General features: G+C 45.3%; 3 protein-coding genes and 1 pseudogene across 4 annotated transcripts in view; 1 reads left to right on the forward strand and 3 right to left on the reverse strand.

Moving 5' to 3' along the window:
• The first annotated feature begins 11,684 nt into the window (after positions 1-11,684).
• On the forward strand, positions 11,685-87,861 carry Hsd17b2 (hydroxysteroid 17-beta dehydrogenase 2). 2 transcript variants are annotated; one of them, XM_076572195.1, is made up of 5 exons: positions 11,685-11,836; positions 55,139-55,351; positions 64,987-65,172; positions 80,986-81,123; positions 87,436-87,861. In XM_076572195.1, the coding sequence occupies exons 2-5, from the start codon at positions 55,282-55,284 to the stop codon at positions 87,774-87,776; spliced, it is 735 nt and encodes a 244-aa protein (XP_076428310.1). In that variant the 5' UTR covers positions 11,685-11,836; positions 55,139-55,281; the 3' UTR covers positions 87,777-87,861. The 2 variants fall into 2 exon arrangements, with proteins under 2 accessions (XP_076428310.1, XP_006986409.1); XM_006986347.4 differs by having other exon boundaries at positions 11,696-13,555.
• On the reverse strand, positions 32,134-37,266 carry LOC102926028 (large ribosomal subunit protein eL20 pseudogene; annotated as a pseudogene).
• A 5,783-nt stretch (positions 87,862-93,644) lies between the features above and the next one.
• LOC102923849 (histone H3.3A-like) lies at positions 93,645-94,345 on the reverse strand. The gene has a single exon (XM_006986348.4). It carries the CDS (start codon positions 94,328-94,330, stop codon positions 93,920-93,922), a length of 411 nt encoding a protein of 136 aa, XP_006986410.1. The 5' UTR covers positions 94,331-94,345; the 3' UTR covers positions 93,645-93,919.
• Positions 94,346-140,504: 46,159 nt separating this feature from the next.
• Positions 140,505-144,179, reverse strand: part of Mphosph6 (M-phase phosphoprotein 6) — a 12,659-nt gene continuing 8,984 nt past the window's right edge. Inside the window, exons 3-5 of the mRNA XM_006986349.3 lie at positions 143,296-143,386; positions 141,552-141,646; positions 140,505-141,186 (exon numbers count right to left, since the gene is read on the reverse strand). Of these exons, the coding sequence (XP_006986411.1) occupies positions 141,054-141,186; positions 141,552-141,646; positions 143,296-143,386 (319 nt within the window). The 3' untranslated portion in view covers positions 140,505-141,053. The remainder of the gene's footprint in view (positions 141,187-141,551; positions 141,647-143,295; positions 143,387-144,179) is intronic.

The raw sequence follows: 144,179 nt of genomic DNA on the forward strand, positions 1-144,179 counted from the left end.
TTTCTGATAGCAATTTCACTTCACTGTTTTCTTTATGAACAAAAACTTCTCCTTCAAGCAGGAAAAAAATGGATGAAAAGTTCTGGGAACATCTGGCTTATGATCTTATACAGTTTTGGTATTCAGCTGTGCTCCCAGATTTTGAAATGTCTTATCTCTAACCATTTCATGCCAGGTTTCATCTTCCTTCTGGAGACACAGTGAGAATGCCCCCTTCTGTGAACTGCTGTTGGCCTGGAGCCATGGCTACCAGAGAAAAGCAGGATTAGAGTCTTGATTTCCTCATTGCAACATTATTTTGTCAGTGTTCAAGGCCTGAGAAAGAGAGAGAGAGGGAGAAATCAGAGAGAAGTATGGGGCAGGAGTTTTTGTGGGGACAGAAAGGACTCCTGGGATAAAAGATGCCTTTGAAAACTATGGCATCCTTTTACTTAGACCTCACTAGGGAGCAAGATAAGGTCATGTTTGTGTTGGTCACTTATTTTCTTTTTTTTTCAAGTAGTACATAGGTTAAATATATATTTATTGCCAATTAAGTATCAATAGTAATTTATGTAATTGTAAAAATAATGTCCTTATTTGGAAGAAATAGTGTAGAATCTATGTGGTTATCAAGGGAGAAAGGTGAAATCATATTTATAATTCATCTAAACCGTCACCATCATTAAACAATTAAGAAGACAAGTATAGACCATTTACTTATTTTAAACCACTGGAAATTATTATCTGATAATGAGGAAGTAACCAATTAATTATTTAATATTACAATTAATTGGTTACTTTCTCATCACTGTGAAAAACCATCTGACAAAAACAACTGAAGGGAGGGAGGGAGGGGAGGGGGAGGGGAATGAAGGGAAGGGGGAAGGGAGGGGAAGGGGGAGGGGAGGGGAAGGGGGAGGGCTTATTCTGGCTCACTGTTTGAGGGTAAAGTCTGTCATGGTGGTGAAGCCCTGGCCATGATCATATCACATCCACAGTCAGACGTGGACTGAGATGAATGCTGGTACTTGTCTCCTTTTTATTCACTCTAGGGCTCCATCTCATGGGGTGATGTGGCCTACATTCAGGGTAGGTCTTCCCTTCTCAGTTCATCCTTCTGGGAAATACCTTCATAGGTATACCCAGATGTGTTTCCATGACAATTCTAAACCAGTCAAGTTGACAGTGAAGATGAGCCATCCTGCAATTCTTGTCTCAAATGTTGCCAACTAGGCTGGGGCTCCTGGTGGAGTGAGGTCACTTTGCTGATTAAGCAGCAGAAATGGAGACTTAGCCAACTGGAACCCACCATGGTAAATGCTTGTAGATATTTTTCCAGTCCCACTGGGGCCTGTAGCCACTCAGACCTAAGTAAACACACAGAGACTTATATTGCTTATAAACTGTATGGCCGTGGCAGGCTTCTTGCTATCTAGTTCTTGTATCTTAAATTAACCTATTTCTATTAATCTATAAGTTGTCACGTGGCTTGTGGCTTACCGGTACTTTACATCTTGTTTCTCATGGCAGCAGTGCCTGGCAGCGTCTCCTAACTCAGCCTTCCAGAATTCTCCTCTCTCTTTGTCCTGCCTATACTTCCTGCCTGGCTACTGGCCAATCAGCACTTTATTTATTAACCAATCAGAGCAACACATTCACAGCATACAGATATCCACAGCAAATGCTGGTGAGGGCTGCTGTGTCTCTGCATTTTTGAGCACTGGTAATATTTCAGACCACGGCTTAAGGAGTCATGTAGGGATGTCAGCATTCAGTTTTGTCAAGTTAGGTTGTTAGAACAGCAATGACTCTATGGAGTGCTCTCCTATCTCTGAAATTTCACACATTTAAAGGTATTTGATGGCTGTAGAGATTGTTCAGGGAATGAATTTTTGCTCTTCAACAATGAGGACTTTAGTTCAAATCCCCAGCTCCCATGTAAAAATCAGATGTGATTGTCCCTGCACCTGTAACCCCAGCACTAGAGGCAGAAACAGGAGGATCTCTGGGCCTTGCTGGCTGCCAGCCAATCTCCCAGGTTCATTGAGAGACCCTGTCTCAAAGGAATAATGTAGAAAGTCATAGGGCAGGGCACCTGACCCAATGTCCTCTCCTGGCTGCCGAGTGAGTACACACATGTGTATATACCATGCTCAATGCACATGTTACACACACACACACACACACACACACACACACACACACGCGCGCGCGCGCGCGCGCACACGCACACGAGAGAGAGAGAGAGAGAGAGAGAGAGATATTAATGTCAACACAAAGAGGAGGGCTATAAGTTTTGATTATATATATGTAATATTATATATAATTATAATAAAGTCAATTCAGTCTTACAGGAACCCAGTACAGTGCCTTCATTAATGATCTCCATCTCTCCAGGGACCAGAACTACTTGGAGAAGCCACATTCCCATTCCAGTGGCCATAGCTTGTTGCCACTACTGCCTGGACAAATGGCTGCTCTGGCATGGTATCCAACACAGAATGAGCTATGAATCTACTCCCCTGACCCCATCGCAAGAGGGAACCAACAAGATGTCCACCCCATCACCCACCTCTATCCTGAGAATTCTTATTCTCTTTCCATGTTCTTGGAAGGAAAGAAGGAAATGTAAGGCAGAGACTAAGAAGAGAGAAATGCCCGAGAGAAACATGCTAGGCAGAACAATTATTTTGTGGACATTGCTGTCTTCATGTATCACATGAACTAGGGCTAAATAGCTGGAGAACCCTTGTTGGTCTCCAAGAGGCTAAATAAGAATAGAACTGAAGGCCTTCATGCTGGCCTCCCACTCATATCCTGTTCTGACTCCTGACATTGGAGCAGCAAGGACAATGTATGCAGGTGTGTGCCTTGCTCTCTCACACACTTGAGCAAGGACAGTGATTGCACAGCCTTTGGCTTACAATGGGCCCTTAGTAAGCTGCTGATGGAAAGGGCAGTGGATTAGCAGCTGATGAGCTGGTGAACACATTGCTGTTTAATTGCAGAAGGTTGTTCCACCTCTCTGCCATTGCTTTATTTGTGGATTTAGCTCACAGAGGCAATGTTCATGTGTGTGGTCTCCTACACCAGTCACCATCAAGGTGAGGAAAATGTAAGTCAGGATGGCTTTGTACCTGATCTGACTTGCCAGGAAAGACGAGGGTTCTGAAGTTTGAATTTGTCTACTGGGAACCCTGCTCTAGACTCTACTGAATGTTTGACCAGCAATGAGTGTCCATGACCAATGAAGGAGAAAGTATTTCTATTTCTTTCAGTAGAGTCTGGGGACCAAGGACATGCTGAGCATCTTGAATGGAGCACACATTAACCTCCCACATCCCTCTCTAGCCTGGTAGTTATGAGGAGGACTCCTTCTTGGAGATGGACCAAATTGTGTGTCATGGTCTCCACGTATGTGCCCATGTACACAAACATATATGCATATGCATACAGATACAGACAGAATCCCCCATTATATATCATGTTTCTACCCCAAAGCGCACAGACACCTATGCATCTAGGCAGGTGTACACATGTGTAGATCTATACATCTACACATGTGTGCACCAGGCACACAGAAACATGTTCACTATCTGCCATCTCTTCACACTTAACACAAACACCTACAGACTCATACCTATACATAAATGCAAAGATATATAATATACATATGCCTACATACCCACCATATATGTATGGGTATGTGTATATACCTACTTTCCTGCTCTGTACATATACACACTGGCACACAAGTACATACTTCCCCATACACACATGCACATAAGTTAAAATATGTATTTATTCCTCAAACAGAACATTTGCACATGAACAAACATGTATATCCCCTCAAATGACAGACAGATATGCACACACACACATGCACACACACACGTTGTGTACCAAATTCTGGTACTATTGTCTCTATGAATACAGTCAAGAGTTGTCACTTCTGGTTCCTCAGTCATGTCACTCTGATGAGAGTTCAGATTCAAGCAGATGGCATTTGACTGTGTGTACTGGTGCCTTGGGGTCCTGTCGTGGAGCCTTGGGACTAGCTTGGTAGAGATGGAAAGCCCGGGATTTTGACGCCCACACTTCTCACTCCAGTTTTGACCGAAACATCCAGGCTTTCCTTCCCCCCAGTTGATTGAAATCATCTGTGACTTTAAAAGTCACGAACAAGCCCCGAGTGACAGGGTGGACAGGCACAGGCAGGCAGAGGGGACAGTGAGCAGTGTGGGGGGTGACTGCTCTCCAGACGTCCTGTCCCGCTCTGATGGTCCCTTCTCATCTGCTTACAGCAAGTGCCTGTCCCCCACAGCATCTTCATAGAGACTGCAGATCTAAGCAATGTCACTATTCAGTTGCGATGTAATTATTTAGTTAAAGTCCAGGAAAATTATTACCTCAAACCACAGCAAAGGAAGAACACACAGAGCTTGGGAAACTAGAAACTGACAATGTAAATGGTCACGGATGTTAAAGATAGGATACCTCCCTTTATCACATGCGAATCCAGATTTGGATTAAATTTACACACATCCTTGACATCATGGGCACATCCATAAGTTGGTCATTCTGAGAGAGGCTTCTGAATGCTAAGAACCATACTCTTTCAACTCCTGTCTTTTTCAAAGAGGAAGAAAAAAATATCTGGACACCATGGTCCACAGGTGAATCTGGACCTTAGATGGGTCCTTTAAAAATGAGTGTGGCTAGCCTCAGGGAATGAAGTGGTGGGCTAGTGGAGATGGCCCCGTAGATAGAGTGCATCCCACACATGCAGGATCCCACACATGCAGCAGGACCTGTGTTTGGATTCCCAGAATTCACGTAAAGCGCATGGATCCTGCACAACCTTCAGCCTATAGTGAGCCCTGAGCAAACCACTGCTGGAAAAGGCAGTTGATTAAAAACTGATGAGCATGGCGGTGTGTGTCTGTAATGCCAGCCTTCAGGTGTGTGTAGGGGAGACAGGTAGAACCCGAAGCTTGTTGCCAACCAGCTTAGACAAACTGAAGAGATTCATGTTCAATGAGAGACCTTGTCTCCAAAAATGAAGGTGGAGGTTCACAAAGGAGGACATTGGATGTTAACCTCTGACCTCCACACGTGCTTGCGTGTACCTGAGTGAGCATGTGTGCATATCACACACACATATATGCACACACAGACAGAGACAAAGACAGACAGACAGATAGAGAGGTGGAGGTCACCAAGAATTCATACAATAATCTAATAGCTATTCTGATGGACAGACTGTACTGGTAACCAGAATGGGTAAACACAGTGACTCCCACCCCAGTCAGGGACTTGACCAGCCTCCCCTGGCTCCCTGCAGAGTAAAGCCATATTATATGATCAACACCAGTTCGCAAAAAGCTCCCCATGTCAGCCGTGATGGTTTGGTAACTGCTTATTCATTGGCCTTTCTTCCTGGCTGGACTGTACGCTCACTAAGAGCAGAGATCGCGTTTCTTTTATTTCCCTTGTATTCTTAGTTCAGTACTTGGGGCTGGAGAGATGGCTCCGTGGCAGGGAGCCATGGGGCATGGCAGAGCCCGTGAGTGCTGGCTTAATGAACGTCCTACTTAAGCACTTAGAAAAGTGGAAGGGGCTGGGGTGTAGTGTGGTGGTAGGCTCAGGGGCCCTGGTTCCATCTCAGGTGCCATAAGAAATCAAACCAAACAAAGTCCTTAGAAGAGACGGATCTTCGAGTTCCTCCAAGACATGGTGCTGAAAGGGAGAGAGTGGGACTCATCCTAGCAACATACAACTTCAAAGGTTTCGTTTTGATACAAACAAAATACCTCACGAGGACAAGAAGTGAATTTCACCACAAGGTGCTTTAAAAAAGGCTTGAGAATGTTCTTTCTGGACCGGTAGACAAAGCCATCAGGATCAAGCCTCTGGCAGTTTGTGAAACAAGGATGGGACGATGACTCAGTGGGTGACGTGTTGGCGAGATGTCCCGGTTTGCTTTTTGGTTGCTATGACAAACATCACGGCTGAAAGCAGCTTGAGGGGAGAGGATGTATCTGACTTACAGGTGACAGGCTGTAATCTGAGGGAGGCCGCGCCAGGAATTCAAGGCAGTCACCTGAAGGCAGGAACTGAAGCAGAGACTGTGGAGGAATACCACTTCCTGGCTTGCTTCTCCTGGCTTACTCAGCTAGCTGTCTTTATTATGTAGCCTGGGCTCACCTGACCAGGGGTTGCACTGCCCGCTGCGGTCTGGGCCCTCCCGCACAAATCAACAATCAATAGGATACCCCACAGATGAGCTCACAGGCCAGCCCGACAGAGGCAGTTCCTCAGAGAGTCTCTCTTCCCAGGTGTCACCTAGGTTTGTGTCAGGTTGACAAAAAATAATCATGACAGAGCATAAGCCTGAGAGCCTGAGTTTGGATCCCCACTGTCCACACAAAGCCAGATGTGGTGCTTCACATCTGTAACCCCGGTTCTTCTACTGAGAGATGGGAATTGGAGGATTTCTGGAGGTTCATGAGCCAGTTAGCCTGGAGTACACATTAGTGAACAACAGACAGACCGTGTTCAACCAAGGCCGAGGCAAAAACCAGCATTGGAGGCTGTCTTCTGACTCCTACTTTTAAGCTATAGCTCATATATACCAGCACTTAAATGTGCACACACACACATCCCTGCATACACACACACACACACACACACACACACATATACACACACATATGCACACACACATTCATGCACACGTATGCCTAGATGCACACACATATACACACACATAAACACATGCACACACATAAATTCATGCACACACACATATACACATGCCTGAATGCACACACACATAAGCACACACACATACACTCATACACACACACATGCTCACATGCCTGCGTGCACACACACATACATTCATGCACACACACATGTGTCTGCACTCACGTACATATGCACACACATGCATACACACACACATGCATACACACACATGCACCCACCCACATGCAGATTTTTGAAAAGAGTTTGTGAAACAAAGCCAGTTTAAATATTTTAAAATTTCCCTCAAAGGCATCAAAACACTGAAAGAGGACAGTTGCCATCTGGGAATTCTATACCCAGTGAAAATATCCTTCAAAGGAAAAGATGAATTGATATTTTCCAGCAAAACAAAAACTGAGCTATTTCATCCCCAACCCCCAACTTTAAGGAAACACAAATGGAATGTGACATCACTGAGCTCGGAGACAAATGAGAAAATGGAATGTGACAAGATGATTTGATAGGAGATTCTAACAGTTGTTGACTGGATAAGAAGAAATACAGCAAAGCCGAACAGCCCTGAGGTATCTGGATAATTAGAATTCATGACATTGGTATGTTGGAGTGACTTGGTGGCAGTGTGCCTGTCTAGTATCCCCCAGTGAGGGCCAGGAGTGTGCCTCAGTGGAGGCATTTCCAGAGTGCCAGCAAGGCTCTGGACGCCACTCCCAGTACAGAACAACACAGAATGAATCTGTTTCCTCTGACTGGTGTGTCTTCTTCATCACAAACCTACAAAAGGAGAGAAGAACTTTGCTGTGTGGTGCTGGTGGTGTGGAGAGAGCTGGTGCTTGGCACCTGCCGGGCCAGGAGCGTTGCGTTTTGGGTCAGCACTTCCATGGCTTCCAAGTGTTCAAAGGTCCTGACTTATCTGGGAATGGAACAAGCATACCAGGTCACGATGAACTTTGACAAGCTCCTCCACAATCATGAAAAGAAATGCAAACAACTCAGAAATGCCAACATAATGAGAGGCGCGAGGGAGAGAGCACAGAGCAAAAAAAAAAAAAAAAAAAAAAAAAAAAAAAGAATCCCAAAACCTCATTCAAGAGAAGACAAGAAAGTTGAAAAGTCATAGAGAATGTTCAAACAGTCAGATAATGGATTTAAATTAAATACACGAATACTTACATTAGGTGTTAATGAATCAATTTAGTGCAAAGACCGTTATTATTTTAAGAAAGATTTAATTTATTTTCGTGTGTGTGTGTGTGTGTGTGTGTGTGTGTACATATGTGTGTGAATGCCTGCAGAGGTCAGAAAAGGGCATTGGAGTCCCTGGAGCTGGAGTTACAGGTGATTGTGAGCTGCCCGATATGGGTGCTGTGAATTGAACCTGGATTCTCTACAAGAGCACCAAGTGCTCTTAAATGCTGAGCCATTTCTTCAGTCCCTTAAGTTGGATTTACAAAAGTATTTTGTCTCTGTCTTCTTGTTGAGAAAGGGAGAGGTGGGGGAGAAGGAGAGAGAGTCACTGTGGATGCATAATTGTTTATTCACATTGTATTTGGACAATTTCATATATTATAGTTTAGAGCAAAAAGTTAAAAATGATATGAAAATACTTGTAACATCTGAATTTTATTTAGTTTTTTTTTGTGGGTAGTGGTGGGTGTAATGTATATATAATGTGTATATATGTGTTTTTCTCTCTTTCTCCTTCTGTGTGTGTGTGTGTGTGTGTGTGTGTCTGTGTGTGTCTGTGTGTGTGTTCTGCATGTCTTGTGCATGGGTGCACAAGCATGTAAGTGTACATGTGTATGGAGGCTACAGATCCATGTCCAGGGTCTTCAACTGCTCTTCACATTATTTTTACAATGTTTCTCACTGAATGTAGAGCTCATTGATTTGTCTGGGCTGACTGGCCCGTGAGCTGCAGGGGTTCAACTGTCTCTGCCTCCCCAGTGCTGGGAACACGTGCCACCATGCCATTAGGCGGGTTCTGGGCATGTGAACTCAGGTCTCCGTGCTTGTGAGGCAGGCATTTACTGGTGGAGCAGCTGACTCTAGGTGCTTAATTCCTCACTGTGTGAAATAAAGAATTACATAAGATATAATATTTGTACAATTACAGTTGAATACACAAAATATTCATCATTCCCTGGGTGTTCAAAAAGCATGTGTGTTCTCAGCAACACTGGCCCCAAATCTCTGTACTGGTCTGTCAGTATGTTGACCTTTGGGTCAGGATCACATTCATGCACAGTCACTCTATGCTCAGGGAATCCCCCAGTGCCAGCAACACCATCATTTCCATGGTGTGGGAACTCCGGGTATATGTGGCTTGTTGAGGAATTCAACACCAGATTAAATATTTTCCACCTTGTCTAAAGGGTCATTTGAGAGGGCGAGGGGGTCATCTGCTTGGACATCTGGAAATGTCTTTATGTGGTTCCCAGTGGGAGAGGAATCAAGTACTCCAGAGAGAACCCTTGTCATGTCCAGAACCATCCAAACGGGGGCAGTCTCTTCAGGTGCCATGACATGCTTGTTCTTGGATGTGTCCTGGCAGTAACAAAGATGGCCACTGGGTGGGGATGTTTCAGAGAGAATCCTCACTTTAGAAGGAAGTCACCTCTGCACATCCCATCTACACTCAAGAGTCATGGATATTAACCAAGTGTACATTTGCAGATTCTTTGCATTTTTACTGTTGCCCAGTTTGGGGAGTAAATGTAATGGTTAAGTTCCATTGTCAAGCCTGACAACTGTGGAAACACACCTCTGGGTAGAAACACCCCTCTGGGTGGGAACACCCCTCTGGGTGTGTCTATGAAAGTGTTTTCAGAAAGGTTAAATGGAGGTGGGAAGGTCCAACCTGAATGTGGATGGTGTTATCCCTGGGCTTGGTCCTGGACTGAAAAAAGAAGGCAAGCTGAGCACCAGCATCCATCTCCCTGCTTCCTGACTGTGGATACCATGTGACCCGCTGCCTCACGCTCCTGCCGCCATGCCTACCCCACCATGACGGACTGCACCCTCAGACTCTGTGCCAAATAGATCTCCCCTTCCCTCCGTTTAGTCTGGTCAGTTATTTTGTTACAACAATGAAAAAAGCAACGGATACAGTAAACTGTTACCTCCAGAAAGTGTCTTCTAAAAGGCTTCTCCACCCTCAGGAGGTCACAGCACACTGACCCAGGGGCATCGTTCACAAGAATGACTCCATACAACTGTCCCTTCTCCTTGGGAAGCTGGGCAAGAGCTTGTCAGATATAGGACACTAACCATGCAAGGATGGCCTTGAGGGCAGTGCCAGGACAAAATGATGGTGACACACTAGAAGACAAGATGTCACAGCTGAGAAGAGAAGTCCTTGCTGAGAGGTTGGATGATTCTCAGATAGGCAAAGACCCTGAAGGTCCTAACTGAAAGGATTCTGCAAGCAGAATGAAATGGGCTAGGTTTTTGTCTGGAAACTCTGAAATTATACATGTTGCTGCGTTGGTTAAAGGCCTTCCTTTCTACCCCACTGTTGGGTTTAGGGGGTACCTGAACAGCAAAGGAAAAACACCAGTGCAAACAATGCTCACAGCAGACAGGTAGGGTTTATCCTTGACCTCAGGAATCATACTCTAGTGGGATCAACAGGAAAATCTTTCTAAGAATAAATGAACAAATCCAGAATTGTGAACTGAGCTAACGTGAGACAGAGGGAATGGATTTGGGTGGGGCGTGAGCAGACCGCACTCAAGCTGACATCATGGGAAGGGGTGACAAGGGGAAAGCCAGGTGACAGGCATGAGAAAAGGCTGGTAAGGACATCCCTGCTGCCCAGTGGGAAGGACTGAGGGGAGGTGAGCGCCCACCCGCTACAGGGAGCAAAGTGGCTTCTCTTTATGACCGTACACCAGTGTCCCGCAAGGTCACTTTTCAAAACAGCCCCATGGAGGAGGACAAGCCCCCACCCCCACTTGACTGAGGAAGAAAGAGAGTCCAGAACGAAAGGCAACTTGTCCTAAGTCTCATAGCTATTTAGTGCTGGGCCATTGCACAGTGCCCTTTCCATGTTAGGTTGGGGAATCGCTACACTTGAATTTCTGTGTTTCCCAGAGGCAGCTTTCCTCCAACTGTGTGGGCTGCCTGGAGAAGAGTCGCCTGGGTCTCAGGTGAGCATGAGCTTGTCGGGAAAACCACACAAGCCTGTTTGGTCCATCCCCGATAGAGAGCAAAGAGCCAAAGCTAGTCCTGTATGCCCACATGGGGAACCATTTATCTACTGGTTGGGAATGGAACCCTCCTGGTCCCGTGAGAAGTCCAGCCCCGCCCCCCCACCCCCACCCACACAGTCAGTACCAGGATGGGATGGGGTCTGGGGATGGAGAGAAGAAATGTTGGGGCCAGTCAAGAATTCCACAACCTCTCCACCCTACACTTCCCGGTCTAGAGCCGGCAGTAGCTCTCTACCTCAGGCGTCCGTGAGGCTGGGTGGCAGAGATAACTTGCCACCACCCCACACGGGTCTCTCGTATATGCTCTGTTGACTTCCACCGTGGTCCCACAGCACAGTGTAGCGCACAGATTCCTGCTTCTTAGCCTGTCCCGGTTGGGTCTTGAGCTAGCCTGTGTCCCACCTCATCCTCCCTTTACAGCTGCATCGACCCCAGGGAAACTCTCCTAAGGTGCGTCTGAGCCAGAAGCTGGTACCTCTGACTCCCCATCTAAGGCCCCACCCATCTTCTTACAGGCTGTGCCCCTGGGTTCAGTCCTGAGCAAACCCTCCCTCCCTCTACAGCCACACTGCCAGGCCCCTCCCACCCCACCCCCCAACACCTTTGCTCTAGAACGAATTCTAGGACAAAGTCCGTGTTCCGTGGGGCACCGTGTCCTACCGTACTTTTTGCCCTCTGTTCTCTTTCTATTTAAACATGCAATTCCGCAGCCTTTCTCAGGTCCTGTCTAGGGCTCCAGGAGGGGCACACTGTTATTTGACAGCTGGAGAGACAGAGTGGAGGGAAGGAGGAAGTTCCCCAGCCAACATTACCTCACCCTTAACAACCGTGGGCACTGGAACTGGGTTTACCTATGAGCATCTGAACTCAAAGTAAGAGCTCATCTCTCTCCAATTTTCCCTTTATCAGAATCCTGCATCCCTCCTAGACAGATGCTAGCAACCATCCAGCCCAGTGGGAGCTCCCCTTGACTATCAGTATTGTGACTGGTGGTGGTGGTGGTGGTGTGTGCACTTATGTGTAGGTGTGTGTGCACATGGTGTGTTGTACCTGGATGCATATGCATAGGACTGAGGTATCACTCCAGTCCTTTCGGGATGGCTCTTGGGCTGGTGAGTCACAGGTGTATGGATCCAGAGTCCCTGCTCTTGGACACGCTCAGCCTCTCCCAGCCTGAATTTTCTTGTTTACAAACTAAGTCTGACAAAGGATTGTGTAAGTTGCAAGCCAAGCTAAAGGAGGGAGGAACCAGTCCATGAGGGGCTGCTTTTCTGTTTGTCCTAAAGCAGACAGCGGCTGGTTCAAACAGTAGCGCTCAGGATCAGCCTGCTTGACGCCGCTGCTGCGTTTAGGCTGCTGTTTCCTGAGCTCTCTAGTCTTGGTTGGATGGCCGCTCTTGTTATTGCTACATGAATAGAAACATCCCAAGGACAACGTATTTGGAGACTGAGTCCTGCTCTCCAGAGCAGAACTTCAGACAGAGTGGAATGAATCAGTACTGAGTGTAGTACGAGTCTCAGGAAAGCGCTGACGACAGCTGTTCCCAGTTCTGCTGTCATCGTTACAGTGTCTCCCTGGTACAACTTCCCTCTGGCAAGACCCGGGCACCTTCCAACTCCCACTAAGGAGTCTCTTCCTTTTGGTCCATTGAGCCCTTAGTCTGTCTCAGTCGGCAATAATCCTTCAGACATGGACCAAATCGGAGATGCTGTCTTTTTAGGCTTCACCTTCCAAGTTTCATTGATTACCTGGATGAGTGTGTGTGTGTGTGTGTGTGTGTGCGCGCATGCACACACACGGACACACACACACACGGACACACACACACACGGACACACACACACACGGACACACACACACACACACACACGGACACAGACACGGACATACACAGGCAGGGACACACACAGGCACGGACACACAGAGATACTCAGAGTTAACAAAAGGACTCAGTAAACATGGAAAGGGCACATCCACAGGAGATTATCCTCTTGTAATTCTATTTCTGTCAATCATTACCTGAGTAATCATCTCTCAGGTGGGAAAGGTCATAAAAGCCTTAAATATAAGTGTTTGTGTGTGTTGAGGGCATCAGGGGAATGAGCAGGTGGGGTGGATCCGGTATTTGTATCACAAGTACACAGTTCAAATGACCTCCTGGGAGTAGTTCTCCCTTATCGTTACATTTCACACGTTCACTCCAAAGGTGCGGGGGCTGTCGTCCCCCTCCCCTCTCTCCTCTCCCTTCATATAAGCCAGGCTGCCTGCAGCTAGCTTTTGCACACGCACTACTCACTGGCCCAGAGCAAGTGAAGGCCAGTGGAGAATGAGCCTGTTTTTCTCTGAGTCAGCATGGCTCAGCCTGGCTGCCACCGCAGTGCTGGGGGGCATGCTTCTCTGCAGATCCAAGAGCCCAGGGCAGCTGCGGAGCCAGGTGCTGTGCCTCGCTGGCTTCTGGGGAGGTGCTTGTCTGCTGGGCTTGTCCCTCCTCGGCAGCTTACTCCTCTTATCACTGTCCTGCTTCCTCCTGAGTATGTGTTCATCGGATCAAGAACTGTTACCGGTGGATCAAAAGGCCGTGCTGGTGACAGGTGAGTGGTCAGCGTTGCTGTGATTGTCACTTGGAGCAGGACCCGACCCTCTGCCTCGGTGGGGTGATGTTGTCAGATGTGGTAGAATGCAAATACTTAGCGTGAATGACAGACAGCACACACCCGAGTGGTTTTCATGGTGTTTTTTTCCTGGTGTCCTTTCATTTGGAAGTGTCTGGGAAGGAGCTGGTGGTGAAACCGAGGGTGACAGTTGGCCAGGGGCATCTGTCTATGCAAGGAGTTGGTTAGTTTCCTAGGCACAAATATGAATGAGTAAAAAAAGGCATCATTCCACGGGTGTCATTGTACCAGGAAACACCCGGCAGACTTCTCCAGGCTTAGGCGGGATTCTGTTCTGAGCTGAATATTCGTCTAGGCTCCAGGCCTGGTCACCTCCTGAGAAATGTAAAGAAGGTGGCCGGGCCAGCTTCGGCACGGTGCTGTACGTCCAGGGACTCCGCTGCACTCGGGGACTTTGCCGTTTGCACCCCTGCTGTCCCGAACCGCAGACCTCGTGTCCTGCTGGAACTTTTTCTCTGCCAGTGTCGTTCGTGTGTTGGTGCTTCTTCATTAGACCGAGCTGGCAGTGCGTGCCCACATCTAGCTGCTCCTTAAGCTGGGCTGCCAGCTTCTGGCTCACTCATTCTGTGTGTTGTTCCACAGTAAGTGTGAGGCCAAATTAGATTCCTTTGAGTTGTAAAACGAGTTTGTTTGGTGGCGAAGTCAGAGCTTGGAAAAGGCTGTAATTAGAATTCCCCAAAGTTATCCTAACCCAGAAAGGCCTGGAAAGAAGAGGGAAAGCCATTGGCAGAGGAATCTTGTGAGGAGGTGGTCACCCCTGCACGGGGAGGTCATCACTTCTGGCTGTGGACCCTGGGTGTGGTTGGGAGAAAAATCACAGGTTGGACAATTCACCGAGAAACAGACTCTAAAGTTTTCATCTCTTTTTCTATTTTCACCTTTTACCTTAAACCCAGTCATAAAACTCTTTCTTCATTTGAGCACAGTTCGGTTCTTGCTGGGGTGTAGGGGGTGCAGGAGATGTTTAAAAGTAAACAGTGTTGTCAATCAGTGGACTATTCACCTGGGTGGGTGGATGCCTGGTCTCACCTGGGAGCCTGCATCTGGGGACCTGGGGTTCACGTGAATCTTCAGATGGCTGATGGTTGGGCAGAGGGAGGCATGGTGAATCATGGGTGGAGTCTGTACAGGAGCAACCACCCAAGAATTCTGGAATCATACTAGGTCAAACGTAGCTGTGTTTCCCAGTTGCATGCAAGAATACAGAACCTTGCAGTACACTGGAGATGTTTCTGTCTCTGTCTCTCTGTCTGCCTGTCTCTGTCTCTCTGTGAAGATCAGAGGTTGATCTTGGGTGTCTTCATCAGTTACTCTCTGTCTTAGCTTTTGAGACAGGTCTTTCACTGAATCTGGATCTTACCGGTTGGCTAGTCTGGCTTGCAAGCAAGGCCCAGAGAGCCTCTTGTTTTTGGCTCCTTAGTGAGGGGATGACAGCATTTCCTACGGTGGCTAGCTTTTTACTTGGGTGCTGGGGATTTGAACTCAGGTTCTCATGCTTACATAAGTTTTTTACCGGCTGAGCTATCTCCAGCCTCAGCAAAAACGGTTATGGCATCCTGCCAGCCATAGGAGCTCCTGGAAGTGCAGATGCTCTGGGAGATCCAGCCAAGGTTTAACACTTCCGTGATTTACCTATGAGAGGGGGTGACTCTAGAAAAACCCAAGGTAGATGAGAAAATAGCAATCTACCCCCACCTGTGTGTCTTGTTAACCCCTAAATCAAGTAAGCAGCACCAGCCCCGTGACTAACCCCTGAGGGAAGTTCTTTGGAGCTTCTCTCTAACAAGCAGGACCACAGATATTTGAGAGGCACTACAATGTCATTTTCTGTCATTTGTACAATGAAGGCACACGTTTGGTACTGTTCCTGGGAAGGTTCCAGATCTTCACTAACAGAAAAATTGGGGCCTGGGGTTGGAGTCCAGGGATAGAGGAACTTGTCTTGCTTGTGCTAAGGTCCAAAGTTCAAACTTCAGCGCCACAAACAAACAGAACAAACGCAAAACAAACAAACAAGTTCCCCCCTCAGAAAAAAAAAACAACCAATCAACCAACCAACCAAACAAACAAAACAAACAAACAAACAAACAAACAAAACAAACAAAAAACCCCAAACCCACCAAAAATAAAAGCTTCAAAACAAAATGGACAAAGTTAAAATGAGTTTGTGACAGCACTTGAACTCATTAATTTTTTAAAAAGATTTATTTTTATTTTTAACTACGTGTGCTTGTTGGGGGTATGTGCATGTTGGGGGTATGTGCATGTTGGGGGTATGTGCACTTGAGTACAGTTGCCCTAGGGGACCCGAGGAGGTGTCAGAGCCCCTGGATCTGGAGTTATAAGTGGTTGTGACCTGATGTGGGCTGTGGGAACTGAGCTCCAGTCCTCTGGCCCATCTCTCCAGCCCTAAATTTTTAAAATTACGTGTGTGTGTGTGTGTGTGTGTGTGTGTGTGTGTGTGTGTGTGTGTACCACAGTGCACATGCTAAGATCAGTGAGCAGCTTTGGGAGTCACTTATCTCCTTCCACCACGTAGGTTCAGGGGCTTGAACTCAGGCTTGCTGGCAAACACCTTTACTTTACTGAACCATCTCACTGGCTCCAAACAACCTACAAACTGCAACAAACCAAGCAAGAAGATTCCCTGGGTTTAAGATCACTGTTTCAGGCAGCCTTGAATTGTAGTGGGGGTAGGCCAGAGGAAAGAAAGTGATAGTATGTGAAGAGTCCCAGGCGTTATTCCTTTATCAGAAAACGGTCTTCAAGAAGTGACTGGCACCGGACAGTGATGGCGCATGCCTTTAGTCCCAGCACTTGGGAGGCAGAGCCAAGTGGATCTCTGTGAGTTTGAAGCCAGCCTGGTCTACAGAGTGAGTTCCAGGACAGGCACAAAGCTACACAGAGAAACCTTGTCTTGAAAAACCAAAGATGAAGAAGAAGAAGAGGAAGAAGAGGAAGAGGAAGAAGAGGAAGAAGAGGAAGAAGAAGAAGAAGAAGAAGAAGAGGAAGAAGAAGAAGAAGAAGAAGAAGAAGAAGAAGAAGAAGAAGAAGAAGAAGAAGAAGAAGAAGAAGAAGAAGAAGAAGAAGAAGAAGAGGTGCCTGGAGGAGGTGGTGGCAGCTGCAGAGATGGCTGGGTAGACCAAGAAGAGTTCCTGCAGAGGACCTCCATGTGGAGTGCCTCACAAGTGCCTGTAACTCCAGCTTCAGGGCATGTGGCATCCTCTTCTGGATCCACAGTCACCTGAACGCACACACTTACACATAATTAAAAATAACAAAAATATAATTTGGAAAGAAAGAACCTGGCAGGTGAGCCTGCAGCTCAGTGGTCGAGTGCTGACCTAGTATCCAGAGGCCTTGAGTGTAATTTCCAACAGTGCGAACCAAGTCAAACTAAACGGACTGAGCTGAGCTGTGGAGAGACTAGAAAGCAATCCAAACCACGTTTCCAGCACACTATTACTTCAGATAGCTACGTTTCCAAAGCAGCCAAAACCCGTGCTCCCACTTTTGAGTGTAGTAACACACAGCCATGAGAGGTGACAGTCACAGAGGATGGTTGTGGATGGAAAACTGCTTAGGCTACAGGAAAGCTCGAGGGAGCCGAAGGTCTGGATCATGCTGCACCCTCTTCAGGTCAGGCTGGAGTGGGCGGGGAAAACCCTGGTAAAAGATTGGCCAAAAAGTATTTTGTAGAAGTATTCACGTAAATGAGAGGGAGAGACATTGTAAGAATTTGTAAATGGCTGAGTAGAGCACACGGTTGCTTTTTATGATGCCATACTTTTCAAGGCATAAAAAATATTTAAAAGAGAATCAAGACATGGTGGTGGATGCCTGTAGTCCCAGCACTGGGAGTTCAAGGTCGTCCTTGGATAGGTAACAAATATGAGGTCAGCTGCATAAGACTCTGTCTCAAGTAAACAAACAAAAATTTAAAAGAGGTTGGGTCTGGTGGTGCAGGCTTGTAATCCCAACTATTTGGGATGCGGAGGCAGGGGGATTACAAGTTTAGCAAGACTTTATCTCAAAATAAAAAGTCAAAAAGAGCTGGGAATGTAGCTGAGGCCCTAGCTTCAATTTCTAGGACTAAAAATGGACTCTTTATGGAGAGATGACACTGAATAGATCACTTGAGTGTCTACTTAATTATGGTCTTAAGTGTATGACAATTACAAACTCAACTTTGAAAGAATCTTCTCTGTCTTTGAGTCCCTCACTTCACTGCATTTCACTGTGATGTTCAAAGCTTCTTTGCCTTTGAAGTAATCTTGTTATATTAAGCATTCGTAGAGTGTTTGAATGTGTTTGTCTCTAAGGTATCCTGAAATGATAACCGTCACTTGAGTTTTTAAATGACTGTAAAATTAATGAAGAGCAGGTCAGTGTGATTGAAAAAACATCCCAAGCACCCAAAGATGGCTGGGTCCAGCATCTACTTCACCTGAGGCTGGGATTCTGAGAGGAAGACCCTGAGGCAAGGTTTAGGAAGGTTTCCAAGAAGTAAAGCAGACAGGGAAAGGGTCAGGCCGAGTGATGAAATCCTCTGAGGGTCACTTCCGCTTGGTCACCCTGGACAGATGTGAGTCACGTCAGAGCTGCCCAGACTGTGTATCAGGGAGAGGTAGTCTTTGACATCACCACACTGTCAATCATTAGACAAGGATAGTGCTGTCCCCTGCCACTTAGCTTCTGAGCAGTTCTGGCTTCAGTGGTCACTAGTGGTGACTCTAACACCCTGGGGACAGCCCCTCAGACTTGGGGTGGCAGTGTACCATGAACCCATGTGCCCACACAAATGGCTAAGGGCTCCGGGAACATCTGTCATGAGCCTGTTTTGAATCATATGTCTTTGAGCCTCCATTAGCAGCTTTTGAACTTCTGTTGTCCCACTGTAGACTGGAAATGTTGCTTAGCCCATGCAGTGTACGCTCACGGGTGGAGTTAATGGGGATCAGGGAGAGTGACAGAACTGTGCACTAGGCTGGGCAGAGAAGCAAGCCTGAGGGCAGAAGATTTAGAAAGGCGTACAATCTGCCTTCCTCCTAATCCTTGACCTCGGACCTACTTGGGCTGGGGGTTCCCCACCCTGACTCCTCAAATGAGGCTGTGTCAAATTGATCCTCAGATCCTCTGGGGTTGGCTGCTTCTACAGCCAACTTTGAGTTCCACTTTCATGGCTCTCCCCAGTCAGACATGCCTTTCTCACCCACCGTGACTGTTCCCTGCTGATTCTGTGTCTGAATCTGGGAGGCTTTAAAATCTAGTGAACAGACATGGCAGCACCAGACTGTGGCTATGAGATGAGCACAGCAGGCACCACCAGGAGGTACCCATGGCATTCTGCAGCCCACCATGGGGAGGGGATCTGGGAGGGGGGGGCTTGACAAGGGCAGAGAGTCCTTAAGAATCCAAAGCGGCTTTCTATAGCCTTCTAAACTGCTTCGCTAAGAAGCTCCATAGCTTGTTTTATTAGATATTTTCAAACTGAAAATTTCAAAACTTGATACAACACAAGATGAATCCAGGAGGAGAAGTGGATTCATTTAAGCCAAGATCTTTATTTTATGATCCACATGCAGGGTTCCAAGCATGGTGACATCTTCTAGGAGTCACTGAATAGTCCAGTGGAGGTTCTGAAAGTTGAATGTTGGTGTCATCTTGGAATTTGGGCTCTTTTGAATTTAACAATAGATTTTTAAAAGGTAAAACGCTGACTAAAGAGAGAATAAAAGTCTATGCTCAGAGCTTTCTAAGTTCTTGTGTGTGTGTGTGTCACTGGAAATTGAACCCAGGGCATCAAGCTAGAGAACTCTATCCTTGAGCCACACCCCTAAGCCGGAATGACAAGTGTACTAGGCATTATAGCTAGGTGGTTTTTATTTTTATTTTTATCTTTTTATGGGAGTGGGGAGTAGTCTCAGAACAAAATCTGCCTAGTTCACTGTAAGCTGCCTGAAGGCAGGACAAAGGTCTCTTCTGTCTGTACCAGCCCTCTCAGACCCGATACAATGACAGTGAGTGAACGAGGGTAAATGAATGGCCCCTGCGCTGGTGAAATGTCCCCTCCCTTTTGTGAAAGCATCGCCCAGTTTGACCACTTGCTTAGATACTTATCCACGGGTTCTTTTTGCTGGGGTCACTTGTACAGAAAGGGCAGTGTGACACAGCCTAACTCTTGGAGGTCCCATTGTTCTGTGGTGATCTAATTGTCGGCATGTTCCAGACAAGACTTTGTGTGGGCTTGGTCGTAAGCATGCTCTTACTTACCCAGGCTGTGACACAAATAGACGCTCCTTTGTCCCCCACCAGGCTCTGAAGATGCCCTGCATTGTGGCTGGGGCTTTCCTAATGTCCCGAGTTTGGCTTCTTCTCTTGCTCTGCCAGCCACATTCTCCTTCCAGCTGTGGTTGCCTCTGCGTACCAGGACTCTGCATTTTCGAGTGTTTCCTACTTCTCTGCCCTTCCACTCTCTTGAGTTTCTTCTGACTTCCTCTGAGGTAATCTCTGTGGCTCTGTCCTTCATCCTCCAGTTTTTCTGGATTCTCTACCACAGAGTGAAGCCTCACAAGGCTATGTCCTCAACGTGTAGCCTGGTCAAGCTACAGCTCTGTGCACCTAAGATGTTGTGTTTTAGGAAGTCATATGACCTAATTACGCTTCTATGACCACCCTCTAAGCACAAGGTCATACATCATAACAGCCACATTTCTGTGAGTGATGTCTTTCTGTTCCCTTCTGTCATTTCTCTACAATTTCCAGAATCTTCTCCATTCTGTTCCATTTCCTCCAACCCATTCCTTTGAGACGTCAATTCAGAATTCTCAGTTTGTGCCCTCTTGATATGAACCATAAGAGCAGAATGAGATGAAACTATACAGGATTAGTGCAAGAGTCTCCACACACCGGAAGCTGTCGTTTTGTTTGGTGGGATCCATTCATAGCCTTTCTTCCTGCTGACTGAGCCTTAAACCCGTGGTGAGGAGCCAGACAGGCAGGTGGATTAGGATGTCAGCCTTGTTCCTGATAGGAGCATTGGAGGACTTCTCTATGGTGTGTGGTGTTAATGGCATGCCCAGGGAAAGCAGGGTGGAAAAGTCACAGGTTTTGCTCATAGGGTGGGGCTTAGTCTGGCCAGCTAGGAGTTCCCTAGCCAGAGAGGAGTGCCTCTACGTGGCCCTCTGTGATCCTGAGTTTCCTCCTCAGCCCGAATAGTTTTCTCTTTGTGACCTTTTTAGTTCTCTGCTAAAGAGGAAAACAAATTGCACCAGGGAAGTCTCGGCTCACCAGCCGCTACTTTGCTCCGCTTCCGGGAGGCAGGAGAGGGAGGAACCAGAGAGCAGCTAAGAGTGTCACAATGATTTATGTCCCCCACGCTGCAGAAAATACAAGTGGGGAAGAAGATCCCCCTTCACTTTAGGTTCAGGAGGCTGATGGAGGACAACTTGTGTAAGAACGACCCAGTGAGGTCTGACTGTAAACACAGTGGAAACAGTGGCGGGCGTAGCGCCTCTCTCCCTCCTCACACACCTAAACCTTGACTGGTAAGACACACACCATGGTAATGGAGATTGCCCACTCCTGGTCGGCTCTTAAGCAATCTGCTTCACCTGTCTGAGTTAATTTTTCTTGTGTGGGAACTAGGATCGCTTTCTCTTTTACAGATTAAGCAGTTATGAACATACCTTGCCAACTAGTATAGATAGATGATTCGTAGCATGAGAGCACCCTGCCCCCTTCCTAAGATTCTGCAGTCCAGTCAAGCCCTTGACCAAGAGAGGGAAGGGCTGTTATAGGAGCTTGGCTAGGTCACTCATTAATGCTGCTTCCATATTGGCTCCATTCATTGTTGCTCTGATCCTTTAATCCCCTGCATCCTGGCCATTCCTTGGCCAGCAAGCTCTCTTTCTGTAGCTAGCTTGTTTCTTCAGTTCTTGGAGTTTTTACTTACAGGCTTTTCTTACATGTCCAGGGTTTAGATCCCTGGCTTAGAGCTGTGTCTGCCTTTGGCTGTTTTCTTTTTAAGCCCTGGTTCATTTGAAAGCTCATGAATGATCAGAGTTGTGTGCAATAGCCGGCATGGAGGGGAGATTGAACAGGCTGAGAGAGACCTCTGGATTCCATCCATGCATGAAGAAGACTCACAGGAGACACCTGCGTCAGTGAAACACATGGGAAGAAGGCCCAGGGTCAAACCAATGCATCCTGGACAACACGGAAGTGTGGAGAACGCTAGGGGGAAAAGGAAGACAGGAAATTCAGTCCAGAGACCAGGCTGAAAAGAAGACATTTGGGGGAAGGGAGACATTTTGGAGGTGGTGATTTGGACCCCCAAAGGAAGGACCTGAGTATGCCAAAAGGATGGAGAAAAGGGATGGAGCAGAAGATGCCGCAGGAGCTGTGGGCTTCTCTGCCTTTGCTCTGCTTGGCTCAGAGTGCAAAGCTTCAGCTTAGTAGGGCAGTTTGCCTACAAAATGTGTCTTCGCTCATTCACAGTTATAAGCTTTTTGGAGAATGAAGTGAACTAGAGCGTCCCAGATGCTTGGTACAGTACCTGGCCACACAACACCTTCTCAGAGAATGCTATCATAGGAAATCAGACAAGACGAAGGATGGTAAGGTAATGAGAGAGGGAGAGAGAGAGAGACAGAGAGAGAGAGAGAGAGACAGAGAGAGAGAGAGAGAGAGAGAGACAGACAGACAGACAGACAGACACAGACACAGAGAGAGACAGAGAGAACAAGAACATCAGCTATTCTCTGGGCTGAGAGAGGTAGTAGCTTTCACCTTGCTCTTCCTGCCAAGGTCAGTTAGAGCATTCCTGGTTTGCTCATTCACCACCTATAGCAACAGTCTCAGAGTATTGGCTTGTTCTTATCTTTCCTTTGAGCACCTGTTAAGGACCTGGGGAAGTTTGGCTCCCAAGGGAATATTTGGTAATGTGTGGTTAGAGCCGTGAAGCATGGGGACATGCCGCATCTAGTGATGAGACTGGACCACTGCCAGAACCTCCTACAGTGGCACGGCGTGGTCCCCATCACAAAGAACAGCATGATATTATTATCAACAGCTTTGAGGTTGAAACCCTTTGACCTACAGTGTGAGCCTTGTAGACCAGGGCCACAGCATGCACATGGATCCTGGTATCCCCAGGAGTCAAGAATAAAGCAATACCATGATGGGCACCCACATGTAACAAAGAAAGTGGAATCCAACTGACCTCAAAGAATAGACTCTGAGACAGCTTCTACGTTGAGTACTCTATGGTGCAGGGCACTGGAAGGTTTGGAAAGAGAGTTCACAAGTTGAGTGTAGTGGCTCATGCCCATTATCCCGTCACACCAGAGGCTGAGGCAGGAGGATTGCTTGCAGTCTGAAGTCAGCCTGAATTAGAATAGTTCAAGGTAGTATGGGTTGAAGAAGGAAGGAGGAAGGAAGGAAGGAAGGAGGAATGAAGGGAGGAATGAAGGAGGAAGGAAGGAAGGAAGAAGGAAGGAAGGAAGGAAGGAGGAAGGGAGGAAGGAAGGAAGGAGGAAGGAAGGGAGAAGGAAGGAAGGAAGGAAGAAGGAAGGAAGGAAGGAAGGAAGGAAGGAAGGAAGGAAGGAAGGAAGGAAATGAACAGAAGACAGAAGGCAGGATGGAGCCGTGGGACGTCACTAGAAATGCCATTGCTACAAACAAGAAAGTCTGAGAATGGAAGCTCTGGACTGCAGGTGACAGCAGAGCACACACGACTCTGAGCAGCTCAGTGTTTTGACAGAATCCAGCCAAGAGCTGAAGCAGGACACAGACTCAAACAGCAGTAAAACAGGAATGGCTCCTCTGGAATCACATAAACATGAGCGTCTCAGCCCCGCTCTGGTCTGTGGATGCAATGGGACCAGTGGCTTCTTCAAGCTCCTGCTGCCCTGACATCATCACAATAGACCGTGTCCAGGCACCGGGATCCACCGTCAACCCTTCCTCCTCTAACTCGCTTCTGCTGAGGTATTTTGTCACAGCGTCTCAGTAACTTTTCTGTTGCTATGGTAAAACGCCATGACCAAAGGCAGCTTCTAGAAGGAAGAGTTTATTTGGACTTACAGTTCCAGAAGGTTAACGTCCATCCTGGTGGGAGGGTGTGGCAGACACAGTGGCTGCAGCAAGAAGCTGAGAGCTCACACCTCAACACCAGCAGAAGCAGAGTGCAAACTGCAAGTAGGGGGAGGCTTTGAACTCTCAAAGCTTGCCCCCAGTGGCGCACTACCACCAGCAAGGCCATACTTCCCAAACCTCCCCAAACAGCACTAATGACCACGCAGAGCAACAGGGAAAGAAACTAAGACACTCCCTCACGGGGGCTTTTGATTAGGGCTCCCTATACAGGGAGTCTTGCCCCCCAGTTACCTTCAGTCCCCGTTGCTTGTTTATTCCTGTGTTGTAACCATCCCCCCCAGAATGCATCTGGGTTCGTTCACCTTTTGCTTTCTACCTCCTTTGCTTTTCGTTAGGTCCGCCCTTCCCCCACGCTCCCTCTTGATCTTTAGAATCCCATGGTCGCCTCTTTAGCAGGTCCTTTGTAGACCACCAATAGTGTCCATTGTCAGCAAGTGTCCCTTAGCTTGCATTTCCTTCTTGCCTTTGATTTGGCTTTGCCGCAGCCACGTTGTCTTGGGGCCCCAGGGCACTAAGCAGTGTGTACCGTTCCTTTCACCTCCAGTGTTTCCTCATCCCTTGGAGTGCTGCCTTCCTCACCTTCTTATCTTCTTCAAAAATCAGGCTTTCTCAACCTTGGTATTATGACTGTTTTGAGCTGGAAAATGCTTCACGCCTGAAGCTGTTCACAGCATCCTTCCCTTGGCTCCCCAGGGACCAGGGGCACCCTACTCCCTAGCAGAGATGGTCAAAACTTCTCCAGACAATGCACAGTGTCTTCAGATTGTTGCCAGTTGAGACCCAATGGCTTAAGGGTCACCTTCTTGAACAAGCGTCCTTCGGTATCTGGGTATCAAGTCTCTTGCTTTTTCTCTTTCCGTACACATCCTGTTTGTTATGGTTGCAGGACGTCGCTCAACTTTGAAGTAACATAATGGATGACTAGGAAGTGCCAGTGGCCCAGACCTCGTGACTACTTGGCTACTTCATTCTGTTCTGTAAGGACGACATTGAACACACCTCCCATTCCAGTGTCATTTCTGTTGCTATGGTAAAACACTCCAACCAAAAGAAACTTAGGGGAGGAAAGGGTTTATTTGGCTTAAACTTCAGGTCACCATCACTCACTGAGGTCACAGTCCATCACTGAAGAAAGTCAAGGCAAGAATTCAAGACAGAATCTTGAAGCAGAAACCATGGAAGAACTCTCCTTGTTGGCTTCCTCTCTGGTTCACCCAGGCTTCCATTCTCCTAGCTTCCTTATGGAGTTCAGAACCACCTGCCTAGGGAATGATGCTGCTCACAGTGGGCTGGGCACCCTTACATTAATTAACAGTCAAGACAGTCCCCAACAGACCCACCTGATAAGGACGTTTACTCGACAGAGACTTTTCATAGAAATGATTCTAGACTGTGTCAAGTTGGCAGTTAATATTATTTAAGACACTTCCTGACACATGGTAGGTACTCGGAACTGGGCATGGAATTAACACAGACACACACAGACGAATGTCCTGGCACGCAGAGACATCTGAGTGGTCAGGTACATTTACCAGGTGATAATGTGATCTACCACAGCACAAAGGCTATGTTCTTTGGAGTCACGGAGTTTCAGTTTCACAGCTCGGCCACCTACACCAGGGGCATGGCCTGGCACAACTTAAATAACAATGTGGAGTCTCCATTCAGCTGCAACGTGGAGAGGGTACTTTTGAGAGTATGCCCGGCTGCTTAGTCTCTGTTGGCTCCCAGACCCCAGGGGGTTTGGCTGAGCCTCTTTATGCTCCTCATCTTGGCTTGCCAGTGCCAGGGGCAGGTTCACACTGTCCTCTCAGTGCCATGTACACACAGTGCCAAGCTTAGAACAAATGCTCAGGAAATGCCGTTGGTGCAACCTAGGGATCAAGTCGTATTTGTGATTTAATGGCATCACTTTGGGCAGTTGTCTGTTGAGGCAATTCTCATGGGACTGTTCCTGGGAGAAGTGACCAGCATAAGTCCTCCTGTGCTAAGACTGGGTCTGGGGAGGACATGTTTTAAGTTCTCCACGTGGACATTTGGGATTCTTGCAGAACACTGGGAAGCCAGGGCAGGGTCTCTTTGCCTGTCCGTTTTCTTCTTCTGCATCAGCTTTTGCAAATGGTAAATTTAGTGAATGTACTGTGTCCACTTCTTAGATGCAGGAAATTGCATATGGAGAGTAACCTCCATCCCCAGGATGGTACAAAGGGGACTTCAAGAATCTAAAATTCTGGTGAGGGATTAGATATAGTAAGAAGAGCTGCTGGTGGTTTCCAGCTTGCTCACGACATAACTCTGAGTCTTCTATCCCCTTTGAGTTCTTCTGTCTGCCAGAAGCCCAGCCGGGGAGCCCTACTCACTCATCTTTCTAGTTTGAATGCTCCAAGTTCACACCCCATTGAAAATCACCCCATCCCCTTAGCTTCCGTGGGCTTTGTAGTCCACTAGGACTTCATGTGGTAGGGAGGGTAAGGTCTGTATTCATGCCCTAGGCTTGCTTCTTGCTTCTGCAATCAAATGCACAGTGGGTATCCTTATCAAAAGGCGATTTCAGAATATTTGTATATACACAATGAGATATCTTTGGGATGGGATCTAAGTCAAAATAAGAAATTCATTAATTTTTCATATCTGCTACACACACACACACACACACACACACACACACACACAGCCTGAGGACACTATTATACAATGATGCATTGTATGCCTGTGTCCAGGCTGCCATCTGCCACATGAAGTCAAGTACTGTGTTTTCTACTTGTGACTTTATGTTGACATTCAAGAAGTTATTAGTGTTGGAGTAATTTGGATTTCTGCCTTTGAGACTGGAACTGCTCTACCTACACCCCAAATAGCTGGCTTAAGGACAACAGGAATTCTGCTCAGAGTCCTGGAGGCAAGAAATCAGAAATTAAGTTATTGGCAGGGCCACACGCCCTCTGAAGGCTGCAGACAGGAGTCCTTCCTTGTCAGTACCAGTTTCTGCTAGCCCCCATGACCTCTCACTGTAGTGGGTAGCTATTCCAGCTTGGATCTGGAAGTTCCAACCCCCATTGAGACTCTGGCAACTGTCACGCCTACGAGGCGGGGCCAAGGGAGGCGTCTGGAGACCTGAGACCTGGATGGGCAAGCACTCCTCTCTGTTCCTGGACCCTGGACGGTGGAGGTTGACTGAGCAGAGCTCCAGAGAACACTGCTGGACTGCGATACACTTCCCCCAGACCCCCGCAACCTATCTATTCCTTCATTTGTAAGTCACCCACTAAATAAATCTTCCTTTTAACTACGTGGAGTGGCCTTTATAATTTCCCCAATATCTGGTGCCCAACATGGGGCACGAACCCACAACCCTGAGATTAAGAGTCTCATAAAGTTGTGGTTCCAATTCAATTATAAGCCAAGCTGGCTTTGGAGATGGAATTGGCTCACTCCTTCTCTAAACACAAGCATATTGCTAAAGAAAAGTTTGAGAGATTCTTCAGTCCCATATCAGAAGAGCCCTCTGGTGTGGGACAGAAGGAAACCAATAAAAAGGAACCATTGTCTTCTAAATTCTAATTCTCTCCATGCTTACTCTTGATTTCTCAGAATCCTTTCTTACATGCTATGTCCTCTTTAAATCCAAACCTTCCATTTTTTATAACCAGTAAGTTTTTCTGATAGCAATCTCAGAAGTCTCCAGAAGGAAGATGGGGCCCCAACAACAACAACTCTACCCAATCCAGATTGGTAATGATGCCATGGTAATCATCATCATACTACACTTCTTGCCAGAATTTCAGACAATCATACCCATTACTCTAAGACTTGCTGCAGAACCTACAGTTAGTTTAACTGAGATTTAACTATCTGAGCTTTCTCACACTACCCAGCAGAGATAACATCACCCCCTAAATGGCAGGAAGCAATTCTAAGAAAACGACACCCCTTCTCCCTTAGGTTTCATAATTCTCAGGGTTATGTATGATGGTTATAGGGTTGGGGGTGGAAGAAAATATTAGACTCAGTATTTTTAAAAAAAGGGGGGGGGAGAAGAAATGGAATGGATAGGTATAAGATATGATGGTAAATCATTGTATATACTAGTAAACAAATTTAGTAAAATAGCAAAATTAGATAATTTGCACTGTAATTTGTACTGTTATGGATTCTTATATGTTGATACAAATGTAAACTATTTTTATACTCCTGTTTAAGATAATTTGTATATTGATACAAATACAGAACTATATTTGTTATAATGTACAAATATTTCTACTCTTATTTGAAACATTTTTATATTGATACAAATGTAAATTTATATCTGTCATACTTTATGTATGTTCTATTTCTGTTTAGGATATTCGGTATATTGATATATATTTAAGATTATTGTCATATTGCATATCGCACTATATATTCCTACCTCTGTTATAAATATCTTGTGTATTGTCACAATTTTGAAGTCATCGTTCTTCACCATACATTTGCTTATAGACTGTTTACCTTGTTTACATGAAGCCTTAGTCCTTAGGTTATTTCAGTAGATAAGACTTATAGATTTATAATCACCTATGCCTGTCATCTCTATAGTTACATTAGTTAGGTTATCCAGATTTATAGATACATAGGTCAGATGGACAGGTAATCTTCAAACACTTCATAGACCTAGAGAATATGGCATTTAAATAACTTAGAATTCTGTTGACATGAGACACAATTGCTCCTGGCTGCGCCAATTTGATCCCAAGAGAATGTTGGGCTTCTAAGACATTTCCATTTGGAAGTTTGTCTTCTTGGCACAAAATGGCCTACTGGGCAAAGAACTGCCCTTGCCTTGACAGCTGACAGTACGAATGCAATGCTGTCCTTCCTGGACAAGCGGGACACAAGGAAAGCGACCACTGTACTCTGCCAAGACAGGGTAAGATGGTCTTTCAGAATTCCTGCTTCTGAAGATGGTCTGTCAGATACTCTAGGCCTGTAGCCAGTTTGAATGCACCAACAATGCTGAGAAACATTAGGTGACTGTCCAGGCTGCCAGCTGTCTCTGTCTACTCTTGCAAGACTCCTGAAAGTTGCTTGAATCCATCTTCCATTTCTCAGGTACCATTATGTTCCTTCTCAGGTCTTTGATGGGATTGAAGACTAGCAGTTATAGTTACAACTTAGTATATATAATATCTTAGATAGAACATATTAAGTATTAAATTCAGATTCTTTAGGATAGGACACCTTTTGGAATGATCTTTATAACACGCCATTTACCTATGCTCTATACTTCTCTGGATTTTAGTATGTGTTTCTTGCTTGATATTGTTTGCATTGGTTGTAGTTCCATCTTATCTAGGTCATTATCCCTCATTATTCCTGGACAATATTTGATAACCATTCCTTTGTATATAGTCTTGTACTAGTTTATAACCTTCTTATTTAGACAAAAAAGGGGGAGATGTAGTGGGTAGCTATTCCAGCTTGGATCTGGAAGTTCCAACCCCCATTGAGACTCTGGCAACTGTCACGCCTATGAGGCGGGGCCAAGGGAGGTGTCTGGAGACCTGAGACCTGGATGGGCAAGCACTCCTCTCTGTTCCTGGACCCTGGACGGTGGAGGTTGACTGAGCAGAGCTCCAGAGAACACCGCTGGATTGCGATACACTTTCCCCAGACCCCCGCAACCTATCTATTCCTTCATTTGTAAGTCACCCACTAAATAAATCTTCCTTTTAACTACGTGGAGTGGCCTTTATAATTTCCCCAATATCTCACTTTCAACTGCAGCTGCTCAGTCCCTAACTCCACTTCCCACTGGCCATCTTCCCCACAGGTCTAGGTCCAACTTTCCACTTTCCCTTTTCTTTTATAGAGACAAGGTCTCATGCAGACTAGGCTGTCCTTGAACTTGCTATGTAGCCAAGAGTGACCTCGGCCTTTTGGTTCTTCTCTTTCTACCCGTCTGACTTGCTAGGATTGCAAGAGTGTGCCACCACACCATTTATTTGATATTCTGGATGGAACCCAGAGATACCTCCTCAGAACCCACTTTATTTTTCTTAGAGAGACACCAGCCTGCTCTTTTGCATTAAGACATCCCTCAATGAAGAACTATGATCATTAGAAGTGTAAGCCAAATAAGCCCTTTCCTCCTCTAATCATGTCAGCAGCCACCCTGTTTCCATGTCAGGTCACATTCTGAGGTACTGAAAGATGCAGTTAAGCTTGTAACACCTCCTCCCAGGACATAACAGGGTTCTGTTACCAGAAAAAGTATGTATGTGTGTCGTGTGTGTTTGTGGGTGGAGGGGTAGATTCTGGGCATACCCATTCTGCATTCGGCATCTTTGCCGTCTTCTCCACTCTGCTCTCTATGTTTGAGGTTGGCCTCTGCCAACTGGGAACATGGGGAACATTGGACTGGAGACCGTAAACAGGGAAGACCAAGAAACCCAGAGTGCTTATCCCTCCCCTCCATTGTCCTAAATGGCCTCTTCCCTGGGGGTTATACTGTAGTTTCTCTGGATTCCTCCCAATACAGGGTTTGGAAGAGAACCTGACTGGCTGAACGTACTTTCCCCGAAAGTGTCCGCTGATCTTTGTCCTTGTCTGCCTTTTCTGTTGCTGTTGAGGCAGGTCTCATGTAGCCACGACTGGCCTCAAACTGGCTATGGCGTTGAGGATAATCAAACCTTTGATTCTTTAACCTCAGCCTCTCAAGTGTTTGGTTTATCGCTGAGTATTATCACACCTGGATTCCACTGTGCTGGGGGTCAAACCTAGGGTCTCTTTTCATGGGAGGCAAGTGCTCTGCCAACTGTGCTACACCCAAGCTCTTCCTACGTCTTCCTGCCCCTCCTTCTCCTCCTCCTGTTCCTCCCTCCTCCTCCCCCCACCTCCTCCTCTTCTTCTTTCCATCTCTCCCTCCTTCTCCAGTCTTCCTCCTGTGTTCTTCATCAAACCTGCCTTGATTCATCCAACTTGATTTTATTTACTACAGACTCTAATCAGCACATCAGTCAAAACAACCATTGTGGTAGTACTGTGTTCCCCAAAATATTGTGCGCCCTAATAAACTTATCTGGGATCAGAGGACAGAACAGCCACTAGATATAGAGGCCAGAAAATGGTGGCACACACACCTTTAATCCTAGCATTCCAGAGGCAGAAATCTGTCTGGATCTCTGTGAGTTCAAAGCCACACTGGAAACAGCCAGGCCTGGTAACAAGAGCCTTTAATCCCGGGAAGTGATGGAAGAAAACAGAAAGGAATATAAGGCATGAAAACCAGGAACTAGAGCTGGTTAAGCTTTTAGGCTTTTGAGCAACACTGCAGCTGAGATCCATTCACATGAGGACACAGAGGCTTCCAGTCCGAGGGAACAGGATCAGCTGAGAAAATGGCAAGGTAAAGTGGCTGTGGCTTGTTCTGCTTCTCTGATCTTCCAGCATTCACCCCAATACCTGGCTTCAGGTTTGTGTTTATTAATAAGACCTTTTAAGATTTCTGCTACAAACCATCATCCTCTGTACTTCCGGAGAAGGTTGGTTCTCTTGGTATTCTTTGACTTCGTAAGTGTCCCGATGATGCCAGGACAGTGGACCTTGGCCTTGACTTCCAGTTCTTACTGTTCCACCAGTGCCGAACCAGGCTTCATTCATTGATCTAACCTGCTTTCTAAGAAATTCCTCTCTTAGGCACACAGGCTTTGGCTGTGGGGCAGGCACTGAAGTCAGTGGAGGGAATTCACAAAGCCTGGGCATAAGGAGGTCAAGAGAAGAGGGACTTGTACTTCATGGGAAGGAGCAGATTCTCAAAAGAAGCTGGGATCCAGGCAGGTGAAGGCTGACCCACCTCTTGTGTAGGTACAGAAGATATTAACGGCTTCCCATCACCTTTCACCATCCTGAGTGGAAATGAACAGAGGTCAACAGTGCAGAAAATTGTACCAGCGAGTGAAGAAGGACAGGACAGCAGGAGCTGGAGTCGGCAGGTCGCAGGTGTCCCTCCTCTAGACAGGAAGTAGAGCCAGACGACAGAATCTCGGAGCCTGCCCACCTTTACTGACCCATTTTCTCCATCAAGTCACTACACAGTGCTGCTAGTCGGGGACCAAGCATCCAACTTTATAAGCAACTGGGAGACATTTCATGTTCAAACCACAACAGCGGGCGTGGTGGAACACCTTTGCGATCCTAGCACCTGGAGATTCCCTGCTGCAGCCCAGGACCCAGCTGGATGACCCAAGAAGACAGAGTTCTGGGAGGAGGCTAGCTTTAGATGAGATAATGGGGGCCCCATGATAGCATTTGTGCCCCCTCTTTTTTGACTCTCTGGGGTGATATTCTGTGGGTCTCTGGGTCTAGAAGATGTTGGGCCTCTTGGTGGTGAAGGGAGGCGTGTGCTGGCGCCGCACCACAGGGTGAGGCAACGGGAACTTGATCTTGGAGTCGTGGATCCTCTTGACAGCCAGCTGGCAGCACTTGCCGGCCTCAGTCTCTTCCACTTTCATGATCTGGACGGAGTGTGCATGGGCATGGTGCTGGCACCCATGTCTCGGTAACACTGTGTGACGGCTTCAGAAGCGGTCAGGTCCCCCCGGTACTCTTGGTATATGTTATGCAAGGTCTTCACGTGCATGCAGTGGTGACTTCTCAGACACCTGTCTGCAGGACACTCTCTCCCCCGATGATGTCTTTATCTTCTTTAGCTGCGACACAAAATACCAGAAGCAGGACTTGGCCACCACGTGGCTGGATGTGAAGATGTAGATTCAGTACAGTGGTGGTGTGTGGCACTTCAGGGTGGGCAAGAGTGCCTCCCCACCTTTCGCTCACAAAGTGTGCCAGAGGACTCTCTCTCACTTTTTGTCTGTCTGTCTGTATCTTCCTTCCATTTGAGGAGGTTGTCCTCTCTGGGCTAAGAAGAGATCTCATACCAAAACTTAACCACATTGGTACCCATGACTTGGACTTCTGTTCTCCGGAACTATGCAAGAGTAGATTTCTGTTGTTCAATCCACTTGATGGATTGGTATTATTTTTTTATTGCAGGTGGAGTCAGTGACTACATGTAGAGGTCACACCTTCCTGACTTGTACAATCCCGGTATCTAGCATGATATCTGGCGTACAGACTCAACAGACGTTGGTAAATAAGTATCAGCAGAGGTCAAGGGATGCTAAGGTGTAGCAATGACTACTCAGACACCACCTCTTGATCTTATCCATTGAGAACTTCCTGGGGATGGGCCATCAAACACGCTTTGCTCATCCCTGAGCCTTGGAAGTAAGGCTGAGTTCTCATGTCTGAAGTGGGGACTGGCTCTGGGAGCTGGGTAATCATTCAACAGAATACAGAGTTCCCGGTGTGCCTCCAGCAGGGTCCAGGAAGGCTGGATTCTACCTCAAGGTCCTCCCTCCCATTGGGCTTGTATCAGAGGGGCCAGGTTGCACAAATTTGAATGGGGCAACTTGAGTTACAAAGGAAGGCATGGGCAGGTTCAAGGGCAAAACAGCTTCCAGACACCTTTTTCCTTCTGTGTCCACATCCTGGCCTTGTAGAACTGGTTCATCTAGGGGCTGTCACATTCCTCTGATAACCCCATCACCTAGAAACAAGCAGCCTTGCGATGAGAACGGGCCCTCAAAACTGCTAAGAAAACACAGGTGGGGTGGGGTGGTGGTGGTGGAGAAAGCTCACATCAAGCTTTTAATGAATAACACATCTGAGAGCCCTGGTGTTTATCTTTTGTTCTTTTGTGGGACCCCCAGCAGCCTTGTTCCCTCCTCTAGTTCATTTTTGGGGACGTTGTGGAGAAGGTACCCTGGCACTCTGATGCACCTGGATTTCGAGACTGATAATATGGCTTGTGAGAGTGAGGGGTCAGGAGAGGACACACACTAGGCTTTTAATGGGAGACAGGTGGCAGGCTGCAGCCTTGTACCCGCATATGACATCTGTCTCCATGGAGGTCCCTGTCTCAACGGTGTTGTGGAGCCCCGGCACATACTGCTTCATTCAGGGACCAAGATCAAATCGACAGGGGCTGAGAAGACCAAATCAACAGCTCAGTGGGTAGAGTGCTTGCTGAGTAAACTCGAAGACCTGAGTTCAAATCCCAGCACGCATTTGGGCATGGTGCTGGGCAGCTACTGCCCAGAGTTAGGAGTCAGGGCAGACACAGGGAGATCATGGGAGATCACTAGCCAGCCACATTAACCAAGAGAGCAAGCTCCCGGTTCAGTGAGAGACCCTGTCTCAGAAAGTAAGGTGGAAAGTGTAGAGGAGGAGGCCCAGCATTTACCTCTGCCTCCCACGCATGCACACACAGGCTAACTCCTTTGTATACGCATGTGCACAGACATGAATATGCTGCATAGTAAAAAGATTAAATCAGCAGTCCTAATCACGTTAATGCTGCAATTTGTGTGTGCAGGTGTACCTGTGTATGGGTGCACATGCCTAAACATGCATGCATGTGGACACCAGAAGACCTGTAGTGTTATTCTTCAGGGATCATTTACCTTGATTTTTGGGGCAGGGCCTCTCAACAGCCTGGGGTTTGCCAGTTAGGCAAGACAGACTGGCCAGGGAGCCCTAGGGATTTGCCTGCCCCTCCTCCCCTCCACGCTGGGATTATCAGTGTGTGCCCTCACACCCAAATCTTTGATGCGAGCATATTGCCAACTGAGTCGTCTGCCCAGCTGCTTTATAATACAATTTGATGATAAGAATATCTTACTTTTGTGAGCTTTTTTCTCTCTTTTTCCTCCCAAACCCAGAGCTGTAGTCTCATCACAAGAATAAAAACATCAAACGGTTCTGACAAATGCACATTCCACAGACCACCCGGGTAGCCATTCTTCAAAGCATCCAGAATAGGAAAAACAAAGAAAAGTCTGAGAAATTGTCACAGACAAGAGGCACGTAAGGATTCACTATGACTCAGCTTAACATGTCCTGGGATCCTGGAGCAGAGAAAAGACATGAAGTAAAAAAGTAGGAAACCTTAGGCTGGAGCAACGGTGCTGCTGGTAAAGCGCCTGCTGTGTGAGCATGAGGTTCCACTTTTGGAACCCTAGAACATGTGTGAAGAAGCCAGATGTTGTGATGCACACCTATAATCCCAGTGCTGGGGAGGCAGAGACAGGAGGGCCCCAGGGGGTGCTGGACAGCCAGTCTAGCCAAGCTGGTGGGCTCCCAGGGTCAGTGAGAGAGCCTATCTCCAAAATTAAGGTGGAGAGTGGTTAGAGCAATTGAGGAAGACACTTGACGCTGGCCTCTGGTCTCCATGTGTACATGCCCCTTCCCCCAACATATGCACACGCAGGAACACACACACACACACACACACACACACACACACACACACACACACACACACACACGGTGGGAGGGGGCTGAATGAAGTGAGGAATTTAGTTAATTACAACATTTTCATCTTACCTGCAGACTGTGTGATATTTGTGTGTAATAAAATAGCAACAGAAAAACCCTTAAATCCTGTTATTCTCCCTCCAGTATAGAAAATGGGCCTGTCTCATATTCTTTATGGCAAGAAAGAATTCCTGAGGGGTGTCAGGAGTGTCCAGGGACAGACTGGCTGGCCACTGACCTGCATTGTACATGGAAAAATCCCTTTAACCTCGAGGGAGGAAGAGATTAGTACATGTGGAGGGGAGGGATGCTGTCCTCACGAACAACATGCCCCAACCTGCCTCTTTTCTCTAACAGAGGGTGGCCTGAATTTCCCATGATTCTTGATGATCCCTTTCCCCAAAGCCTTCTCCTTTCCAATCAAATCTGTGTTCTGAGCATCTATGCATAGTCTTGTTTTTAAAATTTTTGTCATGACCGAGAGGAATTGCTTTGTGCTGGGTTTCAACAAGATGTTAGTGATGGGAAATTGGATGTGACATATACGGGCCCCTCTCTACAGCCTTCTTCATCTTTCTATGAACCTAAAATTGTTCTAAGTAATGAACTCTATTTTTAGAAGTTTTAATTTTTTTTTTTTTTTTGTGTGTGTGTGTGTGTGTTGTAATGCACATGCTAGCCCTGGAATGCATGTGGAAGTCAGAGGACAACTTGGGAGAGTCAGTTCTCTCCTTCCACTGTGTGGGTCCCTGGGATAGAACTCAGGTCATCAGGTTTGGCTGCAAGCACCTTTACTGGCTGGGCCATCTTGCCTGCCCTGAAGTCTATGTTCTGAAACAAAGACTTGCCTCGCCCTGACACCTCAGGTGTGAAACCGCTCATCTGACTCTTTGGGTGTGGTCGACTTAGTAGCCTCAGTTCCCGGCTACCTCACCATTCCCACACGAGCTAGCTTTGTGTTGCTTCACGGGTGCCCGAGGAAGGGACATGGCAGAATTTCACGGTGACCAGGTGTGAAGATGAGTCAGTGCAGTTGATTATCGATACCATGACTTCAGACTGAAAATATCGGAAAGAGATTAGATGTGTTTCATTCAGGCTTTTTCTCTTGCTGGTATTCTTTAGACAATACAGTAGAACAATAATTTGCAAAGCATTTACATTTCCTGGATGTTATAAATAGAGAGATGAGTTAAAATACACAGGAGGAAGTGCCTGGAATGTACGTGAGTGTATACGGTTGTCTATGACAGACATGGAGATCTTGGGACCTTAAGGTCTGTGAGTGACCTGGAGCCCCTTCCCTGTGAACACCTAGTGTGAGAAATAATGATCCTTACTCTATAACAAGTGTTCTGGAGACCCACAGTAGTGAAAGTAAAATGGTTTATTTTGCAGCCTTGCAAAGTCCGAAAAAGAGAAAGCCAAAATTGGCTGGAGCATCAATTTGGCACCAAACAGTGCTTCTTAGAAATATTCTGGTCGTAATTCCCTGCCCTTTGACTTTCTCATTGGCTGAGTTATTCAGGAAGACTCCATCTTTCCAGCTTGTCTAACACATACCGCACATCCTTCATCCTCCTGGGGTTCAAGAGCACCCCTCTTTCCATTTACTTGAACTCAGTCACATAGAAGACAGTTCGTAACTTGTCAACCTTAAGATGAAGAGTCCCAGGCTAAAAAGTACCATGTGATGCTTAGGGAAGACAGGGGCCCTGTGCCTCTTGCTTGTCTGTGATTCATGGATGAGCTCTAAGAACACCTCATACAGAAAATGGGCCATAATGATTTGGGCCATAATGATTTGCTCCTTACACTAAAACAGCTCTATTCCAAATTTTCCTTGTGAAATGGTTAGTAGGAACATGTGAAAAAATGAACATGGCCAACAAGAAGAAAAGGTCTAGATCTGAGAAGATACCATAGTTGGTAGAGTGTTTGCCTAGTAAGCATTGAACCTGCCAGGCAGGATGGTACACGTTTATAATCCTAGCACCAAGGCGGGAGAGACAGCCAGATCCCTGGGGCTCACAGGCTGTGTGACCCCTATCCTACTTTGCCAGCTCCAGGCCAGTAAGAGACCCTGTCTCATCGTGATGGTTCATCTTGATTGCCATCTTGTCGTCAGCACATAGAATCACCTCGGAAGCCAATGTCTGACATGTCCGTGAGGGATGGTGTAGATTAGATTAACAGAGGTGAAACGACACACCCCAGTCTATGGGCTGGAGCAGGCAAGCCAAGCAGCTGCATCCATCACTTTCTGCTTCCTAGCTGTGGGTGAGGAGGCAGATGGGAGCCCTTTGCCGTATCTTGATGTGGGATAATGCCCAGTTTCTGAAGCAGGGCAATGGCAGAGGACAATGATGTTTTCCATGCTTAGAGAGGCTTAAGAGACCTAAAGGCCCAAAGCTGTACACCTACCGACAAACAACAAATACTTCCTGGATTACTCTGACGAAACCCCAGGGGCCACAGGGCTGAAAGTCTTCACTGGTTTCCACCTACTGAGGACAGGGAGTTCTGTAGTTTTATTTTTTTTTTAATTTTTATTTTTTATTTTTTTTTTTGTCAATTTGTCCCTATCTAAAGGCCTCTCTTCTCAGCTGGCATGTCTGGAATTCTGCATGTCCAAGTTGGTCACATGCAGCACCCCCACCTCCATCAGTTCTGGGGACATCAGCAACAGGAGCCATGTGCAGTGTTGATTAGCCGGTTGTTGTGATACCCTGTGTACACCTGTGCTATATGGAACATGGAAATACGGCTGGGTTCTGATGCCAGTTTCTGTTGCATCTGAGAATGTGCGTCTCTGGTGAGTGGCAATCTGGAGGCCAGTGGAGTGGAGCTGAGCTGGTGTCCCCCCCTACCCCCACACCTTTAATGTACAGAAGTGAGACTACTGAGGCCAACATGAAAATCTTTGGATTGGAATGTGAGGGGGTACTGAATGGCTGTAGGGACTTAGAGAGGAGCCTGGTGATTGATGGGTGTGTGGCACTGCACAAGAAAAACCAGGAATTCCAGAGAGTGACGTAACTGGGAGGTAACCAGCGGTGAATTCATTTTAATCGGGGAGGGCAGGAAGCTTTCAAAGCTCATGAGAGGTGCCAGGACTGGACTGTATTCTTGGTATCTATTTGTCTTTGCCAACTCTCAGTTTCTATAATGAAATACTGGAGATAATCACCTATAGAGAGGAAAGGACTCACAGTTTTGGAAGTTTCCAGTCATAGCAGAATGGCCCCATTGCTTTGGGTGTGGGGTATCCCATTAAGAAGGAAGCACATGGTAGAGCGAATGGTTAGCCTCGTGGCATGAACGAAAGGGAAAAAGGAAGGGGTCAGTGTTTTATAAACCGCTTCTAGGGCATGAGCCCCATGACTGAAGATCTCCCTCTAGGTTCATCCACCTCTGGATGGGAGTGCTGTAGGGGGTAGAGTCTTTAATATAGCCATTGTGGAACATTCCAGATACAAACTACAACACCATTTTTTCTTTCTTTCTTTCTTTCTTTCTTTCTTTCTTTCTTTCTTTCTTTCTTTCTTTCTTTCTTTCTTTCTTTCTTTCTTTCTTTCCTTCCTTCCTTCCTTCCTTCCTTCCTTCCTTCCTTCCTTCCTTCCTTCCTTCCTTCCTTCCTTCCTTCTTTCTTTCTTTCTTTCTTTCTTTCTTTCTTTCTTTCTTTCTTTCTTTCTTTCTTTCTTTCTTTCTTTTTGTTCAAATCCAGCCAGGCAAGGGAAGTGGTTCAGTTGGTAGAGTGTTTACCTAGCTGGGTTCCATCCCCAACACTTCATAAAACAAGCCTACTGGCGTCTGCCTGCAATCCCAGCAGACGGAGGCAGGAAGATCAGAAGTTCAAGGTCATCCTCAGATACCTAGCAAATTTGAGGCTAGCCTGGGCTATGGAAGACCTTGTCTGCCGGGCCACTTTGGCTGCTTGTTTTGTGGCAGGGCTACAAGTTGCTTCCTTACCCAGAAATGGGCACAAACCAGTGCATTTCCCTTTCTGAACAGCAGGCATGGGAGTTGGTTCAATCTTACACGGCAGACATGATCAGCGTCAGGACACACAATCCAGAGTCAGCCCTTGGTGAAGGCAGCTGGCATGGTTGGTGTCACTTTGTGCAGGTGTCCCTCCTGCCCTGCCCGGGTACTTAATGAGAATGTTCTTCAGAAGGAGACAGTCAGGCTTGAGTGTTGACTCTAGCCCATGCCCACTGTGTGCGCCGTGGCCTGGGGCACCTTCCCTTAGCATCTCAGTGGCTCATGTTAATGTAGGAAGAAAAAAGACTGGGAGAGTTATTCTGAAAGCTTACACCACAGGAAAAGGATCCTTTATTTTCATTATGAAGTAGACATGAAGCAGTAGCTGTTTCCAAGGGATACTCACTAAGCTGGTGATGTGTTTGTGTGTGTGTGTGGAGGGGGGGCAGAGGTAGTTGTGCCACGGTGCTATGTGGAGATCAGAGGACAACTTGTAGGAATTGGCTCTCTTCTTCCAACTTGTGGGTCCCAGGGATGGAACTCGGGTTGTCAGGCTTGGTGTACAAGCCTTTATCCATGGAGCCATTTAGTCAACCCAGCAGTTAGCATCTTTCCCCAGTGTTACAAACAAGGGAAGTGGGTGTCTAGAATCTGCTCCTGCTAGACCAAGAGCTAAGTCCAGTCTGGGCCTCAAGGAAGTCTCAGTAGTGTTTAGTCTTATTCTATCTCTCATCTTAGAATCACTTGACCTACATTATGGGAAACAGGCAGCGTCAACGTGAGGGTGGCAATCGTGGCGATGGCTTAAGTCTTAAACTAAAGGGAGGGGAAAGTTCTTTCTCCATCCATTTCCCACAGACTTCCAACTGGATTAACAACTTCCAATAGTTGTCCTTAGGAAATGGGACAACGCATTTCAGGGGCCTCAATTCAAAAATGCTCATGCACAGGGCAGGTCACTCTACAGAGAAATGCTGGTGATTAGAAACACTGCTGAGTAATGGGCCTTGTTCCCAGCTGTGGGGACAGCCACAGGGACTTTTCAGGCCAGCTAGAGATTGGCCCTTCTGTGATGAATTGAGGCAAATCTTTGATATGCATTTGTGTGTGTGTGTGTGTGTGTGTGTGTGTGTGTGTGTGTGTGTGTAATCTTCCGATTCAGAGTCTTTGAAACTTTTTACAAAGTAGATTGTGAATCAAATGAAATGTATTCAGAGCACAACCTCTTGCTGACACATAGTAGGTCTTTAGTTTATGTGCTTCTATGCCTCCCGTAGACACAGAGTTCCACAACGAAAGTGTATTTGTGTCCCTGAAGCTGCTGCCTGCAGGATCTGCTTTATATTGCTACTGAGTGAAGATGACATGGGTAACCAAAGGGGTCAGAGGGACTTCAGGGACAGAGCCACATCCCTGGATGCTGCACTACTGTGGTTAGAATTTCTGTGACAATCTTGTGTGTGTGTGTGTGTGTGTGTGTGTGTGTGTGTGTGTGTGTGTGTGTTTAAAGACTAGAGGAGCCATCTATCTGTCTGACTTTTTTTTTTGGGTCAGGGTTTCTCACTGGCCTGAACTAGGCTAGGCCAATTACCTGGCAAGCCTCAGGGATCTACCTAGCTTTCCCTCCTTAGTGCTAAAGTTATGAGTGTGCACAACTACATCCTGTTTTTTTGTTTGTTAAGGCAGGATCTCACCCTGAATCAAAAGCTGACCTAGAACTTGCTATTTAGCCCACCCCAACTGGGCACAGACCTCTGTCGCTGGAGGGCTTCTCTCCAGGCTCCCCAAGCCCCGCAGTCCCACAATCCACGTATAAAATAATCACTCAGACGCTTATATCACTTATAAACTGTATGGCCATGGCAGGCTTCTTGCTAACTGTTCTTATAGCTTAAATTAATCCATTTCCATAAATCTATACCTTGCCACGTGGCTGGTGGCTTCCAGGTGACTTCACATGCTGCTGGTCATGGCGGCGGCTGCAGCGTCTCCTTCTGCCTTTCTGTCCTTTTATTTCTCCTCTCTGTTAGTCCCGCCTATCTTTCCTGCCTAGCCACGGCCGATCAGGTTTTATTTATTAACCAATCAGAGCAACTTGACATACAGACCATCCCCCAGCACAGCCAAGTGCAGACCATCTCAAACACCTGCACTCAGGCCCATGGTCCTAATCATCCTCTATATGGACCTGCTGGGTAACGCCACAAAGAACCCAAGAAGGGCTCCCACAGGACATACAGAACATCCCACAGCAGACCTCCCAAGTGCTGAGATTAGAGACGTGAGTCACCACGCTTGGCTGTAACTCCCAGCTCTTGAACGTGGGGTCTGGGGATTGAACTCAGGTCCTCACACTTGCACAGCAACCATTTACCACCTGAACTACCTCCCCAGCTCACTGTGGCAATCTGAGAATCAAAATATAGACCACCGTCGTCCCAGAAGCTAGAAACAGCCAATGAAAGCTCAGCCTGGGAAAAACATCACTGTTTATTTAATAATGATCCATATAATTCAGTCAGCAGTTGTTATATGTTGGGCTCCATTCTAAGAGCTTTAATATATTAAACCATTAATTCCTTCCACTGCCCTGTGACAGGCAAGCCCTAGTACTGCTCTGTTTTAGAGATGAAGAGAAGAAGACACAGAGAGCTTAAGTGGCTTGTCCAGGTAACACAGCAGGTGTGGGGCACAGCGGGGATTCAAACCCAAGCATTCTGGCTCCAGAAACCAGGCTTTCACCATTTTCCTAATTTCCCCTCCTCTAGTGCTAGGGATGGAACTCAGGATTCCACACGTGCTAGCCAAAGTGCTCTACCACTGAACTCCAGGCCCAGCCCTGCAGCTGCATGTTAACTGTGGGGATTTTCTCCAGCAATCATGGTCCTGAAGATGGCGTGGAACTATGTAGAACTATTTTATACCGTGGTAATACAGATAGCAGTTGCCAGTTCACACTGTTATACGAGGACACACAGGCAGGGGTGAACCGGGAGAAGGAAAACTTACCTGGGTCAGCCAGGTGCTAACACTTCTCACGGCTCTCACTACTACTCATGTGTTTTCATGATGAGGGGCCATTTACAGGCTTCCAAATTCTTCTCCTTAGAAGCAGTTCCCAAGAGACCCGAAAAGCACACATCTCACCCACACCCCCATATCCATAAGGTTTTCATGCATTTCATTCAAGCAACATGGCTGGCCCCAAGAACTCCCAAACCAGTGCCATGTACCTCTTGGCTAAATACTTGGTTTCACTCAGGCTGATGTATGTGTCTGCTTATTGGCTGACACAGTGCTCCCAAGTGTCAGTAGTATAAACACTTGAAACTAGATAATTTTTTTTTGTTCTTAAAAAGAATACCACTTGAGAATTCCTAGGTTCACACTATATTGTCATAATTTCCATCTCTCTGCCCAACTCCTCCTTTGTCCCTGTTACACCCTCTCTCAAACTCATGACCTCTTCTTCAATTGTTATTGTTACACACACACACACACACACACACACACACACACACACACTCACAGAAAAAGCATAGACAAAGAAGGAGTCAGTTGGGTGCAGTCTGCCACAAACAGAACTCACTCTGTTCACTCTCATGTAATGCTTTAGAAATTTTTTTTTGTACCCCAAATAGCTGGGGGATTGAATTTAAGAGAAAGAACAATGTGACCTTGAGCAAGCAGTAGGCAGCTGTGGGGTTGGAACTGTTCTGCTTTGCCATTTGGTCATTTTACAAGGTACAGTTTACCTTTGGGATAAATGTATGCTAGTGGGGACAGAGACCCACCCTTAGGTGAGAAGGTATTGGCAACTTGAAGAGAGGGAAAGTCAGCTTTTTTTAAGGGTGCGGCCCAGAGTAGGTCACCTCTACTGCAGCGGATGGCCCCACACCCAAGAGTGCACAGACGGCACCCATAGGACTTGATAGTTAAAAACAGAAAAGGAAAAAGAGGTCATGAAGTGGGGTGGGTAGGGAAAGGACGGGAGAGTGGATCTGGAAGGAGTAGGAGGGAGGGAATAAGATCCAAATCATATTAGATTCTCAAAGACCTAATAAAAATGCTACTTGGGGACATCCTTTAATTTGCAAACTATTAAAGAAAACCTTGGACTGTGTGAACAGGATAAATATGTATGTTACAGAACAAAATTGGATTCCCGTTCTTCTCACCATCTTGACTACAAACGACACCATGTTAAGGCATGGGGAGAGAATGTAAGACAAATAAGGAACACTTGACAGTTATTTCAAAATGAAGGGTATAAATTACACTCTGTGTGTGTGTGTGTGTGTGTGTGTGTGTGTGTGTGTGTGTGTGTATACGTTACAAGCTCTGAAGAGCAGTGATATGATATTGAGGAAACTATACATAGTGGCTTTTTGAGGCGTTAATTTTGCACCCACCACAACTTAGTTTATAATTAACGTATTATTTCAGGAGATCATTTGATGTCATAGACAAGAAACATTTACACACTACAATTTTCTTTCAGTTGCACCAAAGAAGCTAGAGTGTAGGATACTTTTATTACTATAATATTTTCATTAGTTCACTGAGGATTTCATGTATACACATAGCGTATTTTGATTGTGTATAAAATTTAAGTGAAACAGTTATGGTAAAAACAGCAGAGAACTGAAACGCCTAAGAAGGAAAACACCTGAAGACTGAGAAAGTCACATTTGGGACCGTTCATCTTGGGTTTTGATTGACACTTTGTGCTTATAAAGCTTTACTTTTCCTTCCTTCCTTCCTTCCTTCCTTCCTTCCTTCCTTCCTTCCTTCCTTCCTTCCTTCCTTCCTTCCTTCCTTCCTTCCTCCCTCCCTCCCTCTTTCTTTTCTTTCTCTTTCTTTCCTTCTTTCTTTCTTTCTTTCTTTCTTTCTTTCTTTCTTTCTTTCTTTCTTTCTTTCTTTCTTTCTTTCTTTCTTTCTTTCTTTCTTTCTTTCTTTCTTTCAGATGGGGTCCTCTTAAGTCACACTGGCTGGCCTGGAACTTGCCTCCTGAGTGCAAAGATTATAGCTGTGCACCACCACCTCTAGTTTTTTAGCAATGGTTTTTCATGGTAATTTTTACATTTAAGTGCTGTATAGAATTTACTCAACTCTTGCTTGTAGCCAGAAGTTTCTCCAGTCCTGTCCAACCCCGTGGTCGGGATGAATCTCTCCCACCTGTGTCCAGCAGCTGCTTGGTCCAATGTAAACACACAGAGGCTTATATTATTTACAGACTGTATGGCCTGTGGGTCAGGCTTTTTGTTAACTAGCTCTTATAACTTAACTCAACCAATTTCTATTAATCTATATGTTGCCACATGTCTGTGGTGTTACTGGTCTGCTGGAATCTTGTTGTTCCTTGGGCAGCGGGCTGGCATCTCTCCCACTCCTCCTCTTCCTCCTCCTCCTCCTCCTCCTCCTCCTCCTCCTTCTCCCTGAATCTCTACTTGGATTTCCCACCTAGCTGTAAGATTTTTTTTTTGCCATAGGCCAAAACAGCTTTATTTACTAACCAATGGGAACAGCATATATTCATAGTGTAGAGAAAGATATCCCAGAGCACTTCCTCTTTTCTGTCTAATCAAAAAGGAAAGTTTTAACTTTAACATAGTAAAATTATATATAACAAAACAGTTATCAAGCAAGAATTATATCCATATATATCTAGTATTTATCAAAATTAAAGAAAACATTCTATCATCTATCCTATTTTTGTAAGTCTAAAGTTTTATATGTAATTTATCTTTTATCACAAATAAGGAAACTTATAATTATAGCTATCTAGTCTTTAGCTCCATCAAAGACCCCAGAAGGATATACTATTACCTGAGTAAACAGGAAGTGCATTATAAGCGACTTCCAAAGTTCTAGAAATGACAGAGACATCTGGCTGCCCAGACAGTTCCTCTGCAACGTTGGGGCATCTATCTTCAGCCTACAGGCCTAGAGTCTCTGGCAGACTTTTTAGTGAAGCAGGAAATTTGAAGAAGTGTTTGCCTATTTTGGCAAAGTTCATCAGTCTCTTTCCTCTGTGTCATGCAGAATGTCTGGCAGTAACTTCTGTGAAACAGGAATCTGAAGGATCATCTCACCTAGATTTGGCAAAATTTAGTGGTCACTTTTTCATGAGTACTCCAGGTTCAGTCTATATAACATACTGTCAAACAGTCCAGGCAAGAGCAGTTTCTTGCCCAAATGGCCAGTTTTGACAAGAAGATAAACTCCATATGGACTGTCTTCGATGCCCATCTTCCTCTTTGAAATAAATCAGTGCTGCCAGGATCAGATGTGTCTCATTGTCCAGAAAAGTCTAAGTTTTTAAAACATTTTAAATGCCATATTCTGTAGGTCTTTAAAGTGTTGAAGATAATCTACCTAATTGAAATATATCTATGTATACCTAGAAAACTTAACTAACATGACTATAAGTGTGATTATCATAGATTACAAATTATTAATCTATATTTATTAATTATACATTACAATTTTAAATGAATTGCATAAACATAATACCTTAAACAAGAGTAGAAATATATATACTGTATAACAAAATTAATTTTAAATTTATATCAATAAACTAAAATCCATAGCAATGTAAAACATTTTAAACAAGTTGTTGCTCTTTCAAAGTAGATTCAATATTCTACTCTTTTATCCTATGATATCTATAATATCCCCTTTTCTTCTTTAGAAAGAGATTGCATTTATAATCAACCCCCTTTAAATAAAAATAAACATTTATGAACAATATTTTGGGAATTTGGGCATAGTTTCTCATACTACTTCCTGCTGATTGGGGGCACTGGAAATCTTATAGGAATCCTGAGAAATTTTGAGATAATTGTCAAGTCCTTGGAAGATCGTCTATAACCTTTGCTGATAGATACCATCTGTCAAGGTTCAGGAGGTCTCGCTTGATCAAATCTGATTCATCTTAACCTGGAACAAATCCACAGTCTCTTATTTCCCGTGGAAACAAGAGCAGAGCCTCCCTTTCAAAACAACATATCCTTAGACTCAAATTTGAAGTCAAGGTACCTTTAATATATATATATATATATATATATATATATATATATATATATATATATATATATATATATATATATATATTAAGTTAGTAGCCTTTACAATCAAATGTCTCTCTCCAGTTAAAAATCCCAAAGACAGCATAATCCAGACTCTCTGTGTAATTTCCATCTTTATGTGGCTTATTATTTTCTTCATATATTATTTTTAAGACTTTATTTTATTTTTATGACTATCTATATCCTTTCTCTTCTCTCTCTCTACATATACAATATAAACCGTTTAGAACTTTATTCCATCTGAATCTGTCTCATTGTGAATCTGTATCCTTCTCTGACCAGGAGAGATTTTAAACTGTCAAACTGCATGGCTAGGACCAATGTGGCAGCCTTGGCTGCTGACTCCACCCCTTTCAGCTTCCCAACATGGCAGAGGTACCAGGGAGAGTCACACTTACCCCACCAACTCTGGGATCCATGCTGCCACCAGGTAGCATGCAGCTGGCCCACAAACCATTTTTGTCTGTGTGAGTAAAAGATAAATCCACCATGCAGCATGCTGTGCAGCTTAGAGACACCACTGCATACTGAGGTGGGAATCTACCATGTTGTGCTCAAGCCTGAATGCTGTGGCATCTCTGTACCCGTGGCCCGCATGGGAGACATAAATAGAAAGCTGTTTTGGGCTCCGTTATTGTGTGTTTAGAAGCCCTTTTTAAGCTCTTTTAGGCCTTATGGAATTTGAGAGCCCCAAGTTGGTATGTCAAATGTAGTCAGAAGTTTCTCCAATACTGCCTGGCCCTGCGGTAGTGATGAATCTCTCCCACCTACATCCCACAGCTGCTTGGTCCAATGTAAACACACAGAGGCTTATTTACAGACTGTATGGCTTATGGGTCAGGCTTCTTGTTACCTAGCTCTTATAACTTAACACAACCAATTTCTATTAATCTATATGTTGCCATGTGGCTGTGGCGTTACTGGTCTGCTGGCATCTTGTTGCTCCTTGGTCAGTAGGCTGATGTCTCTCCCAACTCCACCCTTCTTCTCTTTGCATTCTTACTTGGATTTCCCACCTAGCTGTAAGCTTTCTTGCTATAGATCAAAACAGTTTTATTTACTAACCAATGGGAACAACATATATTCACAGCATACAGAAAGGTATTCCATAGCACTTGCCTAAACGGGACTCTAGCATTCAGTGCTCGTTCCCAGATGATAGGTGATTAAGTCACTAGCAACAGAAGGACTGCAAAGAATATCACCACGACCTCAGCATTTCCTGGCCTTCTGCTTAGGTGGCCATCTGATTTCACATGGTCTGCTGATCTGCTGATGAGTTTATTATGAGTCAGGCACAGTCAACGCTGACGACAAAGATTCCACTATTCACAGGAGCTAAGTTATGGAAATAACCTAGGTGTCCAACAACAGAGGAGTGGATAAAGAAGACATGGTGTATACAAACAATGAGCTTTTTCAGCCACAAAGAAGAATGACATAATTTCATTAGCTGAAAAATGGATATGTCTAGAGATGCTTATATGGAGCAAATTAAGTCAGACTCAAAAGACAAATATTGGGACTGTGGTGATGGCTGAGTTGGTTAAGTGCTTGCTGCATAAGTATGAGGACCTGAGTTTGATCCCCCACTCATGAACAAAAGCTTGTGCAGAAGTCAGCCCTGGGGAGGCAAAGACAAGAGGATCCTGGGGCTTGCTGGGCAGTCAGTCCATCCATCTTGGTGAGTTCTAGGTTCAGTGAGAGACTCTGTTTCAGAAAACAGACAAGGAGGAGAGTGATTGAGAAAGTCACCAGACATTGACATCTGGCTTCTGTGCGCATGCGCGCGCGCGCACACACACACACACACACACACACACACACACACACACACACACATATATGCACGCACGCACACAAACATGCACAGTGAGTGAGTGACAGAGACGGAGATCACATGCTTTCTCTCATTTGTGCATCCTAGGTTTTATAAGATCATGTGTGTAGAGTTGACCTGAAGGTAGATGTGGAATTACCTAGGGAACCAAGAGCACTAATGAGACCCTAGAAAGGCAGGAGGAGGGCGGGTAATCAGGAATTGGAGACTCAAAGACCATCACATACTTACATGAAAATGGCCCTATGTAATTCCGTTTAACAAATTAAAAAATTAAAATCAAAAAGGCCCAATTCTTACTCTTCAGGCACCTGTATTCCAAAGCCTCCTAAATGCCCATTCACCACTCACTCATGGTCTGTGCTCAGACCTCTCCTGTGAAGGATATGAGGATTTCGTTTTCCAGGGTTTACACCCAAAGCCCCATTGGCCGGCCCTAGCTGGAAGAGAGTGAACTTCCATGCCTATTTTCTCCTCTGTACCCTGGTGATGATAATAAGGTTGTCTGCTCCCCATGTCCACAGTGGCTGTCAGTGATGCCCACTGGCACTGGATAATCATGCTGTGATCTAGCTTAGGAAAGACTGTTCTGAGCAGCTGCCTAATGGTATAACTTGGAGGAAACCTTTGGCTATCCTGGCCTGTCTTAACTCTCTGCTCCAGGTTTCAGGCGCACACAGAAGTCATCTTATCTCAGCTCCCTGGCCTTCCACTCTCCTAAGGTCTACTGACCTCTACATAGCCTCTTGGCCATCATACAAATGATGATCAGCAGTCCTCCACTGTGAGGACCAGCACAGCCAGGTCTCCACCACTGTGAGGACCACATAGCCAGGTCTCCATGGCCTTGAGGGCCAGAGTCTGTTGGCTGCAGCTATTTATGACGTGCTAGGTTTCCTAAGCGACACTGGACTCTGACTGCTCAGGTCATCTAGGAGATGGGCTGACTAGAACCTTACTTTTCCCATGAGGAGGTGGAGGCTCTAAATAGTTCAGTGCACATTCCCTGAGGTTCCTTTATGGAAGACAGAGTCAGGCAGTGATTCTCACCTATGATGCTCAGCTGCCTGGCACTAGAGATGAAGTTTCCATTGACCAAGACTCCTCGTAAAGACTTGAAAACCCAAAAGAGAGCATGGTGTCTCTTTTATTTCATTTTTGGATTAAAAATGCTTTTTGCATATTTATTTATTCTCCAGCTGGTTCATATTATTTGTGTTTTTTAAACCCTTTCCTACTTTTCTGAGATTTAAATATAATTACAACATTTTCCTCTCCCTTTTCCTGCCTCCAAACCCTCCCGTGTATCCCCTTGCTCCCTTTCAAGTTTATGGCCTATTCTGTGTAGCTAGAGTTTTCCTGCCTTGCCCATAGTCAGGACAAATCTCTGTCACCCGCCAGTCCCACAGCCACTCAGACCCAACCAAGTAAACACAGAGACTTATATTGCATACAAACTGTATGGCCGTGGCAGGCTTCTTGCTAACTGTTCTTATAGCTTAAATTAATCCATTTCCATACATCTATACCTTGCCACGTGGCTGGTGGCTTACCGGCGTCTTCACATGCTGCTGGTCATGGCAGCGGCTGGCTGTGTCTCTCCGCCTCAGCCTTCTGCCTCCCAGAATTCTCCTCTCTCCTTGTCCCACCTACTTCCTGCCTGGCCACTGGCCAACCAGTGTTTTATTTATTGACCAATCAGAGCAATTTGACATATAGACCGTCCCACAGCACTTCCCCTTTCTTTTTTTTAAAAGGAAGGTTTTAACTTTTACACATCTCCAAAGTCAGCTTGGTATATTTGGGAATTTGGGCGTAGCTTCTCTTACTACTTCCTGCTGGAGGGGGGCGCTGTATCTTATGGGGACACAAAGAAAATTTTAGGATCATGGAGTAGTCCGTGAGACTGTATCGTCTGAGCCAGTTGCCTTGAAACGATTCTGGATGTTGGATCATCTGGGCCATGGTGTCATCGGAGACCTTTCAGGTGGTCTTGGCTGGTCAAACCTGATGTATCTTAATCTGGAACAAATCCATAGCCTCTGGCTTTCTGTAGAAACAAAAGCAGAGCCTCTTTTCCAAAGCAACATATCCTTATATCCAAATTTTGAAGTCAAGGTACCTTTAAAATATACATTTTGGCATAACTCAACAGCTTTTGCAATCAAATGTTTTTCTTCAGTTACAAATATCAAAGAGAACATAATCCACATTCTCTGTGTGGTAGCCATCTTTATGTGGCTTTTTTTTAAATATTACCTTGAGCCTATTGCTTTAAACTGCAGCCTTTTAAGCCTGAAACGGTGCTGTGGCTGCTGGCTCCGCCCACTTCAGCTTCCCAACATGGCGGTGGTACGTTTTCTGCCAGCTCTGGGAGCCATCGTGGGTCTGTGCTTTTATCCAAGCAGCGTGTAGCCCAGAAACCTTTTTTTGTTTTGTACTAGCAAAGGCTAAATCCACCATGCAGCTTAATGTGCCACTTGCAGAGTCCTCATTCCCACCATACTGCAGGTCAAGCGCACACGCCAGGAACCCGCCAGTAACTCAAACTGGCAGCTGCTGCTCATTTGAGAGAGACAATTAGGAAGCTGTTTTTAGCTCCGTTTTAGAATCTTTTCTCAGGTTTTAGGTGGAAACTCTTGCCCTCTCGTTGGGCGCCATTTGCAGCTAGAGTTTTCCTGCCTTGCCCATAGTCAGGACAAATCTCTGTCACCCGCCAGTCCCACAGCCACTCAGACCCAACCAAGTAAACACAGAGACTTATATTGCATACAAACTGTATGGCCGTGGCAGGCTTCTTGCTAACTGTTCTTATAGCTTAAATTAATCCATTTCCATACATCTATACCTTGCCACGTGGCTGGTGGCTTACCGGCGTCTTCACATGCTGCTGGTCATGGCAGCGGCTGGCTGTGTCTCTCCGCCTCAGCCTTCTGCCTCCCAGAATTCTCCTCTCTCCTTGTCCCACCTACTTCCTGCCTGGCCACTGGCCAACCAGTGTTTTATTTATTGACCAATCAGAGCAATTTGACATATAGACCGTCCCACAGCAATTCTGCTTTAATTGCTGTTAAACATATGTATGTATGTATATTCTTACATACATAAATACAGCCTTCTCAGTCTGTAAAGGTCACGTGTATGTGTCTGCTCTCAGGGCTAAGAGTTTGGAACTAGACGACCATGTCGTATGCTCTTCCCCAGGAAAGGACATTTTTTTCTGCTCTCAGTATTCCTTAGCCATCTGCAGTTTGTTGTAATAGTTGCATTTTGTTTTTGAAACAGGGTCTTTCTTTGTAGCTCAGGCCAGTCTGGGACTTATTATGTCTGTCCTGGAGCTCATAGCAATCCTCCTGCCTTAGCTTAGGTCACAGGTTATGCCACCATATCCAACTTATTTTTAAAACAGACTTCCAGAGCCATTGCCTAGACTCAGCACTGTGCAAGCACTTTATAGACACTGACCTATTCAACCCCGTTCTTAAGCCCATTCTGCAGATCTGAGAGCTTCCACTGAGAAGCACCAGCCCCCCACCCCATACACACACACAGGCAGCAGGGAAGGGCAGGTTAGCACCTGGTCTCAATGTTACACTCCCTCACAAATGAGCATAGTGGATGGTCTCTCACAAACTGTGCCTTTATAATTCACTGGCCAGTTGGGCCAGCAAGATGGCTTAATGGGTAAAGGCAATTGCTGTGCAAGCCTGGTGACCTGAGTTCAATCCCAGGAACCCATGTAAAGGTGGAAGGGAGAACTGGCTCTACAAAGTGGTCCCCTGACCTCCACATGCATGGTATGGTGCACATGACCACACACATGTGCAAACACACATACAGAAATATTAAACAAAAGAATTCAATGGTCAGTCCAAAGGAGCCTTTTTAACTAGGAGAGACCATTCTGCAGGGTTATTACAGGGATGCCCAGATCAGGCAGGGACAATAGTAGAAGGGAGCACACTCTGTTCTAATGGCCTGCCTTTGTCTCGAGGATGGGACATGAGGATTTTGCTTCTATAGGGAGAAGTCAAGAAGGCCAGGAAGAACTGGGTATTGGGGTGTGGGAAGACCAGGAGCATCTGGATCAGGCTGATGGGACCTCTGAGGTCAGCCCAGCCTGCGGAGGTGGCTCAGATAGAGGATGCTTCAAGACCAGACAAAGGACAGAACCTTTAGCCAAAATTGGGTCTATTTTGCTGCAGTGTATCTGTGGTGCAAGAAGGTCAGCTGATCAATCATGGGGCAAAAAAGGGATTTGGAGGCTCTAAGTATGACTTTATCCAGCAAAGGAGGCATTTATAAATCTCATCTGGTTCCTATGAGGAATGGGGTTCCTTACTTTTAGAAGAGGGACTATTAGGGTGTCATTGTTTGCTTTTTGTTGCTATGATAAAACACTGACAAAAGCAACATGGAGAGGAAAATGTTTACCTGGCTTATACTTCCGGGTCACAGCCCATCATGAAGGGAAGTCAGGGCAGGAACTCAAGGCAAGGATGTGGAGCAGGAGCTGATGCAGAGGCCATGGAGGGGTGCTGCTTACTGGCTTATTCTTCATGGCTTGCTCGGCCTGCTTTCCTGTTCAACCCAGGATCATCTGCACAGGGGTGACACTACCCACAGTAGTCTGGACCCTCCCACGTCATGGAGAAAATACACCATGGATATGCTCTTGGGTCAGTCTGATGGAGGAAATTTCCAAGCTGAGATTCACTCTTCCTAGCCTCCACTTTCTAGATAGGCATTATACCATTGAGCTGTCTCCTCAATCCTCTTTTCAATATTTTGTTTTGAGGTAGGGTCTCACTGAGTTACCCAGGCAGGCCTTGAATTTGCAATCCTCCTGTCTCAGCCTTCTAAGAAACAAGAATAACATGCCTGTGCCACCATGCTAGCTGGAAAGGAGATCACGGTAGTGAGTCACTTCCCAGAACAGAGGTGGCAGGGGGATTTCTTCACCCTGGCTAGTTTCCAGAGTCCCAGCCCGTAAGCAGAGTTCATCATGGCCTCTTCTCATTTTCTAACTCATTCCTACACAGTGCCAGGCTCTCCCTGGGACTTTTCCAGGCCTAGATAGATCCTAAGTTTATGTTCCAAAGTACTGCCTATGAAGATGCCTTCAAAGTCATTCTCTACTCTGAGAAAGTGTGGTCAAGGTCAACACCTCACACCCCCTTTACCTGGCTTCTGTCACATAGCAACTGTTGTCAAGGTTCATCCATGTTGCTAGCTTGTGTCATTACTTTGTTCCATTTTTATTGATCAATAATATTCCTTCTTATGTATAGACCACCTCTGTTTACCCATTCCTTAGCTGGTGGCATTTGGTCAGTTTGCTTTTCTTGGCTGCCATGAACAATGCCGCTATGGACATCCATGTGTGCCCTATCTGTTCATTGTTCTTAGGTCTATACCTGGGAATGGAATTGTCCATCATACCTGTGATCTCAGTGCTTAGGAGTCTGAAGCAGGAGGATTGTTATGAATTTGAGATCAGCTATCCTGACTCACCTGAGCTACAGTGTGAGACCCTGTCTAAAAATAAAATAAATTAAAAATTAAAAAGACTAATAAATGTCTTTTTCACCTGTCTCTGCAGTCCAGGGAGCAACAGGTACCCTGGCTGGGTGAGGGCTGGTGCTACACAGAACCAGGCCATGCCTGACTCTCTGATGGCAGAATGGTACATGTTCTGACCAGGGAGCATACTGGTGGTCCAATATCAATGCAGGCCTTTGGGAGAAACCAAGGTCGTTAAGACCTGAAGCCCCCAAGCTGTGCTAATGGAAGCAGCAGCATGAAGTGTGATTACTATAAAATAGGCCCCCACCCCCACCCCGTGAGACACCTGCCTTCCCTGCAACCTGCTTCTAACGTAGTTATTCTCAGGGTAATTCATGTCCTTCCTGGTAGGGTACAAGTGTGGGGTCAGTCTGGGGTGGTTGCCTGACCAGAGCCGCCATCCACTGATAAGAGAGAACCCTTAAGGCTTACAGGAAGATTACAAGACACAGCTAGAGGAAAACAGCTATTCTTACTGCCCCAGTGGATAAACATGTTAACCACTAGGCATTTCCCATGACCTGGCCCAGAGGCTGATTTTATGATCATGATGTCTTCAACTTTAAAATTTCAGTCTTTTTTAAAAAAATTATTTATGTCTTACATTTGTGGGTACAAGGTCTATAAATATTCTCCCAACTAAGCTGTATAAGCTCTCGTGTGAAATTCTGAGAGAAGTGACGTTTTACACCTTGACATGAGAATCAAAGAAAGATGTGCTCAAAGCTTCCTGCAGTTTCCTCTGTCGCCTCTCGCACAGTGTTTGCAGACACGGGCCGTACCACCCTCTCTCTCTGCAGCCTTTCCTGTACTTGCCGAGCCAGCTGAGCCCCATTGTAACCAGCAAAGCCTTCAGACAAAGAAATCACGCAAGAAAAGCAAGCCATTTCTTGTAGCAAAGATGGAAAACAGGTGGAAGACAGGTGTGGTGGTGATCCATTCCCTTAATCTCAGCATTTGGGAGGCTGAGGCAGGAGGATTGCCATGAGCTCAAGGCCAGTTTCTGGGCTACAGAAGGAGATCAAGGCCAGCTTGGGCTGCATGCTGAGACTCTGTATCAAAAAATTAGAGAAAGAGAGGGAGACAGACAGAGAGAGGGAGACACACAGAGAGACACAGATAGAGACACACAGAGAGAGACAGAAAGACACACACACACACACACACACACACACACACACAGGTGGGGGTGGTTGGAGAGACTTATCACACGCTGTTATGGTTTGCCTGCCACATTCTTTTGTTCTTCAGTTACCCCTGGACCACCATCCTCCAGCCTTTCCTTTTCCATGTATGCTCAACTGAATACTTATCAGCACCCCTTCCTTTGCATAGAGTAAGTTGTCTGTCTTGACTTCCCAAGCTGTTTTCTAACTTAGCCAACCAAGAAGCTTCCCAGGCTCTTTCTTTCCAGGGAGCAGAGGCCACCACAAACACCGTGTGATGTTCAGTTCAATCTCTCCGATTGCATTGGTCTGAGCTCACCTTGTGCTGTCTTGACTCTTGCAGGTGCTGATTCTGGTTTCGGTCATGCATTGTCCAAAAACCTGGACAAGCTGGGCTTCACAGTGTTTGCCGGAGTGCTGGATGCCAAAGGCTCGGGAGCGGAGGAATTGAGAAGAACTTGTTCTGAGCGCCTCTCCGTGCTCCAGATGGATGTCACCAAGCTAGAGCAGATCAAAGATGCTCACAGCAAAGTCACAGAGAAGACAAAAGACAAAGGTACGTCCTTGACTCTTCCTCTCCCTATTCACCGACACCCACCTCTTGTCACTGCCTCTGATGACCACGGCTGCTGAGAGACCCTGTCTTCCGGTGTGGTCAGCAGGAGTGTGTACATGTGTGTGTGCGCGTGTGCGTGTGCGTGTGCGTATGTGTGTTTATGTAGGCCAGAAGACAACCTTGGCTGTTATTTCAAATGTACCACCCATCTTGTCTTTTAAGACAGGGTCTCTCAGAAGCCTGGAGCTCACCAGTTAGGAAAAGCTGCCTGGCCAGTGAAGCCGAGGGATCCGCCAGCCTCTACCTCCCACTGCTGGGATTACAAGTGCCTGTCACTGTGACAGGCTTTGGAAGATGTGCATTCTGGGGGATCGAACTTAGGTCCTCATGCTTGCTAGGCAAGCACTTTACCAACTGAGCCATTGCCCCAGCCCCTCTTTCAGGGTACTCTACCACCTTCCTCCCATGTCCTCCTGGTCACTCTAATCACTCTCCTGTCCCCTGCTCTTGGTCTTTCTCCGGTAATATCAGCGTGCATTGGTCTTTCCCAGCTTGACAAACAGCCCCAGGACTATGTGCCTCCTTGAGGCTCTGCCTTTTCTCCCTTTCATGGGTGGCCAGGTCTCCATTTGCGTTCATTGCTTCATGCCTGATCACATGAATGTTGGTTCTCACCACACCTCCTTACCTGCTCTGGCCAAAGTGACCACTGTCATCTTGAATGATGACAGAGACCTTCTCTTCTCTGTACTGCTTCAAGAGGACATTCTCTGCTAGACTGGGAGTTCCCAGCCTCCCCTTGGCTCCTCGGTCCTCTGGTTGTTCTCTCTGCTTCCTGGATAGGTCTCTCTTCCTCCATCGACTCTGCATCTTCCCATTTGGATCCATCTGCGGCTTTCTGATCCCCTGGGTCAGACCACTCTATCCTGTTGCCAAGGATTCTCTGTCCCCTGCACTCTGGAGGAGGGTTTGGAAATACCCATGCTTGTCCCCAGAGTGGGGTCTATGCCCTGTGGAACCCAATGGAAGATGAAAGTGAGAGCCCCCTCATTGAAGAACTGATTCAGAAATTTAAGATGGCGACATCGGGGCATTAAACATATGTGGGTCCCTTCTGAATTCCCAGTCTCATGGCCTGGGGTGGCGATGTCTGAGTGCATGCACAGGTCAATGTCAGGTGTCATCTGTCACTTTCCATCTTGTGTTTTTGACATGGAGCTTGCTATTTTGGCCAGTCTGGTTGGGCAGCAATCCCCTGGGATCCATCCGTCCCCCTCATCTCCTAGTGCTGGCGTTACAGCACACTTTATGTGAGGCTGGAGGTCCTCATGCTTCCGCACTGAGCACCTTACCCAACATGCCATCTCCCAGCACCATCAGCAGTTTTTACTGTTTAAAGCTCCCTCGGTGATGTTAATGTTTGGTCAGGGTTGAAAAACTAATTTACACTAACACCCTCCTCCAAAGCTATGCAGCCTACCTGGCTATGCATCCTCACATCTGCACCCAAACACACAAGATCATCTTCCAAACATTTCCACTCATGTCCCAGGGGTTCAACCTCACTGTCTTCAGAGCTGCCCTTGCTATCTTTTCCCTAAGGCCAGCCTGAAAATCGACTTGCTTGTCTGCATACCCAGTCATTTGAGCCAGTGGTCTGGGCATCCCAGTGGCCTCCCTACTGCCTGTCTGGGCACCCCAATGGCTTCCTTACTGCCTGTCTGGGCATCCCAGTGGCCTCCCTACTGCCTGTCTGGGCACCCCAATGGCCTCCCTGCTGCTTGTCTGGATACCCCACTGGTCTCTCTGCTGCCTGTCTGGGCACCCCAATGGCCTCCTTGCTGCCTGTCTGGGCACCCCAATGGCCTCCCTGCTGCCTGTCTGGGCACCACAATGGCCTCCCTGCTGCTTGTCTGGGCACCTCAGTGGCCTCCTCCACCTATACTTCCCCATTACTTTCCAATGGAACCTAGTCTTCCTAACACACATCTCTTATGGTGTCACACGCTCTCTAGAACCTCTGGAATATGGAGTCTCTATGACAAGTTACTCTGTGGCTGTGATTTGTTTTGCACATGGCTCATTGTCTGGCCCTGTGCTTCCCCTTCTGCCCACACATGATCCAAGTACCTTAATAAAGATTGAAACTTCATGGGACAATGGCCTGTCAAACTGTTTCTCTGTGGTACGGTCCACTTGGTACACTCTGGAACATTCCAGAACAGAGTGGCATTCCTCACTGCTGCAGTCCAGCTTCTACTCCCTTGGTTTTCCATCTTTGCTCCCTTTTCCTTAGACTATTGTCTTTGCCAATGAAGTCTCTGTGACAGATGCTCCTTCTCCTATGGGGACCGCTCACCCATGCCACCCCTTCCGAACTTTGCTGGTGAGCTGAGCTGTACTGCTTCCTTTTCCAGACTTATCCTTACGCCTTGCTTACTACTGTACCACCTCAGTACTGTAATCCATGCTCCTCTCCTGCTCCTTCCTTACCAGCTTCCTTGAGAATAAAACCCATGAGCATATCAGGACTCGCTCAGCTGCAAGTGACTCAACCTAGTGCAGATGAACTAACCGCAAAGGGAGGACCCGTTTGCTTATAGGAGCTGGATCCAGTCACTAAGCAACGCCTCTGGGGTTTGGTTTCTGCTTCTGAGTTCTGTTTTCACCAGTGTTAGCCTTCCTCAGATGGAGACTGTAAGTGGAATCCCTGAGCACACCAGGTTCCACCTTCCTCACAGCTGACATTCCCACTGAGAAAGACTTGCCTTGTTTTGTAGCCAAAGGATTATTATAGAAAGAGAAAATGGAAGAGTCTGGAACAAGGCAAGTCATGCTCAGTAAAGGCTCTTGTTTCTCCCAATTCAACATTTAGAACATTAATTACTTACTCAATAATTGGAACACGAAGAGAGTAAGGAAGATTGTTAGTTATTGGGAATTATTTCTCAACAAGTATAGCATAGTTTTCTTTTCTTAAAAAAAGATCGCGTGTGTGTGTGTGTGTGTGTGTGTGTGTGTGTGTGTGTGTGTGTGTGTGAGAGAGAGAGAGAGAGAGAGAGAGAGACAGAGAGACAGAGAGACAGAGACAGAGACAGAGAGACAGAGACAGAGACAGGCAGACAGACAGAGAGCAGCTGCGAACCCTGATGTGGGTGCTCAGAACCAAATTCTTGTCCCCTGCAAGAATAAGCTCTCTTAACCCCTTAGCCCTCTCTGCAGCCCCCCCCCCCCCCCCGAGTCAGACTTTTCTAGATAGTTTTCCTGGCCTTATCTTTGACCATCCAATAGGTCTGCATTCATCACTCATGAGTCTGACTTAATAATGTCTTACAGAAGGAGAGACTGGATGCAGATTCCTTCGTGAGGTCCAGCAGGGCAGCACTGACCATCTGTAGTGAGAGAGTGATGAGTTCTAGACACAGAAATGCTGGTAGTACCCAGGCAGGAGGGGATGTGGGAGCTTGACTTTTATGGTATGAACTCCTGCCATTTTGCACTTAGCATTGAGAAAGGCAGCTGTCCCCTGGGCCAGAATGGGTGTTCCACCTGCCTGCTCCCTCCAGGTTTCTCTAACTTCAGTCTTCTTAAAGAGAAACTGAAGCCACAGGATCACCAAGAAAGAAACATCTAGAATCTGCAGATAAACCAGTAGGTCTCATGGAGGACTGGTGACTAGGTTGTATTCCTGCAAAGCATATTGTTGATTTAGTGTCAGCATATTGATCATTGCTAACTGATGTTAATTATTACTAAGCGGTAACTGAGTCCCACAAGTGTAATGGGCTTATTGGCCAGTTTAGAATTCTATGGTAGTTAACAAGTACCAGAACCTGGTTAGATGTTAGCAGTAAGTTCTGTCGATGGCACAATAGTCCGCAGCCACCTATTACATATCTTATGAAGCTCTAGAAGATAGGTCCTCCAGACACAAAGAGGCAATAAAGGCTATCATCACACTCTGCCACCTGCTTTGGTTGGCCCACTGGTCTATAAATAGAAGTTTACATGAGCCCAGCTTCTCCCGTTTGCTTGCACCTCTGTGCTTACCTGTGCCACAGTGCAAGAGCTGAAGCTGAAGGGTCTGCAGGAGGTGGGCACTTGGCCTCTACACTCGGCATTTTACTGTTGTGGCAAATGCCCAAGATGAACAGTTTAAAGGAAGAAAGGTTTATTGGGCTGACAGTGTCATTACTCCTGGGTCATGGTGTGAGACCAGGCATCCTGGTGGCGAGCATGGAGTAGACCAAAGCTACTCATCTTATGGTGGACAGGAAGGGAGGAAAGAGAGAAAGAGAGAGAGAGAGAGAGAGAGAGAGAGAGAGAGAGAGAGAGAGAGAGAGAGAGAAAGAGAGAGAGACAGAGAGAGACAGAGAGAGACAGAGAGAGACCGAGAGACACAGAGAGACACAGAGAGAGAGACAGAGACACAGAGACAGACAGAGATAGACAGAGACAAAGAGAGACACAGACGCAGAGACACAAAGAGAGACAGAGTAGCTGGAAGTTTTTCTGTGTCCCTCCTGGCCCATGGTCAGGACAAATCTCTCTCACCCGCCAGTTCTGCAGCCGTCTGGACCCAAGTAAACACATAGAGGCTTAGATTGTTTACGAACTCTATGGCCATTAGCTCAAGCTTATTACTGACTAGCTCTTACATTTAAATTAACCCATAATTCTTATTTATTTTTAGCCATGTGGCTTGGTACTTTTTCTCAGTTCTGCCTTGTCATCTTGCTTCCTCTGTGTCTGGCTGGTGACTCCTGATTCAGCCCTTCCTCTTCCCAGAATTCTTCTTGTCTGCTTATCCTGCCTGGCTGCTAGCCAAACAGCATTTTATTTATCAACCAATCAGAGCAACACATTCAGAGCATACAGAGTGACATCACCCATCAGTTCCCCCTTTCTTTCTATTTAAAAGGAAGGTTTTAACTTTAACCTAGCAAAATTACATATAACAAAACAGTTATCAAGCAAGAATTACAATTACACACACACACACACACACACACACACACACACACACACACAGAGAGAGAGAGAGAGAGAGAGAGAGAGAGAGAGAGAGAGAGAAGATATACCACTGAGAAATGATCCTCTTCTTCCAACAAGGCCCTACCTTTCACAGTTTCTACTGTGTCTCCAATAGTCCATATAATTATGAACCCGTTAGTTGATTTTAGTTGATTTTGATGCACTGGGGAATTGCATGAGTCTGTTGGAGGTAGGGAGGTAGTTCATATTCAAATCTATGTTCTAGAACATTCTCAGGCTCTATGTTGACTGGCCAAAGGTGCACATTAGGCAGAGTGGCTATGAAAGACACCTCCTCTACACTCATTCTCATCTTAATGGCTACTGCTCTCTCTGTGTGGCAGGCCTCCTCCCAAATAAATGCTCACACAGTGCCTGTGAATTCAGATCACAAACTCTGGCTCACAAGAAATGTAATTTTATTTTCTGTGTCACAACTTGGTTTTGGCTTAGAACCATCTTTCAGTGATGAGGTAAAGAATTGCCAGGATTTTTTTTTTGAGCCTGCTCTCATTTCTCTGGGGGCAGTATTTAAAATTTTTGGAATGGAACATCTGGTCTTGGTGGTCAGTGTTTCATGCTGACCCTCACTGAAGTACACAGGGCTGGGTTAGGTCCTCGTGCTCAGCTTGGTGGCTTCCACCTTGTCTCTGCCACCAGACAGGCACTGTTGGGGCTGCCATGCCCATATCACAGTGCTGACTATGAATATGCCTCAGGATTGTGGAGGGTATAACCTCAGCAGATGCTGAGTCCAGCAACTTTCAGATTGACAGTTTCTGATGTGGTAGGCCTGAGTCAGGTTACAAAAAGTGCCTTCAAATGACTCCCAGTGACATTCTGCTATCCTCATAGATCAGTGTCTTGCTCAACCATCATCAGAGAAGCTCCCTCCTACAGCTGATGTGAACAAATACTGAGACCCAGAGGCAGACATTACAGAGAGAGAGAGAGAGAGAGAGAGAGAGAGAGAGAGAGAGAGAGAGAGAGAGAGAGAGAGAGAGCTTAGGACACGCAGCCCTAAACAGGATGCCTTCATCAACTCCCCACTCTCAGGACTCAGGAAAAATGTGGAAGAGGAGGAAGGAGTGTGAGAGCCAGAGGGGATGGAGGGTGCAGAGAAAACAAAGCCCTCAAACTCAACATGATAAAGGCACATATGAACTCACAGAGACTGAGGGAGCATGCACAGGGTCTGCATGGGTCTGCACCAGGTCCTTTCTGTATAGATTATTGCTTCCAGTTTAGTGTTTTTATGGGGTTCCTGAGTGTGTAAAAGAGTGGGTCTCTGTTTCTTGTGCCTTCTCCTGGGCTCTTTTCCTTCTGTTTGTTTTGTCCAACTCCATTTTTTTTAAATCTTACTATATTTTATTTTATTATTATCCTTTAGAAACCTGTTTTCTAATGAGAGACAGAAAAGGAGTGGATTCTGATGGGAGGGAAAGTGGGGAGGAATTGGGAGGAGTAGGGGGAGAGAAAAACTGTAGTTGGGATACATCGTGTGAGAAAAAAAAATCTGTTTCCAATAAAAGGAAAAAAGGAAATTAGGGAAAGAAAGCAAAGCCAATGAAAACAGATTTCTACCCACCATGGGAAGGAGGTGTGCATCTGATTTCCTATCAAAGTTCATTTTTTCCTTAAAAGACAGAATCTCACTTGGCATTCTGGGCTCGCCTCAAATTCAGAATCCTCCTGTCTCAGCCTTCAGAGTGCTGGGATCACAGGCATGAGCCACTACGGGCAGCTCAAGTATGATTTCTTTGCTTTGTAGATCTCTACCCATGAAAACCAACCTTTCAGCCCAGAACCAGTTTGTTTTCTGTTGAAACTGCAAGTCCCCTTAAAAGTTCGTCTTGATCTGGAGAGATGGCTCAGCGGCTGAGAGCCCTTGCTGTTCTTCCAGACAACCTGGGTTCACTTTCCAGCATCATACCATGGCTCAAAGTCACTTGTAACTCCAGTTCCAGGGGGTCTGACACCCACTTCTGGCCTCTGTATCATGCACAGAGTGCACCCCCTTACACACACAGACACACACAACTAAATAAATATTTGTCTTCCTTTTGTGGGAGGGTCTTATATATCCCAGACTGCCCCCCCCCCATATAGCCAACGATGGAACTGAATCCCTTATCTTCTTACCTCTGCCTCCCAAGTCTTGGCATTTTATGTGGGCACCTCCCTGTCTGGTTCATGTAGTGCTGAAGATTGAACCTTGGGCTTTGTGCATGTCAAGTGAGCACTCTACTCATGGGGCCACAGCCCTAGCCTCAAATGCACATTGCTAACAAGTCCTCAGATGCCACTGCTGCTGCTGGGGTGGGTGGTGGGCCACACTTGGTGATCTACTGCCCCACACCATACTGGAGCTCCAGGAACCTAGAGGTTCTGTTCAAGTCTGTCTAGCTCAACAACCCCAGATCCTGTCACCCTGTTCCTCTCAGGTCTCCCACTTGTGTTCCAGAACCTTGCTCTTCACAACAGAAAGACATCCCTCTGGGGTTGTTACTGGGTGCCGGTGTAGCTGGGTCTTTCCAGGCTCTTGGTCTCTTATTCCAAAAGCTGAAAACTAAAGCTCAATCAGAATTTTAGAGAATCAGAGTAATTTTATCGGGAGCAAAGCGACGGTGCAGGTCACAGAGGGACACACTGTCAAGACTGACAGCGGGCCACTTGAGTGACAGCACTCCCAGGTCCCAGGCACGGCTTGGCATCTTGTTTTCAGAGGCCTAAAGGAAGGAATGGCCGGTTACTAAACAGTGTGGTTTGAGTGCTTCTCTATTTTGATTGACAAGTTAGGTTATCTAACCCCTTCAGTACTGAGCATGTCCCTTCCCATAATGCATCTGATTTTAATCATAAACACACCCAACTGTGAACAAGCATAAGATGGTAAAAAAGTCTCCATAAAGGTTACTAGGGGATACAGTTTTGCCTTACTGCACACACACCCAGTGCCAGTTCCGGCTGAATCAGCCCTTCTAGTCTCTGTACCTGGATACGTGGGGAATATACTTGAATAGAAGTTGTCTGAATATGATTGTTACCAGGGGTGGGAAAACTTACATTGCTGCGGGGAGATGGGACTATGTGTAGCTCTGTGCAGGTGAAGGGCTTCTGAAGTTGCTAGATGCATGGTTTGCAGGTGTGTGTGTGTGTGTGTGTGTGTGTGTGTGTGTGTGTGTAATATGTGCAGATGAAGAAACGAGGCTTCCAAGTGCATTGCTACAATAGGGGAGGCCTGAGCAACCCCAAACTACTGGAGAGGTCCAGGCTGAGATATCTCCTGCCTTGCCTGACTTAGAATTTTTGTGTTCATGCTTTCCCACTCTCTAGGGGGTGGTTCCCGACTGGAATCTCGGCAAGTTTAAACACTACTTATGTTTGGGTCTACTCTCTTTCCCACCCCACAGGTTGATCTAATAGGCCGGGGTGGGGGGTAGCTGAGCCTTAGGGTTGCCTGAAGAAATAGTATCCTAATGTACCAGGAGGGTCCAACAGCCCTGCTGGGGGCAGAGGTTTTCCGAGGATGGTCTGGAACTCGAGCATCAGCATCCCTGGGGACTTAGCAGAAAGAGATGTTCAGGTCCCACCTCATGTTCACTCAGCATTTCTGGTAGTGGGACCAGGAGTATGTCTGAACCAGCTGTGCTGTGATTCTGAAGTTCATCAAGGAGACACACTGTCTGGACCAGGAAGTAAGGCTCCCGGTGGTAGGGACATGGCAGTCACCGCTGCTGTTGGTCCTTTCCTTCTTGTGTTTAGGTTTTTAGTCTAGAGATGAGGGAAGACTGTCAAGCATCTCATCCTGCAGCGTGTTAATGGTGTCTTTACATACTCCTCTGAGGAGGAAGCAGGCTTTGAAACTTTAAGCCAGTGCTTCCCAACCTTCCTAATACTGCAGCCCCTTAACGCAGTTCCTCATGCTGTGGTGACCCCAGCCACGGAAATTATTTCATTGCTACTTTACAGCTGTAACTTTGCTACCATTATGAATCTTAATGTAAATAACTGATATGCAGGACATCTGTTACGTCACTCCCCGTGGGGGGTCGCGACCCACAGGTTGAGAACCAGTGCTTTAAGACCAGGGCCACTATGACACTACAAACTCACCTCTGGCTCTGCCAACTCTTCCCATAAATGGTGACTACCCAACTTCCCGGCTGCAGAAAAGGGCTGCTAGGCAAAAGAGGAACTGAGCTAGCAGGACATCTCGGTGGGTAAAGGTGTCTGCAACCAAACCCAAAGATCTGAATTCGGCCAATATGACCCACGGGGTGAAAGGAGAGAATCAACTCCTATAAGTTGTCCTTTGACCTCTACATGCACACGGTGGCATGCATGAGCAACCCCCTCAATAAACTTTAAAAGGAGAGGATCTCCAAAAGCATTGTTTAATATACACACATTTTTTTTTCTCCACGGTGCCCCATCCTGGGGAGGTTTAGGTATAAGGGAAGAGACTGAGGTTAAGAAATTTGTGATCTGCCTGGAGCTTACATTTCAGAGGGGTTTGGTGGGTTCAGAGTTTGGTGTGTGAATCTCCCCCATGTGCTCCAGCCTTTCTCATCCTCACAGCTGCTTCTTTTCGTTCCTAGGTCTGTGGGCTGTGGTCAACAATGCTGGGGTCTTCCAGTTGCCAATAGATGGGGAACTTATCCCCATGATCCACTACAGAAGATGCATGGCCGTGAACTTCTTCGGAGCAGTGGAGGTCACCAAGGTGTTTCTGCCTCTACTTAGAAAATCCAAGGGGCGGCTGGTGAATGTCAGCAGCATGGGAGGTGAGTCAGCTTGGTGGCACATGGTCATGTGGTGCCTGACACAAGATGTGGGCCTTTGTATTCTTTGCAGGCTACACCCGAGAGCAAGGCGCACAAAAGCGGGGCTGGATCACAATGAGTCAGTATGTGTGCTCACGGTTGACCTTTCTCTCCTTTCAAATCCTCTCATGCGAAAGCACTTCTCTACTTTCTGTTAATTACCGTGTTCATTGCTGGGGATTTGGGGACTCTCAGGTGTCCTCATACTGTGACTGCCGACACGTAAGCATCGTAGGGCAGCACAGTTCATGGTGCAGGTGATTCTGGTGCTTCGAGCCGCTTGTCTTCCGACTTCTCTGAACATAGCTCAGTGCTATTTCCGTAAACTGAGAAAGTGAGGGACTCCACTCTGTGTGTACCTTGGGTGCCCCGGGTCCATCCCCTAGGATTAGTCGTGATGTTGTTGTCCTCACCTTTGCTGCTTGGGTCCAGGGTCTGTCAACAACCTGGTGGTCTCCTATTCCATAAGCAGTGGCCTCTGCATGGGTTGTCACTCTTTGCTTTCTCCCACAGACATTTGCACACAGGAGTTCCCCAGGCCTTCCTCAGCTCCGTGAGACCTTCTGGGGTATTTCTCAGGTTTCTTCATGGGGTGAGAAGGAAGTCAAATAGGTCTGGGCTCTGGACTCTCAGTTCTTGCCTTCTGAGATGAACCCTAGTCTCCCTGTTAGATTAGTTGGTTCTAAGTAAAGTTCATAAAAATAAAATGTCCAACTAGGTTTCTGGTATTGGTGTGTGAATGTGTGTGTGTGCATGTGTGTGTGTGTGTGTGCTCGTGCGCGTGCGTGTGCGTGTGCGTGTGTGTGTGTGTGTGTGTGTGTGTGTGTGTGTGTGTGTGTGTTGTAATGTGACCAGCTCTTCTAGAATTTCTTTGGGGGGAGGTTTGTTTGTTTATTTATTTATGTATTTATTTATTTTTATTTCTTAGATCGTTGTTACTGTTTAGCACATTCTTTTTCCTGGCTTTAATTCAGTCACTTCCTTAAAATTAACTGCTCTGTGCCTTTGATTAAAGTCATTGATTGGCCCAAGGCATAAGCACGGGAAAGAGAAAGGGCTGAAAGGATTATGGGGGAAGAAAAAAAATTGATTCTTGATTAAGAGCAATTATTATTTACCTTCTGTGAGAAAAACCAAATTTATTTCCAGATGTTTGCTACTTTTCACACACCAATGAATCTAAAGAAATCCCACTTATAACATCTTTGTATGGTGTGTGTGTGTGTGTGTGTGTGTGTGTGTATGTGTGTGTGTGTGTGGTGTGTGTGGTGTGTGCACTCATGCCTATGTGTGTACACTTGCACATGCATATGGCGACTGTAGATGGTTTCCACATTATTTTTTGACAGGATCCTTCTCTGAACCTGGCGCTCACTGACTTAGCTAGACGGGCCGGTCAGCAAACTTTACGAAATTTTGGTCTCTACCTTCCTAGCACTGAGGAACGTGCTGTCATCATCATCATCCCTCCTCCTTTTTTTTTTAAAATGGAAGGGACTGGGTTTGAACCTGGGTCCTCGTGCTTGCACAGGGCACAGTAAGCTCTCCACCAGCTAAGCCGTTTCCCCAGCCTCCAGCCAACACCACACTTTATCTTTGTCTTTGTTCTGAACTTGGCCTTTATACTTTCCGATGCTTTGCAAACCTCCCCTCCCCCACTGTCACGGTCCCCTCTGGTACTTCTGGCAGAGCCTCACACAGTCCTTGACTCATCCATTCGGCAAATATTTACTGAAGTGACTGGTCGTTGCCTTTTCCTTGGCCCGTTGACCAGGCTGGTTTTCTCTTTGCTGCCTTTGTTCTTACTTCAGGAGTTCCCTTTATTCCTAAGAGTTTCCTTCAGTGGTCTCCGACATAGAGTATTTGCTGTAGACCTAGATTCCGGCAGGAAATAGCATCAATAAAGAGGTGAACAAATACAGTTGGGCCTTGTGGTACCTGCCTGTAATCCCAGCACCAGGGAGGTGGAGGCAGGAAGATAATGAGTTCACACTGAAGTTAAATCACCTCTATAGTCAGCTTTGGTATCATAATGGTTCAAAATCAAAATAAGGGCCTGGCGAGGTGGGCTCTTTCAGTAAAATGCTTGTCTTACAGTCATGAAGACCTGAGTTCGATCCTCAGACCCTATATGAAAAAGCCAGGTGTGGTGGTGTTACCCTTATAACCCCGACACAGGGGAGGTGGGACAGGTGGATTCTGAGGCTTACTGGCCAGCTAGCATACTTTCCTTGATAAGTTCCAGGCCTGTGAGAAATGCTGTCTCACCAAAAAAATAAAAAAATTCACCTGAGGAATGACGCTTGAGGGTGTCCTCTGGCCTCTATGTACATCTGTACACATGTGTACCTGCAGACACATGAACACACACACACACACACACACACACACACACACGTGCACGTGCACATGCACACATACACACAAGGCAAAAAAAAAAAGAATATGCCAACTGGTGAATGAGTGAAAAATGAAGAATGGATGGGAGGTGGCAATTTAAAAACTTGTACTGGGGGCTGAAGAGATGGCTCCGTGACTCAGAGTCATCACTGCTCTTGAGAGGACAAGAGTTCAACTCCCAGCACCCATGTAGGGCAGCTCACACCCAGCTGTAACCATAGCTCCAGGGGATCCGACATTCCCTCTGACCTCCACAGGGACCACACTCAGCTCCACATACCCACACACATATACATAATTTTAAAAGAAAATGAAATCTTTTAAAAGAAAGAGCCTACAACCCGCAGGCTGTTCTTCTGCATGTCTTCTGCTTGGCCTCTCCGCTGATGGTCAGAAGTTCTCACTGTTGTCATAGCTTTCCAGATGTTAAAGTGTACCCTGCCTCTCGCTCCCTTTTCAACCTCCGGTTATGGGAATCTGCAGCCAGCTTTACCAACACGTTCTCTCGTGATCAGTACCAGGTCCTTGTGTCCGAAATCAAATGCACTGCCAGCTTGCTCTCCCACCAGCCCTCTGCTCTGCAGGCCTTTCACGTCTCCAAGCACAGAGCCCTCTTGGCTTTGTTCCTCCCAGAGGCTCCACCAGATGGAGGAAGTGTTCTTTCCTCAAGTCCAGCTCTGAAGGCTGAGTCTCAGAGAAACTCTAGAAAGAAGTACATTTGTGGGACACAAGAGCCACCCAGGATACAGTGTCAAGGTCGGAGGACAGCAGGAAGTCAGGAGGCAAATGTGCACGGCAGGGTTGGGGTGGAGCCGTAAGAAGACAGAAATGCTGCTTCCCGAAGACCGGTCTCCCTCTGTGTGAATTTGCTGAGCGGGCAGAACAAGAGCATGGCTGAAGACTGGGTGAAGGCTGACGGGTGGCCTAGACAGCAGGCATGCTTTTCTCACCGTTCTGGAGACCGGAAGTCCAAGATAAAGGCGTCCGCAGTGTTGGTTTCTCACTGGGTTTCTCTTGTTGGCTTTGAAGGCCCCTTTGTCATGCGCCCTTTGCATGTGTTCCTGTCTGAGTGTCTGCCTTCCCAGTGCCTCCTCTTATGCGTATACCACAGGAGTTAGGGACCTATCTCATCCTAGCGGTCTCTGTAAACCCATGACACTGAGAGTGAGGGGTTCAGGTTTTCTGGAAAAGGGCTCAAAATTTCATCTGCAAAGCATTAATGAGGAACAAAGGAATGCAGCAGAAGCCACAAAGAGGAATGCTTAGCTGGGCGGTGGTGGCACACACCTTTAATCCCAGCACTCGGGAGGCAGAGCCAGGAGGATCTCTGTGAGTTCGAGGCCAGCCTGGGCTACCAAGTGAGTTCCAGGAAAGGAGCAAACCTACACAGAGAAACCCTGTCTCGAAAAACCAAAAAAAAAAAAAAAAAGAGGAATGCTTTGGACCATCATGGAGAATTTTGTGACATAATAAAAAATATTTTTTTGCGGGGGTGGGGGGTGGGGGGAAAGAGCTAGCTTAGGGCAAGGGAAATAGCATTGTCTGGAAAGTCTATGCTATGCAAATTTAAGGATGTGTTTGGATCCTCAGAACCAGTGTGAGAAACTGGCTGTGTTCCCATAATCCTAGCACTGGAGAGACTGAGACAGGTGGATACCTGAAGCCCATCTGCTGGCCAGACTAGATGAATGGGTGAGCTCCAGATTGAAGGAGACTTTGTCTCAAAAAATAAGGTGGAGAGAAATGGAGGAGATCCCCAGTGTTGACCTCTGGCTTCTACATGCACACACACTTGTGTGTAGTGTGTACATATTTCCATTCATGTGTATAATTACCCATATAACACATACATACAGAATACGCGCGCGCGCGCGCACACACACACACACACACACACACACACAGAGAGAGAGAGAGAGAGAGAGAGAGAGAGAGAGAGAGAGAAGGGGGGGACCTATAAAAGGGGCTAAGGAGATGGCTCAATGGTTAGAGCACTTACTGCTCTTGTACAAGGCCTGAGTTTGATTCCCAGCTCCCACACAGTGAGTCACACCCCCCTGTAACTCCAGCTCCAGGGGGGTTTGACATCCTCTTATTACCTCTGCAGGTTTCTGTGTGCACAGGGTGCACAGAAATTCAGAGGCACACACACATACACAAATAAATCAAATACACACACACACACACACACCACACACACACACACATACAGGTGTTTTTAAAGGTAACCCATAATCTACACACCCACAAGAGTCACCCTTTAGCATGTTACCAACTTGATGATGCAGCTCTAGGCAAAACCGATACAAAAGTGGCTTTGGAAGGTGTCCTTGCTACTGGTTTCTTGCTTTGAAGCAGAGAGAAACAGTTAAATAGTTACCAGTGTCTGCTCTCCAAAAGGAATCCAGGCTATTTGGACCTACCAGACTGTCTGGAGTTGGAAATCTCTGTTACCTTTGTGGAACTCTCTGTAAGCCAGGAAGAGTTGAGCTGGAATGTAAAAGTCTACTCAGATCATTTGTGGCAGCAAGGCTAATAGTCCTTATGACATCAACGCAGCCGTGAGGAGGCAGCTGATCTGATGGACAGCGTGGGAATCACCCACAGACATTGGGGTGGTTTTGTTGCAGCAGCACCAGGAAGCTAGCTCACCTGGGCTGAGCCGGAGAGCAGATTGAATGCCTTTAGGCCGGTCACAGTTTCCTTACAGAAAAGGCACTTCTACATTTCCTACCAAAATGCTGGGCGACTTCCTTTTCCAATACCAACACAGGTTGTTAATGATGGCTCACTATGCCTCAAGCTGTCTGAGCAGGGGACTTGGATGATATCATCTGGTAGTTTTATCTCTCCACTAGATAGCTAACAAGACACTCTTTCTGCAGTGACAAATGTGTTTTACAGTCTTGATTTAGCTCTCTATTATCTGTGTTTTATATTACATGCCATGCCAGTACCAAACATTTCTCTTTTCTCCAAATGTGAAGTTTAGTCCTCCCATTTTTATGTAACCTAGGTATGCATGAAAATCTCTTTATTTCTTAAACCATATTGAAGCTCCCCGTTCTTATTTTAAATTAATTTTTTTAGTGTGTGTGTGTGTGTGTGTGTGTGTGTGTGTGTGTGTGTGTGTGTGTATGTGTCTGTGGGCACATGTATAAATGGTGAACTTGTGGTTAAAGGCCTACTTTGGGAGTCAATTCTGTCCTTCTACCGTGAGGGTCCTAGGGATTGAACTAAGGGCTTGGAGGCAAGTGATTTTATCAGCTGAACCATCTTACCAGCTCACGACTCAATCTTTACCCATTGCTGAATTAATTTCTAGTTCTTTAATCACCCCATAAAGTCAGAGACAACTCCAGAAAACACATTTTATTAAATTCTTAGTGAGAAGACAGAGGAGAGGGTAAATCTCATACACAAACATGCTTTAACGCAAATACCTCCAGATACTTGGTTGCTTTTCCAAGCATCTTCAGCTGCTGCCCCTTCACCTCTGGCCAGCTTCTGTCTTCTCTAACTTCCAAATCTTGACTCTTCCCTTCTCTGCTTCCCACATTCTCCTTTCCGGACATGTCCAGTCTGATCCTTTCATGTCCTCTAATTCTTAGCTATTCAATGATCTGAGAACCTTGATAGGTTCCGCCTTTCTTAGGAGTCATGTGTGAGCAGAGGAGAAGAGGAAGGATTAACGGTTCGCGTTGTCGGCCATATTGATTTCCTGTCTGGAGCTCTTACAAACAGATTGAAGAAGCCGTCAGTTTCCCTAACTTCCCACCTCTCCTTTCTTCACTTCATCATCTCCTTCCCTAACTCCTTTCCTCTCCCTGGGTGTCCCGTTCTGCCCTGGGACCTTGATCCATGGATGGCTCTCTTGCAAATCATCAATCATTTCCTCACTGTCAAAAGCTGCAAGCTAGAAAGTTGGGAGTCTACTCCACTTGTTAGTTGTTGAGTGACACTCCTGGAACCCCCAAAGCCAGCTCTAATTTTCTCCCTCTAGAATGAAGGGAGTGGGAAGACTAAGCTCATACCCACCCTGGGAATGCTCCCCTGCAGTAGCATATCACACGTTTAGCTCTATAACTCTAGTCCCAGCAAGGCAGTTGGATAAATATTTAACCAAGTATTTAAAGAATTGGAAAAGAGTGATCTCAAAGCTTTTCTTGGCCAATTTTCTTCTTAGGAAATCAAAGTAAATATTTGTATGCAGCCTCACAGTGTCCTTGAATGAAAACGGTTGGAAGCAACCTTTTATGGAATGACTTGGGCTTTAGGAGTTTCCAGTCAGGCATGATCTGAATCTTGATCTCTTGTTATCAGGTGGTGACTTGGAGTCCAGTATCAGCTGTCACATGGAGATGATAGAGAACCTGGTCAGTCTCAAAGACACTAGGATGTGTGGGGAAGTTATTCCCCACCTCTGACTTTTTAATGTTTGGAGCAGGAGGCTGTCCTGTACATTGTGGGGAGTTTGGAAACACCCATGTTCTTAACTCCCTAGAAGCTAGCAGCACGACTTCCACCAGCCCTCAGGCTCTGCCACTTGCCCATATGGTGGCCCCTTTGTTCAGGGGAAAAACTGCTTTTCTCCATATGGTCTTCTCTCTGTAGAGTGGGGAGGATTTTCAGACACCGAGGCCTCTGAGTCTTGCATTCCTCCTAAGCCAGGAATTAGGAAGGCATCTTGGTTGAAACATCATTCAAAGCAAACAAAACAGTATTGGTGTGTGAATGTAGATCCCTTCTTTCAGAATGAAGGAAAAATGTGCTCTATGGGGAGAAAATGAGAGCTGGCTTTGGGGGTTCCAGGAGTGTCACTCAGCTAAGAAGTGGAGTATAATGCTACAGAATTGTGGACTTTGAAAACCACCACAGTTCACTTTGTGTTATGTAATGGTATGTTTATGTTATAGTTTTTGTCACGATAATAATTTTTGGGCCCCACACATATTTTCTGACTTACTAGTTCTAGAGTGGGACCTGAGAATTTGCAGTTCTATGAGTCCCTGGTGCTACTTCCAGCTGTCACCCATTCTTTGCGGAACAAGGTTCTAGACCTTGATTTTGCTGTGGTACCTAGCAGCTTGTCACAGTTCCAGAGACCTTCAAATGACAAAGAGACCATCAAATGCTGTTTGAAGTTTCTACTGAGCTTCCTCAGGGGAATTAGCAAGCCTGTATTTCCTGAGCTCATGGAAAGGTTTGTAGTTCAGCTTGGGAAAGAGGACCAGAGGAGTGGACTTTGCTAACAGAGTCAACTTCAACTGATCTTGGAAGCATCAGAAGGTAGGTGAGGGACCTTTTGGTGTTCTGAGATTAGGGATGGGTAGCCCTGGCTAGGAGAGATACCAGAGAGTAAATAAACTAAGTGACCTTGGAACCTTTCCCTTGGAGCCTCTGGGAAAGGCTGCTATGTTCTGCCCCCTGCTGTCTTGCCAGGGAATTTATTTGAAAAGTTTCATCTCTTCCTTAATTCCCACATAATCACACCTTAGCTTCAAGCTATAAAGTGAAGCTCCTGGGGTTGGGGAGATGAGTTGGTAGTTAAGAGTTCCTTTTGCTTTTGCAGAGGACTCAAGTTAGGTTCCCAGTATCCACATCATCTTACAACTGCCTGTAACCCTAGGTTCAGAGTGACCCTCTGGCCTCCACTGGCTCATGTACTTATGTGTACGGGCTTACACACAGACTCACATACATAATTAAAAAGAGTAAAAAGAGATCTTTGACAAACAGGCTCTTTATGTAGGGACTGATCATTGTGACTGTGGCATGTCTGAGGCTTTATGTATTCTCAAAGGACATCAAAACTGGCCAGTAGGGCCTTAGGATACTTTACTAACTTACCAAGGGTACCAGGCAAGTGTAGCTCTTAGGGATGGGCAAGTTCACATTCTCAGTTTATTCACTTGCCAAGCATAGGACTTAGGACAGAAGACAAGGCCATTGAGTGGGTCACAGAGGCTGAAGTGGTAGAGCTGAGGAACTGGTTCAGTTGCAAGCACAAGTATCCGAGTTTGGATCCCTGATACCCAAACACAAGCAGAGATGATGGTGGGCAGTGACCCCAGCACTGGGGTATTACTGGAACTTGTTGGCTAGCCAGTTTGGCCAACAGTGATCTCTGGGTTCAGAGAGAGACCCTGCCTCAAAAAACAATGTGAAGAGTTACAGAGGAAGCCGCCAGACACACATGCACGAGTGTGCAAAAGTACTTCCATGCATATCGACCACCCCCCCACACACACATACAAATACACACACACAAATGCACACACACACACACACACACAAATACACAACACAACACACACACGGGGGTGGTTGTTTGGGGAAATATGTTTGTGGTATATAACTAAACAAGTTTGTTATCATGGCCCAGGAGAGATGGAAAGAGTCTATGGTTCTGTATGTGGTTGGCTAAAATAGGTCATACTGTTAATAGGATGTGTCAGTCAGCCTAGCTATCATCATGAAATATCACAGGCCAAGTGGCTTAAATAACAGAAATATAGTTACAGCTCCGGAGGCTGGAAGTCCCACATCCAAGTATCAGTGTGGCCAGTGAGAGTTCTTTTCTTAGCTTGAGGATGTTTAATATCTCTGTTTATCATCATTTGAGAGAGAGGGCGGGGAAGATATGCTGGACACCTTCTTCAGCAATGAACTCATTCCTGAGATGATGTTGACCCATTTATTAAACTAGGAAGTTTTCAATCCAATCAAGTTGACTATCAAGACTAATCATTTTAGGACCCTGTGTATATGTCGCCTTACATCATCAGGCCCAATCACCACTCATGACTCCACCTCCCAACACTGTTCCACTGAGAGTCAAATTTCCAACATAGGCCTCATTCAAACTCATTACCCAGTCCATCCATAAGGCAGAACATCCATTTGAAAGGTCATCTTCAGGAACACGTGTCAAAAACCCTAATGCACCTCCTCAAGATTCAGTATTCAAAGGAATCAGTTGGGGTGGGTTTAAAGGGCTGTTCTGCAGATCATGATTCATTAGGTTCAGGGGATTCCTATCAGGCCTAGAGACAAACAAGCATTGCCAGGGTTCTGAAGCACGCTTATGTCCAAGAAACACTTCACTACGGAGCCTTGTGGGCTGTGAAGCTATTATGTGAGAAAGTTGGGTAGTACCAGTGATGGGAAGCCTTTGCAGGGTGCTAACTTGTGTTGGTACTATGCTGGCCATTTAAATTCTTATCACCCCTTTAGGTGCATATACTGTCAGTAGTGTGTGTATGAGGGAGAGAGAGTGAGCGAGGGAGAGAGGGGGAGGGAGAGGTGTGTTCATGTACACAAGTATATGTGAGGCCAGAGGACAACCTTGACAACCTTAGGTATTGTTTCTCAGGCATTGTCTACTTTTTTATTTTTTAAGACAAAGTCTCTCATTGGCCTGGAACCCTCTAAGTAACCTGAGTTGACTGACCAGCAAGTCAAGTCCCAGGGTATCATCTTATCTCTGACTTCCCCAGCACTGGGATTACAAGTTTGTACCATTGTAAACCTCCCTCCCCCTTGTCTGTCTGTCTGTCTCTCTCCACATTGGTGCTGGAGATGGAATTCAGGCCCTTATGCTTTCAAGGCAAGCACTTTACTAACTGACCCACCTTCCCAGCTTCACTATTCTTGGTTTATGGGTTAAAAGACAGAGGCATATAAACATACATCACTTTCTTAAGAACAGACGGGTTAATTGACAGCAGGCTTGACCACATCACTTGAAGTGAAGGACCCCAGGGTTTAACTGAGCAAATCTCTGTGCATCAATCATCTGCCCCCAAACAGGCTCTGATGCAATTGGCTCCCTTTCTCAAAACATGTGAGCAGCTGATCTTTTAAGTGATTTTTTTCTTCTTTTACATGATTATTGCATCTGTCATCTAACTGCGTCCTTTGGTTGGTACAAAAGTCCCAAGAACAGAATGTGGCTTAAGAGTCACACTCTTGTCCTGTCGAGTGGTGGGTTCATGTCTTTAATCCCAGCACTCAGGAACCAGAGGCAAGTGGATCTCTGTGAGTTTGAGGCCAGCCTAGTCTACACAGAGAGTTCTAGGATAGCCAGGACTACACAGAGAAATTCTATCTTGAAAAAATCTCCCTTCTCCACAAAAAAGAGTCATGCTCTTAGCTGTGTGGCAACTGCAGATCATGGGGGTTAAACTGCATGTTCTTCTTTTCATGATTTCCATGGGTGTTGGAGGTTGGCCAACCAATAGGCGTGTTAGCAGATAGAGGCTAAGATATGTATTCTGGAACTAATACTTCCTGTGTTCAAATCCCAGCTCTAACTCTACTAAGATTGCTTAAAAAATTCTAGTCCCAATGTGCCCTAGTCCTTATTTGCAATCCACATTCCCTCCTTCTATAGGTGAAGCCAGTTATATGGAAGTTCAGGAAGAGGATGATGAAAGTCCATCTACCAGCAAAGGTCTATCCTAGCACAGCAGACCACGAGCTAGTGACTTAAGCCTCCTTTAAAAATGAGTGGTCTTGTGTTAAACTTAGGTGCAGGGGTGTATTGTGGTCTCAAGTGCTCTTACTCACAGCTTTAAGTATGGAGAGAGGTAGGATTCTCACAAAGGGGCTCAGAGCTAAGAAGCTGTCCTCCCACAGTGATGTATGTCTGCCCAGAAGGAGAAAAGAGACTTCGGCCAGGAAAAGGAGTCAGTTGCAAAATATTGACAAACATTTGGTCTTGTATAATATTAGAGGGACCAGCCTTAATATTATACATCCCAGGGGCTCAGGAGAGAGAACTACTTTCTCTCTCCTGAGGACTATTTTCGGGAAATAGAATCTCAGCACATCGAGCTCTATAGTTCACTTGCTTTAATTCCTCTGGCATAACATCCTTTATACACAGCTTCAGTTCTGTTCTCATGCCTAGCTCCTTTCTTGTCTGATTTCTCTCTATACTTATCTAAGTTCTATCTTAATTCTCTCATCTTAATTCTGCCTCATCTAGGTCCTTTTCAGCTTGTTCTTACCCAGCTAGTACTTCCCATCTGGCTCTTCCTCATCTTCCATCTCATTCCTCTAGTCCTCTCTTCTAGCCCTTCAATCTAGTTCTTCCCCATCTCAGTTTGTTCCTCGCATCTAGTTCTTCCATTCTCTTTTCTCTTCTCTGACTCTAGTGCCCTGGAAGTTCTGGTATATATAGGCAGGCTTCCAGGGTCAAACGGAGGGGTGATAAGAAAAAGAGGTGGGAATGGGGGGTGGGCTGGGGGGAAGGGGAGGGGGCAGGATGGGAGAGAACAAGGGAATCTGTGGCTATTATGTAGAACTGAATAGTATTGTAAAATACAAAAAAAAGAATCACATTGAGAGGCAATAGCCATTCATTATCATTTGCAACCCCAATGGGAAGTGACCAATGGGGAAATGAATTAACTAAAGGCTAAATTCAGGTAATATCTAAGAAGAGGGACTCTTATGTGCTCAACTATAGTCTTAAACGTGATTAGTAGAAAATTTTAAGAATCTATAAGTTGCTAGGCCAATGGGAGAAAATAAAACTGTCTTCTTTTTTCCTGTGGCTCCTATCTGTCCAAGCTATCTGCGATTTTTCTGCAGGGTGGGGGAAAGTGTGCTCAGTCGCTAGGCAATCTGTGTACAGCTAGATGCTCTGGTGATAGTTAAAGGGAGACCTGGAACCAGAGGTAAGATTTGGGAATGGAGAAGTAAGGCTTAATTGGCACATGTGCCAGGCCTTCTCAAACAGGTAGCCTGGATGCTTAAGTCTGTTCTTAGAGAGTACGGAGGTATCTCTGATAAGGTACTTTTCTCCAACTGGGGATGGACCTGGCCAGATGCTGCCAATGATGATAATTACAGGGAGGCTTGAACTGGGGTTCTGGCTGAGCATAGCTATCAGTGCAGAGGGTTATCTAAATATTAGTAGATCAGGCCAAATTAAAAGTCCAGGTTTAATGAGCAAAGCACCCCTGGGTGATTCTCGGGGGAAGAAAACTGGAGAGGAATTACCTGGCAGGTCTAGGGGCTGGGTTTTAAATACCCTGTAGGCTTGGTCTTGAGCATCTCAGAGAGGAGTTGACTCTTGGGGGGGAGGTTTCTGATGGGTGCAGTTTGGAATGGGAGGAGTAAGCTGGAGATTCCCAATATACAGAAAGATAAACCAGGAGACACAGGTGATCAACCAGGGGACACAGGAAGATAAGCCATGAGTTCCTCCTGGAAAGTTGTGGGCATGTCCTGGGGGCTTTGGGGAGAAGAAAATAGGCATGAAGCCTTCCCTGGATTTTGCTGAAGTGTCCACAGGCTGATGTAGTACTATAGTTTCCCTTTCTAAATTTTAAGAGTTGAGGTGCTATAGATATATAGTAGACAGCTTGTATTTAAAGTGTGCAATCGGGTAACTTTAGACATGCTCACATCCCCATGGCATTGGCACTACAACCAACCTGCTTAGAAGATTCCTTTTGGAATCCCTTGCTCCTCCTCATCTCTTGAACTAATCTGCCTGAGTAGCCATAACATGGTATCCCAGGCTGGGTGGCTCAAGCAGCAGACATTCCTGTCTTTCAGTTCTGGAGGTTGAAGTCTGAAGTCAGGTTGCTGGTAGGGTCAGGGGCTGGTGAGGGCTGTCTTCCAGGTTGCAGACACTACCTTCTCAATGTGTTCTTGTATTCTGGACACACACACACACACACACACACACACACACACACACACACGAAATAGAGAGAGAGACAGAGACAGAGAGAGACACAGAGAGAGATAGAGAGACAGAAACAGGAACAGAGAACATAAGTGAAACTACTAACGTCTCTTTTTAAAAGGACACTGATCACACCAAGAGGGCTCCATCCTTATGACTTAATCATGTTCCAAAGTCCTTGTCTCCAAATATAATCTGCTATGGGTTGATCCTTCTGTATGCTGTGAATATGTATTACTCTCATTGCTTAATAATAAAGCTGTTTGACCAATGCAAGGCAGGATAACATTAGGTGCAACAATCAAACTGAGGACTCAGATGAAGAGGGGAGGAGTCAGGAGAGATGTGAGTGGGCTGCCCAAGAAGCAAGATGCCAGAGGACTGGCAAAGCCATAGCCACATGGCAATACATAGATGAATAGAAATGGGTTAATTTAAATGTTAGAGCTAGTTAGTAATAAGCCTGAGCTACTGGCCAATCATTTATAATTAATATAGCCTCTGTGTGGTAATTTGGGAAGTAGCTGCTTTTTACATGGGAACAGGTAGCCAGGGCAGAAAGGCTCTGGCACTGTTTACATATGGTGCCCAAAGTGGGGCTCATACATCCACATAAAACCTGAGAAAGCTTTAAAAAAGGTTCTAGACATAAAAATGGAGCCAAGAGCAGCTTAATAGTTCATATCTCTCATGTGGGCGCAGTACAGAATAATCCTCTTAGGGTCTGGAGCTTCAGTTGAAGACTTTATTTTTAATTATGAGCATGAGTGTGTCAATGTGTATGTATATGAGCATGTGAGTGCCATGCCCACAGAGGCCAGAAGCAGGCATCAGAGTCCCTGGAGCTGTAGTTACAGGTGCTTGTGAACTATCTGACATAGGTGCTGGGAACTGAACTCAGACTCTCTAAGAACACTATGTGTTCTTAACTGCTGAGCTATCTCTCCAGGACCCTTCCATCTTGCATATGACCCTTGATATGTGTCTCTCATTATATAGATTGGTTTGCATTTTTTTTAGAATTTTACATAAATGCAGTCATAAGAAAGAGCACACACTCAATTTTGTTTGGCTCGTAATTACTTTGAGACCCTCCTTTAACTGTATGTAGTAAGTTCATGCATTTAGTGGCTGAGTTGTATTCTTCTGGATGGATGCATCATTTTAGCCATTCATCAAGTGGATCTTCTTTGGCCGGGGGAGTCCTTCGTAATACTAGAGGCCACATTCTGGGTCCTGCTTTCTCAGGTATTCCTTGGTGCTGTGAGACGTGGATGTTTCCATCCTTTCACAATGCCATTTTCCCCACCTAGAATGTACCTAGGTCAGTTTCCTGGAACAAGCCAAGTGGCTTAAGACTGCAGAAGTTTGTTCTTTCATGGTTCTGGAGCCCACAAGTCAAAACCACAGACTTAGCATGCAGAAGACTGCATCTTCTGAAGTCTCTTCTCAAAGAGAGTTTAACCTCACCTCTGCATTTTCTGGTGGCTGTCGATGTCCCGGGCTTCTCCCAGCAGAGCACAGCAGACCCCTGTGCTGTGTCTTCCCACGGCTTCCTCTTCTGTGCCTCTGTGTCCAGTCCTTTACTTTCTTATAAAAACACCCATGAGTGGACCTAGGGCCCATTTCACTTCGTTTATTCATTATTTTTTGTTGTTATTATTTGTGTGTGTACATGTATGTGGTGTGTGTGTGTGTGTGTGTGTGTGTGTGTGTGTGTGTGTTTGTGTATGGTCACATGAATGTGTGTATCTGTGCATGTGCACGAGGAGTTTGATGTCAGGGTCCTCTGACTATTCTGCCTTATTTTTATTCATTTATTTATTTATTTTGAGACAGGGTCTTTTATCGAGCCTGGAGCTCAGCAGCTGCCCTCGGCTGGCTAGACAATGAGTTCTAGGGATCTGGCCGTCTCTGCTTCTCCAGTACTGAAGGACAGACATACACCACCACACTTGGACTTTACACGTGTGCTGGGATCTGAATTCAGGTTCCCATGCTTGTGTGACAAGCACTTTGCCAACTGAGCCGCCTCTCTAGCTCCTTCAGGCTTATGCTAGTCTTGAACAGGCTTACCTGGTGGTCATTTCGTCTTAATCATACCTTCAGAGCCCATTATTCCAATCAGGTAACTCACACTTTCTTGTTTCCTTTGAGTGTCCTTTCTAAAGTTCCCTCCTTGCCTGTGGCCTGGCCCAGCTCAAGGCTCCATGTACTAAGCTAACTGTGATGTAGGCAGGACAACGAACATGCGTTCCACCACAGACTAGGATATTTCTCGTGCTCATTACAGAAATGCTCTGGCATATGTTGCTCCTTGCTGCAACTAGCAGTGGGTCTAATTTGTTGGATATTGCCAAGGTGGGCTGAAGTGTGGGCCCCATCCAAGCCCCCAAAGTGATACCGTAGGTGGCTGCTAAAGCTGAAGGGCATGAGCTGGTGAGTAGATGCTGGTCGATCCTAAATCAGTCAGATTCCTTTTAGAAATGAATACACCTGAGCAACGGGAGTGACCTAGAATGTGAACTCACCAGGATTCAGTAGGACCTTCCTTACCTTTGTCTGGCTTGGTCTGGCTGACATCAGTCCCTGGTATACAGTCAGGTGCTTTATTGGATGAATGAATGACAATGTCAAATCTAATTTTTTTCTCCCATTATTTCCCACAGCTGAGGTTCCAATACAAATGATGGCAGCCTACTGCTCCACAAAGGCAGCTTTGACCATGTTTTCATCAATCATCAGACAAGAGGTCTCCAAATGGGGAGTCAAAGTTGTTACCATCCAACCTGGAGGTTTCAAAACAAGTAGGTACCTGAGCCCAGGAGCTCTGTAATGGTCTCCTGGAAAGGGACCCTGACATTCCTCTTGGTCAGTTATGACATGCATTGAACCCTACAGGGTTGTCAGAGATGAGCACAGCCAGGCATTAGTCATGAGAACTTATTTTATTCAGTAAGAGCTAAGTTCTAAGCTGATTGTGTAGATGTCATTTGGGTGTTTCAAGTATTTTATTTTTAATTTGTTTTTATTTATGTGTGTGAATGTATGTCTGCTTGTGTGTACATGCACATGTGTGCAGGTGCCTGGGGAGGCCAGAAGAGGATGTTGGGTCCCCTGGAGCTGAAGTTACAGACAGTTGTGAACCACCCTACGTGAAAGCTGAAAACTGAACTCTGATCCTCGGCAGTAGCAGCAAGCACTCTTAACTGCTGAGCCATCTCTCCAACCCTGCCTTGGATGTTTAAATTGGAGCTAAGGGAGCAGAGAGAGCAAGGCTCAGCTGAGCCAGATAAATACCAAAGGACAAAGGCTTGCTCAGTGTAGAGGGGATGGTGTTAGGTCTCCATCCCTCCACAGAAGCTGGGAGACAGGACTCATCCTTCTAGAGGATTCCTCAAAGGGGCAAGCTCCCAGGCCCTTGAGTTACAGGGGACACACACATACACACACAATTGAACAACCTTTTGAGTAAATGCTCCAATTAAGGGAAGCCAAGAACCATCATCAGGGGTATGATTGCTAGGACAGTAGTGAGTTCTCCTGGCAGCAGTGAGCCTTGTCACGAAGGTATTTGGGAGGGCTCATGTCTTTCCAAAATAGGGCCTGGTACTGCTACTGATGGGCTAGAGTATGGTCAGCCTCTTAGTGCGGGAGTTTGGAGAGAGTTACTACATGCTCAGTGGGAAGGTGAGCTTCATCTAACCTTTGAGAGGCACATGCCTTCTGTGGGTGATTCCTTTCTGGGCTTCCTTCCTGGAAGTGGATGGGGGGGCTCAGAAGCTGTAAGCAAGCAGAAGCCATGCTGAGTACAAACCCAGCTCCCCTGATGCCCACTCAGAACATCAACTTCCCCATGTTCCCTTCCTCCATGCCCTATTTTTTTTGCTCTGTGAGAGCACAGCTCAGAAATGAGCCCAATGGACTGACTCTTTCTGATTTTCCTGAGTCACCCAAACCCCACTTCCAATATGGCATCCATCAGCTTCTTGTTGGGTTTGTTCATTTAGACTTGGAGATTGCTCACAAACAAACTGAACGGGTGCTGTGTAACACCAGAACCCTTCCCTCCCTACAAGATGGCTTTCTTCTTTATGTTTTGAAAGCAGCATTTCTCTCCTCTCCTTTAGAGAACAGGGCCACCTCCTTCCATCCTGGGAGATGTCTTTGCCCATCTTCTCCTTGAATTTCTGAACTCTGGGAGGAGACAGAAGGTTCATCCTTTTTTTTTCTGGACCATAAAACGTTTCATTGGTCATGTTAGTGAAGGTGTGAGAAGGAAGTCTAATAAAGCTCACAAACTGGAAGGTATTGCTAACCACTGAAGAATAAACCCTAAAGGTGTCAGTGTCGGGCCAAACGCATGAGATAAAATCTAAAGAAAAACCGAACCTTTGGCCAGAAGCACTTGACAGATGGGATCCTCACAGGGCTGTGGAGGAGGCTCAGGAACCATTAAAGAACATAAAAAGGAACATTAGCCATATATGCCGAGAAGGGGGATCAGGGTAATAGAGATCGGAGAGAAGATGACGTCTGTGGATGGGCTTCTACTCCAAACTCCCCAACAGGGAGGAGAATTGGGAGAAGTTGATAGAGAAGAGTGGAGCAAGTCTGGACTGGAAGGGAAAGAAGGGCATTCTAGAGGGGAAAGCCAGCTGGGAGCTGGTGGACCAAGAAGATGCTGCACCGCACTTTTATTTTGTACATTTCTTTATTTTTATTTTTCTGTGCATGTATGTATGTGTGGGTGCCCACATGTTATGGCATGTGCATGGAGATCAGAGGACAACTTTTGGGAATTGGTTTTCTCCTCCCACCATGTGATTCCTGGAGATCAAACTCAGGTTGTCAGACTTGGTGCCCAGGGTCATTTCCTACTGAGCCAACTTGCTGTCCCCGAACTGGACTTTGACACCTGGCAGTAGGATCAAGGATTAGGTTAGGCTCATGAGCCAAAGGAAAATTCCAGCATATCCACATAAGGCTCCCTTTGGAAAAGGGAGCAAGCTGGTGTTAAGTTACACTTTAAGGGACTCAGGGAAGTCTTGCTGCTGACATTTCTGGGGACATGCTCTTAGCAGGCACATCACCACCTGGTCCCACACATGCTTCGGGTAGTTGATCTTACTGTTTCCATGAAGAGCTATATCATAGATATAGGGAAAGGTATGACACTTACGGTTTAACAACTTAACACAAGCACTCATGTACTAAGATCAACAATGAAACCAGCACCCAGAAGCCCCTTTACCACCCTTTCCATCCAACCCTCTCCCCATTCCAAAAGGTACCCACCTCCTCATCTTACAATGGGTGGTGGTGAAGGATTGTTCCACAGAGAAACACTGTCTCAAAAAACCAAAACCAAACCAACCAATCAAACAAACAAAAGCTTTGAAATGTAATTATTCTATTGGGGACGTCTTCTAGTTCTTTATTATCTACAGGGCAAACTAAATTGACGTTCTCCAGGTGAGGGTGCCCCAAGGCAAGGTGGGTAATATGTCCCAGTGCAGGCTGCTGGTACAACATTGATGATGAGGAGTTTGAGGACAGATCTCCAGTGCCTCTGTCTGGTCTTGTCTTTTGTACCAGGCTGTCAGCCAGCAGACAGAGGGTAGGCTAGAGAACAACGCCCTGTGTTTTCATTTAACTGAAGGTGGAGGCAAGGAAGGAACTTACAAAGAAATCAGTGTCGAGCTTCTAAAAAACAGACAAGGACACAGATCATGTTTTTCCCAATGTCCTACAAATAATAAAAATAGCCAAGGCGTTTCATGCCTAGCACACATCAAACATGCTAGCTTCCTGTACTGTTTCACTCAGTTCTCATCTACGAAGGAGGCAATAGAATATATATATATTGTAATGAGAAAAATCAATGTTCAAGTTAAGGACTTTCCCAGCCACCGAGCTGATATGAAACAAAGATGGGATTTTGATTCAGTTAGATTGACAGGTTATTTGTTACTCCAAAGTGCTAGGGGATAGGTGGGTTATGTGCACCTAAAGTAATAGATGGTGGTTGACAAAAGGCTGGTGGCTTTGTCACTGGCAGGGGTGGGGAGAACGGTTAGGGGCTCTAGACAGTGTATTCTCAAATGTGGTTAGTTCATGAATAGTGGGAGAGATGAATCGGTGAGGAAAGCCACTTGATGCCAAGCCTGATGACCTGAGTTCAAACCCCAGGACTCAACATGGTGGAAAAAGAGATCTGATTCTGAAAGTTGTCCTCTGGCTTTCCCATAAGCACTTTGAGCCATCCCATCCTGCTACACAGCATTCAGATGGGCAGATATACATACATATATGTATATTAATGAATATAACTTTTATAAGTCAATGAAGTGGGGAGAGAGAGAGAGACAGAGAAATTCTCTAGTTTTTGAGATCAGGGGTTAGAGAGAGGTACCAGGAGGGACATAACATGCAAGCCAGAGAGTGTCTTGCAAGGCTAAACCTCCCAATTAATTGTTGGGCAATTATTTCTCTACCTGTAGTTCTGTGCCTTCACGAAGAGAAATGGGCCACTGGGTGTTCGCTTATAGTCCCCCAGCACCACTGGACTTTGGGGTACAACACTTCATATAGGCACTCATACAGTAGCAAATCAAGGTACAATCCCACAGCCAGCCAACCAACCCTTGCATATATGCAGAACAGAGAATGGGGGTCATGGTGTTTTTGAGGGATAATCTGGTGGTAGCTATTAAAAGTTTAAAAATGCTCATGTTTTTTAAAACTAACTATCTGCATTCTGGGGGGACCCAAAGCCCATGTACAGTAGGGTATATGCTACAAGTCTGTGGACTGCAGCATCACAGTGGTGAACCCAAGAGAGGCTGGCTGGCAAGGCTGTGATTGGACAGTGGCTGGCTGAAAGCTGTTCAACACAAAGCTTATTGCTATGCTTCAAACCACAGCTCAGATCCATAGCTTTTGACCAGGAAAGAGCAGAATACCACCTTTTTTTTTTGTTCCTCTTGATAAAAGAAAATGCAGGCTTCTGTGTGTATAAGTATATGAACAAGGAGAAATTGTTAGTTTCATCAAAGGAGATTGATTTTAAAGATGCTCACATCTCCTTGGTACTCACTTATAAAATAAGCAGATGTTGTTATGTTTTAAAGTAAATATGTTTTTTAATTTCATATAATAAGCAGACCTTGTCTGTATGTTAAAATACATTTCTATTTAATCATTTCATTTATATAATAAAATTCAAACATATATTGAAATTATATTAAGACATATTTAATGTTTAAAATTACACACAGAAGGTATTTTAAGCTTCATAATAAATTTTCAATACAGAAATAGATACTTTTTGTATACTTAATAAGTTATATGTGCATGCTGTGTGTAGGATGTATTTACATATTTAGGCACACAGAAAAGATCATATATTCGATGTTATATTGTAGACATTGTGTTATACACCCATAATTGCCATCAAAAGACATGTGCTGAAATGTTTGAGACAGTCTTATCTGTAAGAGTTGCAAACAGGAAAAGAACACCAAGTTCTATTGAGATCTATCAGGTCCACAAGTTTTTCAATAGTTATGCAATGGAGAGCTATGCAACAAAGAGAGTGGGCATATCACACATGCATGCATCACACACACACACACACACATACATGCCCCGCTTGCAGGGCTACAATAGGTACTCGACCACCCTAAGGAGGGAATGTAGGGACAGGAGATACAAGGAAATACACCAAGTCTAGATTCTGATCAAGGTGCATCTTTATTTTTCTCCAGAAGGGTTTATATAGTTCCTGCAGGGTGGGGGGAGCAAGAAGCTGTCATCTGCATAAGGTGGGGCAAGCTAACAGGATGTTTGTATAGGATGTTTACAGGGCGAAAGGGTCAAGGGCTCTGTTTCTAGGCAACCTGACTGTAAGATGATCTAGTTCCCTGTCTTATCCGGGGGTCTGTATTTTTCCACTAACTAGAGATTCTGTCCTTCTCTCTCTCTCTCTCTTTCTCTCTCTCTCTCTCTCTCTCTCTCTCTCTCTCTCTCTCTCTCTCTCTCTCTCTCTCTCACACACACACACACACACACACACACACACACACACACACACACACTGCTGAGTAAAAAGGCTGGCACCAAAGAGTAAGTGTTCAGAACAGGTAGAATGAGCCTATCCTGTTAGCAAGGACAGTGGTAGCTTGAGAAGGGGCTAAGAGGGGACTTCGGGGAGAGTGCTGCTCTATTTTTGGACTAGTTGCTCATTGCTTGGGCTGTTCAGTTTGTGAAAATTCTAACCATCCATCTTTATTCATTTTTAAGTTTAAAGGATTTATTTTATGTGTACGTGTGTGTGCCTGAGTGTTTGTATGTACACCCCATGTATGTAGGTGCCTGTGGAGGTCAGAGGGTGCCAGATACCCCAAATATAGAGTTCTAGGCAGCTGTGAGTCACCTGGTGTGGGTGCTGGGAACCAAACCAGGGTCATCTACAAAAGCAGCAAGTACTCTTAACCATTGAGTCATTTTTCCAGCCTCATGTGTAGGTTTAAAAATGACAATCAGCAATGTTATGAAGCACACATTGTATAAGTAGTGTACGGAGCTATTTGGTTTCAAATGGTTCGTTGTGTGCTCTTTTCTGGAGAACACTCTCTGTCCCCCCCCACCCCGCCTCAGCATTCCTTAGTTAGCTGGAGTTCTTTGTGTAGGGCTGAGGACCAGTGGGCTTTCCCCATCCACTCTGCCATGACTAAATAGTCAGCCCTGAAAACATACATATGAGTAGCATTATACAGACTCAGAAGATTATATGTAGGAACACACACACACACACACACACACACACACACACACACACACACACGTATATATGCCTATAACAATGATTAATGTAAAAAGAGGCTATGAATTTGAAACAGAGAAAGCAGGGGCATATGGGAGGACTTAGAGGGAGGCAAGGGAAAAGAGAAAGAATGTTATTATAATCTCAAAAAAAAAAAAAAAGAAAATTGACTTTTAAAAGAGCATTGACAAGCACCCATCTTTCCCAGCAGAGGCTAGTCCATAATCCCTTGCCTCCTCAGTTCATCCTGGCCTTCCCAGGATCTCACTATCCCTTACTTCTTGTGTTCCAGACATCACAGGCCCACCTGACAGTTGGGATAAGATGGAGAAGGAAATCCTGGACCACCTTTCCCAGGAGATACAGGATGACTATGGCCAGGACTATGTCCATAAGCAGAAGAACTTGCTCCAGATCATGAAAGACGGTTCCTGCTCAGACATCACCCCGGTGCTGCGGGACATCCAGCATGCCATTTCTGCCAGGAACCCCTCTTCCTTTTATGCCCCAGGGAAACTGGCTTACCTGTGGCTCTGCTTCTCCTCCTATTCCCCGACCAGCTTGTTGGACTATGTTTCGCAAAAATGTTTTGTTCCAAAACAGATGCCAAGAGCTCTAAGGACATCGAGTTAGAAGATCAAGGCCCCAATGGGGTAGGAAATGTCACATTCTTAGAATGAAGGGGAACTCTCTTATTAAACTCATTTTCTACCTCAAATTCTCATTTTGAAATGCATTGGTTCCTTTTGACATAGTGGCAAGAGGGCTGGAGAGTAGCAGGGGGCACCATAGACAGTGCTACTGAGACCTCATCCCACCCAGAGGCTGGACGCTCAGCTCTAGACCACCTCAGGGCCATGACTATACCCATAAACCAAGACCAGCGCATATAAGAAGTGTGTTTGCACCAGACTGAACTCTATCAAGTGTGCACTAGTGTTATGTCTCAACAAATCAATGGGATCTACCCAAATAGATCATAACTTCTTCCTCAAAGATGCTAACAACTACCCGAGTCCTTAGCAAATATAGCCTTTCCTGTACTGGCTAGTTTTGCCATAACGCTGATGGCTGCTTGTCAGGGTGGTGGCTACTTAAGGTTGGGGTTTCTGTGGCAGTTTTTTATTTATTTATTTATTTTTACTTTGAGATGGGTCTCATGTATCCCACGCTGACTTCAAAAGTCACTATGTAGCCAAGAAGCCAAGGATGGCCTCAAACTTCTGATCTTCCTGCCTCTACTTTCTTCATGCAGTCACCATGCCCTGATTGAAAGTGTGTGTGTGTGTGTGTCTGTGTGTGTGTGTGTGTGTGAGAGAGAGAGGGGGGGGGGGGGGGGAGGGGGAGAGGGAGAGGGAGAAGGAGAGGGAGAGGGAGAGAGAGAGAGAGAGAGAGAGAGAGAGAGAGAGAGAGAGAGAGAGAACACAGAGACAGTGTGTGCATGTGTGTGTGTGTGTGTGTGTGTGTGTACAGGTGCATAGGGACCAGAAGAAGATACCCAGTGTGTCTTGCTGTATCACTCTTTGCCTTATTCCCTTGAGGCAAGGTCTCTCCCTGAACCTGGAGCTTGGGGTCACAGCCAGCTTTTTATGTGGATGTTAGGACCTGAACTCGTGTCCTCATACCGTGCACTTGTCACTGAGGTATCTCTTCAGCTCCTGCCATGGGAAGGAACAGAAAAGTTGGTGCCCCGGCTCGCTTCTGCTTTCCACGGCAGAGCTCTCTGCCACACGTGTTGTCGATGGCATTTTACTCATTGGAAAACTACTTTCCAAATTGAAGTCTATCCTGCCCATCTCTGTCAGTTATCTTCTATTCTTCATCATTTCACAGCACTCACAGCATCCTTGTCAGGAGGACACGCTGTCTAAGAAGCTGTTTCCTTTGCTTACCCGTAGAAAGCAAACTCTTACCAGGTGTCAATGTTTACCAAGGGCAGCCGCCCCGTGGAGTCCTCAGGCTCCTGTCCTAATCAAGCCTCCTTGCTATTCTACCATGTCTTCAGTAGCTTCCACCGGGGAGTCGCAACTACCTGAATCATCAACAAGACTTGGAATCAACTTCTCATAGCTCCTCTTAATGTTACCTTGACCTCTTCCCTTGAGTCGCAAACGTTCTTGAGATCTAGAATGGTGACCCCTTTCCAGAAAGCTCCAGAGAACCACCATTGATAGCAGTGGTAGCCTCATGAAGTCATTCTTATTTTGAGACAGAATCTTGTTACATCTCCCAGACTAGTTTCCACCTCCAAGGCTCAAGTGATCATCTTGCCTCAGACTCTTGAGTAGCTGGGGCTATGGGCAGCAACCACCGTGAAAGAGGCAGAGGCAGGAAGATACAAAGTTTGAGGCCATCCTTGGCTTCTTGGCTACATAGTGACTTTTGAAGTCAGCGTGGGATACATGAGACCCATCTCAAAGTAAAAAAAAAAAAAAAACCTGCCACAGCAACCCCAACCTTAAGTAGCCACCACTCTGATAAGCAGCCATCAGGGTTATGACAAAATTAGCCTGTACCAGAAAGATTATATTTGCTATGGACTCAGGTAGTTGTTAGCATCTTTGAGGAAGAAGTTATGATCTACGCCTAAAATGCATTAATTGAACGATGACTCCCACATCAAAAAACTCCTTGATTCAGGGACTGCAGGATGAAAAGTGTATTGGCATTAAAACAACTTAATCTCTTTGCATAACTGTATGTGGCTCTCCGGTGACCAGGCACAAGCCAGCGAGCAGTAACATTGTAAAAGAAATCTTTTATTTCCCCTGAAACAAGTCAAAAAATTGCTGATTCCCCCAATAGACCCCCAAATTTCAGCCAGTCACTCAAGGTCTGGATTTTGGGATCAGAGTGGCTAGGATAACAGTATAAATTGCATTGTGTCTAACGCATCCTGGATCATCAGCTTTTTTATTATATTTCAAAGAGTAGAGGTGACTGAATAGAAAATTGGAGCTACCATCTCTGGAAGACCAGCAAGCAGCTCATGGCTTTTGTCCGAAGTGGCCTGTTCTCTGCAAGGTCCACCTGTGTGATGGGGTGCTTCAGTTCCAGGGAATGTTCCTGGGAGATTTACAGAGAGGTTTTTCTTTAGCTGCAGTCTTTGTTCTTCCTCTTCTTTTAGTAACAGAGTGTGCCATTGATGGGTGTGATTAACCCCCTCTTTGGCCATGCCCTGTGCTCTCTTCCCTGTGTTCTCTTCCCTGGTGACCTGAGGCAGTGACCTGGACACACACACACACACACACACACACACACACACACACACACACACCAAAGGTATAGGGATGCCTAGCATCAATTAACCTCCCTATTTGGAGGTTATGATCTAGGTGTGAGATCTTAGTGGAAAACAATGTCATTTCTCCAACTATAAAAGCCACAAGGTGCCAGGCGGTGGTGGCACACGCCTTTAATTCTATCACTTGGGAGGCAGAGCCAGGCAGATCTCTATGAGTTTGAGGCCAGCCTGGGCTACAGAGTGAGTTCCAGGACAGGCTCCAAAGCTACACAGAGAAACCCTGTCTCGAAAAACAACAACAACAAAACAAAACAAAAACAAAAACAAAAGGCCACAAGGTCTAAAATCTGAATTTTGCCTATCTCAACTCACCAGCCTATATGACTCAGGCATAGAAACAAACCTATGGCCTTCCAGAGCTAGGAATGCCTACTGAGTGACGTGAAGAGCGAGGGTGACAGTTTCCTGTAATGACACTAATGCTCCCTGCTTGGTCCTGAGAGACATGTAGTCCTGTCCATTCAACTTTTCAAGTTGGTCTTCCAGGCTTGATGATAGGATGTCAGAAAGGACGATAGGATGATGGAGTCAGAAAGACTCCCAAAGAAAAGATGATGGGAAACCAGAACCAGGTTTTAGTCATTTGCAAGAACAGCAACAGGCAGTGATTCACACCATAGAGAGATCAGCACATGCTATCACCATGACCAACACTGTCACTATCATCATTATTATTAGCACCACAAAACCACCACCATTACAATTATCATCACCATCACCACCACCATCCGCATTACCATTACCATCATCATCATTACTATTGTTAACATCATCACACAGCATTTTCTTTATATGTATATGTGTGTTGAAAATAGATTCTTCTCTTATACAATACATTCTGACCATAGTTTCCCCCCCCCCTCCACTCCTCCTAGCTCCCCCTCCCCCTTTTCATGGATCTATACCCCATCTGTCTCCTATCAGGAAAGAGCTGGCCTTCAAGAGACAACAACGAAACACAACAGAACAAAATACAATAAAGCAAGGCAAGAGTCCTTACACCAATCACCAATGCTGGTCAAGGCTACCAACAGGAGGAAAAGAGTCCCAAGAGCAGGAAAAAGAGTCAGAGACAAATCTGCTCCTAAAGTTAGGAGTCCCACAAAACCACTAAAATTGCCACTTCAGTCTCTATGAGCCTATATGCACCCTGCTTAGTGGATTCAATGGGCTGTGTTCTCCTGGTGTCCTCCATCCCCTTTGACTCCCAGAATCTTCGGCCTCCTCTTCCACAGGGTTCCCTGAGCTCCAAGGGGAGGGACTCGATGGAGACCTCTGATTTAGACTCTCTATCTCTCCACATAATATCTGGCTGTGGGGTCTCTGCACCAGCTCCATCTACTACTGAGGAAGCCTCTCTGATGAAACCAGACAAGGCACTGGTCTATGAGTATAGCAGGATATCATTAGAAACCATTTTATCAATTTTTTTGGACAGTTATGTTTGGTTCTACAGCTAGGTAGATCTCTGTGTGTTTAAGGATACAGCCAGCATTGGAGACACACGCCTTTAAGACCTGGAGGGCGGTACTTACAGGCAGTGACGAGGCAGTCACGTGTTTGGGTTTACAACCAATGAGAAGGCAGAAGAGAAAGACTATCTAAAGACAAACACACAGGAAGTAGATCTCTTTCAGAGAGGTAGGACCACCGCAGGAGGAAGGGTAAGGTTTTAGCTCTGAGCTCTGACCTCTTGGCTTTCTCTTTTACATTGGTTCTGTGTTTCTTATTTAATAAGACAGTTGGTTACATCTACAGTTCTACCCTAGGTCTCTGGGTTATTCAATCCCCAGTTCCTGGCCATCTATGCAGTGTCTGGTGTTTGGTATGGGCTCCCTCTCGTGGAGTAGGCCTCAAGTTAAACCAGACAGTGGTTGGCCACTCTCACAAGTTCTGCACCACCATTGCCCCAACACATCTTGTAGCCTGGACAGACTGTTGATTAATGTTTTAATGGGTAGGTTGGTGTCCACATTTCTCTTTCTGTAGTCTGTAGAGTATCTTACCATACCTAAGAGACTAGAATATAGGGGTGAAGGCTCCATGCAGGCACTAGTTGGACCATTCCACATTCAATGAGTTGTGCAAATGTTCTCTTCAGCAATGGAGCTCCACTGTCAGTTTGTGGAGAATTACCCTCTGTCCTAGCATCAGCTTGGATCGCTGGGGATCTCCATGTGATTCTCACCTGGCCAACAACTCAACCAAATTCAACCCAGTCCCACCACTGGAAGCCTTGCCTGGCTACAAGAGATAGCCAGCTGAGACTCTATATCCCACATTACTAGGATCATCCACATAGATTCCAGGAAGTTTCTATTGTACTGTTTCTCCACCACCTCTCAAATGTCCCCCAATTCTAGCTGTCTCTCTCCAAATTCTCATTCTACCCCATCTTCCAACCATATTCCTCCTGCCCTCAACTCCATGAGCCTCCAGTCCACCCAAAACATCTATTCTGTTTTCCCATCTCAAGGAGATAGATCCATTCACCCTCTTCCCCTAGATCCCTCCTCTTTACCTAACCTCTCTGGATCTACAGATTGTAGCTTGGTTATTGTTTACTTAATGGCCAATGTCCACTTACAAGTGAATACATACCATATTTGTCTTTCTAAGTCTAGGTTACTTTACCCAGGATAATTTTTTTCTAGTTCCATCATTTGCCTGCAAATTTCATGATGTCATTTTTTTTTAAACAGTTGAATAATAAATACTCCATTGTGTAAGCACCACATTTTCTTTACCTATTTTTCAGTTGAGGGGTGTCAAAGTTGTTTTTAGATTCTAACTATTATGAATAAAGCTGCAATGAACATAGCTGAGCAAGTGTCCTTGTGGTAGGATGGAGCATCCTTTGGGTATATGCCCGAGTGGTGTAGCTGTGTCTTAAGGTAAATTGATTCTCAATTTTCTAAGGAACCACCATATTGATTTCCACAGTGGCTGCACCAGTTTGCACTCCCACCAGCAATGTAGGAGTGTTCCTCTTGCTCCACATCTTCACCAACATGAGCTGTAACTTGTGTTATTGATCTTAGTCATCTTGATAGGTGTGAAATAGACTCCCAAAAGTAGTTTTGATTTGTATTTTCTTTTCTTTTCTTTTCTTTTTTTTTGCCTTCAATAAGAAATTTACTTATTTTAAAAAAATCCAAATGCTGGCATTGTCCAGAAAATTTTAACAGGTTTATTTGTAATTGTTATAAAGTTGAACTGTTGAAATGTATTCACTGAAACATTTTGCTTGCATTAATACTTTACATCTTGCATTTATATTAAAAATTCACACACAAATGAAAATGGAAAAACTGCCAATACCTGATTTCTGTCCCCTATTTTTCCACTCGCAATGATATACTTAGGTACCTTTTGACCCCATGGAAAAAATATCTAACATTCAGAACTACTGATAACAGGAAGAAGAGGAAAAAATTTTTGAGAATGAAATGTTTCCCCTCATAGTGGACTCTTAAGCACGTTCTCCGCGTATGTGGCGTGCTAGCTGGGTATCTTTTGGCATAATTGTTACACGTTTGGCATGGATAGCACACAGGTTGGTATCTTCAAAAAGGCCAACCAGATAGGCCTCACTTGCCTCCTGCAAAGCACCAATAGCTGCACTCTGGAAGCGCAGATCTGTTTTGAAGTCCTGAGCAATTTCTCGCACCAGACGCTGGAAGGGGAGCTTGTGAATCAGAAGTTCAGTGGACTTCTGATAATGTCTGATTTCACGGAGTGCCACAGTACCAGGCCTGTAACGATGAGGTTTCTTTACCCCTCCAGTAGAGGGCGCACTCTTGCGAGCGGCTTTAGTAGCCAGTTGTTTCCTGGGTGCTTTACCACTGGTGGATTTGCGGGCAGTCTGCTTTGTACGAGCCATGGAATGGGCACCTCCTTACTTACCCCCCTTCTCCTTCGGCTGAAGCTCTGCAAGTGAGAGGCAGCGCTGGCGTTAGGGAGCGGCGGCCTGTTTTTGTTTGTTTCTTTCTTTTTTTTTTTATATATATATATTTTATTTTACAATACCATTCAGTTCTACATATCAGCCATGGGTTCCCCTATTCTCCCCCCTCCTACCCCCTCTCCTTACCCCCAGCCTACCCTCCATTCCCACCTCCTCCAGGACAAGTCCTCCCCTGAGGACTGCAATCATCCTGGTAGACTCATTCCAGGGAGGTCCAGTCCCTTCCTCCCAGACTGAGCCAAGTGTCCCTGCATAAGCTCCAGGTTTCAAATAGCCAACTCATGCAATGAACACAGGACTTGGTCCCACTGCCTAGTTGCCTCCCAAACTGATCAAGCCAATCAACTGTCTCACCTATTCAGAGGGCCTGATCCAGCTGGGGGCCCCTCAGCCTTTGGTTCATAGTTCATGTGTTTCCATTCATTTGGCTATTTTTTTTTCAATAATTGAGTAAAACTGAAATTTATTATATGATTTGCATTTTCCTGATAGCTAAGGATGTTGGACATTTGTTTCTCAATTATTTGAAATTCCTTTATTGAAAATTCTGTTTTATATACTCCATTTTATAATTGGATCATTTGGGTTTTTGATATATAGTTTCTTGAGTTCTTGTTTTTGTTTTTTTGTTTGTTTTTGTTTTGTTTTTTTGAGACAGGGTTTCTTTGTGTAGCTTTGTGCCTTTCCTGGATCTCACTTTGTAGACCAGGCTGGCCTCGAACTCACAGAGATCCGCCTGCCTCTGCCTCCCGAGTGCTGGGATTAAAGGTGTGTGCCACCACCGCCTGGTGAGTTCTTTATATATTTTGGATATTAGTTCTCTATGGGATGTGGAGTTGGTAAAAATCTTTCCTCATTCTGTAGGCTGCTGTTTTGTCCTATTGACACTTTGCTTTACAGAAGCTTTTCAGTTTCATGTGGTCCCATTTATTAATTTGTGGATCTTAGTACCTGCACTATTGGTGTTCCATTCAGAAAGTCATTTCCTGTACCAACAAGTTCAAGGCTATTTCCTACGTTCTCTTCAATAAGCTTCAGTGTATCTAGTTTTATGTCTTTGGTCCATTGCTGTGAGATGTTTTGTATGTTAAATGTGTTACTCTGATTGGTTAATAAATAAAATACTGATTGGCCAGTATCCAGAAAGGAAATATAGATGAGACAAAAAAAAAAAATTCTAAAAACAGGAAGGCTGAGTCAGGAGACGCTGCCAGTCGCCACAATGAAAAACAGATGTTGAGATACTAGTAAGCCACAAGCCACATGGCAACTTATAGATTAATAAAAATGGGTTAATTTAAGATATAAAAACAGTTAACAAAAAGCCTAAACAACTAGGCTAAACAATTTAAATAATATAAGCATCTGTATGTTTATTTTATAAGTGGGCTTCAGGACTGCCAGGGCTTGGTGAGAGCTGGAGAGAAACACTCCAGTTACTATCCACTTGGACTTGAGTTTTGTGCAGGGCAATAAATATGGATCAATTTGCATTCTTCTACATGCCGACCTCCAGTTATGCCAGCACCACTTGTTGAAGACGCTTTCTTTTCTCCAGTGTGTGTGTATTTCTACCTTCTTTATAAAAAAAATCAGGTGTTCATAGGTGTGTGGATTTATGTCTGGGTCTTCAATTCAATTCCATCAATCAACATTTCTGTTTTTATGCCAATACCATGTGGGTTTTATTACTATCGCTCTGTAGTACAACTTGAAATCAGGGATCGTGATACCTCCAGCAGTTCTTTTATTGTTCAGGATTGTTTTAGCTATGCTGGGTTATTCATCTTTCCATATGAAGTTGAGAATTGTCCTTTTAAGTTCTGTAAAGAATTGTGTTGGAGGCCGGGCGGTGGTGGCGCACGCCTTTGATCCCAGCACTCGGGAGGCAGAGCCAAGCGGATCTCTGTGAGTTCGAGGCCAGCCTGGGCTACCAAGTGAGTTCCAAGAAAGGCACAAAGCTACACAGAGAAACCCTGTCTCGAAAAACCAAAAAAAAAAAAAAAAAAAAAAAAAAAAAAGAATTGTGTTGGTATGGATCAATGGAATAAAATGAAAAACTCTGTGACCCTAAAATACAAATCTATATACCTATGAACACATGATTTTTGACAAAGAAGCCAAAACTATACAATGGCAAAACAAAGCATCTTCAACAAATAGTGCTGGCATAAGTGGATGTCAATATATAGAAGAATGCAAGTAGATCCATATCTATCATTCTGCACAAAACTCAAGTGGATCAAAGACCTCAACATAAATCCAGTTACACTGAACCTGATAGAAGAGAAAGTGGGAACTAGCCTTGAACACACTGGCACAGGAGACTACTTCCTGAATACTGCAGACACTGAGATTGACAATTAACAAATGGGACCCCTTGAAAATGAAGAGCTTCTGTAAAGCTAAGGACACTGTCAATAAGACAAAATGGCACCCTATAGAATGGGCAAAGATCTTCACCAACCCCACATCTGACAGAGGGCTTATCTCCAAAATATATAAAGAACAAAAAAAAAAAAAAAAAAAAAAAAAAAAAACCCCTGAAAACTAAAAACTAACTAACAAACAAAAACCCCTAGGCATCAAAATACCAAATAATCCAATTAAAAATGTAGCACAGATCTAAGTAGAGAATTCTCAACAGAAGAATCTCAAATGACCAAAATTCACTTAAGGAATTGTTCAACCTCTTTAGTCATCAGGGAAATGCAAATCAAAATGACTCTGAGATACCATCTTATACCTGTCAGAATGGCTAAGATAAAAAACTGATGACAGCCTATGTTGGAGAGGATGTGGAGTAAGGGGAATATTCCTCCACTATTTGGTGGGAATGCAAACTGGTACAGCCACTTTGGAAACCAACATGGCAGTTTCTCAGAAAAATAGCAATCAATCTACCTCAAGATCCAGCTATACCAATCTTGGGCATATACCCAAAGGATGCTCAATCATACCACAAGGACACTCGCTTAACTATGTTCATAGCAGCATTATTCATAATATCCAGAACCTGGAAACAACCTAGATGCTCCTCAACAGAACAATAGATAAGGAAAATGTGGTATATTTACACAATGGAATATTATTCAGCTATGAAAAAACAACAACCTCATGAAATTTGCAGGCAAATGGATGGAACTAGAAAAAATAATTCTGAATGAGGTAACCCAGACCTAGAAAGACAAACATGGTATTACTCAGTCTTAAGTGGATATTAGGAGTAAAGTACAGGATAGCCAACTTACAATCCCCAGCTCCAGAAAGACTAGATAACAAAGAGGACCCAAAGAGGAGTGCATGGTTTTCCCTGGGAAAGGGAAACAAAGGAGATCTCCTGGGTAAATTGGGGTCAGGGGTGGGAATTTGGGGGCTGGGAACTTGAGGGAGCAGGTTGAGCAGGATGGGTGCAGAGGTGGTTTGTGGGTGGGATGGAGGCCTAGGGAGAAACCTGGTGCTAGGGAAACGCTCAGAAATCTACAAGGATGACCCCAGCTAAGACTCCTATCAATAATGGAGAAGATGCCTGCACTGACCATCTACTGTAATCAGATTGGTGACTACCTCAATTGTCATCACAGAGCCTTTATCCAGTAACTGGTGGAAGCAGATGCAGAGATTCATAGCCAAGCACTGGGTCAAGCTCTAGGAGTCCTCCTGAGGAAAGGGGGGAGGGATTGTATAAACCAGGGGAGTCAAGGTCATGACAAAGGAACCCACAGAGACAGCTGTCATGAGCTTGTGGGAGCACATGGACTCTGGATCAACAGTTAGGGAACCTGCATGTGACCAACCTAGGCTCTCTGCATTTGTGTGACAGTTGTGTAGCTTGATCTATTTGTAAGGCTCCTTGCAGTGAGATCAGGACCTGTCCCTGGTACTTAGCTGGCTTTTGGGAACCTGTTCCCCATGCTGGATTGCCTCTTATACAGGGAAAGGAGCTCAGTCCTAACCTCAACTGGATGTGCCATGCTATGTTCAAGCCCATGGGAGGACTCCCCCTTTCTGAATGAAGACAGAGGAGGAGTGGGTGGATGGGGAAGTGGGTAGATGGGAGTCAGGGGAGGGAACAGGAGGAGAGGAGGGAGGGGAAGCTGTAGTCAGTTTGTAAAATAAAGGGAAAAATGTTAATAAAAATGCTACTCTAAAAAAATTGTGTTGGAATTTTTATGGGGATTGCAATGAGTCTGTAGATTGGTTTTGGTAAGATGACCATTGTTACTGTTAATCCTACTGATCTATGAGCATGGGAGATGTTTCCATCTTCTGATATCTTCTTCAATTACTTTCTTCAAAGTCTTGAAGGTTTTATCATATAAGTCTTCCACTTGCTTGGTTAGAATTACTCCAAAATATTTTAAGTTATTATGAGGCTATCACAAAAGGTGTTGCTTCCTTGATTTCTTTCTCAGTCTGTTTTTTGCTTGTATATAGGAGGGCTATTGATTTTTTTAAGTTAATCTTGTTTCCAGCCACTTTGCTGAAAGTGTTTATCATTTGTAGGAGTTCCTTGGTGGAATTTTTAGGGTCACTTCTGCATACTCTCATGTCACCTGCAAATAACAATATTTTAATTTCTTCCTCTCTAATTTGTATCCCTTTGACCCCCTTTAGTTGTCTTATTCCTCTAGCTAAAACTTCAAGTATTATATTAAACAGATATAGAGAACGTAGACAACTTGCTTGTTCCTGGTTTTACTGGAATTTCTTTGAGTTTCTCTCTATTTAATTTGATGTTGGCTACAGGCTTGTTGTTAATTGACTTTATTATGTTTAAGTATTTCCCTTGCATCCCCAATCTCTCCAGGACCTTTATCATGAAGGGGTGTTGGAATTTGTCAAATGCCTTTTCTGTGTCTAATGAGATAATCATGTGTTTTTTCTCTCTCAGTTTGTTTATATGGTGAATTACATTTACTGATTTTCATATATTGAATCATTCATGCATCTCTGGGTTGAAGCCTGCTTGATCATGGTGGATGATCTTTTTGATGTGTTCTTGGATTCAGTTTGCAAGTATTTTATTAAGTATTTTTGCATATATGTTCATAAGGGAAATGTGTAGTTCTCTTTCTTTGTTGAGTCTTTATATGGTTTGGGTATCAGGGTAACTATGACTTCATAAAATGAATTGGGCAGTGTTCCTTTGGTTCCTATTTTGTGGAACAATTTGAGGTGCATTAATGGTAATTTTTCTTTGAAAGTCTGGTAGAATTCTGCCACTAAAACATTCTGGCTCTGGGCTGTTTTTGGTTGGTAGACTTTTAATGACTACTTCTGTTTCACAAGGAGTTATAGGTCTAATTAAATTGCTTATTTTATCTGATCTTGATTTAACTTTGGTAAGTGGAGCTTGCCAAGAAAATTATCCATTTTTTGTTTAAGATTTACTAATTTGGTGGAGTACAAGTTTTTAAAGTATGTCCCTATGATTCTCTGGACTTTTGGGGTGTCTGTTATATGACCCTTTTCATTTCTGGTATTGTTAATTGGGTATTTTTTCTATGTCTTTTAATTAGTTTGGATAAGGCTTTGTCTATCTTGTTTTTCTCAAAGAAGCAATTCTTTGTTTCATTGATTCTTTGTTTTGTTTTCTTTGTTTCTATTTTATTTATTTCAGCCCTCAGTTTGATTATTTCTTGCCATCTACTCCTCTTGGGTGTGCTTCCTTCTTTGTATTCTAGAGCTTTCAGGTGTGCTATTAAGTTGCTAGTATGAGATTGCTCTATTTTTTTTTTTTATTTATGTAGGCACTTAATGCTATGAACTTTTCTCTGAGCACTGCTTTCATTGTGTCCCATTCATTTGGGTATGTGGTGTTTTCATTTCCATTGAATTCTAGAAAGTCTTTATTTCTTTATTTCTGTGTTGACCAATTTTTCATTCAGTAGATAGTTGTTCAGTTTCTCTGAGTTTGTAACTTTTTGCTGTTTCTGTTGTTGTTGATGTTTAGCTTTAATCTGATAGGATCCAGAAAGTTATTTCAATTTTCTTGTATCTGTTGAGACTTGCTTTGTGTCTGAGTATGTAGTCAGTTTTGGAGAAAGTTCCATGATGTGTTGAGAAAAACATATATTCTTTTGTGTTTCAGAGAAATGTTCTGTAAACATCTTTTAGGTACATTTGGTTTATAACGTCTTTCAGCTCCAGTATTCCTCTGTTTCATTTTTTGTCTGGATGACCTGTCCACTGGTGAAAGTTGGGTATTGACATCTCCCACTATCAGTGTGTGAGGGTCAATATATGATTTAAGCTGTAGTAGTGTTTCTTTTAGAAAAGTGGGAGCTCTTGTGTTTGAGGCACAAATGTTAAGAATTGAAATGCAATGTTCATGGATTTTTTTCCTTTGATGAGTATGTAATATCCTTTCTGATCTCTTTTATTGGTGTTGGTTTGAAGTCTATTTTGTTCTATATTAAAATGGCTACACAAGCTTGCTTCTTAGGTCCATTTGCTTAGAGCATCTTTTCCAACCTTCACACTGAGATGATGTTTATCCATGATGTTGAGGTGTGTTTCTTGGATGCGGGAGAAGGATGGATCCTGTTTTTGCATCCATTCTATTAGTTTGTGTCTTTTTATTGGGCAATTGAGACCATTCATATTATGAGATATCAATGGCCAATGACTATTTATTCCTCTTTATTTTGTTGTTGCTGTTGGTGGTGGTGGCAACAACGACTGTGTATATGCATTTCCCTTCTTTTGGTTTTGCTGGTGTGAGATTATTTATTTCCTGAGTTTCCTTTGAGCATTGTCTGTAGAATGGATTTGTAGATAGATATTGTTAAATTTAACTTTATCATGGAATGTCTTGTTTTTTCCATCTAGGGCAATTGAAAGTTTAGCTGGGTATAGTAATCTGGGCTGGCATCTACTGTCTCTGAAAGTCTGCAGCACATCTGTCCAGGCCCTTCTTGCTTTTAGAGTCTCTATTGAGAAGTCAGATATAATTCTAATAGGTCTGCCTTTATATGCTTTTCGGCCTTTTTCTCTTGCAGATTTTAATATTCATGTTCTTTCTTTGTTCTATGTGTTTAGTGTTTTGATTATTATGTGGTGAGGGGACTTTCTTTTCTGATCCAGTCTATTTGGTGTTCTGTGAGCTTCTTGTGCCTTTATAGGAATCTCCTTCTTTAGGTTAGGAAAACTTTCTTCTGTAATTTTGTTAAAAAAAAAAATATGTATTTTGAGACAGGAGTTTCACTGTGTTGTGTAGCTCTGACTGTTCTGGGTCTCACTCTGTAGACCAGGCTGGCCTAGAACTCACAGAGATCTACCTGCCTCTGCCTCCCAAGCACTGGGATTAAAGGTTTGCACCAGCATGGACTGGCTTATTGAAAGTATTTTCTGGGCCTTTGAACTGGGATTCTTCCCCTTCCTCTATTCCTTTTCAAGTTTTTATCTTTATACTTTTTTTTTCATTAAAAAGAAAAGCATTCCAGGACAGCCAGGACTGTCACACAGAGAAATCCTGTCTTAAAAGAAAACAAAAACAAACAAACAGAGCATAATAATTACCACCAATTACAAAGGACTACAGCAGGACCAGAATAGTGAATAAATCACTTCAGCCTGGGAAGTAGACACTCTCAATAATATCAGTTATAACACAACCCCATTCAAGTATTTTACATTTTTTGTCCTGTTGAACATGATATCTTAGCACATGGTAAAGACAATACACGAGTGTAATGTAGAACCTTCTGGAAAGCACATGACCAATTTTCCTTTCCTGTGAAAATTAGGCTGAGTGTTCTCTTCTGCCTCTGCCATCACCTTGGCTGGAGAAGAGGCTGGGGCTGGGGAGAATCCAAGGGCCCTTTAACAAGAGAGGTACCCTGGGGCTCCCATCCAGGGGACCAGGCACCCCAGGCCTCTGGTACTCCCCACCATTAGCCTTGTCTTCATGTCCTTTCCACTGCTTCCTGTCCTTCCAAGTGGCTTGCTTCCTTTTATAAACGTCATCAAAAAGGAGGGGGGAAGAGCTACAGACAAAAACATTTAACAATTTGGCATGGGGCTGCTGAACCTGGGGTCCAGGTTGGAGCAGGGCCAGGCAGCCTTCTCTTTGAGTAGTGCATTTTCTCTGTGGGTCAGAGGGCGAAACACCATCTGCCCCTTGGTGGACCCAGGTGAATGACCAACCATGAACAAGAAGAGGATGGCAGGCTGTCTCTGTCTCAGGTCTTGGATCCCGTGGGAAGATGGTGATGGGGAAGTGGCCTGCCTTGGTGGTCCCTGACACTCCTGGCATACTTGTCACAGATACATTGGCCCTACATTCAAGTGTCTTCACAAGGTGAAGATGTAAACCACTCTGCAAGGTCAACTCCTACCATGTCACAACAAATACAAACAGCACACACACACACACACACACACACACACACACACACACACACATTCCCTCCCCTCCTCAACCTGTGTTGAGATGATAGCTTTGCCTTCCCACCTCAAAGGGGCTTCCCCTCTCAGGGGGCCTTGGAGGACCAGGGAGAGGATGGCATCCCTAGCCTGGATGGTCTAGATGGGAACCACCATCTCCCACACTGTGCTTTAAGCCCTGAGGTTCTGTGGTGCTGGATACATTATAGGGCTGAGTGAGGACAGGAGAGGGGAAAGGGAATCCAAAGTTTGGTGAAAGTGTGCACTATGGGGTGGGTACCGGACTTCAGGGAAGGCCTCAGATCCTATCAGCAGACCCTGTTCTTACATCATTTGAGACAATTGGGTCACAGGAGCTGACATGAGATTTCCACAAAGCACTGGGAGGGCAGAGTGGGGCAGAGCATGAATAAAGCAAAATGGTACCCAGAGACAGAGGGCAAGCTCTTGCCAGCCCGGGATGCTGTCTCCTAGTCCCAGTCTTTGGGACAACAGAGGAACTCACTGATGAAGAGGGCCACACAGTTTCAGTACCTGAGCAAAAAGACCACATGCCCCTTGTGATGGCTGGGTCCCAGTGTGGGGGTGAGCATGAAGTCTCCCCAACCTGTGTACTCAGCCCTTCATCACCCTCCCCAGCTCCAGCCACTCCACTGGCTTGTGCAGGACAGCTGGTGTTGTCTGTGGCTTAAGAAGAGAATTCTTGGCCCAGAGACCTAGGATAGAACCAAATGTGACTGGAAAAAAAAAGTCAATGTAATGATGCCTAATGACATTCTGCTATACTCATAGATTGGTGACTGCCCCAGTTGTCATCACAGAGCCAAGGAGCCTGTATGGGACTGACCGAGGCCCTCTCTATATGTGACAGTTGTGTAGCTTGGTTTACATGAGGAACCCCTAGCAGTAGGGCCGGGGCTGTCCCTAAAGCTTTGACTGGCTTTTGGGAACCTGTTCATCATATTGGGTTGCCTTGCCCAGACTTAATACAACGGGAGGAGCTTCGTCCTACCAAAACTTGATGTGCCATGCTTTGTTGACACCCACGGGAGGCCTGCCCCTTTCTGAACAGAAACAGAGGAGGAGTGGACTGGGGTGGGGGCAGGGTGGGGGTGGGGGAAGGGAATGGGAGGAGAGGAGGGAGGGGAAACTGTGGTCAGTATGTAAAATAAATGAATTAATTTAATTAATAAAAAAAGATAAAAAGAGAATTCCCTTCCTGTACATCATCCCAGCAGCCCCTCCTCTGCCCTCCCTTCCTGTCTCCTCCCCTCCCCTCCTCCCCTGCCTCCCCCTTCTCTCCTATGATCTCCCATGTTGGCATGTAGTAGAGTGGAGCCACAGGTCCTAGTTCCTTTTCTGACTGCCCGGTTCTATTGGGAGAGTGTCTTCATAGCCCTACACTCTCAGGCCACCTCTCCTGGAGAGAAGGCTGAGGTATGGAATACAAGACTGAAGCTCGATCTAAGCAGGCTGCAGAGAGGGGAGGGGTTGGGAGAGCCTCAGGAGGCTCTAAGGGGGATGTAGACACAGAACTGAGAGCCCCCTCCAGGCTTTCCTCACTGTGGGCAGAACACTGCTCTTCCCCACACTCTGACACTCATTGGTTTTTGTTGCTGTTCAGTGTTTTGAATCCCGGTTGGCACTGCTCCAAACAGGTCACATTGATGGCACATAAACAGAGCAGCATGGAGTGGACCACATGTGTCTTCTGCAAATTCCAGTGTTGAAATCCAAACCTTCAAAGTAAAGGTGTGTGTGTCGGGGGGGGGGGGGGTTGGGTTTGAAAGGTGAGGTGGGGGTGGGCAGAATCATGGTGCTCTGAAGAAAAGAGCTCCTATCACTCTCTGCCACATTCAGGGACAGACAGGAACCTGCAGATCAGGAAGCAGGGCCTGGTAACTTGATTTTGGATTTCCCAGCATCCAGAACTGTGCGAAATAAACTGTTGTTTAAGCCAATCAATCTACAGTGATTTTTCATAGCAGTTAAAAATGACTAATACATATAGACTTGAGTCCTAATCCTAGGTCTGTGGTTTGGAAGCTGGGGGGGGCGGCTTAAGTAAGTTCTTGGGGTACTTTTTTTTTAAAACTATAAACATGGGACAACAGTAGGGACAATCTCATAGATTCCTCCTGAGGATTAAGAGCAAAGAGTTTAGCCAGCACCTGGCATGCAGTAGGGGCTCAATGAATGTGGGAGTGACGCCAACTGTTTTCTTCTGTCCTGTATGTGACTGAGGAAGAGAGTCCTGTCTAGACTGAGGTGGGAGAGTGGGAAGACCATATGGCTGTGTTTTCAGTCAGAACTTCGGGACTCCCTGACCGCAAACAGCGCTGTGGCTGTGATTGGCCTGGGCTTCTCTGTTGCCACTGATTGGCCACAGAAGGCTAAAATTCCTCTGCTGCTGCTCATTGGCTAAATGTGCAATTTGTAGTAAAAACACAACGAACCTCATACCTCCAACCCCTGTCTTGTGGCTGGGGACTTTGTTGTAAAAACATAATAAAGCTTGTACCTTGAACCCCTGACCTAAGTCCCTATTGCCTCATTTGTTTTTTTATTTTTATTTTTATGGACAAACAAGAAAGTTGACTCCTTTCCTGATTAAATCTTGTCTGTCTTTTGTTTGTTTTGAGGCTGGTCTTGAATTCACAGTGATTTTCCTGTCTCAGCCTCCTAAGTTTTTGCTTTTTTTTTTTTTTGTTGTTGTTGTTGTTCTTCATTTTTTTGAGACAGGGTTTCTCTGTGTAGTCTTGGCTGTCCTGGATCTCATTCTGTAGACCAGGCTGGCCTTGAACTCACAGAGACCCACCTGCCTCTGCCTCCCGAGTGCTGGGTTTAAAGGCATGTACTACCACCGCCCAGCAAGTTTTTGCTTTTAAGGCAACAATTACTTCTGGCTTCTTACGTATTAGAATCTCTCTCTGTTTCTCTCCTTCCTTCTCTCTCTCTCTCCCTGTTTGTTTTGCAGTTCTAAGGACTACTAGGATCAGGGGCTTCTTTGTGCTAGGTGAGCATTCCACCGTGGGGCAACATCCTCATCCATGTGCTGGGAATTCGGCCGAGGGATTCAGTCGAATTTAGCAATTCTGTCCTTACGGCAGTCACATGGAGCAGCTGTCATCATTAGCTCCACGGTGAGATAAGACATAGGGTGTAGGAAGCTGATTTACCCAAAGTCATATGCGCACAGTGGAGCAGAGTTGAGCTTTGCGCAATTCAGTCAGTGTCAGATTTGTAAGGAATTTATAGCGTGGGGCTTAATTTCCCTGTGGAGTCAGCCTCCTGGGTTTGTCATAGTTCTGACGCGGATGAGTTATGAGGTCCAGAGGATGTTATCTGTTTTTTGTAGTGCTTAGCACTTGTCTGTGAAGTGTGTGTGTGTGTGTGTGTGTGTGTGTGTGTGTGTGTGTGTGTGTGCGCACACGCGCGCGCGCGCATGTGTCGGATCTCATGGTGTTTATCTTGTGGCACATTTAATTAGACATAACTGAATTAAATGCTGTTTAGGTACTTAAAAACTTACCCGATACATAGACACATAAAAGACGCTGGTTGTTCTCATTCCTTATAGCTAATTATGGGGCACTATAATGATGGGAGGGATGTAAAAAGCTGCTGACTTGTGGAGAAGGTTCTGGACTTCTCTGGGCTGTGCCCAGGGGTCGTACACCAGTTCCTTATAAGATGTTGGCAGGGTATCACACAGTCGTTGAGCTTTCTCTGACTCTGAGAGGCAACATGCTCACTCTTTCTCATCACTGGAAAAGCAAGTGGTCCCAGCAGATCACTGATAACACCATATGCATCTCTACCTACAGGAATGACTGCTTAACAGATGGCTGCCTGGGATGAGCTGCAGCTTGCGAGCCTGCACAGGGCCCATCCTCAGGCCCTCCTTTTCTCTGGACTGAAGGCCTGAAAGGGGAAAGCCATGGCTTCTATGCCTCTCCCTCTCCCTTCAACAGCGTCAGGGACTGGTTTTCAGAAAACGCTAAAACCTTTTACAAATACACATTGTGCGCACATCGGCACGTTATTGAACTCATTAATGAAAGAGCCAGGGGAATGGCAGAGTGGGCTCAGAGAGGACAGGAGCAGTTGACATGCAAGACATAATGCTCTCCAATAAAAAGAATGCTGAAGCTGGGCTGCTAAGGTACACACAAAGCTACAGAATTAGTCATGGTCACAGGGAGCATCACTTAAGATCTTTAGAGCTGTATTCTCTGTTTCTGCTAGAAACCTCTTGTACCCACTGGGCAAAAACCAATTGTGCTCTCTTTGGTTTCTCCAAATTAATGCCTCCATTCACAGATTTGGGCCATTTGTAAGTTACAAAGGGAGCAAAGTCATGGTCCTTTCACGGGCTTTTAGACATTGTCAGAGCATAGTAAAATACCACAATTTTTTTTTTTTTGGTCTTTGTTCCAAGTTCTGGAAGATTGTTTTTGTAATGACAATCAAGGTTGGACTCCCCAAGCAAGCAGGAAACTCCTCCACCAAGCCAAGATACGGTCCAAACTCTTTTTCACCACCCAACTCCACATAGCTTCTTCAGGTTGATGAGGACCCAGGGAGGAAGCATAACTGATCTGCCCTCCAGCCCTTGGTTACACAGTAGTGCACTAGTTAAGAGCTCCAGGCAGCTTCTCCCATGACTGGCTCATGACACAGTTTCAGTGACGCATTCAAGGCTCCCTCCAGCTGAGCCACGAGGAAACTCTGACGAGTCACGATCTCTCAGTGAAGGAAGGGAGAGGTCAAAGGAAGTGGCCACCTTTCCATCATGGGTGGATACCACTTGCTCTCCTAAGTCTGGATGTCTGAGGGCAAGCTCCACGGGCTCAGAGCTCTTTACCTCACAGTGATGGGTTGGTAAGCACAGTGGGTATAGACAGTTCCATGTTAAGTAGGTGAGGAACTGGGAAGGGGATGGGGAAGCATCCTTAGCTACTTCAGCTGTTAGTGATCTATAGAGGCCATGTGGTCTGTCACACAGTCAGTAGAGAATTATATAACCCAGAGAAACAGGGAAACGAGAAGTCAACACGAGAAGCAAGCATCTCTTCCTTCATCCTGAGCCGGGCACTGATACACACTATGTGCTGCTGGGTTATTACAGTTTACAGGCAGCTGTCAGGAAGTCTCTTTCCCAGAAGGCCTCCTGGCATAACCTGTAACACATTTCCCAAGGATGCCCCTGCCCATTTATATGGCCATCTGCAGGAAGGCCATCTGCAGAAAGAGATGACCTGTCGCAGTGTGACAATGCCCTCTTGTTGAAATGTTCTTTCGCATAGTTATGCAGTGTTCAAGTTGTCAAAATTTCTTGTTTGGAAATTACACTCGACATTTATATTTCTTTGGAAAATTGGGGGAAAGATGGCTCATTAGTGTTTCAAATAATCTAAAAGAACAGTAATTCTGTGCCATCATGGGCCTTTCATTCTTGTCCTCGGTGAAATGATGAAAAGGGACATAACATTCTCCTTCTCGGGACAGCTGTGAATAGAGAGCTGAAGAGAATTGTGAGGAGACAGAGGCTGGGAGCGGGGCTGCTAATGCACAGCATTGTGAGGTGTGAGGGGAAGGGGGTGGGGGCGTCTTGACCCATCTCTATTTCCTGGTGGCCAGTGTTTCCTTTTTCCTAACCGAGGATCTAATATCCATGCTGTTCAGAGATGAAAGACTACCTCACATAGTCAGATCATGAAGGAACAGCACTGAGTGAGAAGCTGGGGGGGTAGGGAGGGGAGCCCCCTGAAACAAAAGAGACAGGCTGACACTCCCAGAGCTAAGTGCACAGGACACAGACAGATGCAGCTGGCCCTCTATGTCTGTGGGCTCAGCCACCTGTGACTGAAAAGATCCAGAAATGTTTCTTCTGTATTGAACATGTACACTTTCCCCCTTGTACTGTTGCCTAATAGCATGGCATAACTTCTGTCTCCTTCTACCTCCACAGGAGATATTCTGACTCATCCAGATGCAATGGGGAGTGCATTGGAGAGTGTGCACAGGTAACATACCAAAAACTGCTCTTCGGAATGAGGTGATTGACAATTATCTAGGGGAGACAGGGACCACTAGTGAAGGGGGTCACACTTCACAGGTGAAGGGGGCAACTGTAGGCTCTTAAGAATAACCACCACGATAGTGAAAACTGGAGTACCTCAGCAGGAGAAACAGCCCAAGATTGATGGTAAAGGGATTATTTAAAAAAAAAAAAAAGATATACTGTAGGAACACTAATCAAAAGAAAGCTGGTGCGTGGTTTGGGTCTTGCTATCTATCCCCCAAAGGCTCTTGGGTTAAAGGCTTACCAGCTTGGTGCTATTGAGAGTTGGGGGAAACTCTATGAAGTGTGCTCTCACAAATACATACCACACCCCAAGGCTCAGGGAACATCCTGGAAGAGGAGGGGGAAGGAGTGTAAGAACCAGAGGTCAGGAAGGACCTCAGAAACAATGACTTCTGGACACGGTAGGATCACTGCATTTGTAGATGCTGTATTTGCAGCTGTGGTTGACTGTCCAAGACCCACACAAGATCAAGGCAGTCAACATTCCAGCACAGATAGGTGAGGGGCTCATGAGCTCTCGTCCCCAGCCTAAGAGTCATTGAAAGCTCATGGCTGCTGAGAGAGGAAGAGCCTGTTTTAAGTTTCTGGCTCCAGTGGGTGACATCACATGCCTGTATCTATGGGCAGTACAAATTGGACTCAGTGGGTTACAAAAAAATCACAGGACATGAAGTAGGGAGGGAGGGAGTTCTCGGAGGAGTTAGTGGGAGGAGTTAGTGGGAGGAGTATAGTGACCCACAGAGGTTTCCTAGTGAGAACTTACTCAGGGTCTGAGAATCTGAGCTTGCTTTACCCAGCAGGACTGCATAAGGGGATGATTGGACCACGGGCATGGTTACTAGGTGTTTGGAAGGGTCTGCACTTGGCCGTGTGGTGTGCTTTGATCTAGCAAGGGGGAGGTCTTTTGCCTCACCCCTTGACATTGTTATAAAAAGCCCTTTTGAAGAGCCAGAAGGGGCTGGTGGATTTTGATCTAGGCCCTCCCAAAGCTATCCTATGTTTCTGTATGTCTCCTCTCTGCTATCTTTCTATCTAAAAATTTCTTATTCCTCTCTCCTCCACATAGGAACCCTTTAAAAGGTAGGAGCTGGCCTCCCACAGAGGATTGGTGGGTGAATACAGCCAAAACACATTACATATATGTATGAACTTCTCAGAGAACTAAAAAATATTATATTAAAAAAAGAAGTTTGCTCTAGTGGTAGGTCTCAGGCCAACATGAATATGCCCTGTGTGTGTGTGTGTGTGTGTGTGTGTGTGTGTGTGTGTGTGTATGTGTGTGTGCGTGCGTGCGTGCGTGCGTGCGTGCGTGCGCACGCCCACACGCACATAAACTGTAGGAGGCACAGTCCCACCCCTCCCTCTTCCCAGTCATGAAGCTGGTAGTTTTACCCTGACAGGCACCCCTACCATGTGTTATCACAGGCCCAAAGCAATAAAGCCATCGATCCGAAGGCCCCATACCATGAGCCCAAACAAAACTTTCCTTTTTACAAATTGATTGTCTCGGGTGTTTGTCCTAGTGTTGGAAAAGATGGCTGACACAGTGGGTCCAGCTCAGCTAACACCAGGCAGAGGCTGCTCTGGGGCTGGAGACATTTCCTAACTTCTTTACCCAGTTCATAGATTCTATATCCCACACAACCTGATCAGGATATAAATGTGTGTGTCTGCTCTGCAACTCCTGGCTGCTCTTCCATTTCAATCTGACCAGAGCACACATGCTAAGTCAGGACCTGGCTGTCTCCTTTGTCTCCACTTGGCTCCCAAACAGGAAGAAACAGATTTTTCAATTTCCTGGAGATTTTTTCTTTTATTCTCACTCACTGTATTGCCAGTTCCTTCTACCACACAAGTGTTTTGTTGTTGTTGTTTTGTTTTTTCTTTTTCTTTTTTCCCCCTGGATTCCTGGAACTTGCTCTGTAGACCAGGCTGGCCTCAAACTCAAAGATCTGCCTGTGCCACCACTGCCCGGGACAAGTGTTTGTTTTGAGACAGAGTCTTGCTCTGTAGCCTAGACTGGCCTCGAACTTATTCTCTTGCCTCAGCTTCCTGAGTGCTGGGATTACAGCCATCACACTTAAGTCAACACTGCTGTCTGTCTGTCTCTCCGTTTGTTTTGCCTTCCTAAGAATTGTTTTATTTTAATTGTGTAGGAATATATATAGGAATGTGAGTGCAGATATCCATAGTGGCCAGAAGAGGGCATCCAATCCCTTGGATGTTGAGTTGCAAGCCCTGTGAGTTGTCAGGCACCAAACAGGTCCTTCTGCAAGAGTAGCGCCTGCCCTCTCTCTCATCAATTGGATTCCCGGAACTCAGCCTAGTGCCTGGCCGTGGATCTCTGTATCTGCCTCCATCTGTCAATGGACAAAGGCTCTATGATGACAGCTAGGTTATTTGCTAGGCCTGTCACCAGAGTAGACCGGTCCAGGCACCCTTTGGACCACTGCCAGCAGACCAAGGTGGGGTAAACCTTGTGGATTCCTGAGAGCCTCCCCAGCATCCTGCCTGTTCCTTTTCCCATGATGTCCTCGTCTATCATGGTTATCTTCCTCCCTGCCCTCCCACTCTGTCCCTGTTCCAGCTTGACCCTCCCATTTCCCTATGTTCTCATCCCCCACTCCTCGCCCTCTGCCAACCCCCCCCCCACACCCAGTCTACTCATGTAGATCTCATCCACTTCTCCTTCACAGGGTCATCCATGTGTCCCTCTTAGGGTCTTTTCCTGTTAGCTAGCCTCTCTGGAGTGTGGGTTGCTGACTGGTGGCTGTGGAGACCCCATGGGACTGGACTAGGCCCTCTGGATACAGAAGACGGTTGTTTGGCTCTAACTGTTTGGGGGACATCCAGGCAGGGGGATTGGGATCTGTCCCTGGAGCATTGGCAGGCTTCTGGGAATCTGGTGCCTGTGGTGTGACGCCTTGCACAGCTTAGGTGCAGTGAGAAGGGGCTTGGACCTGCCTAGGCTCAGTGTGCTGGGCGCTGCTGACTCCCATGGGAAACCTCAATTTGGGGGATGTGAGAATATGGGGTGGCTTGGAAAAGAGGGCCGAAGGGTGGGAGGAGGGAGAGGCGGGGGGTCTGTGGATAGCATGAGGAGTGAGTAGAACATTTCTTAAGAAAAAAAAAAGTAGTGCCTGCTCTTAATTGCTGACTTACCACTTCATTTCCCAACAAGTTCTTCATGAACTTTTACCTTGTGTGAACTGAGAACAGGAACTCTGTGAGCTCAGTAACCAGTGTCTCCTCATTTTAGCTATTTCAAACCAGCCCTTTGATAGGTACTCTGCCTACCAACCGAGCCAGCCCTGATGCTTTTGAAATGTACAGGAAACCCTTTGCACTGGCCAGAGAGTGTAAGAGAGCTAAAAGGTCTTTTTAAACAACTATGACCTTTCAGACTGCCTGGGAGGCTCTGACTCGGACATCCTCTGTGCCTAGTCATTCCAGAAGTGACTACAGCCCCGATGGGACACATGTGGAGGAAGCACTTCTCCATTCAGCCCTGAATGTAAGGTCAGCCCCAGGCTAGGATTTCAGCACCCTGTCTGCAGGCTCTTGACCACAAGGAGGAGCCTTATTCTTGCCTGGGGTGACAAGCAGCAGGAGCAAGTCCACATGGCAACTGGTTTTGAAACACCAGAGCACAGGCTTCATGCAGACACCCAAGAAAAAGTGAGGCTGGCCCTGGCCAAAGCTGAGGAGTAGCTGGAAATTATGGATTGGAGGCTGTGGCTGATTTTGCATCACTTCACTGGGCATCACATAATGGGCATCCTTGAACACCAGCTCATCCTTTCTTTCCTACAAAGAGACACCTGTACAGTGGGGGGACTCTGCTCTGGCCATCTCAGGTCTGTGGCCTTCTGTATTCAGTCAAATTCAGAGTCCCTTCTTGTCCTTCCCAGATCAAGTTCCAGTGTAGCTCTGGACTTCTACAGCTCTTATTAGAAATTAATAAAAGGGGATCCACTTGAGGGGCACAGTTCTAAGGATGCCTAGCCTGGTAAGGAGAGTTTAGACTGGATTTCAGGCTCTTCTTTGTCCAGCAAAGGAAGATTGAATGTGGAGGCGGAGCTGGGTTTTATAGAGCAGGTAAGATAAGGGGACTTGGCTGCCTAACAGTGAACGTGTGTATGTGTGTGTGTGTGTGTGTGTGTGTGTGTGTGTGTGTGTGTGTGTGTGGTGTGTGTGTATGCATCACATGAATGCACCAGAAGAAGGTGTTAGATGCCCTGGAGCTGCAGTTACAAGCAGTTGGGAGTCATGTGAGTCACTCGATGAGGGTGCTGAGAACTGAACTCTGGTCTTTGGCAATAGCAGCAGCAAGCATCCAGCTGCTGAGCTGTGTCTCCAGCCCATTAGCATTGTGTCCTTTAAAGGTGAAGGTTGAATAGTACAGAATGCTAAAGGGCTGGAGTAAGCTGGCTGTAAAATGTTGGTCAAAAGAGTAAACACCTGGCTGTGGCGGGGGCCCGTGGAGGTAGACGGGCCCAGCGGCGGCAGCCGACAGGGATATTCAGACCCAGCAGCAGCCGGCAGAGACATCCAGGCCCAGCGGCGGTCCACAGAGGTAGACAGGCCCGGCGGCGAAGACAAACAGACGCAGGTAGGCCTGTGGCGGGGGCCCGTGGAGGTAGACGGGCCCAGCGGCGGCAGCCGACAGGGATATTCAGACCCGGCGGCAGCTGGCAGAGACACTCAGGCCCAGCGGCGGCCCACAGAGGTAGACAGGCCCGGCGGCGGAGACAAGCAGACGCAGGTAGGCCTGTGGCGGGGGCCCGTGGAGGTAGACGGGCCCAGTGGCGGCAGCCGACAGGGATATTCAGACCCGGCGGCAGCTGGCAGAGACACTCAGGCCCAGCGGCGGTCCACAGAGGTAGACGGGCCCAGCAGCGGCCCGCTGAGGTAAACGGGCCCGGCGGCAGTGGCCAACAGGGACATTCAGGCCCGGCGGCAGCCGGCAGAGACATTCAGGCCCAGCAGCGGCCCACAGAGGTAGACAGGCCCGGCGGCAGAGACAAGCAGACGCAGGTAGGCCTGCGGCGGCGGCCCGCGGAGGTAGACGGGCCCAGCAACAGCCTGCTGAGGTAGACGTGCCCAGCGGCGGCAGCCGACAGGGATATTCAGACCTGGCGGCAGCCGGCAGAGACATTCAGGCCCAGCGGCGGTCCACAGAGGTAGACAGAGACAAGCAGACGCAGGTAGGCCTGTGGCGGCGGCCTGTGGAGGTAGACGGACCCAGCGGCAGCCCGCTGAGGTAGACGTGCCCGGTGGCAGCGGCCGACAGAGACATTCAGGCCCGGTGGCGGCCCCCAGAGGCAGACAGAACCAGCGGCAGCTGACAGGGACCACAGGCCCGGCGGAGGACCGCAGAGGTAAACAGGCCCAGGGACGGAGACAAGCAGGCGCAGCTTGGAACAGGGACGCCCCTAACCCCAACAACTGGGGAAGAAACTATCTCCGTGGGTCAGAACCAGAACGAATCTGAACACTCCATCTGAGGACAACCCAGGGCCCAGCTGCTGATCCTGTGAAACCCAACAACTTGGAGGTGTTGGTGAGACTACCCTGCTCAGCTGAAACCCATCTGGGAGAGGATTCAGATGCCTACAGTTTAAAGTCTGAAGAAACAAGATCAGCTGAGGAGTTGACAAATGAACAAAAAGTGACCTGAGAACACAGAAGAAGGCGCTACCCAGACACCAAACCAGATCACCAGAATCATAAGTATATAATTCACCGATCGAAATCAGCTGCCCCTGAAGAAATAGCCCAATAGCACCAATTTAACCAAGAACCACTACTAAACCAAGACTAAAAATTAGAACAAGAGAGGCACTCTCAGACACAGACACCACCTGCACCTCACAGAGGAAGAGATGAGCAGACGCCAGTGCAAAAATACAGGCAACAACATAAAGACCTATATGGCAACATCAGAACCTAGTGATTCTACACCTGCAAGACCTAAACATACCATGACAGAAGAAGCAGAAGAAATCAACCCTAAAAATGACATTAAGAAGATGATAGAGGCCCTTAAAGAAGAAATAAAACATTCCCTCAATGAGGAAATAAAAACTTTCCTTAAAGAGGAATTGAAAAACTACCTTAAAGAGGAAATAAAAACTTTCCTTAAAGAGGAAATAAAAAACTCCCTTAAAGAGGAAATAAAAACTTCCCTTAAAGAGGAAATGAAAAACTCCATTAAAGAGGAAATAAAAAACTCCCTTAAAAAAATGGAAGAAAAAACGAACAAAAAATGGGAAGAAATCAAAGAAAGCCAAGAAAAAGCAATTAAACAGATGAAAGAAACATTCCAAGATCTGAAAAATGAATTTGAGACAATAAAGAAAACACATGCTGAGGGAATGCTGGAAATAGAAATCCTGACAAAACAAACAGGAACTACAGAAACAAGCATAACCAACCGATTGCAAGAGATGGAACAGAGAATCTCTGACACTGAAGACACGATAGAGAAAATAGATTCGTCAGTCAAAGAAAACAATAAAGACAAAAAAGTCCTAACACAAGCCGGGCGTGGTGGCGCACGCCTTTAATCCCAGCACTCGGGAGGCAGAGGCAGGCGGATCTTTGTGAGTTCGAGGCCAGCCTGGGCTACCAAGTGAGCTCCAGGAAAGGCGCAAAGCTACACAGAGAAACCCTGTCTCGAAAAAACCAAAAAAAAAAAAAAAAAAAAAAAAAAAAAAAAAAAAAAAAAGTCCTAACACAAAACGTCCAGGAAATTTGGGACACCATGAAAAGACCAAACCTAAGAATAATAGGGATAGAAGAAGGAGAAGAATACCAACTCAAAGGCACAGAAAATATATTCAACAAAATCATAGAAGAAAACTTTCCTAACCTAAAGAAAGAAATACCTATGAAGATACAAGAAGCTTACAGAACACCGAATAGGCTGGATCCAAAAAAAAAGTCCCCTCGCCACATAATAATCAAAACACTAAACACACAGAATAAAGAAAAAATATTAAGAGCTGCAAAGGAAAAGGACCAAGTAACATATAAAGGCAAACCCATCAGAATAACACCAGACTACTCAATAGAGACTATGAAAGATAGAAGATCATGGACAAACCTCATGCAGACACTAAGAGACCATGGATGCCAACCCAGACTATTATACCCAGCAAAACTCTTAATCACCATAGGCGGAGTAAACAAAATATTCCAGAATAAAACCAGATTTAATCAATACCTGTCCACAAACCCAGCCCTACAGAAAGCACTAGAAGGGAAAATTCAACCCAAAGAAGCTAAACACATCCATGAAAAATCAAGCAATAGATAATCCTACACCAACATACACCACAGAAGGACAACACAACACAACCAAAAAAATAACAGGAATTAACAATCACTGGTCATTAATATCCATCAATATCAATGGTCTCAACTCACCTATAAAAAGACACAGGCTAACAGAATGGATTAGAAAACAGGACCCATCCATATGCTGCATACAAGAAACACACCTTAACTCCAAAGACAGACACTACCTCCGAGTAAAGGGCTGGGAAAAGGTTTTCCAAGCAAATGGACCTAAGAAACAAGCTGGTGTAGCTATCCTAATATCTAATAAAATAGACTTCAAACTAAAATCAATCAAAAGAGACCAGGATGGACATTACATATTCATCACAGGAAAAATCCACCAAGATGAAGTCTCGATTCTAAACATTTATGCTCCAAATACAAAAGCACCCACATTCATAAAAGAAACACTACTAAAGTTTAAAACGCACATCAAACCCCACACATTAGTAGTGGGAGACTTTAACACACCACTCTCACCAAAAGATAGATCTACCAGACTGAAACTTAACAAAGAAATAAAGGACCTAACAGATGTTATGATTCAAATGGACCTAACAGATATCTACAGAATATTCCATCCTAACACAAAAGAATATACCTTCTTCTCAGCACCCCATGGAACCTTCTCAAAAATTGACCACATGCTTGGACACAAAACAAATCTCAACAGATACAAAAAAAATTGGAATAACCTCCTGTATCTTATCAGACCACCATGCCTTAAAGTTAGAACTCAATAACAACAAAAATTATAGAAAACCCACAAACTCATGGGAACTGAATAATACCCACCTGAAACATCAATGGGTCAAGGAAGAAATAAAGACAGAAATTAAAGAGTTCCTAGAATTCAATGAAAATGAAAGTACAACATACCCAAACTTATGGGACACTATGAAAGCAGTGCTAAGAGGAAAATTCATAGCTCTAAATGCACACATAAAGAAGATGGAGCAATCCCATACCAATGAATTAACAGCACAACTGAAAGCTCTAGAACAAAAAGAAACAAACTCACCCAGGAGAAATAGACGCCAGGAAATAATCAAATTGAGGGCTGAAATCAACGAAATAGAAAACAAGAGAACAATACAAAAAATCAATGAAACAAAGAGTTGGTTCTTTGAAAAAATCAACAAGATAGACAAACCACTAGCCAAATTAATCAAAAAGCAAAGAGAGAACACCCAAATTCACAAAATCAGAAATGAAAAGGGAGACATAACAACAGACAATGAGGAAATCCAGAGAATCATCAGATCATACTTCAAAAACCTGTACTCCACAAAAATGGAAAACCAGGAAGAAATGGACAATTTTCTGGATAAATACCAAATACCAAAATTAAATCAAGACCAGATAAACCATTTAAATAGACCAATAACCCCTAAAGAAATAGAAACAGTCATCAAAAGTCTCCCAACTAAAAAAAGCCCAGGACCAGATGGTTTTAGTGCAGAATTCTACCAGACTTTCAAAGAAGAACTAATACCAATCCTCTTCAAAGTGTTCCACACAATAGAAACAGAAGGAACACTACCAAACTCTTTTTATGAGGCTACAATTACCCTGATACCCAAACCACACAAAGATGCAACAAAGAAAGAGAACTACAGACCAATCTCCCTCATGAACATTGATGCAAAAATACTCAACAAAATATTGGCAAACAGAATCCAAGAATACATCAAAACAATCATCCATCACGACCAAGTAGGATTCATCCCAGGGATGCAAGGATGGTTCAACATACGGAAATCAGTCAATGTAATACACCATATAAACAAACTGAAAGAAAAAAACCACATGATCATCTCCCTAGATGCTGAAAAAGCCTTTGACAAAATCCAACACCCCTTCATGATAAAGGTCTTAGAAAGAATAGGAATACAAGGAACATTTCTAAACATAATAAAAGCAATTTATAGCAAGCCAACAGCAAACATCAAATTAAATGGAGAGAAACTCAAAGCGATACCACTAAATTCAGGAAGAAGACAAGGCTGTCCACTCTCCCCATATTTATTCAATATAGTACTAGAAGTTCTAGCTAGAGCAATAAGACAACAAAAGGAGATCAAAGGGATACAAATTGGCAAGGAAGAAGTCAAACTTTCACTATTTGCAGATGATATGATAGTATACATAAGCGACCCCAAAAACTCTACCAGGGAACTTCTACAGCTGATAAACTCCTTCAGTAAAGTGGCAGGATACAAGATCAACTCAAAAAAATCAGTAGCCCTCCTATACACAAATGATAAAAGGGCTGAGAAAGAAGTCAGAGAAACATCACCCTTTACAATAGCCACAAATAATATAAAATACCTTGGGATAACACTAACTAAACAAGTGAAAGACCTTTTTGATAAGAACTTTAAATCTCTAAAGAAAGAAATTGAAGAAGATATCAGAAAATGGAAGGATCTCCCATGCTCATGGATAGGCAGGATTAACATAGTAAAAATGGCAATCTTACCAAAAGCAATCTACAGATTCAATGCAATCCCCATCAAAATCCCAACACAATTCTTCACAGACTTGGAAAGAAAAATATTCAACTTTATATGGAAAAACAAAAGACCCAGGATAGCTAAAAGAATCCTATACGATAAAGCAACCCTTGGAGGCATCACCATCCCGGACCTCAAACTCTACTATAGAGCTATAGTAATAAAAACAGCTTGGTACTGGTATAAAAACCGACATACGGACCAATGGAATCGAATTGAAGACCCTGACATTAATCCATGTACATATGAACACCTGGTTTTTGACAAAGGAGCCAAAACTATACAATGGAACAAAGAAAGTATCTTCAACAAATGGTGCTGGCATAACTGGATGTCAATATGTAAAAGATTACAAATAGATCCATATCTGTCACCATGCACAAAACTCAAGTCCAAGTGGATCAAAGACCTAAACATAAATCCAGTTACACTAAACTTAATAGAAAAGAAGATAGGAAGCACTCTTGAACGCATTGGCACTGGAGACCATTTCCTAAATAAAACACCGACAGCACAAACCCTGAGCACAACAATTAATAAATGGGACCTCTCGAAACTGAGAAGCTTTTGCAGGGCAAAAGACACAGTCAATAAGACAAAAAGACACCCAACAGATTGGGAAAAGATCTTCACCAACCCCACATCTGACAGAGGATTGATCTCCACAATATATAAAGAACTCAAGAAACTAGACATCAAAGCACTGAACAGTCCAATTAAAAAATGGGCTAAAGAGCTAAACAGAGAATTCACAAAACAAGAACTACAAATGGCTGAAAGACATTTAAAGAAATGCTCAACATCCTTAATCATCAGAGAAATGCAAATCAAAACAACTCTGAGATACCACCTTACTCCTGTTAGAATGGCTAAGATCAAAAACACCAATGACAACCAATGTTGGAGAGGATGTGGAGCAAAGGGAACACTCCTCCACTGTTGGTGGGAATGTAAACTTGTACAACCACTGTGGAAATCAGTATGGCGGTTTCTCAGAAAATTAGGAATCGAACTACCTCAAGACCCAGCCAACCCACTCTTGGGCATATACCCAAAGAATGCTGATACATACCATAAAGATACATGCTCAGCTATGTTCATAGCAGCACTATTTGTAATAGCCAGAACCTGGAAACAACCTAGATGCCCATCAACGGAAGAATGGATGAAAAAAATGTGGTACATATACACAATGGAGTACTACTCAGCAGAGAAAAACAATGAAAGCATGAAATTTGCAGGCAAATGGATGGAACTAGAAAAAATCATCCTGAGTGAGGTAACCCAAACCCAGAAAGACAGTTATGGTATGTACTCACTCATTGGTGGATTCTAGATATAAAATGGACAATCAGACCACAACCCATAGAACCATAGAGACTATATATATAGCATGGAGGTCCCTAGGATGACTGTGGCATATAATCAATTTCAGTTTTACTCAATTATTGAAAAAAAATAGCCAAATGAATGGAAACACATGAACTATGAACCAAAGGCTGAGGGGCTCCCAGCTGGATCAGGCCCTCTGAATAGGTGAGACAGTTGATTGGCTTGATCAGTTTGGGAGGCATCTAGGCAGTGGGACCAAGTCCTGTGCCCATTCCATGAGTTGGCTGTTTGAAACCAGGAACTTATGCAGGGACACTTGGCTCAGTCTGGGAGGAAGGGACTGGACCTCCCTGGACTGAGTCTACCAAGTTGATCACAGTCCTCGGGGGAGGATTTGTCCTGGAGGAGGTGGGAATGGAGGGTGGGCTGGGGGTAAGGGGAGGGCGTGGGAGGGGGGAGAATAGGGGAACCCATGGCTGATATGTAGAACTGAATGGTATTGTAAAATAAAAAATATATATCACAAAAAAAAAAAGAGTAAACACCTGGAGAACAGCTGTCAGGGCAATGTACATGCAAGTCTCCAGACATCATCGTTCCCATGATCAGTATGGCTAAAATAAACGAGGCAGATGATCCGAGTGTTACTGAGGGCACAGGGCAACCTGGATGGACAGGCCTTGATGATTCCCAAGTGTCTACAGAGCGCCTCAGGCTGAGTAGATGAAAGAGCAGAAATATATTTGCTTGGCTTCAGAGGCTGGAAGACCAAGGTGAAGGGGTCAGCAGGATTGTTTTCTTCTGTGACCTTTCTCCTTCACTTAAAAAATATTATTACATGTATTTACTGTGTGTGTATGAACAGGAGCATGTGTGCCACGGAGCACGTACAGAGGTCAGAGGACAGCGTTCAGGGGTCTGTTCTCTCTTTCCACCATGTAGGTCCCAGGGATCGAATGCAGGTAGGTGGTCAGGCTCGGCAGCAAGCACCTTTACCCACTGAGCCATCCTGCTGACCATCCTACTTGTTTGTTTGTTTGTTTGTTTCATTTCTGGGAACTGAATCTAGGGCCTTGCATGGCTAGGCAGATGCTCTATCACTGAGCCACCTCCCCAGCCCATCTCTCTGGTAGTTGATGCTTTTAGGTGGCCATTTTCTACCTCTGTTTTCGTATGACCCTTCCTCGGTGTTCAAATGGCCTCCTTTAAAATAACACCATTCAGGTTGGATCAGTGCCCACCCTATTAACCTTAACAGCCTCTCCAAAGACATTGCTGTCAAATACAGTCAGATTCCGAGGAGCTGCTGCCTGGGATTCCACATAAGGGGCACGGATGAGCTCAGAGCCGCCACCCTGAGAAACTGTAAGAAGCATTTACTAAAGCTAAAGAGAACCGTCTTTTATACACACTACTCCCACTTTCAGGTGTATGGTCAAGAAATATGCACGGCTATGGGTGCCTAAGATAGTCTGTGATGGTCACAGTGACACAGCCATGGCTCCACTCTGACCACTCAAATGTCCGACGATAAAGTGGACAGAGAAGTATACATGCACTGGAATGCTCTACCACCAAACAAAGGAGTCAGTGGCAGCATTGCAATGCAGAGTTCACATGAATTTCACAAAGGCAACTTTGAATGAAAGGAGCCAGGTCCCCAAAGATGAAATGCTGTAGAGGGAGATGTGGAGAGGTAGCAGTTATATGAGGACCAACCAAGGGAGAAAAGGAAAAGAGAGGGGAACCATTTATGTAAAGCCTCAGACTACTTGGCTTGGTGCATTGTGGGGCTGAAATTGCAGAGTGGACCCTGGAATATATGGTAGAGAGTAGAGGCTTGTGTGAAAAGGGCCAGATGGGAAAAGGCTTGGAACTCATATCAGAGCTAGACAACCCAAGAATGTTGTTTTTCTTGAGGTTTGAACCCCAGGCTTTGCATATGACATACATGTGCTCTACTACTGAGCTGTGTCCTCAGCCCAGTCCTAGGGGTTTTAACTATTAAAAGCACTGGAGGAGACAGATTCCAGAGCCCCCAGGAGAAGGAAACAGAATATTCAGCCTTAGCTTCAACTCTTGGTGTAGAATTACCCTTCACTATCCATGAGAGATTTGTCCCAGGACCTCCAAGGGTAACAAAGTCTGTTAGCTAATGCCCTCAAATGCTGTGTAACAAAACATTCTAAATTTAGCAGCTTAAACTGTTGTGGGAATTTTTCGGAAACTGAGTCACCAAGCTATTTTAGGTGGGAAGAGAAAGGTTTATGATGTCAGTTGGATGCACCCAGGATCACTCTCTAATGTCGTCTGTCTGAGCCTCAGGCTCTGTAGCCCTTTATTAGGTAGGGGAGCAGAAACAAGCAGGAAGAACAAGTACAGACTAGTGTAAGCCACAGTAGGTGGCTAAGCAGGGTTAAAATTCAGTAACCCCACCACCCCAATGCCTCCAGTTTCTGGAGATCATGCAAGTGAGGTGGAGTCATTTCTATGGAACTGTCTCAGGACAGGGGATTTTCCATTGTTTAACATGTGGCAGTTTGGGGCCTTTCTACTGTTCTGCCCAGATTAGGACCCCCAAAGAGACCACTGGAGACTCAAGATGTCCAGAACGCAATAGCAAGGTTTATTTGATTCAGCGCACGTGCGTAGTTCAAGCTAGCAGGGAACTGTCTTGGGGAAGTTAGTTTTTATAGGTGAAAAACCACAAAATTTTTTAGAGGGGAGGGCGTTAGTACGGGTCCATCCTTGATTGGTCCAGTTTTTCCCGGGCCTGGACTTTGTCTTATTCTAGCTTATCTGCTTGCCCTGTCAGGAGTTTTACAACCCATCTCCGGGGTCTGGTCATGCAATCTCCGGAGAGGGGCATCTCGTGGTTAATCGGTCACCACCAGACATCCTGATTTTGTTCTTTTGAAAACACCTGACTTCACCCTCTCCAGGAAGGGGGAACTGACTCAGTTCTGTTTATTTTAAGGTATCTCTTTCTTCAGCTCTTTTGGGTTTCTGGGGGAACTGTGTCTGAGCCTTTGGTGGTGGTGGTGGAGTCTTTCACTACCACATTCTCTGTTCTTTGTCATGATCTCTTATGACCCTTCTAAAGGAATCCTCTGATACTGGTGGAGGACCCAGAGTCTAACTTCTATCCTGTTATGTGATGGCTAAGGTTAAGTTTCAATTACTGTGCATAAGAGATCTATAAAACAAAAATGCCTCGAGCATGTAAGCTCCACTTGCCCAAGGACAGACAACTTCCTGGAATGCTGGGGGCTGTTGTTCCTGTAAGTTAACAAGCCACCTGTTTTCACTTCTTTAAGTGAAATAAGGTTGATTACTCCAACTGTGTAGGATGTGATCGCATGTAGGTGGGGGATACAACAGGAAGTATGTCAGGGTGTCTGCTTGCCTCTGATTGGACAAAGGCAGGAAGTATGTAGCCTTGAAGGCTCTGTCTTTATAAACCTCTGACATAATTTGGTGCCATACTCTTGGAATTTTGGGTACCGACCTGGCCTATGTTCACTATCCTGGCCAGTATTTAATAAAGATTGCTTCAAACTTGGCTCAAATGCTGTGGTAGTAGTCTCATTCTTGTATGGTGGGATTAACAGTTGCTGATTAAGAGAGAAGGTTTATAAGGCAAATGGTAGAATCAGGAGACTCATACCCAAAGGTCCTGCTAGGGGGCCCATCCAGGAGGTCCAGATCTCACCACAGTAAGATCTTTTGATCTTGTCTCTGGCCTTGATTCATTGTAACAATCATCTAGCATTTTCTCTACATGTAACAATCATCTAGCATTATCCCTGTTTTTACATAGAAACAACATTCTCCAAGGAAGACACATATACTGTCCATTTTCAGATGTCATTAGGTCTAGGACTCTATGGGTTTGTAAGGCCATGTTTGCAGGGGATTCTGGTTCATTGGGGGTGACTATACTCTGCCAGACTAGGCTGAGGTCTTCCTTGGGACTCCTGGAGGCTGGCTGTCAGGGGCAGGTCCCACTTAGCATCTTTGCTTCAAACTATAGAGTTGACCAGTCCTGGTTCATTTTGGGGATCCAGGCTGAAAGCATAGTGGTTACCCAGAGGAAGAAGCCCTGCTTGCAGCAAGAGAATACAGTGAGAGGGAATGAAAATAATGCCTGTCAGTGACTTCAGAGCAGAAAGAACCAGCATATTGCATCACTGTAGGTCAGAGACCCTTGTCACACAGCTGAGCCCACAAATCTAGAGATGAGAGTGCATGCTCCTCCTAGGACAAGGGTGTGGGTGCAGGGAGGCTAAGGAACAGTGTTGAGTGTGTCACTTACCACGAGTGGTTCCAGAGGCCTCTGAAGAAAGAACATTGGTGCTGAAAGAGATGTTGAGAAGGAATCAAATCTAAGTAACCATTTCCCATAGAGACTTAAAAATGGAATATTTTATATACATTAGATATGTACATCTTAAGCATACAGCTCAAAAAAATTTTTTTTTTACTTTTTTTTTTAAGTCTCTCACATACCCTGGGCTGGTCTCAAACTCACTGTGTAGCTAAGAATGACCTTGAACCTCGGATCCTTCTGTCTCTGCCTCCCAAATGCTGGGATTATAGGAATGCACCACCACACCCAGCCATTATTTTTTAAAAATATAACATTAAGTGTACACATTCAAGTTTTAATCTGAGCACCTGGGAACTGAAGGAAGGAAGGTCAGTGGTTCTTGATCATTCTGGGTTACACAGTGAGTTTGAGGTCAGCCTTGGCTACATAAGACCATGTTTCAAATGATAACAACAGCAACAACAAACAACCAAAGACAGCAAAATAAGAAAAATAATTTTAAGTGAAGATTTCTTTGTAGCCAGGAAGGGTGATGCATATATCTAATTTCTGTTTTTGAAGGCAGAGGCATGAGAAATGCAAGTTCAAGACTAGCCTGGGCCACACAGAGAAACCTTGATCAAAACAATGGTAGTCATCATAAAAACTAGTCTTCAGAATAAGATGGAGACTTTAGGGCAATTCACCTTCTCCACAGTGCCCCTGCCACTTGATTTTTCCACTCAAATTGTTTTTTAAAATTAAGATCATTACACTATTGATAATTAATGCATCTTAGATTTTTTCCAGTTTCCAATCAATATGTATTTAGCTTTTCCAACTACTATTGGCTAATTTCTGTGCTCACTAGTGCTTCCTGTGTGCCACAGCGGTTCTTTGTTTTTCTGAGTCCATTTTTCAGTGTTTCGTTCAGGGAGAGCATGTGCAATGCTGCTTTGTGATCTGGAAAACAAATTTCATCCCAGAGTTCTACTGTTAATCCCACCGACCGAGAATAAGACCACTACCACAATTTAAAGCCAAAGTTGAAGCAGCTTAAATTAAATACTGGCCAGGTGGATGGGCTCTGGCCAGCTCTATACCCAGGTTGCTGGTAAATGGTCCCAAACCAGGTTTTGCAGCATCTTAAGTATTCCCCATCATTTCCAATCGGGGCAAGCATACATCCTGATGTACCTCTAGCCTACACACAGTCAGGGTCAAGCATATATCCTGAGGTATTTCCTGTCAGTGAACTTCCTGCCCACATGTGATCAAGTACATCTGGGCCAGATGGGTCAAACAAACTTGTTTAGGGGAGTGAAAACATGTATGTGGCTTGTTATCTCCCATAAACAACAGCCTCCAGCATTTCAGGAACTATCTGTCCTTGGGCAAGGGGCTTGCAGATCAGTGGCATTTTTGTTTCATGACTCTCTCAGACATAGTAATTAAAACGTAAAATATAGCTTTGGCTCTCACACTACATCTGAGGGACCTGTCCTCACATGTGACTCCACTTCTAAGCTGGGTGTGCTGGCAGATGCTCGTAATCCAAGAAGGCTGAGGCAGGGGGATCATGATCTTGAGGCCAGCCTGGTTGACATAGTGAGAATCTGTCTAAACACTACCTCCACCACCACCCAGAAACAAACACAACAGCAACAAACCAACAAATCAATAAAACAACCAACTAACAGAAACTCTGATTCCATTTCCAAATGCTACCTCAAGGTCCAGTTGCTAAGGGACCTATCATTTCTGGGCCTCATTAGAGGCACGTTTGATTTTTGCTTTTAACTGTAGCCAAGTCTTCCTGCTGGCCATAGGCACATTTTGTCTTTTGCTTTCCAATATGCCCATATTTAACCTTGGGGATAACTATGCACATGCTCAGTTCTCCACCGTGAGCAGGCAAGGTCAGAGTGAGGAACAGCCCCATTCGGGTAGAACACTCAGCGAGTGCTAGGCCCTAACGCACTGAGAGCTTTGGAGAGAAGCCCACAGGACTACAGTGGGTCGAGGGAGGGAGCTCATGGATGTGATTGCAAGGGCAGGACCAGGGCATCTGGAGTTCACTGTCATCATCATGGAAATCCATAGAAAGATTTTTAGCCAAGAAGTGGCACGACAGATTTCCAGATTTATAAAGTGACTTGGCATTTGCCGCTGGCTCTTCCTGGTTCTCTTTGCTTCTCCAGCATCTTAGAGTTCCTGATTTTACTTTCATATACATACGCCTGTTTCCGCAGCCTCCAGGCATTGACATTTTGAAAATGCTTTCCACAATATAAATAAAAGCTCCCATCATTAGCCTGTAGACAATAAGAAAGCACACCAGAACACTGGCTTCACCCCTGTGTTATAAATTACAGGACTCACAGCAAGCAAAAACAGCATTTGCTTTAGATTTTGCCAACTTTTGTTAAATTAAAATACACCAACTAATTATTCAAGGACCACATTTGCAAGAAAAAGAGACAAGAGTAGGGACCTATAGTTGAACAGCCTTAAGAGAAACATCAGCCAGTCACATCCCTGATCTTAAGATCTTAAGTGCCCTTAAGTTGTGAAATGATGGCACTTAGTAGATAATCCAACACTGATTGGATATTGTAAGATATGGAGAAATTAGTAATTACTTTAGGTGTGATTACTGTAAATACTATTTTAAGAGCACTCATCCTTTAGACATAGACACTAAAATAGATGTATGACATATGCGATTTGATCAAGGATGATACGAGTGGGAGAGGTGAGTGGTAACTGAGGTAATGAGATGGCTGTGAGTGGATAATTTTTGAACTAGAAAATGGGTATGTGAAAATTTGTATTAGGGTATCTGGTCTTTATAGAGTTGAGATTAACCACCATAAAAATCTTTGGAAGAAATTTAAAGCACTTTTGAAGAAGAAATGAATTTAATCAATGTGAATGTAAAATATATAGGATGCTGCTTCTTTCCAATGATTCTTTTATCTTACTTTTTAAATTATTTTTCAACATTAGCATGCAATGTAATGAGTTTCATTTTGACATTTTCATACATATCATTACCAATGATTCTTTTCTTGATTTCATATATCCACTCTCTACTGGTACACCCTTCATTTACCCAAGCATTCATCCAGCTAACCACCAATCCATCTACTCTTGTCTATTCATCCACCATCTGTCCACCTACTCATCTGCTCATTCATCCATTTGATCTTCACCCATCCAGCCAGCTAGCCACCCAGCCACTCTTCATCCATCTGTCCAGCATACACGACCCATCCATCTATACATCTACCACTCACCCACCCATCTGTTCATCAACCTACCACCCATCTGTCTATTGACCATAATCCATTATCCATCCAATAATCCATCTATCTGATCAATCCACCTGTCTATCCACCTATCCAATCATAATCCACTTGATTATCCATCCATTTTCCACTCAACTCCATGCATGCTTTTATCTATTTTATCTAATTATTCATCTAGACTGCCTTGTCTCTCCGTAAATGAAAATCATTACAATATTTGGCCCAGATTTGCTGTGTTAATTTGCATTACTCCCAAAGAAGGTGTGGAGATGAGGATTCAAATACCGGCAGCTTATTTTGGGGTTGATGGAAAGACACAGAGGGGCAGGAAGGAAAGGCAGTCGAGAAGTGTCCTCTGTTAGCAGGACAGCACCAAAAGCAGCTGCAGTTTAATAAAAGAAAACATGCTAAACACACACATCTTACAACTATCCCAACAGGGTGGTCATGGCTGTTTTGGCAGCATCTCATCGTCAGCGACTGGCTGAGTGCTGTTCTGGGAAGCTGTTCCTGGTACTTCCAGGACACTGTGTTTAGGCCAAATGTCCCTCCACGACTTTGGGGAAAGCTATGTTTTTATAATGCAGTTGATCAGATATTTAAATAAGGCACAACAGTCCTTAAAAGGATATATCTACATTGCATGCAAATGACATCCCAGTGCTGACTAAAGAGAGTAGCTATTCTCTGCAGTCAGTTGACAGAACTGTAAGGTAATAGAGATCCTATGTGGGGAAGATTTGGCCCAGAGGATTTTACAAGGTTCGTGACACTGTTAAAACCCTCAAGCTGAAGCCAGCCTCTTCCTTGGCCTGTTTTCTCAAAGTTCAGTGGAAAAAAACCTTCCCATTTCTCCTCCTCCTCCTCCTCCTCCTCCTCCTCCTCCTCCTCCTCCTCCTCCTCCTCCTCCTCCTCCTCCTCCCTTCTTCAGGCTGTTTTGCGACCAAGACTCTCTCTATAGTCCAGGATGGCCTTGAGCTTTCTCTTTTCTTTCAAAAAATGAAAGTCCTGCCTGTTTCAAATTCCAGAACTTGAAAGACAGAGGCAGGAGATAAGATTTCAAGGTCATCTTGGCTAGTGAGTACAAGGCTAGTCTGGGCTACATAAAATGTATTTATTCTACATCATAGCAATGAAGAGTGAATTAGCTTATATTCAAATTTTTATACTAAAAGTTGACTTAATATGAATTAGAATTTTTGGGAATAAGATAGTACTGATTCTAACACTTTAAGTATTAAAACCAATAATCTTCCAAAATGCATAATTCATACTTAAGAGTGTGCTTTTCCTAGTTTCATAATTACTACTTTTGATCACTTGAATCTATTTAGTAGCTTTCTGAGTTTATGCACTATCTTTATTGATGAGGGAAGGTCAGCCTATGGAGAGCAGGCACGTTTTTACTTCTTTTAGGTACAAACATGGCAATTATCAGTTTCTGGTTTCAAAATAATCTGCAGGTGCTGTGGGATGTTTCCAAATCCCATTCACCCAGCTTCAACCCTCAGGTGTCTCTGGCTCAGCATAAGGCTAGATGGTCAGCTTCATTTTCTTTTTCCATTGAGTTCTTTATTTTGGTTGATGATTGAGACAGGGTTGGCTTTGGTTGATGTTTGAGTTAGGGTCTCTTTCTGTCTCTGTCTCTGTCTCTGTCTCTGTCTCTGTCTCTCTCTCTCTCTCTCTGTGTCTCTTTTACACACACACACACACACACACACACACACAGAGAGAGAGAGAGAGAGAGAGAGACAGACAGACAGACAGACAGACAGACAGACAGACAGACAGACAGACAGACAGAGGGAGACCAGAGGATGAAGTCAGTGTATTCCTTAATTGCTTCTCCCCCTTATTTCTTGAGACAGTCTCCAACTGAACCTGGAGCTGGCTGATGAGGGTAGCCTGCCAGCTGCCATGGAGCCTCAGGAATCTTCCTGTGTCTGTCTCCCATTGCTGGGATTATGCCTGGTTTCCACAGAAACTTTTGACCCAGCCTTTCCTTCGATTCTTGCTGGACAGCCTCAGTCATTTCTGTTACCTTTGCTAGAGATGACAGGAGCAACCTTTGTTGTACATTTGGCCATTTGAAATGGTAATTTCTGAAAATTCAGATGCCAGTTTTCCCAGAATCCAGGGATCAAGACCATCACCTGTTGACCAGTTCTGAACTCAGCTGCTGTATCACCACTCTGCATATGGAGGAGTTGGCCAGGACTAACTTAACACAGTAGCATTTCCTTCCCTTGAAATCCTCAGTAGCTACAGCCACATAGGCCATTCCATCCTTCCCTGGGGGTCTTTTCTTTCTTCCAACTCACAGGGGAGTGACATCCATAGTGACACATACAGAGTTCCAGGAGTCAGAGAAATGCAACTGAAAGCAGGAAGATGTTGACAAGATGGTGAAAAGTCTATTCATCGGAGAGGCTGTATTGTGTATGTGCATGTAGCCCATGCCTCATCCTCTGAAGTGCAGGGTCACAGGCATGCACCCTTACACCTGGCTGTAAACCTTTTAAAGTTAATGCCCCGTCATTCCTGGCTGTTAGAATTCTTCCCAACACTTAGATACAATGCCTTAAAAATGCTTAGAATCCACCTTGTAGAGTGGGGCGGGTCTTAGGGCATCCTCTCCCATTTCTCTGACCTAAGTTGAAGAGGTGCTCTCCCAGGTGCATGAGGGTGTATGCCCACATTGATCCCAAGACCCAACATTGCTGTTGATTTTGTACTGCATTTTCTACACCCAGGGGCCTTGGGCTTGATGTAGATCCTTCTTTAAAAAATTGAACAGTTTCTTCTGAAGTTAGAGACCCCCACCCCCCCAGCAACTGGAAGAAGTTCACTGTCATTTCTAATTTTTTTGTCTCGAAATTCCTCTGGTCCAATCTCACCAGACAGAGGAGCTCTGGGTCCATTTTTGAGAATGAGGTTCGGTCAGATGCCTTGCACCCCCTGCTTTGCCTAAGCATTGAATCCAGTATGAGGACCCAACCAGACAGGAGCCATAGGCTGAAGAGATGGCTCAGTCACTAAAGAGACTGACACATAAGTTCGAGGATCTGAGCTTGATCCAAGAACTCATCTAAAAAGCTGGGTTTGATGGGGGTACACTTGTAATTCCCTTAATGGTGAGATGGGAGGCATATATGGGCAGCTCCCTGGAAGTTCCATGGCCAGCTAGTCGAGCCTACTTGGTCAAGTTGCAGGATAGTGAGAGACTGTCTCAAACAAAAGGTGGAAGGTGCATGAAGCATGAAGCTGATGTCCTCCACCTCCATGCACATGCGCAATCCCCCAACATGAACACATGTGCACACACACACACACACACACACACACACACACACACACACACCACACCACACTAAATAAAAATTAAATAGAAGGAAATTGTATGTCCCAAAATAATGATGTCCTGATTTCCTCGGGGAAATGCTGATTAATTCTCCATTATTCTTGGACCTTGAAGTGAAGATTTTGAGTTTGTGAATAGACACCCTCAGACACAAAGAGAATTACCATAGAAACAGTGAAGGATGCAGAACCTTTGTGGAGCCCAGTACTTACTAAATGAGTTCATAGAAGGGAGTCAGGAAAAGCACTTATAAGAGGTTGAGTAATGGAAGGCATTTCTCATTCTGTTCACTATTATCTGTTAAATACCCACTTTTTGCAAGGGCTGCTTGAAGAACTCGGGGCTTGAATTGAATAAAGAGTGAGGCAGAACTCCTGCTTTTAAACAGGGTCATATTTCACACGAGATGGCCTATAAGAACATGTGGTGATAAACGGTTATATGTCAAGTGAGCGCTCATTAAGTAATTGCCTCCCCAATTCTTGTTGGTTGCTCTATAGATACACATGCAGTGTTTATGGCACCGCTGGTATTGAGAACATTATATTTGTCAAAATAATCACTTGTGTCTAAAGCTGGTTGTTCATGTGACTGGAAACCACCTCATGTGTAGAAAGTCAGTTTATAAAAAGGAAATAACAGGGGCTGGAGAGATGGCTCAGCAGCTAAGAGCACTTGCAGAGCACTTGTGGAGGGCCTGGTTCCTAGCACCCACATGGTGGCTCCAAATAACCTGTAACCCCAGTTCCAGGGCATCTGATGCACTGTCTGGCCTTTGTGAGTATATGCACACATGTGACACTCATTCAGGCACATAGACATATACATACACATAAAAATACATCTTTAAAAAAGCAAATAAATAAAAAGGAAATGTTTAAAATTACCAGCTAGAGAAATACATTTGTTGTTGTTTGTTTTTACTCTTTTTTGGGAGTCTGCCACCCAGCTCCCAAATAAACCACACATGGAGGCTTATTCTTTCCTATGAATGACCAGCCTTAGCTTGGCTTATTTCTTGCCAGCTTTTCTTAACTTTAAATTATCCCATCTACCTTTTGCCTCTGAGCTTTTCTCATTCTCTTACTTCTGTAAATCTTACTCTTACTCCATGGCTTGCTGTGTAGCTGGGTGGCTGATCTCTGATGTCCTCCTCCTTCTCTGGCTCCATGTCTTTTCTCTTTCATTCCTTGATGTTTTCTTCCCAGATTTCCCCTTCTATGTATTCTTTCTGCCTGCCAGCCCCACCTATCCTTTCTCCCTTGATATTGGCTGTTCAGCTCTTTATTAGGTCATCAGGTGTTTTAGACAGGCACAGTAACACAGCTTCACAGAGTTAAACAAATGCAACATAAACAAAAGTAGCACACCTTAAAATAATATTCTCCAACATACATTAATTATGTTTATGAAAATTAGGGTCTTATGAGACTAGGCTGTTTTCCACCTGTTTCCTAAAAATACTCTCTAAAAATGTTGTACCCAGAGTCCCCCCAAAGGCCACCAAGAGACCAAATCCAATGCAAAAGCAAAGAGTCTTTTTACTATTACAAGTTAACTCAGGACTCTCTGTCCATCTGACGTAGCAGCAGAGCAGGAGAGACCCCAAGTAGCAATGAGGCAGGGTTTTTAAAGCAAAGGGGCTTGGGGGTCTACAAATTACATAGGAACAGGCTCAGGATTGGTTTATGTGAGTGGCAATCATGTTAGTAATTTTTAATTGGCTAAGGTTAGTTGGAGGTTACAGTTACCATTTTTGGGCAGGCCTGGACAAGTCCCAGGCTTTGTTCTTGGGGTGCCATGGAGTCTGGCTGGCCTAGCACATATTGAGTGTGGGGGCTGACTCAGTGGCCCAGACTCTGACCTTGACTCATGCAAGTAGCTCTAAGTTGGTGAGGGGTCCCAGACAGTAAACAAATGGTTGAACCTTGAGCGGTCAGTGTACGTGCAGAAAGGGAGCTACCGCAAGGACTATGTCTTTTGTTCATGGCCCTCCTAGAAACTGCTTGCTCAAGTCTCAGGAAACTGAAATTGAGGCCTGATCTCTGAGAGAAGACTTAGCAGCTTGTTATGGCATCTACCCGGTCCTTTCAAAAGTGTGCCATGAAAACAGCATGGCTTTCTTGTCAGAGTTCAAATCCTAATACTCTATTTTAAAAGTTGTATGGGAGTAGGTGAATCCAGTGTCTGTGCTTCTGGGTCTTCCTGGGCCAAGGGGAGATATTTTGTTCCCCATCCCACATTCCAGTCAGTGCCTGGCTCAGCTTTAGACCTGGGATTTGTCAAGTAAATGATTAAAGCTTGAGATGCCTCCAGCACTTAACTCTTTTCCTTAGTCGTCACAGTGGGCTACTCTTGGTCTTAGGGAACACTCACAGCAGTGACTGCTTTCCTCCTGTCTTATCTCCCTCCAGGTAGCATCTAGGCCTGGGTATCAACTGTTCCGTTATACATGAAGGTGCTTGGGTAGCTGGTGGTTTTGTGTGTCAACTTGACTCAAGCTATAGGGTCATCAGAGGAAGGAACCTCAGCTGAGAAAATGCCTCCTTGAGATCCAGCTGGAAGGCATTTTATCATTTAGTGATCAATGGGGGAGGGCCCAGCTCATGGTGGGTAGTGCCATTCCTAGGCTGCTGGTCCTGGGTTCTATAAGAAAGTAGGCCCAGCAAGCCATGGGAAACAAGCCAGTAAGCAGCACCCCTTCATGTCCTCTGCATCAGCTCTTGCCTCTGGGATCCTGCCCTGTTTGAGTTCCTGTCCTGACTTCCTTTGATGATGAACAGCAATGCTGAAGTGTAAGTCAAATAAACCCTCTCCATCCCAACTTGCTTTTTGGTCATAGTGTTTTGTTGCAGCAATAGAAACCCTAACTCTAAGAAAAATTAGTACCAGGAGTGGGGTATTGCTGTGATAGACCTGACCGTGTTTTTGGGAGGATTGTGGAAGGCCTTTGGAACTTTGGACTAGAAGAGACATCGAGTTAAGAGAGAGGTCAGTGGGATGTTCTGTGGGAACTTGGAAGATAAGACTGTTAAGAGCAGTGTAGACGATGGAGGCCAGACTTGCAAAGTTTCAGAGGGAAGTTTAAAGACTCCATCAGGGCCATTTGTTATTTTGAGTTAAGATCCAATGGCTCTGGTTAGCTGGGGCTGAAGAATCAGCTGTGATTAACAAGATACCAGAACCACTGAAGTGAACCCTTTATGTTATGGGATAGCTGATGCTGGTTAGCTGGAGCTAAGAAATTAGCGGTGATTAAGAAGAGACCAGCATCACTGGTGAAATCTTCTGGGAAGTGATTCCTGAGAGCATGGAGAAGCTGTGTTCCAGAGGCAGCCAGGGTTATACGTCATGCTGGCAGCCAGACTTGGTAATGTGTAAGAGTCACCCAGGTGGAACTGGTTTTGAAGGCATGAAGGGGTCATGGAGAGCAGCTGAGGCTTGGCACTGTGAGAGCCAGGAGAGGCCATTGGTGAAGGTGCAGCCTCAGTGGCAGTTGAAGGCCCAGGACTGAAGGGGTCAATGCAGAGAAGCTGAGGCTTGGCACCATGAAGAGAGCCCAGGAGAGGCTATTGGTGAAAGTGCAGCCCAGTTGCAGCAGGAGACCCCAGCATTTTGGAGATGCCAGTACCATGGGAGGATCACCAAGAAGTGATCCAGGCCCGTTGGGGGAGTCCAGAAGATCATGAGTGGATCCCAGATACTGGATGGTTGGAATTTTGTTTTGCTTTAATTGTGACTGTGCCCTGATTCTTCCCTCTTGAAGTAAGAACATATTTTCCTGGAGCTCACAGTTGAGAGACTTTGAATTTTAAAAGACTGAATTTTTAAAGAGATTGACTATTTTAAAGGAACTGAAATTTTAATGTGTTTGAATTTGTAAAGACTGTGGGACTTTTAACGTTATTTAAGATCCTGGGGATGAGTAAGAAAGGAGGGGTTGGGGCTTAATAGTGATGTGTTTGTGTGTCGAGTTGACAAGGAGTCAGCCGTCCTGGGTGGTTTTTGTGTGTCAACTTGACACAGGTATACAGTCATCAGGAAGGAGCCTGAGCTGAGGAAAGGCCTCCGTGAGATCCAGCTGGAAGGTGTTTTCTCAATTAGTGATTGATGGGGGAGGGCCCAGCCTATTGTGGGCGGTGCCATCCCTGGGTTGTGGCCCTGGGTTCTATAAGAAAGGAGGCTGAGCAAGCCATGGGAAGCAAACCAGTAAGCAGCACCCCTCCATGGCTTCTGCATCAGCTCCTGCCTCCAGGATCCTGACCCGTTCGAGTTCTAGTCCTGCCCTCCTTCAGCAATGCTGAAGTGTAAGCCAATTAAACCCCTTCCTCCCTAACTTGCTTTTTGGTCATGGTGTTTCGTCGCAGCATGAGAAACAGTAGCCAAATATGGCTTTGCATACCATCCCTTCATGCAGCATGGGCAGCCATGGGTTCTAATTCTGTGTTTTCAGAATCTGGTCCACGGTTAGGACAAGACTTCTGTGTTAGCCAGGGTTCTCTAGAGGATCAGAACCAATGGAAGAATATATATGAAAAGAGGGTTTATTAGATTGACTTCCATGGTTTGAACTGGGTAGTTCAACAGTGATGGTCTGCACACTGGAGAGGCTGCAGACCTGCAGCTGCTTAGTCAATGAGGTTGGATGTGACTGAGGAAGACAGTAACATCATCCCCTGGCCTCCCCTCGCCCTGAATACTCCACGTAGGCATGACTAAATGGCTGCATTTTAATCAGAAATAAGCCTGGGCATTAGTGATAGAGGACTCTGAGAGCAAAGTCCTGATCGCATTATAAAGCTGTATGTGGCGACACATACCTGAAACCCCAGAACTTAGGTAGACTGTGCGAGGAGAATGAAGAGTTAAGGCCAGTATGGACTACATAGTGGGTTTTGACTTTGTCAAAACAGAACCACAAACAAAACACAAGCCTTTGATCCAAGCAGCCACCTGCCCAAGAAACCACCCCCTGATCCACAGTAAGTAAGCCAGGCAGCCATTCTATTATGTAGCTCGTGTTTGCAGGAAGCCAGGCTGCTGTCTCTGCTGACAACCTTGGAAGGTAAACAATAGCTTTTTTTAAAATTAGTTTTTAAGAATTACCAAGTAGGTTTCATTATACCTGCATATACATTTGGTTCTTTATGATCTTCCCCACTCTGACCCCTCCCTGTGCCCTGACCCCTCCCTGTGCCCTGACCCCTCCCTGTGCCCTGACCCCTCCCTGTGCCCTGACCCCTCCCTGTGCCCTGACCCCTCCCTGTGCCCTGACCCCTCCCTGTGCCCTGACCCCTCCCTGTGCCCTGACTCCTCCCTATGCTGACTCATTCTACTGGTCCCCCAAATCCAATTGTTTCAGTGTCACATGTTTTTGCTACTCCACAATCTTTTACCAGCACACCTAAAGAACTGTAGTCTACAGGAGAGAAAACCTGTGGTTTATGTCTTTCTGAATCTCACACGATTCCTTCCAGTTCCGTCCATTTTCCGGCAAATGCTACCTATGCCTTCATTTCCTTACTGCTTAGTGAAATCCACTCTGTCTATGCACCTTATTCTCTTCATCCATTTGTTCACTAGTGAACGCCCAGGTCAATTCCATTTCTTAGCTGTTACGAATATGCAGCTATAAACACAAACACACGCCCCCAAGAATAAATTTTCTGATCATTAAATCCATACACATAGCCAACACTTGAACAAGTGTCACACTTCCTTAGTCACCAGGAAAATGCAAATTAAAACTCTGAGAGTCCATCTCATGGCAGTGGTAATGGCTATGCTCCAGAAAGTAAATGCCAACAAATGCTGGCGAGGACATGGGGCAAAGAGAACCCTTATTCAGGGCTGGCGGGAGTGTAAACTAGTATAGCTATTCTAGAAATCAACGTGGAAGTTGCTTATAAACTAAAACCAACTATCACGAGAACCAGCTAAGCACTAATGCTGCAACAGTAAGTCACTTGAGTTAGGCAGGACCTACCTGGCAGGTTCTCTCATCTTTGTCCTTGCCACCAGACAAAGTCAAACATGCACTTCGAATCCTTCACACAGGGTGTCCCCGGGTAACTGCTGGTGATTACTAGAGTCTCGCTTCTTCATGCCAAACAGCGCCGAACAGGGCACACCTGCTCCTTGCCTCCCTTCACATGCTAATGTATTTGCACTCCTTGGCCTGCCTTTGAGGCTCTGCCAAAAATGCAAGTGGTTTGGAGATGATAAAAGTTCAGGCTTAGCAGCTTTTGCTTCATTGCTTGGTTGGTCTTTATTGCACAGTCCTGTGGCTTGCTTGCATGGGTTGTGTAGGCTGTTAAGACTTCCAAGTCATCCCGACTGCTGCTCATTCATTTCTTCATTACTAAATAAGTATTTACAGCAGGTATGGTGGCACACATCTGTAATCCCAGCACGTAGGAGGCCAAGGCAGGACAGCTAGATAACAGCAGCAAATATAGGCCTAACATACTAATGTCCTTTGACTGGTGGGCCAAGCCATTCTGTCCATCTTCATAGTGTCTACCCCTGGCCCATGTTTAAGTTTTCAGTCAATATTATTCTCCCCCTTTTCAACAGAGCCACCCTGTGTAGCTCAGGTTGGCCTGGTACTTAATTTTTGACCAAGGCTGGCATTGAACTCATGATCCTGCTTCTGTTTCCTGGGTGCTAGAAAGACATGCATCACCCTGCTTACTAGCCGTTAAGTTGGAATGTCTCTCGGAATCTTCACAAGGGAGAGGAGTCCAAAGCAATGACCAGTGCATGGTGTTCGTATACCACATGGACTAAGAACTCTGGGAGGGATGACGTATGGGGCAGAGAGGATCTAGGTTTGGGCAGTATAAATCCCAGTGTTATCTTAAGGGGAGGACAGAAGCCCGTGGGATGCCCCTGAGTGTATGCACGAGTGAAATGAGCTGAGCTTCCAACTCAATTTTGTAACTGTTCATGAGTCTGTGGTAGCCGCTGTTCCTCACCGAGATCTGGGATGGCAAAGGTTTACGTCAGACACTGCAGTTCCAATTCCCATTCTCTGGTGAGTGAGTTAATTTCCATCGGCAAGTGAAGGACATTCTTGCCCAAACATTCTTTATGGCTTGTTGTGTAGGAAGACAGGCCAAACACTCTTTCAAAAAGATGCAGGTCCTTAAGGAATTTCTGCTTGAAATAATCAGTAGTCCAATTTGGAATATTTTGTTCTAGTTCCTTCACCATCCTTACTATAATAGGAAATTCAAAACAAAGAATTGGGCACTGAAGTCCCCGTCCCCCCCCCAAAAAAAGAGGAAGAACAGGAAGGTGTTCTGCCAGAAGCTGCCACCTCCGGGGGGTAGGGGGTGGGGAGGGGGGTCTAGAGGCTTAGCAATTGGAACCCTGACATCGGATGAGATGCCGTTCAGTCAAACCCAGAGGCTTGGTGTTGAATTGGGTGCTGTTGGCCATGGTACCGGGCAGATGTCAGAGTGGGAACCGGATGCTGGGGGTGCTGTAACAAACACTTGAAACTGCTTCTGCTAAAAACCACTTGAGCCCCCCAGGGGACTAAAAGCAAGACAAAGATGGCGTCTTTGCCTTCGTTTCCGCCTGTCTCTTTGAGGCTCAGGCTCCTGCTTGCCTGTGTAGAGACACATGAAGCATTCAGTGTCTGTCTGCCTAAACCTATCTCATTCCTGTTAAAGCTGAGACACCAAGATAGTTCATTATCTTAAACCGGCAAGTCACCTTCGATTTCCAGACATCAGTACAAAGTACAAAGACAGCAGTCTGGTCCCCACCCAAAATGAGTTCAATTCTCCATGATGGCGAGGCTGCACCGTGGAGCAGAAGTGATCATGGTGTAAGAACCACTACAGCTCCCTTACATGAGAGCAGCAAGAACTCTGGACCCAAGAGAACACCTTGACTCAGAGTGCTTAACTACTCAGGCCCCTCGCCCTGTCCTGATTCTTGCTGTTTAAGCCTAGCTCCTACCGGTACCTCAAAGACCCTGGGAGTCATTGGATTGGATCCCTTTACCTGTCCCTTCTCAATGTGGATACACTGAATCAATCTCTGTTTTCTGCTCTTTCCCATTTTTTCTCTCTTTAGTTGGTACACTGGGATAGGCTGCCAGAGTCCTTCCCTAAAGGGATGCCCTGGGCTGTTCTGGTAAGTGCTGGGAACACTACACTGGTTCCCAACACTGGTGTCAACAACCAGGATGAAGGAATAGGAACATCAAGGACGCATGTGGAAGGACTCTGATCTCCTCTGGTCTTCCCTTTTATCTCTACTCAGGCACCCCACAAAGAAGCTGGTGAGCATTGGAGAAATGAGCCTTGGTCAGCCCCAAGCAAATGTCAGAGGCAGGTTATGACTGGACCCCTGTACCCATGGGATCAGTACCTGTGACCCAACAGAGGTGAGAGATATTCAGGGAAGTTGAGTGTGGTGGCCCCACTTTTAATCCCAGCATTGGGGAGGAAGAGGCAGCCAGACCTTTGTGAGTTTGAAGCCAGCCCGGTTTCCACAGCAAGTTCCAGGCCAGCCAGGTTTACATAGTAGGCCTTGTCTCCAAACAAACCAACAACTCAGGGATAAAGTTGCGCCTGTGTCGAAGGTGTTGACTTTCTAGTTATGCCTCAAACAACATAGCATAAGGATGATTTTTACATCTGTAATGGAGTCAGCACCGTTTTTAATCTGGGGATGGTGCACACACTGTACACTGTCTATTAGGTGCTTGTGCATTCTCACACATGATATTCTCCAGAATTCCTAAAACAGAGCCTTCCCCCATACCTAAGGACTACCATATACAGAGGGCAAATTTGAATTTGGAAAGGCATAGCTCAGTAGCTGCCTCAGTTCACCCCTGGATCACATGGCTGATAAACAATGCTTCTAAATATAACTCAGCCCACTGCTGTAAGAAATTCATCTTTATTTCTACTTAATAAACTGCAAATGTCTGCTGTACAGAAAGTATCTTCAAAGTGAGCAGAATCCCAGCTGGTTTAGGGTCCGTTTCTAGGGGACCCACTATACCTCTTTGGTAACAGGCCTACCTGAGAATTCTTGACTGGATGGCAAAGTCAACACATAACTCACAGTGCTGAGGTCACAACAGTTGTAGACTACAGAGATCCAGAGAAAGGCAAGTCCTTTACTGGTAACAGTCAGAAATCTCAGCATGCATCTCCACACAGACAGACGTCTAATTCCATGTGCTGATGTACTTAGAATGGGGTCTAGTCAGTGCTCAATTCTATCAAGCTGTACCCTAAGAAACTGGTAACTGTTGACGACTGACACAAGGAAACCTTTTGTGTTTCAATCTCATATATCAGTATAGTCTTAATTAATGGCTAGTCCTGATAAGTTATTATTTGCATAAGGTTGCATCACTAAGTAAGACTAAAATTGTTTCAAAGTGTAAAAAAAAACAGAAAGGTATACAAAAACAGATGTTTATTACAGAATAATAGAAAAACAACCCAACTGACTGCTTTAAATAATCAAAAACCACACCTCTGCAGATGAGAAAGACCCGGCAGCACATAGACATTTCAAGTTGGAGAGACATGTCTGCTCCTGGTGAATCACTTCTGGGAAGTTCTCAAATATTTGATTCCAAAGTGAATGGATGAATTGGCTTGACATGATTAAAAAAGTAAGCTATAAATATAAGGGTAGTTGAAACAATGGCAATAATTAGGTTACAACAGTCATTCCAGGACAGTGACTAGAAAGCTGTTCATATGTGTCCTGTCTGTGTGTACATACACACAGATCAAAATCAGGTCAAACAGGAGCGGCATGTGCCCACACATTTGAAGACCCTGAGGAATGCCATTGAAAGGATGTATAACATCCACTACACATCTGTCTCAAGAACAGCACACTCCTTACAGGTAACACTGGAGCATTAACCACTACAGACGCCACGGGGAGGATCTCAAACCCCTGTGCTCACAGGCATCTGCTCTATCCGAGGCATCCATTTTAATCTTGGGGCTTTAAGAACATCTTCTTTGTTTTAATGGGTTTTATATTTCCATTTTCATCTTCTTCAAAATTGGCTCGGTCCCTCTTCTTGGCAAACTTTTTTCCAATTGTTCCCACCAAAGTCTCATATCTGTTAGGATGATAACAGCACAAATTTAATTTCAAATAAAAAAGTAGGAATCAAGGCATGCTGAAAACACCAAGCCAAATACAATAAGAAAACAAAATCTATGATAAAAAGAGATTGTGTGATTTAAAAATCCACACAGCTGGCTAAGGATGATTAAATTCTCGGCTGGTTTTGTTTCTGCATCCCCCAGACAAACTGAGTACACTTGCTGGAACGGAGCCAGCCCTCCTGGCCAGTGTGCCCAGCAAGGAGCCACCGGGCCGTTAGGAGCAGGCAGTGTGCCGCCCCAGCCCGCCGCAGGTGTAAAGCTCCACAGACCACGCTGTCAGAGCACCGGGTCTCCAACAGCTCCTAGAGCACATTACCTCCTCGCCATCTCTTCATCCGACACATCCACCTCCACTGTCTCCTCTTCTTCTGCCGCGGCTTTGTTCTTAGAATTCATCTGAAGCATTAATTTCTGAAAAATAAATACACCAGGGCTGGCCATCCGGGAGGGCTGCTGTCAGGGTTGTCTTCTGACAGAAACTTAGTCACAGAACCCCTTGTGAGACTGTGCAGAACTTCACGTCACAGCTGCCAACTGCACCCGCTGGGAGCCTAAGAACAGCTGGGTCAGCGTCAGGTGAGGGTCATTTAGATCACACCCCTTCTTGTCACTCCCATTAAAGGGGCACAAGGCTAACAGTGAGGGGGAAGAACTGGCGAAAAAGCAGAGGCCCCCTACTTCAGGGAGGAATCTCATGATGTCCCTGAGCACCACTCCTCATCTCCCCCTCACACTCCCCTACTCCTAACTGATTTTCAGACAAACCTTGCAACAGTGGTTTCCTTATAACAAAGGGAGGCTGAGGAACACTTACAGGACAGATAAAAACCTCTGCTGAGAGATGAGGTGCTGACTCACTTCCTGGTGAGCCCAGTGACTGGCCATTTTCTGAGGTGTTACACCTCAACTTTCCCACTGAGGAGGCATTTTGGGGGACTTGCCCATGTAAACCCCACTCTTTGAACAACAGATCCTTAAGCCCCAAATGTTTCTTTCCTTTTGCCTCACAATTCAAGCGTGAAGGAGGCTGGGGCAGAGAAGATGGGTACTACAACCAAACAGGGTTAGTGTGAACTCTAACACTTTGATTATAATGTACATTCCACATATATTTCCTCCACAAAAATACCACCCAACTCTCCAATGTTTATATCAACTTCAGTGTGGGCTTAGGTGACTGTGTTTTTTCAGAGGCACTCAGAAAAGTGATTCTCATCTGGGGTTGTTTTACCCACCAGGGGGCAGAGGACAATGGCCAGCGACACTTTCGGTCACCACAGCTGAGTTGAAGGAAGCATGTGTGCTACTAGCACTTAGAGGGTGGGGGCCAGGGGTTTGGGGGTAGCCTCGACACCCTTTCATGTCAGGACAGCCAGCACATAACCTAGCCCCAGGGTCCCTGCCCAGATTGAAGAACCACGGCTAAAGGGGCAGAAGGTTTACACCACCCATCTGTGTGGACCAGTCCAGAGGAGGGCTCCCAACACAGCATCCAAGTTCTTGTAAATGCGACAAAGGAAAGGCCTGCTTTGCCGTGACGCCGAGGCAGGAGATTTAACCAATAGCCAAGTCACAAAGTGAACATGCATTTCTCAAACAGACTTTTTACAAGGGATTCACTAAAACAACAACAAAAAAACCCAACCAATCTATTTAACAGCTTGGATTAAAACCTGTCCATTACTAAGTCAAATGATACCATTTTTAAGCAGCATTTTTCCATTAAGAAAGAGACATTTACAGATGCCGGAAAATAACTTCTCCTAACAGCCTCGTATGAACAGTCTTGACATTCCTGTAAAAGGCTGAGCTGAAGCTAACGCAGTGGCAGCATCAGGGACCGCACACCGCTATATTAAATTACCCACTCAATTCTTCCATAAAACCAGACTGCCACGCTGCAATTTCTTTAAATAGCTGTGGCAATATTTCAAGACTTGTTATTTTTCATATAATGAGGAGAAATGGTACCTGGTGGGGAGAGACCGAAGCTCAATTATTGGCAGGAAAAAAATTCAATTGTAAAAAATTTTTAAATTTGAAGCAATTATATTTAATACCTCAACTTCAGGATTAAATCCTCTGAACGACATCCTTCCATAGAGAAGATCTTCACATAGTGAGAAGCTCTGCTCTTCAATGATGAAACTCCTGAGTAGGATAAGAAACCCGTATTAACAGTGCATTTGCTTACAACCAAACACAGAAGCGAGGTCAAGCCTGCATGGAAATCCATCTTCCGGGTCTCAGAAGGCGCAAGCAAGAGCACAGTGAGATGTCTAACCAGAGTTAGAAGTAAAAGGTGATCCAGCCAGCCAGCAAAGGCACTGGGAGATGAGAGCCCTGGGCTCGGGCAGGGCTTCCTCCAACCTCTCTGTGATGACATCACACAAAGACCTCAAGAATTCTTGATAAATTTGAACTTTCCAAATCAGAAGCAAAATACCTGATTCTTGTACAACCCCAAGTGCTCACTAAACATTCAGGAGAGGAGGACAATGAAAACACAGGGCAGGCAGGAAACATTTGGCCTGGGCAGCTCTCAGAAGGCGTGAGTGGGTGGAGCTCGTGGCTATTAACACCAAAGACTGAAGACTGGCCTTGAGGCCTCCTTATGCTTCAGCAGAGAGGGAGCTTGAAAGCTGGACCAGCAGGACTGGAAATGATGCTTCAGAACAAACTCCAGCCGCTGAGGGCATGGCAAGTAAAAGCACAGACATTATGGGCACAACTGCTCCAGGAACAGACCTAAGTGTCTCTAAGTGATTCTTTAGTCACAGGTTCAAGGCCCAAATCCAAGGTGAGCACATTCTCCAGCAAGCCAGCACAGGCCTAGCCTTGGACTCCTTCATGGGGTCCTGCTCTGCTTATCATCAAAAGCAACCCCCCCCCCCATGCTCATAAACACACACAGGTGTGTCCAGGGGCTGGGGAGCAGCTAGGA

This window comes from Peromyscus maniculatus, chromosome 5, assembly GCF_049852395.1.
Source record: "Peromyscus maniculatus bairdii isolate BWxNUB_F1_BW_parent chromosome 5, HU_Pman_BW_mat_3.1, whole genome shotgun sequence".
NCBI classification, from domain to species: Eukaryota; Metazoa; Chordata; class Mammalia; order Rodentia; family Cricetidae; genus Peromyscus; species Peromyscus maniculatus.

Coding starts and splice junctions, on each gene's coding strand:
- Hsd17b2 (XM_006986347.4), top strand. CDS start 13,291: ATGAGCCTGTTTTTCTCTGAGTCAGCATGGCTCAGCCTGGCTGCCACC. Junction 13,556..55,138: donor AAAGGCCGTGCTGGTGACAG/GTGAGTGGTCAG, acceptor TGACTCTTGCAG/GTGCTGATTCTGGTTTCGGT. Junction 55,352..64,986: donor AGAGAAGACAAAAGACAAAG/GTACGTCCTTGA, acceptor TTTCGTTCCTAG/GTCTGTGGGCTGTGGTCAAC.
- LOC102923849 (XM_006986348.4), bottom strand. CDS start 94,330: ATGGCTCGTACAAAGCAGACTGCCCGCAAATCCACCAGTGGTAAAGCA.